Genomic DNA, 106367 nt, shown 5'->3' on the forward strand with positions numbered 1-106367 from the left:
ACATCATCATCCGAACATAAGGTCAGAACTCATTCGCATCCGGCGACTTGCGCCCTGTGAAACCGCACAGCGCTTGCGCTTTGCGTTTTGCAATGGGTTACAGCAGGCCTTTCCGCCCCGCAGGAAGCCCTAAGAACCTTTGGAGGAAGCGTCCCTTTCTTTTGTGTCCGCCCCGCATGATCCAGGAACGAACGTAACTGTTGAAACACCGTGCTTGATGGACACTTTTTGCTCCAGCCTCAGGCCAGGGACTAAACGACACAAGAGTAACGTTCAGGGACGTCCACGGTGATTGGTCGAATGCATGAGCCGAGGAAGCACCTACGTACTTAAAAAAAAAAAAAAAAAACATGTTTAAAACGTAAACAACAAGACCCTCTACTTGAAGTAAACATGCCTTTATTCATACACAGTTTATTTCCAAAACATTAAAGCCACGTAAAAAGAAAAACAGCGTCCCTCCGCCCCCACCCCGCAGTGGGCATGGCGGACTCGGGGCGATCCCCGCAGCAGGTGTTGGGCCGAATCCTGCCCGCGCCACGGGGATTGCGTGCAACTCGAGGGAGCGCGCAGAGCTCAAGCGGATGATTTCCACGGCCACGTACGGTTTAAAAACCATGTCATTGACAAGCTCTCCCCGTCCCGAAGGGAAATGTGTACTTGGTGCCGATGGGAAACACAACGCGTTTCACGGAACTTCGGAAAAGTGTAATACATCCCCAGCACGTCTACACTGAACCCCGTGTAGCTGCCTGCAGCTTTATGTATTAATATGCATTTATTGTTGTTATGTTTGTGCCTAAGTCATGACGAACATTTATCTATGTTTTTATTTACACATTTATTCACGGGTATATATTTTTTTTTTTTATTCTTTAATTAACGTTTAACTAAAGTGCGAGTGGCCCGTCCGTGCTGCGTTCGAATGCAACTCGGTAATCCCCCGCTCTCCGAGCTAAACGTGCTCCATTGCCTCTGCTCGAGAAAACGTGGACGCCGGCAGGAAATATGCGTTTGATTCTCGGGCGTGTGCGCTGTACCAGCTCCGGGACGTCCGCTCACACCACGTAGAAACTACAGGGTGTTTCGGATGTGAGCGGGGCGCGTTTTCGGATAATACAGGAAACCCCATACGAACCGGCAAACTCGTGCCCGAGTCGGAATTCCGATTCCCAGGTGGCATTTTTCCAGATAGGATGTCGGTGTGTGTGTGTGTGTGGGGGGGGTGTTTTCCGAGCTCCGACGTCGACGGAACGCAGCGTTCTTTGTCCCCCGGTGCAACACTTTGGGGGGAGGTTCTGGTGTAGATTGGTCAGTGTAAAATATTCAAACCAAACAAGTTGGAGCCACAGCAAGGACTGCGTCCGTACAACACGCACGATCAAGTTCGCAGATTGATCGAAAGCGCCGGGTTTTTATTCGCCTGCGCACGGGGACCGTTCGGGCGGCCCGGCCCGGCCCGGCCCGGCCCGGCCCGGCCGCGCATGCGCACTGCGCAGCCGCCTTGCGACTTCGCTTACGGCCATGGGAGCCTTTGTCAATTAAACCGCGAAGGAAAGCTCCGTCTCAGGGCCGCATCCGTGATGTTGGACGGTTGAATCTCACCCACACCACCCGTGGAAACGTGCAGGCGGCGGAGGGGGTGGTGGGTGTCGTCTCAAATCAACCGCGGGTTCGAAATAGATTAGTCGCGTAGCTCGCTAGCCGCTCCGGGCGCTGGGTATCGAACATGTCGCTGCACGGCAAGCGGAAAGAAATCTACAAGTACGAGGCTCCATGGACCGTGTACGCCATGAACTGGAGCGTCCGGCCGGACAAGCGCTTCCGTCTGGCGCTGGGGAGCTTCGTGGAGGAATACAACAACAAGGTGAGGCTGTGGCTGTGGCTGTGGCTGGTCTAGCTAACGTTAGCCGGACGTGCTAAAGCCCCTCTGCGTCGGGGCCGAGGCGCGCTGCACGCCGTGTGTCTTTGTTGAATAATAATAATAATAATAATAATACGGAGCAGAAAACACGATCACCGGCGGAGATGTCGCGATTAATACACCCGCCGTCTGATCGCGGTCGTACGATCCGATCGCGATTATTTGAGCTGATCGCGATCTGGTCTACGTCGTCCGAAGAGCAGGGGAATTTGAACCAAAGTCAAAAAATATATGCAGTAAATGCAATGCGAACGTGGGGCATCAGTTGGTTCGAGTAAAATTGACTGTTTACCTGATTTCTTTAGGTTAAAATGTTCAATGTCAACAGATAGCTCTTCTGCACAGGGTACACTAGACATGTATTATTACACTATTTTATTTTATTGTTTTTATAAATATTGCAGGATTCATATTATTGCACAATTACACAATGGCATAAGGAAACAACGCGTCTAGATGTGTATCGCATTTTAGAGAAACTAAAATGTCATGATCGTGACAAACCTAATTTCATAATCATATACAAGGAATTTGTCTTGGTAAGGATGGGAGCATTGTTGTACGGACCTTTTTGGCCATAAAATAGCAGAACAGTCTTAAAAGGAAAATCGAAAGTACAAAATGTCATTCAATGCACAAGGTACATTTAAAGGCTGTGGCAGAGGCAGTATGGTTGCTAGTAATGGCTGTGGGTATAAATATAGACGGTAGATATTTCTTTACAGGGTTAATTACATGCATACAATAAAACAGCAATGGATGACTAGGTCTAAATTATTAATGTCATTATAATACTATTACGCTGTTTAATCGTTTGACGATCCAGAAATGAAAATAATATATTTTTGTTTTCCCTGTGGTGCTCAGGTCCAGCTGGTGGGCCTGGAGGAGGAGAGTTCAGAGTTCATCTGCAGGAACACGTTTGACCACCCTTACCCCACCACGAAGATCATGTGGATCCCGGACACCAAGGGGGTCTACCCGGACCTGCTCGCCACCAGCGGGGACTACCTTCGCATCTGGAGGGTGTGGTGATTTATGTATTACCCGCTTAACGGAGCCCCGCGAATAAATCTGACCACGTTATAATAAAAGCCTCCGAAGTGACCGGCGCACATCAACTCCTGAAAGCACTGTGTCCTTTTCTCCTTCACCTTCCAGGTCAGTGACACAGAAACACGTCTCGAGTGCCTCCTGAATAACAACAAGAACTCTGATTTCTGCGCTCCGCTCACCTCCTTTGACTGGAATGAGGTTGATCCGAATCTCCTGGGTAGGTCGCTCGCCCCGCGGGCGTCGACTGTCCTGCGTTTTTTTTTGTTTTTTTTGTTTGTTTGTTTGTTTTTTTGTTGTTTTTTTTTGGCAGAAGGGTCGGGATGTGTTTTGTGTTTGAATCTCGTACCGCGCACGGTTGATGTTTTCTAACGCGTCGGTTCGTCGCGCAGGCACTTCCAGCATCGACACCACCTGCACCATCTGGGGCCTGGAAACCGGGCAGGTGCTGGGAAGAGTCAACCTGGTGTCCGGTCACGTCAAGACACAGCTCATCGCTCACGACAAAGAGGCGCGTAATCGCCGCTTTGAGACTCAATTATTTGGAAGAAGCTGAGTTGTGTGCGTTCCCCTTTACGTCTGGTGTCCTCGTGCGCGTCACGTAAAGTGCCGCCTCTCCGTGTCCCGTGTAGGTGTACGACATTGCCTTCAGCCGTGCCGGCGGGGGTCGGGACATGTTCGCCTCCGTGGGTGCGGACGGCTCCGTGCGCATGTTTGACCTGCGCCACCTGGAGCATAGCACCATCATCTACGAAGACCCCCAGCACCACCCGCTGCTCCGCCTCTGCTGGAACAAACAGGATCCCAACTACCTGGCCACCATGGCAATGGACGGCATGGAGGTCAGTGTGTATTTCATAGCTACAGCGAAGGAGTCTTCATTATCGTTGTTTTTAATCTCTGTGTGTGTGTGTGCGTGTGTGCGTGTGTGCGTGCGTGCATGCGTTCGTTCGTCAGGTTGTGATCCTGGACGTGCGTGTGCCTTGCACACCCGTTGCTCGACTCAACAACCACCGTGCCTGTGTCAACGGCATCGCCTGGGCACCGCACTCCTCCTGTCACATCTGCACTGCAGGTACGCCTCCAAACCTCCCAAAAGGGGAACTCCACCAATACTAATTCCAACAAAACTTCATACATACATTTAAAACATTTTTACTTGGAATTGTTCGGTCCTCTTCTACCGACGTAACACCTGAATTTCCCCCCAGGATTAATAGAAGTCTTCCTTAAAACACAAGTCAATCATCATATCTGTTACTTAGATGAGTCGTCTTGAAATTTGCCAATCTCTAACCAGCCGCTCTATGAAGTTTAAAATATTTGCCAAATTTCCCACGCACTTGGGTCTGCTTGGGGGCATAAAAAAAAAAGCATACAGTGCATTTGGATGGATTTATTATTCTTGCTTGCAGTTGAGGAGTTCTACAGCTGTACTATGCTGTGTGGAAGTACATCTGGCTGACAAAAAAAACCCTTCGGTATCTGTTCCTCAAAAGTAGATTGGACAAGCCCAGCCCTGTGGTTTTCAGAACGTCTGGTCCTCACGCCCTGCCCTCGCACCCTTTTGTTTTTTGTTTTTTTAAACACACTCTGCTCTCGTCTTTCCCCCTGCTCAGCCGACGACCACCAGGCCCTGATCTGGGACATCCAGCAGATGCCGCGGGCCATCGAGGACCCCATCCTGGCCTACACGGCCGAGGGGGAGATCAACAACGTGCAGTGGGCGTCCACCCAGCCCGACTGGATCGCCATCTGCTACAACAACTGCCTGGAGATCCTACGGGTCTGAGGACGCGGCGAGCCGGAGGGGGTCCGTGTCGCCCGAGGCTCGGACTGAACTTTTCCCACAATGTGAGGCGTGGCGGCCCTCACCCACCTGTTTTTTGAGGCGAGGACGCAGCGACCGGCGGACTTTCTTGGCTCCCCTCCCCCCCAATCCCACCACCCCTCCCGAGCATCCTGCCCCTCCTCCACTATACCCGTCTTCACTCAGTCGCAGCCTTGGCCGACTCGTTTTCCGTGCTATTATTTATATCGCTTACTAGATCAGAGTTTGATATCTGAAGGTCTTTGAGTGCTTTGAACTCTGGGGCAGTCGGCGATTTGAAAAGATCCACATTTCCACTCGCTCTTTGGTGTTCATTTCAGCCAGCCATGAGATTATTAACGAATGTGTAAGATATCACGTTTGATATGTGTGACTTTCAAACGATGACACAATTCTGGATGATCGCTCAAATGTCAAAACGTTTTGTTTTTTTTGTCCATCTGGATTTTTCTGATTTTATGTCATATTGATCCATCTCCTACAGCAAGTTTTAAACCTTTCTTAACTTTTTTTTTGTTTTTTTTGCCAGAATTGTCTCGCTGAATGACCGTATCTGGGCTTAAACATTGTGGGTGCTTACCTGTATGACCTTTTGAGAAACATGACGTAGCTGGATGGAGATCCTCGGTAACCACCAGGATCTCCGGCTCTGTACAGTGTATTTTGACATGACGTCAACCGGTCGTTTTACAACACATAGAACCTTCCAGAACATTTTTCTTCGGTGTTTAAGGGCGTTGCCTCTTCTTCTGGCTTGTGTTTCTCTCCAGGCTGTGAGGCGTGAGTTGTTGAACGGAAGAAGCGTAAAACCACAGTTTAACCCCGTCGTTTTATTGTTTTAAAGGTCAAGACCTTGTAGCATGCCAATGCAAGGGGTGATGTACATACATATAAATATATTAACTAAGATATTGTTAAGTGTCCATGTTGTAGCTTTTTTCATAAAGTTTGTATTATTGAATTTGCTCTACTAATAAATTGTATTCCTCTGTGCTCTAGGAAGTCACCATGTGGTATCGTGTCCTTATTTTCCGCATTCTGTAGTTTTTAAAATTTGTATTGTGACTTTATTTTTTTTTCTGGATCGTCAGGAATTCAGGTTGACATTGACCGAATGAAAGAATCGGCAACTACGTCAGAACTTATTTCACGAAGCAGGTAAGTAGCAGTAGGAGACGTGGGTGCTAGTTTGATTCCCGCTCGGCCTCCACACCCCCAGGGTGGGGTGGAGATTGCTGCTGACGGTGCACACTGGAGGGGTGCACCTGTTTGACATCGGATCCTCTGGAGATGGTGGAGGGCACCGGTCACACCCACCTCCAGCAGCCAGCTCTGCCGTCTGCCTGTGCATCAACGCTAAACCCTCTAACAAAAAAAATTGACATTGCATTTGTCGTCGTAGTGTGTTATAAATACTCTTTAATCTAAAAAAAAAAAGAAAAAAAAAAAGTGTAATTATAGTAGGGAAACTGATTCAATAGACCTCATACAGGATTATAAACCGTTTCAAGGCGTTCACCTGATTGTTGTAAATGTGAAAAGCCTCCCAGGACGGGATCGACAGCGACCGCCTCAGTCGGCTGCCACCCCAGGCAAACATTCAGCGACATCGACTCCATCTCCCGTCTTTTACCTTTGGGTCGTTACGTGACATGGATTGGACGGGCGGGGTCAAGCAGCATCGCCTCGCTGCTTGGAAACGCCGCCGTCCCAGAATAGCTCCGTGGCCCAACTACGCCACGACCAGGTGTTCCCAATGACTTTCTGGGGACGGGGTTTATTTCTGTGGCGTTTCTAATGATTGGGGAAACGAATAAATAGGAAATGTTGAATATGTAACGGCGTGACCAGGCCACTTTGTAAAAATCATAATCAACAAATGCTACAAATGCAGCGTTTTCTAAAAAAACAAAGGAGCCACTAGACTTTCTACAGTGTAGCGGCATACATAGATACACTGAACATAAACAATACGATGGTATGCACGGTTTGTATGTCAATACTTCAGCCCTGCTTAATTCTTTGCTTGGTCATGGCTTATCACAATCGAATCAAAGTTTTGGAACGGGGATTGTGAGATCAAAATTGGTCGTTCACCAAGCACTTTGCCAAACCCTCTCAGCGAGATTTTCCCCCGTCCCTCATCCTCAGGGCGTACGATTGCTTAACAACAGTCAAATCTATTACATTTTCTGGTTTCATATTTCTCAATATAAGGTTTACACCTCTGACATAAAAAATAAAAATAAAATAAATACTTGTGGCTCAAAGTGACAGATGAATGATGATGAATGTACTGAATCAATTCTGTCTGTCTGAATGAGTGTGAATGTCCCACTTTTCCAAAATCTTCATGTAGATTAGGGCTGGGCGATAGGGCCAGAATATCATTATCACTATCAATATCGTGATTTTTTTTTCCTATTGGTATTTTAATTTCACTCTAGTAATATGCATTTGAAGACCCTGTCCTTGTCCTTGTCAACAAAGTCCAGTGAGTCTCCTCTCATTACCCTTCCATTATATTGATGTTTGTGATACTACTGTAGTGTGCATTTATTAGCGTTATTAAATGGAAAAAACAGCAAACATAAAACCTCATGTTTGCAATCTTATAAAATAATTACACCAGTGCACCATTAAATATGATATATTGCCCAGCCCTAATGTAAATAATTATTTTGAATCTCGTGAAAAAAAAAGACGCTAGACCTCTGAGCTCTCTCTCTCTCTCTCTCTCTGAGCTCTAGTTCTTATAGGTATTAAACGTCTAGGAAGTGTGTGACATTGTGTGCTAATTGTTTTCCAAAATGTTTCCTTCCACTCCAAAATGATTCATCTCTTCATCGCACAGGACCAGGAGAGTGAGGGAACACTGGAGTCAGTCCCATGGCATGTTTGGTGAATCGGAATGAAAATGCGTCCTGCGGCAACTTATCATTTAGGATGGAATTTGCAGACGGCAGTTTCAGGAATTAGGTAGTTAACCAGGATGATAACCACGCCGTGGCCACCGTACACACTTCTCGGCCCCTTTCATCTCCCCCATGACTGTAGGGGGCGCTGCGGAGGAGGACTGTGGAGTGAGTGGGCTGGGTGCTTCTAACTCCCCGGCAGGATGGGGTCTGAAACGTGCCTCTGGATCTCCTGGGCCTCGGCGGAGGTCTCCAGGTGCTCGGGGAGGGATGGGAAGCGCTGGCTGCCGCACAGTACGGGAGGCCCCTCGGCCCCGGGGCTGGGCGGCTGAGCGAGGGCCAGCCCGGCGGGGGGCACGTGGGCGGTCTCGGCGTCCGGGGACATGGACATTGTGTCGTCGGACGCCACAGTGAGGTGGATCCCGCTGGACAGTGTGTCTTTGGACTTGTGTTTGTAGTCGAGAGAGTCCGGGCTCTGAAATGACAGAGGAATATGAACCGACTCTGCCACTGAACCTTTTGACCAGGGTGTATGAAGGGCGGGGGACCCCGAGCCTACCTGCAGCGGTGAGGAGGTGCTGTCAGTCTGCGCCGGCTGGGTAGGCGGTGCGGCGTGGAAGGTGGTGGCCCCCGTGCTGTACAAGCTGGTGGGATGGGGGTGGTGTGGGTTGGGGGACACAACGCTGTAGGCAGGGGGTACCGGGGCCATCTGCCTCTGGAGAAGCTGCAGGATGACGTTTATGTCCGCGGTCATTCGGGTCTCCAGTCTGCGGGCAGGAGAAGGTGGAGGGTGAAGAGCGGGAATATTAAGCGGTTTGCTTGGCGTTCTCATCCTCTTTTATCCAAATACAATCCTACTTTCCCACCCGGCCCTTTTTTCCCCCTGAACCCGACACGTACACACTACCGGTGTGTGTACACAAGCACTGACACATTGGTAATCACGCTGAGCCACTTCTGCTCCTCTGTTGTTTCTGTCCTCTCAGCTCTTATGCACAAAAGCACACACCACACGCGGTTTCCTTCCGGGAATTGAAATGCAAAACAGGCAACGCACTGACTCAGCGGTCGGTCAATACAACAGGGGATATAGCTCAGTGGTAGAGCATTTGACTGCAGATCAAGAGGTCCCCGGTTCAAATCCGGGTGTCCCCTTCTTTTCAAAATGTCAACAACCCCACCACACGCAGGGACAACATGACAAGGGATCCAGGAAGGTCTTTTCTTTTTTTTTCTTTTTTTATAACCGGGAAAATCATTTGCTCTGGGATATTGCACACAGTGCCATCATACTGTACACCAGCGCCATCCGCGTGGCCCGGTGGTGAATATCCAAAAACCATCCCACCTGTTGAGCTGGGACTGCAGCAGCTCCAGTCTGGACTCCAGCTCGCTGGGCCTGTCCTCTGCACAGGGTGGAGGGTGGTAGGTCGCCCTGACGGAGGAAGGACGCCTCTGACTCTCTGAGAGCTGGCTGGCTCTGCGATCTGGCCAGTAGCCATGCAGTCCCGTCATGTTGATCGGGGCTGCTGTTCAAACAGTTTCAAATGAGAAACGATTATGACCGGGGCGATGAAGTGCTTCTCGTTTGAAACCAACTTGATTGCATCATGTGACCATAGAGTTGTGATACACCTGCACTTGACAAGTTACACTCAAGCAGCTTTTTTTCTCCGTAGGGAATCAATTGCAAATACATTCAGCATTCAACTAAGGAATTACAGTAATATTTGCTACAATTGTGGCTTTAAAATCAATAAAGATTAAGAAATAATTTCTCGCCTTTCCAAGAAGCCAATTGCCCTATGGATTTTATAATATCCAATTATTTTATTTTATTTATTTCAGCCCCATCCAAATGAAGGTACTCCTCACTTAATGACCCACCTGTTTAACGGCCGTGCGGTCTTCTTCTGACCAGCCTGTATTATACGCTGCATACAATACCGTGGCGTGCGCCCTGCGTGCAGGGCGTCTAAGCATTAAGCATCTCATCGCGCATCACCCTTTATATACACTACATATATTAGATACACTATATATACTATATACACTATATATATATTATATAATTTATATATATATATTATACATTCTCACCTTTTTGTCGTCCTCCCATTCTGGCACATGTATTCTGTCCTACTCCTGCTGACTTTCATTCCTCTTCTCTCTAACGCACGCCTCCACTTCTCCAGGCTCTCCTCCACCTGCTCCCTACTCTGGCTACAGATCACAATGTCATCCGCGAACATCATAGTCCACGGAGATTCCTGCCTGATTGCATCTGTTAACCTGTCCATCATGACTGCAAACGAGAAAGGGCTCAGAGCTGATCCTTGATGCAATCCCACCTCCACTTTGAATGCCTTCGTCACGCCTACTGCACACCTTACTGTCTCACTGCCCTCATACATATCCTGTACCACTCTTCCGTACTTCTCTGCCACCCCCGACTTCCTCATGCAATACCACACTTCCTCTCTCGGTGCACTATCATATGCTTTCTCTAAATCCGCAAAGACGCAGTGCAACTCCCTCTGGCCTTCCCTGTACTTTTCCATCAGCATTCTTAAAGCAAACATTGCATCTGTAGTACTCTTTCTGGCATGAAACCATACTGCTGCTCGCTGATCCCCACCTCTCCTCTTAACCGAGCCTCCACTACCCTTTCCCACAGCTTCATGCTGTGGCTGATCAACTTTATTCCCCTGTAGTTACTACAGCTCTGTACGTCCCCCTTTTTCTTAAAGATGGGTACCAGTACATTTCTTCTCCACTCCTCCGGCGTCCTCTCCCTTTCCAGGATGGTGCTAAACAGTCTCGTTGGGAACGGCACCACCGTCTCACCTAAACATTTCCATGCTTCCCCAGGTATGTCATCTGGGCCAACTGCCTTTCCACTCTTCATCTTCTTTAACGCTGTTCTCACCTCATCCTTGCTAATTTGCTGCACTTCTTGATCCACTATCCCCACATCATCCACTCTTCTCTCACTCTCATTTTATTCATCAACTCCTCAACGTACTCCTTCCACCTTCTCAACACACTCTCCTCACTAGTCAGCACATTCCCATCATTATCCTTCATCACCCTAACCCGCTGTGCATCTTTCCCAGCTTGGTACCTTTGTCTCACCAATCGGTACAAGTCCTTTTCTCCTTCCTTACTGTCCAACCTCTCATACAACTCGTCGTATGCCTTCTCTCTTCGCCTTGCACCGCATCAGCTTGTACTCCTACTTTCTTCATCTCTCTGATTATCTCGTTTCTTCTTCGCCAACCTCTTCTGCTCTATGCTCTCCTGTACTTCCTCATTCCACCAAGAGTCCTTGTCTTCCTTCCTCTTCCCGCATGATTCACCTATTGCCTGCCTCTTCCCTAAATCGCATGCAGCACTCCTCCTTTTTCAACCTCCACCATTTTATCTTTGGCTCTTCTTTCACTCTCTTCCTCTTCTTGGCCTCCAGGGTCATCCTACAGACCACCATCCAATGCTGCCTAGCAACACACTCCCCAAAGATGCTTCATTCTTCATTCTTCATTCATTCTTCTTCATCCCCTACCACCACTTTGCAGTCACTAATCTCTTTCAGATTGTACCTCCTGCATAAGATGTAGTCCACCTGTGTGCACCTTCCTCCACTCTTGAATGTCACCCTGTGTTCCTCCATCTTCTTGAAATACGTATTCACAGCGGCCAATTCCTTCCTTTTGGCGAAATCCACCACCGTCTGTCCTTCCACATTCCTCTCCTTGACACCATACCTACCCATCACCTTCTCGTCACCTACAGTATGTCTCTGATCCCTTCGCCAACACGCCCACTGAGATCTGCTCCAACGACTACTCTCCCTCCCTTGGGGACGCTCTCCACCACTACATCCGACTCACTTAAAAAAATCTTCTTTCTCTTCCATCTCACACCCAACTTGGGGAGCATATGCACTGACCACATTCATTATCACCCCATTAATTTCCAGCTTCATGCTCATCACTGGTGTCCGACACTCTCGTCACCTCCAAAACGCTCAACATATTCTTCCTTCAAGACCATCCCTACCCCATTTCTCCTGCCATCCACTCCATGGTAGAACAGGTTGTACCCGGCTCCGATACTCCTGGCCTTACTCCCCTTCCACCAGGTCTCTTGTACACATAGTACATCTACCTTCCTTCCCTCCATAATGTCAGCCAGCTCCCTCTCTTTACCCTTCATAGTTCCAACGTTCAAAGTTCCTACTCTCAACTCTACTCTCCTACCCTTCTTCCTCTCCTGCTGTCTCTGGACACGCCTTCCCCCTCTTCTTCTTCAGTAGCACAATTTCCACTGGCGCCCCCTTGGCTAACAGCACCGGTGGCGGTCATTGTTAACCCGCCCCCTTACACAGGTCCTCGCTTATCAACCAATTCGCTTAACGACCTGGTCCTTGGAACGGTACTTGGTCGTTAAGTGAGGAGTACCTGTAATCTTTAATGGTTTTTTTTACTGAAATTAATACTTACACATTTATTATTCGGTCTTTAATATGTTGTTTATGAATATTTGACTAGTTGACATTGAATAAAGTTTTACATTTGTTTTCTTTACAATGTTTTACAATTTATTCATCCCAAATTACTTAAAAATGTTTAAAGATTATTTAAATTGATGTTTTCACCCATCTGTCTGGGCCCCCATGTGAGATTTTTTCTTTATGTCAGTTACAAAGACCAAAGCAGCTAGAAGAAAGTCTTCACCTGAATATTGGGGCCCACCCCGGTCCAGAGGGGGTCCCATGCCTGCAGATGGCCCACTGAGAGGCAGGAGACTGACCACCGCTGGGGGGTAATCTCGGGTGTCGCCCCCAGAGGGGTAGAGCTCCGCCTTGCTGTGCCCCAGAGGCTTCATCTCCTCATCGCTGGAGAGGGAGCAGAGGCTGTTACTGCTGCACAGGTCATCCCAGTGGGAGTCGGCCGCGTGGCCATGGTAGCTCCTCATGGGACAAGACTGGTCTGGGTACGGGTCCTCACGGTCCATCCCATCTGCACCACCAGAACCACAGGACAGACGTAAGGGCCAATTGTGTGTATTATAACATAATAGAGGTTCTCTTGCTCGATTTCCCTCTCTCTTATACACATACACACACAAAGAAGGTTTATACCAGGTCGGTTCCGACGACGTAAGGAGCTTCTGCGGTGTCTTGTACGACGGTATCCACACTCAGATTCTCCACTGGGGGTTGTTTGGTTCATTCTGTCTACCTGATACACATCAGTGTCAGTAATTCACCAAGATACATCTAACATTCTGGCTAAAAATATAAATTCTGAGCAGCACAATAATACTGAGATGACTAGGTAAGTGAGTCCACGTGAGAGATGAAGTGTGTTTTTTATCTATAAAGTCAACCTGAGAAGTTAAAAATGAATAATTATGCGTCTGTATTTTGAACCCATGTGCAGCATACTGTGCGCAGAGAGCTAAAAGTTGACGGTGGAGTTATGTCGCCCTCTGGTGGTGGCACTCACATCTCTCAGGTTGAAGGTGATCTCGAGGTTCCCCCAGAACATGTCTGAGAAGTCAGGATACATGTCCAGCACCTCCAGGAGGTCGTCCCGCAGGATCTTGTGAAGATCACAGTAGGTCAAAGCTCGGACATCTGCGCTGGACTTCCCTGGCCTCCCATACAGACTGATCGGTTCACCAAAAATGTCGTTCTTGCCTTCAGGAAACCAGAGGATGAGGGGGTTTATTTAAGTGTAAGAAGCAGAAGATACAGGGACCAGAGGGTAATGATGAAAACGGCTCAGTTGATGTTGAATTCCTGTTTTCTAACGATCATCCTCTTGTTTTTATCATTGTTTTCTCATCCCTTTAGTGATTTGGAAGAATGAGACCAAAATGACAATACGAACACAAGCAAAGTCCTTTCTAATTGATTTCTAATTCAGCACGGGCAGTCCACGAAAACTCCTGGTTAACATTTCTTAGTGGTCAAAGGAGAAATGAGCCCGAGACAGAGAGCTACAGACAAAAAAAATCTGAATGCTGGCTTATCGGTGATAGGTCTCTGTAAAAAGGAGGTGGATCAGTATATGTGTGTGTGTGTTTATTGTCTGTTTGTATGTATTTATAGTGATTTAGTATCAAAGTGTATTTGCCAGGAAGTTTCATTGCAACATATTAAAGTAAACCAAGTCTTGCTCACACGGGATTCCAGCTCACCCAGTATGGCCACCACTACGTCCTCTCTGAGAATCTCGATGGAGCCTCGAGAGATGAAGTACAGGGCGGTGAGAACATCCCCGCTGTGGACCAGGGTGTCTCCTGGAGGGGCGTGGGTGGCCTTGAAGCGCATAGCCAGGGCTCGCAGGCAACCCTTGTTGGCCCCGCGGAAAGCTTTACAGTTCTGCAGGAGGCTGCGGTTCAGGTGGAGGCAGATATCCGCCTGCAAACACTCGGGAAAGCCCTTCAACACCTGCAGGTACATAGACGGAGAAATGTGAAGAGCAGAAATGGTTGATTAGAAAATGTAAAAAAAAGGGAGACACATTGTGAAACAAAATGAGGCCTTGGGAGAAGGAGAGAAAGGCGTGTCAGATGCTGGTCGCTGGTGTGGGGCGAACATAGGACAGCGGCTCAAAGTGATGACCTGTGCTCAAATTGAATTGACAAGCATGCCCACTGCTCTCTGGCTACGTCATGTTTCTGTGCCGTTTGAGGCCAGGGGCAATAAGGCTTTCTCTTCTTTCCATCCAGCCGCATTAATCCACAAACAGCATGTGCATGATGCACACAGCTAATGCAGAGGATCCCAGTCATATGGTTCCGAGCCATGTTGGAAGTGAAAACGTAACATAGTCGGATTTCAGTATATAGAACACCCGCAGACAGGGAACATGCTAAGACAATATTTTGCTTCTCAAGGACAAGGGGTGCCCAGAATTAAACTAGGGACATCTTGAGCTGCAGTCAAATGCTCTACCACTGAGCTTTACCCCCTTTTACTCAAAAATCATGTTTGTTTTAACATATATCACAACTATAACTATACAGTATATGCCCCCCCCCCCCCTCTCCCCTAGAGTATCCTGGTTTTCACATTCCGGTTACAGTGTGTTCTGCTCTTACATGTTATTTGTGTGTTTTGCTGGATGGTCATCTCAATGTTGCTCCTTAGGGACAACAAAGTATTTTATCTATGATCCACATTGCTTTAGCAGTTTATTTTTCATGTGCATACCAGCACAGTAATACAGTTTTTACACCAAAATTAGCATGTATACACAGGTTTTCTAAATGTGGGTGAACCCCTTAAAAATAGCCGATTGACGCTGTTCCCACAGCCAGTAAACGAGTATACCTTTGTTTTTTTTTCTGGTGTGTCACGTTTGATGTCACGAACACGCCGGAAAAAGGGGTGTGTCATTGGGTGTGTCATGGTTCCAAAAAAAACAGTAGAAAGCAGCATGGAGTATCCAGGCCGGCGCCGGCAGCGCCCGGTGCATGGTGTACGTGCATCGGGCCCAGCCTTTCACGCTCCTCCGGTTTCGGAGACAGGCTTGGGGCGGTGCTGGAGCGGCTTGGAGGTCCCCACATAGCGGTCCCCACAATCAAAACCTTTCATCGTCCCAGTTGTGGGGAAAAAAGTCAATAACTTCTGATTTTGGAGTCTAAATCGGATATTCCTGTCTATTTAAACTTCAACGTGCATCGCAAAAGGGCCGAAAATTTAATCAGCGTGTCAACCTGGGTGTCATGTTTCCATGACAGTCGACTCACAGTGACTATTGCAGGGTTATTTGTCCCAGGACTGAATGCCGATTGTAACCTTTCCCACTAAGAGAAAAAGCCAGATGTAAGTGGACGTTAGTGGGTTTTTGGTGCAGTGGAAAAGTGGTATAAGTCACATTAGCAATGAAATGCTTACTCATCATGCTGTCTCAACAATGTAAGTAGAAGAAGAAGCAGGTAGAGTAGTATGAACTTGTATCTGATTGACAAAACAAAACACAATTTATTTATTCTATGGCTGTACTCGACTAAGAATTTTGTCAGCCGAATCGGATTTGGCTGTTCAATGCGAATATTCGACCATTCGGCGGTGGGTTATTATAATGCACACTGACTGACAAAAAAAATATTAAAATATAAATATAAAAAAATAAACGACTGCTCGACTTGAAGAATCTAAGTTGACTGACGGGCTTCCGATTGATGATTCGACTCCGACTAATTTATTCCAAGACTATTTTTTAGATATACTTAACTCCATTTATTAAAAATGGAATAAAGTTGCAATAATATGTAGCACCGTAATGCTCAGTGTAATTTAAGGGAAAAAAGATCACCCTACCACTTTTGCTTTTTGCTATTTTGCTGACACTCCCACGCTTTGCAAACTGTGAGTTCAGTTCTTGTGCATGTCCATGTGTGTATCTGCGTGTATGTGTGAACATGCATACGAGTGTGTCCGTGTGTGTGTGTGTGTGTGTGTGTGTGTGTGTGTGCACTATCATTTGAACGTGTGGGTTAGTGGTTCTCAACTGGTCTAACCTCAGCATCTATCCACCACCCAAATATAATTTAAGATTTAAACGACGCTAATTATTTTTCACAAAATGAATGGTGCACTATCCACAATGATTTTGTGAAATGTCAAAGCAGTGCACAGTTAGCTTTGATGTGGAAAGGTTGAGCATAGGAAGTAGGGCTGCCCCCAAATAGTTCAAGTTCGAGTTCAAGAGAATATTTGTCACATACATATACATACGGTCATACATATATGCAGTGAAATGTCATGACACCCGGTGATTACGCACAATAAGCTCTATAAGCTCTAAAAATACTAAAATGTGCATAATCGACCCGAGGTGCTCGCGCAGTCTACCAAATGTTAGTCAACGAGAAGAGTCTTTGGTCAACCAAGTGTGTCATTGGTCGATTAGTCGCAGGAAAAAAAAAATCTCCATTGAGCTGCACCTTGTCAAAATTAACTTTCTATATGGCTGGACCCGTGTATGAAACGCGAGAGGGCTTTTAATTTGAAACGACGGACACAGGACATTTGTGTTTATACGGCAGGGGTTAATAAATAATAGATTGGTTTTTTTAACAATATAAAAAGAAACATTGAAATACATTTTGATAAAAATAAATGTTCAGTCTCTTTGCTGGTTGTTCCAACACATTAGGAAGAATAATTACAGCTTTTGTTGAGCGGCTTTTGCCAGTAATTAACAGGCGACTCGCTTCATGTGTGCGCACAATGCTTGTCAATTTAATATATATTTTAAAGGCTGGTTATTAGGTTTTGTATTTATCTGTAATGTAGCACAGTGTTAACAATGTTATAACAGTCTATCTCAACCCTGGAACTCAAACCATTTTAAGTTGCTCCAAAAATACATATTTACAGTGTTTAGTGGCATCGAGCAGTGAGGTTATTGATTACAACCAACCAAACACGCAAAAGACCCTCTCAAGAGCCAGTGTTTGGTTTATCCGTTCTGGGCGACTGTAGAAACATGTAGGTGCAACATGGCGCACTGGAAGAGTACTTGTGACGCAGTTTTGGATCGGGACCCACCAGTTGAGAACCACTGGTCTTCATGACTTACAGCATTCATGTCTATGCCGTTGGTATAGGACCAGGCATGTTGGAAATATTCCTCCAGCCTCTGCCGGAGCCCGCCCGGTATCTGGTGAAAACGGATGAACTCCTTGACCCTCAGCATCTGGGTATGGTAGCGGGCCGTCCCTGAGTACAGTCTCTGAATGATGGCTGACACATTCCCAAAGATGCTGGCGTACATCAACGCTGCAGGGGAGACAGGACGGAGATCATGCACGTGAAGGGAATTAGATCCGTTTGATTGTTTATCAAGATAGAAAACAATGTCCAATGTACAGTATTTTAGAAGAGGTTAGAAACATCTCCAAACAAACAGTGAGACAAAGGTGGAACAGAACCAAAACCTCTGCTCTGCGCATAAGACATGGTACACAGTAGGAAGTAGAGACCATTTGATTGGCAGGCTTATTATCATCCATTTTTGTTGTTTTCTGTTGCCTTGAACGACCTTGTACTTAATATGAAATGTTCAGGGAGAACAGGTGTTGATTAACGTGTTAGAAATCAGGTGTGTTTGGCACTCGTGCATGGGCGTTGGGAACATATGGTTCTAATCCTGGAAGTAGGATGGAAAAGGATAAGTGATTGTAATCATAAAGGAGCTATACACTGCCACAGAAACATAACTTGTTATATAGGACAATCATTTTATGACTTTCTCAACATAATCAGTGGAATTTAACATTTCTGGCCACGTTAACTAATTTCTGTAAAATGCAAATCTGCAATAAATGGAAACTACCAACAGGAGAAATTGTTATTTGCATGTCAAGAACATTCATGCCAGACACACATTTGATTGAGTCTATTTCTGTAGCCCTAATCACAGTGCTGTCTCAAAAGGCAGGCAGGCATAGGGGATGCCTCAAAGGCATCCCCTATTCTGAACCCCCACCCATTCCAGAAGAAACTCCCTGAAAAACCAGCCGGGGAAAAAAAATAGAGGCAACCTTGAAAAGGGGCCACAAAGGGAGGATTATTGGAGAAATTAACTGTGCTGAAATCGACTGTGTTGTAATACGGAACTTATCTAGTCTGTCTTAGCATTAGTCATATCCAGCATTACTCACAGCCAATCAGCATGACGCAGATGGAGAAGATCTTCTCGGGGTTGGTGTTGGGGGAGACGTTCCCGAATCCCACGCTGGTCAGACTGCTGAAGGTGAAGTACAGAGCTGTGACATACTTGTCCTTGATGGAAGGGCCGGAGGCTGGGTCGCTGTCGTTGTACTGTTTACCAATCTGCTCAGCCAGGTTGTCCAGCCAGCCGATTTTCAAAGCACCGATGCGCACCGATCCGGTGCGCTCCACATTGCCGATGGCGTACCAGATGCATGCCAGCCAATGTGCAATCAGAGCAAACGTGCACATTAGCAGTAAAAGCACAGCAGCGCCGTACTCCGAGTAGCGGTCCAGCTTCCTGGCAACACGCACCAATCTCAGCAGTCTGGCCGTCTTCAGTAGTCCAATCAGAGTGGTAGTCTGTGGCTGGTGGAGGTGGGGATTGACCAAACCTTTCGTTAGTGTTTGGGCATTAATCCCCAACTTATTTCAGTGAACACTTAATCATGAACTCATTTAATTTTGCTGTGTCAAAAGACAACTTTAAACTACAGACACTTGCTTAACCCCATCCTACTTGAACCCCATCATCCTGTCTATTTCCCCCTCACCTCATCTGAGCCTGAACGGAAGATGAGAAGGTCAAAGGGGATTGCGGCCACGATGTCGATGAGGAACCATCCCTTGAAGTAGTGCTGCGCGATGCGTCCCGGTTGGCTAACCACCTCGTCGTTGTGGTTGACGTAGGTGGTGCGGAAGTTGATGAGGATGTCCACGATGAACATGACGTCCACCACAAGGTCCACCACGTTGAGCGGGTTGCAGGTGTAGCCGCAGGTGCGCCTCCGCTCCTCCTCCACCTCATTGAGGAGAAAAGCGGCGGAGTAAGGCGTGAAGATGGCTGTGTAGATGACCAGCAGCAGGATGAGCCAGTCCCACACGGCCTTGAAGGGGCTGTAGTGCAGGATGGTCCACTTGTGGATGCGTGGCGCCTGGAGCTTGTACTCTGGAAGCACGTCAGCACCCAGGGACAACACCTTAATTGGGGACAGACAGGTTGTTTTGATAAAAGAGGTGAATATGGTCATTCTTGAAATTCTGTCCTCAGTTAGCAGCTAAACCAAAGAGTTTATCAAGGTGAGAAGAAAGAATGCATGGGCGGTTGAAAATGTGTTTTCCATTTGAAAGTGCTCTAATCAGAACACACATAACTACAACCACACGGTACAGTCTGCAAGAGTAGTTTTCTTTGTCTTTAAGAGGGAAATCCACTGATTACATAACTGAATTTAAAATGAAAACCAAGGTCTGATTTTCCCTATACTTGAAAAGATTGCTGTAGTGGTAAAGGGCCATACATATATACAGTGCAAGACCATGAAAGTAAAGACCAATTACATTGACTGACAAACCAATAGATGCATGAAAAATCACATCTGACTGACCGGTACGACAATGAGAGACTCCATGTCCATGATTTCAGGATCGTCCTTGGATTGATCGCAGCAATACAGGAGGCCAGAGGCTCTTATTCCCAATTTTCTCTCAAACCCTGCCTTCCTTGCAGCAAAGGATTTTCTCCTCATCTCCTTCATTGCTAGTTTTATTTGTTTGTCCCCGAATCTGCTCTGGCACTGACTGCCGCTCTTCTACAGATCTCCTGTCTGACTCTAATGCTCTCCACAGGCGTTTCCCTGACCCAAACCCCTAATCTGGCCTGTTGAATCTGTTACACCATGTGATCCACATGTTTTGGGGACCACGTGGCATTAGTAACTGTTCCCGGTCAATGGCTGAGTAGAATAAGTGACTCGATATGTGCTGAAATCGACCAGGCCACAAGAGCAGAGAAGTGAATTTAGGAACTTTTTATGAACACTTTTCAGAAGAGAGCTGTATGTTCATAGATATGCACGGTAATTTTCAGCAGGCAGTGCTGGTCAAAACAGCATGTAGTCTGAATGCACAACTGTTTACATACAAACCCATATTGTGTGTTTGCAGCTTTTCCATCCTCTAGGATGTGGCTTGCACAATTTCCCCTGGTTAAACTCTGGCATATTGTTTTGCATAACTCTGCAAAGGGCCAACGTGCAGTAGAAGACAGGCCTGAAAATTACAATTGGAGATGCTGCCTTATTGTTTTAAAATCGGACACAAAATGTATAGACTAAATATGTGTCGTAAATACTACTAAATACTATTAATGTCTTCCAATGTGATGAGAATGCCCTGTTTAAAACATAAAAGTTCTGACTATTCCTCTAACTATAAATCATATGCACATGGAATCCCTAATAATCACCAATCTATCTTTATGGTGATTTATGGTCATATATTTATTATCCTGAAAGATTCAACTAAATCAATAATTTAAAAGATGTGTATTTTTTTTCATATTATATGATATTAGGTCATATAAAACAGGGCTGGATTAGATTATATTACCATTAGAATTAATTGGCTAAATTTGTATAACAACTCATTGTTTATATGTGGTTTAGACTGCATGTACACATACTGATTTAGACAATTTACATATGCTAACAAATGCCAACAACAACATGGAGTACATGTGTAAACAGATGAGGGGAGACCCACTCATCCGAGGAATGTCAAATTATTGATATTGTCCGTGGCCCTTTCATAATGACCAGGCACCAGGCGGCACTTTGAGTCTGCACGCAACATCTAAAAAGTGTAGATCCAACTAAAAACTATAGATTACTGACAATAAGCAATTACCATCATTCAATGTTGTTTTTTACAAAAGAAAGGTATATACTAAATTAAAAAAATAAGTACATTTGAGGCTCGTATAAACTCTACAATGTATTCTGCATTCAGTTTGAACAGTAGGGACATATTTGAAAACATTCCCTGCATTTAAAGGTCTTGTTAAAACTAACAGCAAATCCAGGCAAACCTTGCATAGGTAGTTTGGTTAATTGTAATAGCAAAAAGCATAACATGGTTGCAGACGAAACCAAAAGACATGAGCAGAACAACCACCAGCTTGACACAGCCTAATCCACATAAAATCAAACAATGGCAAGAAACCTGGACTAAAAGGCTCCACACCGAAAGCTTTAATGTCTATTTACAATGTGATGCTGTATGAAAAAATACAAATAATGTCCAAACAAATCCAAACAGTTAATTGTGAATAGAGCGGAGAGAGCTTAACCTGCTCTCCTATGCATGGAGAGACAGAGGAGGAGAAAGACATGGAGAGGTAGAGGAAGCGATAGGGGGAAAGCGAAAATAGAGGTCAGAGAAAAAAGCAGGGGAAGGAGAAGGAGATTTGCGGAGGACATAAGTAGGGGGTGGGCAGCGTGAGCAGCCGGCAGGGCTGCAGTACTCACAGGCTGAAGTTTCTGTTTAAAGCTCATGTTGGAGTGTCACAGGGCACCAGCAGGAGGACAGTAAGAGGGAGGAGAAGGCACAAGCTATCCATCCCTCCATCGCTCTTTCTATCCCTCCCTCCTGCAGCCTCCCTCTACCTCTCCATCCTCTAGCGTTACAGTGAGATTCCCACTTCAACACTCAAATTCAGTTTCCAAATGGCTATGAAGTGATCGCATTCACAAACTCCTTCACACACACACACACACACACACACACACACACACACACACACACACACACACACACACACACACACCTAATACGTGCACTACTTTAGCCGCACTGTACACACACATCCACACATTCTCTCACCAAAACACAGTAAAACACAAAGAACCACAAATTGAATTTTACAGTAAAAGTGCAACCTGTGCAGATGACGCTTGCCAGCCCATCAGGAAGCCTCCAAAGCTAGGGGGCGCCACATGAGCACATGAGCTCCAGTCCCTAAACGCAAACAAACCCACATCAGCTCTTGTCACATTGCACTGCTGGGCCTCTGCTCTGCAGCCTGCCAGTCCCTCTGCAAGCTCCATTGAATCACATTGTGTGCATCATGCTATGCTGACAAATCAATGAGAGCAGGGATCAATGGCTGCCTTTATTTCCCTGTAAGGCGCAGATCGAAGTCCAATTACAAAGGCAGGATAACCAAGAAGTTTTGTTGTGTAACAGGATGAAACCAGAAGCATGGAAGTCGTTCAGCCGTGGACAAGAGAGTTGATGACATGTCATAAGGTTTAAATAACATGCAAATGTTGCTGCACTAAATGACAGACCATTTATTCTGTTCTACAATATCAGTAGCAGAATGCGGTAGTGTTCATGAGCCTCATTTGAATAGTGACATGATCTAGAACTCAGGATGACGCTACATGGAGCTGGTAGTGTGGCCAGGGGGGCTGTAGATTGACATTGTGGTGCCGTTTTAAGCCGGTGCAGGTAATCATGAGCAGAGGTGTGAAGGTTTCCATTCTAACCAATCACTAGACTGGCGAGGTACACTGATTAGCACAGCGTCAACCCACGGAGGAGGATCTAATCATTGAAATCAGCAGGTGTGTTGATGATTGGTTGGAATTTAAAAGCTGCATACTCTTGGCCTTCCAAGACACACAATTGCCCACCCCTGGTTCATATATTAGGAGGCGGCAAAGCGACCCACACAGACCTTCGTTGCCCTCTACATCCATTAGCCTGGCAGGCCAAGGTCAGCAACAGCGTCAAGCCGCCCAGCAGGGCCGCTCAATAACTTCACCGCCTGGCTTTTCCAGTTTCAGTCTGACACACAGGTTTCATAACCCCGGCTCCACAGAGATCCCTGCTGTCCCACAGACAACCTGTGACCTACCTTCAGCTACCTAACTAAACCACACACACACACACACACACACACACACACACACACACACACACTATTGCAACCGGCATTTCTATCTCACAGCACCAAACATGTGAAAAAAACACATAAAAGGAGGCTAGAATTCCAACGATCACAAAACAAGTTCAGCTGTGAACCCTTCTGCCGTGGCTACCAAAGAAAAGGCTAAGAGTTTCTGAGGCAAACCATTTATTCTATGTACATAACATAAAAGTCAGCCATGTAACACAAATCACTCGACAATTTTTGACTTACGTTTCAGTGAGAGATGGCTGCACAAAAGGATCAGGGTTTGCACTCGATAAAGCAGTTATGTACTGTATGCTTGTGTGAATGTGTATGTGTGTGCACACTTGTATTGTCAGGCTAAACATGGATGCACATGTGCGTGTGCGGCATGCATGTGTATCTATGCATGTGTCTGTGTGCACGTGTGGACACGTTGTGACAACATGTACACAGACACATGGTGGGGTGCTGACGTGACTGGGAAGTTTTGCTGCTCGGGCGCTGTGGATGTCACACCGCAGGTGAGAGATTTCTTTGACACATTCACACTGTGACTGCAAATGCCAAAAGAGACTCTTTCTTAACTACATCTCAAAGGAATCGTCTGAATAATGCTGTGCTGTGAGAGGCTGATCGGTGACTAGTCATTATAGACTATAGACCTTGTTACACAGAACAAAGCAGCATTGTGGGATGTAAATCTGGCATTATTTCCTTATTGTTAAGAAAACAAGTTGAGGAAAAAGGGGCGCATTCGAAAGCCATCTCATTCTCAATTAATTATAATGGCCGCTAAATAATACAGTTCAATTCCGGTATATTTCACAACTATGCAATGCAGATATGCACTGAAAAAAAACACAAGAGCAATCAGAATCGAAATGTGTAAATACAACGAAACAAAGCAGAGAGAATGTCCCTGAGTACGCGATACAAAGAAAACAGTTGCCTCACTGTGTCTTTTTCAGACTTTCTGATCTATATTATAAGTATTTTTAAAAGTGCCTTAAACAGACATACCTCTTGCTAAATTGGGGTTATGATCTCTTTAGACTGCCTACTCAGATGTTCTTTCATTCATTTCTTCAAACCAATTTTGAGTTTATGAATAGTTAATGCTTTATTATAGGTAAAGGCATAACCTCAAGATCTGAAAGGTCATTAAGGTTCTACTTTTGAAGCCAGGGATCCGGCATTTTCTTATGATCTTGTATTTCCAACTAATCGATCCGATTGATTCATGTTATGAAATGATCGTAGCAGATTACTGGCCATGTGTACTGCAGTGTGACTACTGTTAAAAAAACAAACATTATTGTTGTTTTTCTTGTAGTTCAACCAGCCGCTGTTCTCTCATACCTGTGTGACTTGAGTGACTTTCTCAGTGACATTCTGAGTGCGATCTTTGATCTTGCTAGGCGCGATGATCTCTATCTCCGTTGGCGATGGAGACCTCATGCGGTCTGCACCGAAGGTGAGGGCGACCGGCGGTATGCGGCTGATCGTTCTGTGCCGCATCAGATCCGAATCCGATGTGGAGTTCAGGGTGCTCGACTTCAGATCTGCCGCACAGAATGGTTCTGATTAACACAGCTCTCAAAAGACAACAAAAACCTTAAATAGAAAAGTGAAAAACAATGTTCGTGTAACTGACATGATTTCCAATGACGGAATTATCTTGTATTATATTCCGTATTGCCTCCTTTTTCCACTTTTCCTTAATGCAGTGCGATTTATTGAAAAAAAAAAAAACATTTTGAAGTTCAACTTTAGAAACTTCCTTCTTCAAAAGTAATTTAATATCAAGAAGATCTTGTTTTTCTTGGCTTGTTAAACTTGTTTACAAGCTTACGATAAAATTTGCTACTGAACACTCTGTTCCCCCGTCCAATACAGACAGCACATGTGTTAGTGCTTCATAACTGGGGCAGAGAAATTATGCAATTGTCAGAACTAATATTTTATAGATGTTTTTTCTAACAAATCATTCCCTGAGGAGGAGAGTGGCAGATGTGTCTACCGAGAAAGACACACACGCACGATAACACACACACACACACACACACACACACACACACACACACCATAGAAGCTACAGGGCAGAGGGATTGATTGGCATGTCAATGCTGAAATAACCACCAGGCTGTTGCATGTGTGCAGAACTGTGCCCTCTGCATCACAGATGAGATCTCTATGGGGATTTAATCAAGATGAACGGTAGGTAAACGTCCCTCCCTCAGCCCCAACCGAAACCCGGCACTCACTGCTGCCAGAGCGGGGGTCTCCAGATCGGCTGGTCCAGTCGGCCCTCATACCGTCGATGTCATCTAAGGATGAGGCTCGTCGCAGGCTGTGGACGCTGTCGTGGGAGCAGCTGAGCGTCACGGACCCGCGGGGGAAGGCCCCGCTGGGGTCCAGGCAGTCGGTCAGCAAGGAGAGGCGCTTGGGGGAGGACTGGGTCACCGGGGAGGGCGGCTCCACGTCCTGCTCGATGAGGGCCTCTGTCTCAGACTGCATGCAGCTCTCCTTGGACGGGATGCGGAACTCCTTCAGTGGGACCTCCTCGCTGTTGGGCTGCGCGGGGTGGGGAGTGCAGGGGTGCAGGACAGCATGAGGATCATACGCAATGTAATTGTCCTTCACTGCAGGATGTTTGCTGCGTATGAGCTCGCACGCATTGCATTACTCAAATTGGTCGGAGCTAAAGGTTATCTGTCACATGTAGAGCAGCACTACAGCAGCCGTGTTAGCTAGCCGGCAATTCTATCTAGGAAAAGTTGCATTTACTGTCATTTGCATTTACTGTACTTGCAATAGGGAGTCTCTGTGGTGTTTAAGTTGCAGCTAAATGACTTCATCGGTTATTCACACCAGAGCATTTCGTAACAAGTTCGTAATCACATTGTAGGCAAGATACTAGGGTTCACTAGATATTGTAATTTATCTCATGAGGATATACCCCTTGAAATGCATCGTATGCATGCATTTCGTAAAGTTACCAAACATGTTTACCAACTAGAAGTGTATCTATTGCAATTTTCTTGGCCGATTCCTATTCCTGTTTTGTAAAAGTCTGACCCTCAGATTCTGATTTCCGATCTGCTGTTCGTCGATGACAAATACATTGCGTGATCTGATCATGCTCATGTGATTTGATAGCTGCACATACAAACTACCGCTGCAAATTTCAGTTACCACAAAAGTGAGATTGCTGATTTTGACACTGTTTGTTATTGTTCATTATTCACTATGGAACAATAATAGAACATGAAACTTTCACTGAGTTCCAATAAAATTGAATATGGGACCAAGTTTCAGTATAATTCAACTTGTAACTCTCACTGAGTTCTAGTAGTACCCAACATATAACTAACATGGAAATGTCCAGTTCAAACAAAATTAAACTCTTTCACTTTAAGTGCGAATATACATTTATATTATATTTATATGGTACTTTGCAAATAAATTGCAATCATTACAAAAAAATAAATGGCCTACTCCTCTCACTTTTGTTCACTGGAAGTCCTCCTTCCCTCACCGTGCGTTAAACCAAGTGAATCAAATCAAACAACTTGTTTTACTGAGTGACTCGTCAGGAACCAAGTCTCAAAAAAAGAGTCAAACTTATCTGGCGATAAATAAATAATTGATCTAATCTTCTTTGTTTACCTTGAAGTACCTCCAAACAGCTGACATTTTCTTTCTTTTGCTCCTTTTGGTTACATTACGTTGGTAGCGGGTTTGGGTATTGGAGCATTTTTACGGGTACAGTACATGAGCACAGTATAGGGCGTGTAAATTTGACCGGCACAGAATCAGATATATCTGACACTGATCGGCCTTGAAAACCGGCCAATTCCGGTCACCGGCCGATCGATCGGTGCATATCATGTTTTATACGTTCACATTCTTCGGTGGATAATAAAGTCCCACTCATTGGCTGCGTATCAATGGGTGATTGAGTAAGAGGAGAGGGAGGGCTTACAGAACCACAGGTCGTACCATCCGGTCCAATCCAAGGAATGTAGTTTAAATACCCAATAAATGTACGCCATTGTTTTGTATTGATTGATTGATTGATTTCCGTCATTAAATTACATAATATACGTTATATATACTCTTATTTTTTGCGTCGTTTCAGCTGGCATTTCGTACCTTTTAACTAAGAACCGCGTAGTTGGTACACAAAATGCCTGCAGGTTGACAGGTCTGTTCTGCATGTGTTTGGTTGTATGTATGTGTGTGACGGTTTGTTTTATTTATTTTTTAATTAGATTAAACAAATTGTCATTTGTACAGAGTACAAGTACTGAGGCAACGAAATGCATTTCTCTGCATTTTACCCATCCTACTAACTGACATATCAAGGAGCAGTGGGCTGCCATAAAGCGGCACCCGGGGAGTGTGCTTGTGTGTGTGCATACCTGCAGGTAGTCCACCACCACCCCTTCAAACTGGTCTTTGGAGAGAGAAGGTCTTCGCATGGAGCGCAGCATTGGAAGTCTCATCCTGAGTCTGCGGTTATGACCTGCTATAGAGGGGGATGGGTGTTCAGCTCTGGCATTATCACAGCATGTGAAAATGTATCTCAGTGAATGTGTGACTATATTTAGCAGAATCTATTCAGAAGTCTTCTTAAGCCACCTTGTACATTTCCCAAGCTATCTAGATACAATCAAGATGATGTGTCACTTTCCTTTTACAAGACTGGTATTTTTATGTTGTATAGTTCTGGGAACACAGAGACCTACAAAGAATTTTCCCCTGCATCAGATTTCTATCTTCCACCATTCCTCATAGGACAATAACAGCCAGCTCGCAGCTTGTCATATGGCTTTACCACAGCATAGGGTAGATATTATTTTATATCTATTTACGATCATGATATAATCGTTTATGTATCAAACAAATTATTTGCCTTCAAATTGATTTATAAGGATAAACTCCTTGAGATGTACCATCATTTCCGATGAGGTCCCAACATATATCACAAGCACTACTATTTAAACAACAACCTGCCCATGTCCATCCCTGGCTCATCCTTTGTCTCAGGCTGGCTCTCTGGAGCGAAGGGTCAATGAGCTCCTGGAAGTGCAGGATGAACATGATGACCATGCCTTCCTCATTTTTCACAGGTACAACATCAACCAGGCACGGCCTGCATGTCCCTGTTTGACAGGGAGAGATAAAGAAACATAGTGTATAAATTAGAAAAACAGAGGGCACCCGGAAATAAACCAGGGACCTGTTAATCTGCAGTCAAATTCAAGGACAGAAATAGAGAGACAGAGAGAAGGAGAGAAGATTAAGATGCATTACACTTATTCATATGTGGAAATTCAGAATAAATAAATACAAAAGGTAAATATATTTAATATATAGAATTACTTTTTTTTACATAATAGGCAGAGAGGCATACGTATATAAAAAAAGGTAGATATGCAGATGCACACAAACGCACACACACAGCCAAGAACAGGAACTGTCACACATTGAAACCCAAAAGCACCGCCCCATTCACACATTTAAACTGCAAAATTCTGCAAGTTATTTTCAGCTAGTTGAAAGAAAAAAACGCCCCGATTAAAAGTGCCAACATGCAAGAGGAGCTAATTGAGAGCAAATCACAATGGTTATCATTTTGTCTATCTATTCCATCCGAGGATAAACAGGAGGGCATAAAACTAAAAAGTGCTTAGTGGATTTGAGCTGGCACACAGATCCTATTTCCATGACAACAGCACTCTAGAATGTACTCCTCATGCCCAAATGGCCAGAGTAACAAAAGACAGGTGTGTGCATGTATGGGTGTGTGTGTGTGTGTGCGCGCATGTGTGTGTTCACGTGCAAGTCTAAGGACATGTGGACATGCATGCATCCTTTTGGTTTTTATGACGTGTGTGTGTGTGTGTGTGTGTGTGTGTGTGTGTGTGTGTGTGTGTGTGTGTGAGCACAGTGAGTGTATTCCTGAGCCTGGTATGTTTGCTTGTGCCTCCATCCTAGATCTCATGTGTTTCTGCCTCAGTGCCTGTGTGAAAGTGACGACAGACAGACGGTCTGTAGAAGGCAGCAAGGAACAAACATGTCAGAGGTGGAAAAAATCCTGTGGTAAATATACCAATATTTTCTCAACCGACCATTTACGAGGGTCACTGAGTCTGCGACTGGGGGCATCATTACAGGCCACAGAGGTGAGGGGGATGCAGCGATGGGGGCTTGACAGAAAAATTAATGTTTAATGTTAACTTCTCTTCATTCCATGATTTCCCTGAAAGGAAAGTTTCAGTTTTTCTTCTGACAACACAACCCTATCAAAATGTTGCTTTGCATGAGTTGCACAGATCATACTGTCAGCAATGGCTGTAATATTAGTAATTAAGTGAAAACATAGACCGCCATAAACCACCAAATATAAATCAAGGCTGGTTTATAGTCGCTGCAGCCGTAGTGTTGTTTAGTGTGCGCGCCATAAACAACGTCATTGCGGCGCTCACGACAGTGCCGCACGCCGATTTGACCCGAGGGTGCACACCTGCCAATTTGTGTAACTCTGCGCTGTGTGCTTCAGGTAATTCAAGATGAACATGTTCCTAAGGAAGGCTCAAGTTCAAGTTCAAGAGATTATTTGTCAAAATTGTACATATACTGTACATATATGCAGTGAAATGCCATGACAGCCAGTGATTACGCACAATAAGCTCTATATGCTCTTAAAAAACTAAAATGTGCGAAATATACATGAGGTGCACGCGCAGGCGGCCGCAATTGCGATTCTGGGTTCTATAATTATATAATAGAATGAATTGTCATTTGAAGCTTTGTGACATGCCAGGACTTCTACTCTGTACTGGAGGTAAGTCAAGGTAAGTTTCATTTAGGAGGATTTAAATGTATATTTAGTGTGATAGGTCTGCAGGTACAGGCACCTGTACACTTCATCCATGCGTGACAACAAAAATAACCAGAGGGCATTGAATTCATGGAAGGAGATAGCAGTGTCTAACCCTGAAAAACATTTTTGAAGTCTAAAGTATGAAGCAGTTTTCCCATTTGACTGCTGGAAAGGTAACAGGTGGATTCAGGCTTTCACAATATTTGAAAGGCCAGGGTTAAAAAACATTCGCCAGAGCTCTCCTCCATCCCCTCTCGCCCCTCCTCGGGCTACTCTGTCTCACCTTCTTTAGCATAATAGAGGATCTCCACCTTGCGTTCCTCAGAACCCAGCAGAGCCTGTGCCAGCTGTGCCAGGGCGCTCTTCATGGTGCCAGGCCCGACAAGGAACTGGCAGGTGCAAGGCTGCTGCATTATCTCTGCCCGGCTGAAGCCAAACATCTGGCAGAAGCCTTCGTTGCAGTAGATGATGCCACAGTTCTTTACCTGGGCATTGGCAATCAGGAATTTGCGATCTGAGGGGACAAAGCAAAGTGCAAGTGAAGCTTGGGTACATTTTTTTTCAAGGTACATAACAATCATTACCCAACCCTGCTGGATAATGATTATGCAAGTTAGAGAAACTAATATGTTATAGTTCTTTGTTCACAGTGGAAAGGAGAAACCAGGGGAAGTTATTCAGTTCAAATCCAGTGGGTGTTTTATGATTAAGATGCAATAATGTCTCCTCATTTATCTTGGCAATCAGCTGAACCTGGACAAACCTCTCAGCGGTGCTAATCTTATTCGCGTCTGAGGGGAAACAGCTGGTCAATTAGAAGTGAGTGAGTCTGGATCGTCAGCCTTGTGCAAAGGTCCCTTGTGTCAGTTATAGGTTATTAAATCCTTTCAACTAATGTCAGCATCTATTAAAAGTTACTATGGTCTGTTTACCATTATTGAAAAATGTAGGAAGCCCTGGCAGCAATATCTATGATCCCCAGCCCCTCCATGCTGGAATAATTGTGCAACACCACATCAATTCAGGGCAGTATGGTTTGAAGGGTGTTAATGGAAGAGTTCCCTTTGCTTGATAACAAGTACATAACAGTTCCTTTTATTACCCTGCATTCGAAGTGGGCCAAACAGCAGTCGCTTACTATCTAAACATATGAGAGGACTTGGGTCTTACAGGAAAAGGTGACCCTCCGCTCCAATTCTCTCCCCAGTCCCTCTTTGAAGTAAATGGGTGAGGTCCTCTGGTGGGCAGCATATCCTATCTAAAGTCATTATCTGGGTCTCTGAGTCTGTACTTGGATCGTCACACGGTTGCTAAGCAGCACTGCTGTGGTGCATGCACTCACCTGGTCACGAATGCACATGCACATGTGCACACTCACAAGGGAGTACACAGAAATGTAGATATTTAGGGTATTACATGATCTCCTTCAAGATTTAAGCGTTACTGGCCTCGCTTATGACAGACAAAAGCTTAACAGCATGATTGCTACATTTTGATTGATCAGTAAATTTAAAAAAAGTTATTTGACTTTTTTTTCCAAGAGAAAATGCCAAATTCACTGTTTTCCTCTTTTAGCAATTTGCCTGAGAAGACGTTGTGGTTATTTTTGGTTCTGAGAGCAGGGCATCCGGACCGAGGTACAGTAGGTAGCGCTGAGCCTGCATCTGATTGCAAATTGGGTTTTGCCTGATTTTATATTCATGTTTTTCTTTTCAGTGTTTTTCCTGGATGTTTTATTCTTCTATTGTGGGATTGTAAATAGGTCAGTTTCCAATCTTTGTGTCAGGTAACAGAATGCCACGTTGGAGGAGAAGACAGACACAACATAATTATTATCATGGTCCCCTAGTACTCCCAGTGGACATATGCAGAAGGTCTATCCTCTCACTGTCTGCTCCCACTGCACTGAGAGTTAGTGGAACATGTGAGGTCATGAAACACAATCGGTTGATCACAAACACTGAGATGCAGGTGCAAATCCCTTCAAACACAAAAAACATAAAAGATGGAGCTGAATCTGGCCTAATCTAATCTACACCGAATCGAATCTAAATCTTAACTACACTGGTAATAATCTATTTAGATGACAGACAATTTGACAGACAATTCAAAACAATTTAAAACATAGCAAAAATGAAAGGCCTACAACTAACTAATAAAAAATGTTTAAAAACCCTAACCCTATATGAACACAACAATCTTGACTTCAAATTTCAAAAAGTCACTAAATAATTATAATTTTAAATATGAAAATTAATTGGGATGTGTTAATGAGCTAACACTTGGTGACTATGTATATCCTTATTGTATTTGGGCTTCCAGAGAAATGATATTATTCTTGCTTAACCCTCAGGTGTATTTTAAAACAGGCAGCATAGGCCGATAATTTTTTACTTTACTGACTGTTTCTATCACATGCAGTACTGAATGGAACCCGGTTAAAACAAGACCATAAACAACGTGTTTTGAACTGAGCAAAATAGCGCGCACCTGGTTGTATTTTTCAAGTACAATAAATAGCGAATAAATAATGAAAAAAAATACATAGAGTAAATAACAAATACACAGTGAAGAAGTATAGCGGAATAGTGAAGAACAATAAATACAATTAAATAGGGTACATAATGAATACATAGTGACATGGTGAAGTAGAATAGATAGTGAAGTAGATTAAATAGTGTGAATATTGAATACGTAGTGATATGGTGAAGTAGAATAGATGGTGAAGCAGAATAAATAGTGTACATAATGAATACGTAGTGACATGGTGAAGTAGAATAAAAAATTAGAATATTGAATACTTAGCTAAATGGTGAAGTACAATAAATAGTGTGAATATTGAATAAGTAGTGACATGGTGAAGTTCAATAGATAGTGAAGCAGAATAAAAAGTGTATATAATGAATACGTAGTGACATGGTGAAGTAGAATAGATAGTGAAGTAGAATAACTAGTGTACATAATGAATACGTAGTGACATGGTGAAGTACAGTAGATACGGAAGTAGAATAAATAGTGTAGATAATGAATACGTAGTGACATGGTGAAGTACAGTAGATACTGAAGTAGAATAAATAGTGTAGATAATGAATACGTAGTGACATGGTGAAGTAGAATAGATAGTGAAGCAGAATAAATAGTGTACATAATGAATACGTAGTGACATGGTGAAGTAGAATAGATAGTGAAGCAGAATAAATAGTGTACATAATGAATACGTAGTGACATGGTGAAGTACAGTAGATACTGAAGCAGAATAAATAGTGTAGATAATGAATACGTAGTGACATGGTGAATTACTTAGATAGTGAAGTAGAATAAATAGTGAATATTGAATACGTAGTGACAAGGTGAAGTAGAATAAATAGTGTACATAATGAATACGTAGTGACATAGTGAAGTAGAGTAGATAGTGAAGTAGAATAAATTGTGTGAATATTGAATACATAGTAAAACGGTGAAGTACAATAAATAGTGCGAATATTGAATACGCACTGACTAAATAGGGAAGCATCGAGGTGGAATAAATAGCGTGACCATAGAATAAAAGGTGAATTTGCACTTACTTTGCCCGTCGAATTTCCTGATGATAGTGTCCAGATAGGTGTTCTGGAGCGCAACATGACCGCGTCTCACAGGCATCTTTACGCTGAGCTAAAACACTCCCCCGACACATGAACTTGTCCCGCGCACACAAGCCCAACAAAACAAAAAAACCAAAACAAGCACAGCCAACAAGCGGGAGCAGACGAACGACACGGCAGGCAGAGGCCAAGGGGAACCGGATCCCGCCGCTTCGGCGAGGGAGCGCTCTCCGTGCGCCGCGGCGGTGAGCGGGTCGGAACGCGGCGCGCCGCGCGAGGAGCGGTTGCCAGGGCGATGAGGGCGCTCGAGGAGCCGCGCGGGGATGCTGGGGTGGGGGTGGGGGTGGGGGTGGTGGGTGGGGGTGGGGGGTGTTCAACGGGATGCGGCTTCAAGGGAAGAAAAAACAAAACAAAAAAAAACAACAACAACAAACAACAACAACACAACAACTCTGGTTTCTCCTCAAAAAGTTGATCGTGAGCCGCGTGGTTGCGCGGGGAAGAAGCCCGAGTCGAACCGCTCCGGTCCGACGGGTGTCGCCGAGTGGCCGGGCGCCGCCGCCGCCGCCGCCGCCGCCGCACTCCGCAATCTACTGCGCCAGAAATAGAAGCGCCGCTCGTAGCTTGGATGCCGCCAAAGTCTCCGGCTGATTGAGCTTAATCTCAAATAATGCACGAGGTATGGGGGCATGTGCTGTGTGCAGTATAGCGCGGTATGGCAGCGGTTCTCAACGCGGGGTCCGGGGACCGCCACAGGGGTCCTTCGAGAGGTTCCACGGGTCCCGAGCGAAAGGATTCACCACTCACCATTATGCTGTGTGTGTGTGTGTGTGTGTGTGTGTGTGTGTGTGTGTGTGTGTGTGTGTGTGTGTGTCTATTTTTTTTTTTTTTTTTTTTATGATATTTCTCCATTTCCGTATATACAGTATGTAGGCACATGTAAATATGTATATACCTATAGACGTTTGTACATATCATAGTTATCGAAAGATATTCTATGTGGGTGTGTCTTCCAAGTGATCTGGGTGTTTTTGGCAGGCTCTGTCTCTTCACCACAGCCAAGTGGAGACACGCGCACATGATTTCAGGGAAAAGAGCTTTGGCAATAATGACTACTGATAAAAACAAAACCAAAAGGCATTGGGATATGCTAGTAAGTAAATCAGTGGTATCAGTGGGTGGGTGGGTGGGTGGAGCATGATGAGGTAAATGTTATGTCGTACACCAGAAGACAGACAAAACAAAGCCGTCCATTAATATGAGCATGGTGCAAACTTAAAAAAAAAAAAAAAAAAAGTAAGACCAGTGGGTGACCCAGGCCAGCTGCGTCACCTCCTGATCTGGTACCTGTCCAGAGACATCCAGAGAACAAATGCAGACCCTGTTGAGGAGCTAAGAGGAAGTCACAATGCGCAGGGACAGACTGACAGGATGACGGGTTAACTGACAGGAAGTTACTTCAGGGGCTGATTGTGAGCAGCTGTTGCTTGAAAAACAATTTACCCAACAGTCAAGAAGCTTTGACGCTTACAATCTCATTAAAACGGCCAAAATGCCCAACTGAAGTCGCATGCATAGATTGGTCCCACTCGAAAAAGTCCTTTTATTTCACTTCGGCCAAGATGCACTTATGTGCTATTGCCTGAGCAAAGCTTGAGCCTCAAACCTCAATTCTTCGTGCTATTATAATCGTTCAATATTCATTCGATGCCCAGTCCAATGAATACAAAATGTCTGACTTCAACGCTTGGTCACACAGTGCGCTATTACCTTGTAGCACCAGAGACTTGGACTATAACTCTTATCTCATGTCCTCATTTCACTGCATATATGTATCTGTATGTGACAAATAATCTCTTGAGTTTGAACTTGAAGTTAAGTGGAGTAAGTTCTTCCTGTATTTGAGTTTGTTACCTCCAAAGACCAGTGTATGAAGCTAGTTGGATGCCCTAAATTTCCCATCTGTGTATTTTTAGGATATACAGTAAACTCATGCCTATGCCAAACACCCAATGTGAACTGGAATAGGCTCAGGCCCAGCCCAGGGTTAAGGGGAACAGGATTAGGAGATGTGGATGGATGATGGATGGATGGATGGATGGATGGATGGATGGATGGGTGGGTGGGTGAAGTGATGGATAGATGGATGGATGGATGGATAGATGGATGGATGGATGGATGGATGATGGCTGGATTGTTGGATGGATGGATGGATGGATGGGTGGATGGATTAGTGGATGGATGGCTGCGTGGGTGGATGGATGGATGGATGGATGGATCTACTGTTTATTATGTAGCAATGTCTGGAAGATCTTGATGAGCTCGCTAAAGGGGCCATGACATTGAACAAATAGGGCCATGGCAGTGGCGGAAAATAAGAGTTTCAAGACTATATTAAGAAAAAAGCTTGGTGTGCTACGATCGTATTTCAAGCAACGTTTTCATCAACTTCTGCTTCTGTGTGTTCTTCCTCGCAAAACACCTCCGCTAATTTCATGCCGTGTTGCACCTAAATGCCTGTGGTTTCAGTGGGATCTACTGTTACAGTCTGGATGCCAAACCCGAGCAGCTTCAGAGCTCTCCCCAAGTGGCTTGATCATGGGGTCCACGCGGACACACACACACACACACACACACACACACACACAGAAAACACACAAAGAGAAACACACAGACAAACACAATTATGCAAACATATTCACCGTAAAGTGGGAAGATAAGGTGAGGATGATTACGAATATTAACAAGGAGTTTCCAGGCTTCTCTACGGAGTCTCTTCCCAATAAGGTACAACCAGTAGTGGTTATTTTGGTGGTAATTATTATTTTGGAAGATATTAAGAGGATGCGTTTGCTTTGTCATACGAACAAAGTATAAAAGATAATTCCATTAAGACCAACACTTAAATAACCACCCACCCACCCACCATAAGGTCGGCCGGGCTCCTCAGTGTGCTATTCCTGAAAAAGGGGCCTTGGAAAGATTTCACAATAGAAGAGGCCCCTAATTAAGGTGCTCAGACCTTGATGTTTTGTGTTTTAGCAAAAGCGTTGACGGACCAGAGGGAGCACAGGGCATTGGGGCCGGGCAGCGGAGACGAGGTGGCGGTAGCTCTGCGCTTCGTCTTGGAGGGTCTTGATGAAAAGAGGGCTAAAATTAACCAACATGCGCAGATGCCTTCCCATGACCCCTTCCGAGTGAGGGCCGAGCGAGACAGGAATGTGCAACAGAGAGGGTGGCAGACGCAGAGCCCTCAAACACTATGGACCCATAGCATCCCCGTGGTTTGTTCTCTGAAATAAAACCGTATTCCAATATATAGTGATACATAGAGATACATAGCACGCTGCATTAGGATGGAGAGAACAACCTTTAATCAACGGATAAACACATTGGAAATGGCACTGTCATATTCCTTATTATTACAAAAGCAACATATTTGAAGATTTGAGGTGTGTTTTTTATCTTTTTAATGAAACTGTTTCTTTCGGTTGAGCACCAGTTGCCGGCGCTTGTTGCCTTCTCTGCTCTTAGTGGATGCCTGGCTGAGGGTTCAGCACCATTGTCAATTTCTTCTTCGTTATCTGTGTCCGTGTGAGCCCTTTGGACGCTCTAAATGCAGTTCATTGTATTCTGTAGGGCCCTTTCTTAGATGGGGGTATGGGTGTTTGCACAGTAAAAGAGTAAGAGGGATTTGGATTGAAGCAAAATTGGTGCGCTACTTTCAGGTGTAGCTGTAGCTTTTAGATGCCGTGTGGCAGCCTGGGTATTATCTGAAGTACGGACACCCGAACAAAACAACGCTTTGAGTGCATCCTCACGGGTTTGTTCTCCCGTCAAAGCCGACGGTTCCCCCTGTGCGCCGCATACCATCCGCTCTCATCTCTCGCCCATGTCTGACAGATAACCGTCAGAAAAGTCCCCTATCAGCAACGCGGCCCCTTCGGCTTCAACCCCCCCCCCCCCCCCCCCCCCTCTCGGTCCTCTCCAAAGAGCCTGGATCAATGGACTCCACCGGCTCAGACACCCCGCCACAATGAGAGTTTTATCTGCCCAGAATTCGTCCAGCTGCAGACCGTCCTCGGTTCAGACCCTGGGATCCGCCGCACCCCAGATAAGAGCCACACACAGCCGATACACACTGTACTGTACACACACTCATAATCACATCCACTCTGCTGCCCGAGGTCACGTCGATGCAAAACTTAGCAGCCCACGTGAGCATGCACACACATGAAACACATCAAAAAAAACACATGTCCTTCCGCAGAGTTCAGAGTAAAATACTTTGTTCAGGTTAATTTCTCAGCCATGCATTACCTCGACCTTAAGAAAGGAGCAGCAGACGATGTGCAAAACATTTCCACCTCTCCAAATGTGAAGTCGAAGCCACACATCAACCTAGATTTTAGAGTGAATACAAATTTATAAAACCCTATCTTATTTTATTTTTTTTTTTAAATGTGCGCAAAGGCGGTTTATGAGAAAAAAAAATCCTCTGATTATTCTCCCGAGATAGAAACAGGCAGGAATAAATTTGAGGTGGAATACTAAAGTGGAGAATCATAAATTTCCATATATCACCTTTACATGAAACGTGATAGGCAGCTGGATTGTTGCTGGGGGTGATGAGGGCCACAGTGTCAACAGTCTGGTCACATACTGTTGGATATGGTAATGCAGATGTAAAAAATGAGAGAGCAAGAGAGAGAGAGAGAAAGAGAGAGAGAGAGAGAGAGAGAGAGAGAGAGAGATGAGGCACCGGAAATAAAGAGAAAGTAAAAAGAGAGTGTGACGGTAATCCCCCAAATCTGACACTGACAGAACGGATGTTTGACAGATGGAAAAAAACGGAGACAACTTCAAAGCAACAACATATTTTATTTATTGATGTTAAAACAAACCATCATTTTCTAGTCTAATTGCTCAAAACTAAAGTTACTGACATGTTTTTAAATGTAGCTGTGTCTATGAACAAATCTTGCGCCTTGTTATGAGACTAAGGAGTCGAACGATACGGCACATTTAGAATCAAAGCGCAGTGACAAAATGAGAAAAGTAAAGGACGATGAGAAGGTCGAGTGTTATCGGCACAATTAAGGAATTAAGGGAAAAGACCCGAAGGAACCCAATCTCCGTGTGATTCCCGCGAGGGGAACAATGGATTACATAGTTAGGCGCTGTTACATCTGCCCTCCGGCCCCCTTTCTGGTCGCCGCTACCCTACCTTTAAGATTTAAAAAAAAGCAGGATAAAAAAAAAAGCGTGTTGTGTGTGTGTGGGGGGGGGGGGGGTGGCCATGGAGACCGACATTGTCCATCCCTGACGCCTTGTTATCTCAACACCCGCTTCTGTGTCCGCGCCTCCCTGCGCTATCACCTCCGACACTTCAGAAATTGCCCTTGTGAAGGTTTGACCGGAGGGGGGTGGGGTGGTTGGGGTGGGTGGGTTTGGAGGGTATGGGTCGCGTCATTGCTCCGGGATCTGTCCCCAGCACCTCCGGGACTTCAGCCGACGTGCCCCAACACCGCTCCGCCGTCAAAAGACGAGGTTATGTCACAGTCCATCTGCAGCACGGAGGCTCTAACCTTTCTATTCGTGGAGTGGGAGGTTTCTTTTCTTTTTTCTTTTTTTTTTTAAACCAAAGAGTAAACACTTTTAGTCCACATCCACGCTCCTCTTTGCTAAAAAAAACAAAACAAACAAAAACGGCCGAAGCCTGGACATCCAAGGAGTGACGCTGCCCACCGGACAACGGCAACAAAGAGGTAGACATAGGAGAGGTTAGAGAACGGAACTATGTGAAATACTCATATAATAGACCACACGTAAGGTTGATGGGGCACTTGAGGAATGAAACACTTGAACAGCACCGCGGGAGGATAGAAATTTCTCATCTTTAACCCCTGGCTCTGCCCAAAGGAAAACGTCATTACCTGTGCCATCCTCCCTGCCCGAGACCCCTCCCGGCTAGCCAACCGCTGACCTCAAACTCACCGCAGCTTCGCCACATTTCACATCCACAATCCCCACAATGACTACGTTTCAAGGCTTCTTCTATCACAGACAATCTGGTCCGTCACCCCCGAAAACAAACCGGTTGCCAAGTGAACGGTGTCGTTATCGGTGCAGAGGATGGCAGACAAGCTGAGAATAAGTGGCCCCACATTCCCCACTCAAGCGGGTGCAAAAAGAATTACACGTCTTTCTTTTTGAGTCAAATGAGATTCGATGACTTATAAAGAAGAGAAGATGAGGAACAAATGGAACGCTGTGACTGATCTGGGGATGAATGCAAACTTTAGGCGTGTTAAAGAGCAATCGAGAGCCGCGGTTATGCTTCACATCTTTCGTCCGGTCGCGTCGCGGTGCCGGAGAGATTACGGCAGATCGTTGTGCTCGGTTGTGGATTCCTTGATGATCTGAAAAGCAAAAAAAAAAAAAAAAAAAGAAGAGTTCAGAGTCAAAGACGGTTGGAAGGTCCCCGAAGAGAGAGGATGGGATGTGTTGCGCAAAGGCATCAGGTGTATCAGGCAGGAACATTTGAAGCCCGGCTGGCTGCGTCACACGGTATAACACGTCGCCCTCTAGGGAAGCTCCCTGGGAGGTACAGTATGGATGAGCCACCTGAAGTGTGATTGTGTGGATTTTCAATGTCTACATGACGCGCACGCACCTCCCCGTCTCGGGTCTCCACGGTACGGACCAGGACTCTTCTCTTCACATGAGCCTCTGGTGGCTTAGTGTCTAGGTTCGTTTCTGAAGGAGGGAGAGGAGACATTTTAATGCTAAAGCTGTGTATCCCAGTGAGGCAAGAGTGCAGGCTAACCCATCACACTCAAAGATACCGTTCAAGCTGTTGTCTTTAATGCTATGCAAGGATTCTTTATTCAATGACACCTTAAAAGTACACCAAATACTGTATCACAGACTTAGAGAAATACTGACTCAGATACAATATCTAATACCTCAATTGAATGATTTCTTTAGGGCATTGCAGGCCTTGTGGTATCCATTAATAAACCCCAAACTGGTTTAAATCACAGATCAATTGGAAGTAGGTCTGTTTGTGGAATATTAGATATGCTTTGAGAACATAAACATCCGCTGATTTTTTATTTAGGGAAGATAATTAGAATGATATGCGCAGGGGGGAGCAGCTGGGCTGCCGTTGAGGATGGTTGTTTTGTTTGTTTCCTAATCAGTCATTTCTCACCTCGGAACTGAATGTTGGCAAAACTCTGAACGGGAACAGTGATCCTGCAGAGACAAGGGGGGGACGTTCGGAAAGACTCAAAATCGACAAAAGCTGTTGACATTATTTACGCAAATTGAATCTTTCCGCCCACCTGCTCTCCTCCCCCTCCAGCAGCTTCCTGTAGGTGGCAATCTCAATGTCCAGGGCGAGTTTGACGTTGAGGAGGTCCTGGTACTCCTGCAGATGTCTGGCCATCTCCTCCTTCAGCGCGTGGATGTCCTCCTCCAAGCGGTTCGCCGTATCCTGGTATCCGGCCGTCTCCATGGCGAAGCGGTCCTCCGCGTCGCGCAGCTGCCTTTCCAAGGACTCGTTCTAAGAAGGCGACGAGAGAGAGAGCCAGAGAGAGAGCGATGATAAGGTTGCGAACGTAGAAAGGGCCAATGGCCGCTGTGGGGGATTCAAAGCTGTCTCACTCAGAGGATAAGCACAAGCTTCCTCTCATGGACAGTTTAACTCACCATTCCTTTGAGGGCCTCCAGGTCGCAGGTCACCACTTGGAGCTGCCGGCGATAGTCATTGGCCTCCTGCTTGGCCTGGCGCAGGGCCTCCGTGCTGCGATTGGCCGAATCCGTCAGGTCGGCAAACTGAAAAAGCGAGCAAATTGAAACCGAAATAACGGCAAATGTGTGTGTCGATTCACTGGGTCGATTCACTGTTTGACCGCTGACCTTGGATCGGTACCACTCCTCCGTCTCCTCCATGTTCGACGTGGCCATGGATTCGTACTGGACCCTGATGTCCCTCAGAGCGGCGGTCAGGTCCGGTTTGGCCATGTCCAGATCCACATGGACCTGCTGGGCCAGAGCCTGTTCGTGGAGCTCGCGCTGCTCCTGAGAGGACGAGAAGGGTCGGCAGAGGGAACAGTTTAAATGCGCTGACATTACAGGTAAAGGGACTTTCATTCTTTCTTTTGAATTATTTATTGTTTCAGAATTTCGATTTAATGGGGGCGGCTCACCTCTTCGTGAATCCTCTTGAGGAAATTGATCTCGTCCTGCAGGGCCTCAATCTTCCTTTCCAGCTGGACACGGTTTAGAGATGCCTCGTCCACATCCTGGGAAAAGTTTGAGAACGCGTGTGCAAACGCATAGATAGATACTGTATTGTGGTGATTCAAGGCAAATAGTGGGAGACTGAGGTAAAGACGGTCACTTTACCTGTCTGAAGGCATTCAAGCTGTTTTCTGTGTCCTGTCGCAGCCCCATCTCATCTTGTAGTCTGAATAAAGAATGAACAGAAATAACAAAAGTCCACTCATTTCATAGGAGAAGATAAGATAATATATAATTGTATTTTCTCTGGTCAGGACGAATTTCAAAGGCCACATTTCATGCTAGATAAGGTATATATTGATTCTTCACAGAAATAATAAATCCTGAAAAATACCAAACCCGCAAAGTCACTAATGGTGCACAATGTCCTAATTTACTGAACATCAAACACGGGCAGCATATAAGTCGCTTAATGACAAGGGATTCACATTAGTGCAGTGTTTCTAAACTTTGTACAGTGCTGTTTAATACCTGGCACAGGGTGCCGGAGGAGGCTGGGTCTTGGCTGAATAGGAGGCCTACGCATCATTGCACATTCAATCTAGTTGCCAGAGGCCTTTCCCACGGGGAGGAGTTTCAATATTCACAAAGGATCTGGACACACACGCACACGCACAAGCACACACGCACACACACACACACACACACACTACTGCACTGCACTTGGCATGCACACCAGCTCGACCCTCTAGCCACATCTGTATTTGGTTATGTTGGCTGAATGCAGTGGTCGACGGAGAGCGTCGAGAGTCAGGCAGTGACTTTTGACCTCTCACCCATGACCATCCCTATTCACCCTGAAAAGGAACCACCACAACCCAACACTAAGCAGATGTTAAAAGGTGTGCTTTACAAATGTGAAAGTTCTTCTAGACTGAGTGAAATGGATTGAGATTCGTGTGCCAGATGCCAGTTATGGCACACACAGTTTAATAAGCATTTTCAGTGAGTATTTTGGGAGGACAGAGAATGTCTATAAACTGTCAGTTTAGCAGGCGCTATTGTGTTTTTTCTGTCCTCCACACTCCTTCACTGTCGTCTGGGGGTCTGGCTCAGATAAAGCCTGTAAAGAAGGATAAAGGAAAGAAACACGTGCCCCCATGTCTACATTCCAACAAAGCAGCAATGAATAAAATCTGCATATTAATGCATTTAATATAAGGGGAAAATGAAAGAAATAGAGGAAAAGAAAAAAGCCTTTGACCAAGATACGGATTCATTGTTTTTCCTCCGATCCAATTTCAGCATTCCTCACCAAGGTAATGGCATGACTGCAAATTAGCTGGATCAACTAAAACCAAAATGTTTTACTTATGAAGCCTCTGCAAGAAGAATCTGAAAATCCTCACAGTCACAAATACATGAAATGCACATAGCAGCATTCTTTCCACATGACATGCAATAAATGTGCTGCGGTGCACCCGCCCTTGCAGTTCCTCACCTCTGCTTCAGGGTGGCCACGTCTCCAGACAGGTTGTCCCTCTCTATCTCTATCCGGGCCTTCCCGGTTGTGAGGCCATCCACCTGACTGCGCAGCTCCCTTAGTTCGTCCTGGTAGATGTCCCCCAGGCGGCTGGGCTCCTTCCCCTTCAGCTGGTTCAGCTCAGTCACCAGCATTTTGTTCTGCTGCTCCAGGAATCGCACCTTCTCGATGTAGCTGGCAAAGCGGTCATTCAGGCCCATCAGCTCCACCTTCTCGTTGGTACGAATCTCCTTGTACTGGGCCTTCATTAGCGTGTCGGCCGAGAAGTCCAGCCGGTCCCCGGCGCTCCCCATGAGCAGGGCCCCGCTCGCAGAGCCCAGGGAGAGCCTGGACACGGGGGTGGAGTGGGTGAAGTGGCGGGGGCTGCCGTGCCAGGAGAACCGGCTAGAGTAGAGGCCGCCCATCCTGAGCCCCCCACCGGTACTGGTGGAGCCCTGGGGGCCGAAGCGCTTCCTGTACGAGGACTGGACTCTCTGACTCTCCATAATGGGGAATGGAGCTTGGTCAGGGGGAAACAGTCCTTTTATAGGGGCTACCACCCACCCAACACTCACACACATACACACACACACACACACACTCACACACACACACACAGACTCACTCTCTCATTTTCGTGGTGCTGAGCAGAGAGAGGCCACCGGGTGGGGCAGTGGGGAGGCAGACAGAGAGAAAGCAGAGGGGAGGTTGATATGAACCTCACAAAGATGTGTGCCAGGGATTGTTTGTGCTCATCCACAAATGCCTCTTGGCCATCTAATGGCCCTCTAATCCCTCCCCTCAGAACTGGATTCTACCACTTTTCTCTCCAATTTTTGCCAGTTCTTCTCTTCGCTTTCTCTCTCTCTCTCTCTCAATCTATCTCTAATCTCGATAGAATGAAAAAGAATTGTGCGACAGACCTTGGCCACCGCGACCACACGAGCTGGGCGGGAAAAAACAGAAACAGAGAACTATTGGGCAAAAGCAAAAGAGTCGATCGAATGGGATTTTCCCTTCTCTGTGATGAAGACAGATGTGTTAAATAAATCACACCGAGTGATGGAGTGAAGTGTCGAGTGGCTCAATGCCTGGGCTGTTGTCCGGTATGCTCAAGAAAGCCCACAGTAGAGGGTGATTACCAGCGGACACAACAGTGAGCAAACTGCTTCGTACAGATTCCTTGGAAGGCATGTGGAGGTTCAGTTACAGTTACACAATGATGGAGAGACCTGAGAACTTGTCAGAATTCCCACCCTGTCACTATGGTAGTTTAAATTAAAATGAGTCTATGGGATGCACATTGACTCACAAACTCCATAAAATCGTAGTTTGAAACCCACCTTTAATTGTCATGGCTGCATCTAGACGCCCCAATGTGTACAGTACAAACACACCGACAAAGAGTTATAGCGGGAAGGAACTCAAGCTGATTTTCAGCCAGGCTGTAGCTCTGATCAGATGTCTCGGGAAGGAAGGATGACGGACACGGGACGACGGGCCGTCAGCGCCGTGCTGAACTCCCAAAGGGCTGCGAGACGCTCTGAGGGCTGTGCTCGGCCGGTTACCATGGCAACCGCATGGGCTCGCTACGTCAAAGCCCATCGGTTTATCTTTATGACTGGCTCTCCCACGTTAACGCACATTGTCGGAAAAACAAACAGCCCATACACTCCATAGTCCATCTTTCGTTCTGAGTATACAGCGGCTTTGCGACAGGTAGTACGCCGAACCCACCCACAAGGGACACAAAGTGCTTGTTTGTTCTCACCTCGTCGTGCCATGAGTTGCGGGAGCCAGTGAGCGGCACAAGGCGACAGTAAATAAAAGCTTGCATGACTTTACCGTCTGGGTGCTGGACGCATTATCAGAGTCCGGGATAAAGACACAATGACTTCCAAGTCCAAACGGTTCCTGTTCATAGAGGTTAAATGAGAGGGCCTGCTGTAAACCCGGCGGACACCAGGTGATTTAAAAGGCTCTGTGCGTCCCCTCGAGGATTAACGGCATGGTGAAAACATTAAGGAGTCGCCCCTTTTATATCCCTCCCTCGGATTTCTTAGGCCATCACAACCGTTGCCTCAAACCGGGTAATATCTCCCCAAGACGAACAATCCAAATCAAGTGAGAGGGACAGAAAGACAGAGCAAGAGAGAGAGAGAGAGAAAGAGAGAGAGAGATGAGGAAGGACTTGTGAGGCAGAGGAAGGAGGAGAGGGGTCGGCCCCCATTCCTTCCCCCCTCACGGCCTCTGGAATCAGCCTAGGGCCAAGTCAAACAGCTGATTCATGTGTGTGACATCAGGAGACCCAGGACCTGAAGAAAGGGGGCTTTGCCTCCTTGTTGGGAAGACTCCTAATGCTCGTGGACCAGACCTATCTCCAGCCAAGACAACATGGCGGCCAACCGGCTTTAAATAACCAGTCCTTTCTTTTCTTTTCTTTTTTGTTCAGGCATCTCAGTCTGCGAGTCGTTGGCGCCGTCAGCGCCCTCTCACCACCGACTCCGGCCCCGTTGAACGTGTGATACTCATGGCCCCAAACCAAACCTGACTTACTTGAAAAACACCCTGCGTTCCTTCAGCGCCGGACCGCCAATATGCTCATTCTCGCCCACGGCCGGTTGGACCCGCCGTTTCCAACCCCCCTCTGTGTTTGCACAGAGCTCAATTGTGAAAAGGGTTTTGGATCCACAACACCAGTGTGGGTCTGAACCACAGATCCACGGTCCCAACACCTCAGTTTCTATTCATTCATGGACTGTGGCTGTTGGTAAAGACTCTGAGGACACATACTGTAGGCCTTGAACCTCCGGGCAGTCCAGACGTCTCTCCCCTCTGAGACATGGCTAGTGTCACAGAAGACTGAATAGACTGTAGTGGAAAGCAGGGGGAAGCTTAACCGGGATAGACGGGCCCGGGTGTATGACTCAGCACCGCTGGGTCCAAACAGTGCCGCCACAAAGAGGGGCGGTGGAGAACAAGTTCAGGCCCGGTCCCGCATTCTGCCTGTCAGCAGGAAAGACAAGGGGGCCCGCCAGACCAGGGGCATGCCACATACCACACAAATCCAAACGCATGCAAACACATACCTAAAAACACAATATGGTATGAAACCAAAACAAGGCAGAGAAGCAATAATGGACAGGTGCCAAAACGGCAAAAAATAAGTAGTAAACAATGAATAGTCTTAGAAGAGTCTGGACGCTGACTCTTTTTTGACATTGATGGAAAGCAGGGCAAAAAACGACGACGATTATTGGATATTATTATTATGGCTATTATTTCTTGTGTGCATCAGTGTTTGAATGTATTACTTTGATACATCATTTAAATTGCAGCAAAATACAAGTTACTTTGTGCTTTATGGGGGTATCCATCTTAAACCTTTACTGCTCCGGACAGATGTTCATGAATTTCTAGGTGTCATTTCTTTCCAGCCTGCACACACAATGACTCGGATGATGAAAGCTATTAAAAAAAACAAAACAAAAAAAAAACATTTTTATCTCGGCTTTGTGCCCAATTTAAGAATAATGGCTTCTGTTTAATACAATCCCTTTTAAACACTAACGGCCGCAGATATGTTAATAGGGATCTATCGTTCCCATTGTCTCCAAGAGAGCGAGAGAAAGGATGCTTCTTGCATTCAGCCCTGTTTACCGCCGCCTGTTATTTACTACAGTAGTTATTCACTCTCGGCTCTGGCAGCTGCTGAAATAAAGGGTGCATCTCAGGACAACCCTCCTATGCATAAATACAGGAAAACAGACAAACAAACAAACTTTATTGGTAGCAAAACAATTTATTGTTTTTTTAGAAAAGGCACTATATATATATATATATATATATATATATATATATATATATATAGTTCTTCTCAGATTGTAAAAATTAGATAAATTTGATACATTATAGACTTTGCACTGCAAGTCCTGTCATGACACATAATCAGACATTTACATATCTCACTAGTATTCATTTGTTCGTCCATGGGTTCTGACAGATATTACATTTCTCTGTTCTGATAACCGCACCGGTCTGTTCAGCAGCTAAAGGGATAAATATTTCAGACTGTTACTGTAAGACTGATCTGAACCGTTCAGCTAAAGCTGCCCCCGAGAACCCTGGACAAAAACAAAGTCGTTTCATTGGGTGGAACAGCGGACCCTGACACCCAGCACTGAGCCTAGTCCAGCTCATCTCTCCTGGCTCATACTAATTCTCTCGCTCTGCCTCTCTCTCCCTCACAGACAGCCACACGCAAGCTCTGAAAGTAAACTATGTACTTTTACTTACACTGTACCGAGCAAAACACGTTCCTGTGGTGCCAAATTATGTTGGTTCCAATGGCTCCAATTATTCTATCATGGACTAAGACTAATATGAATGGGAAGCTGACATTCTCGATCGGGGTCGGAGGCATGGCTGCCAGCGTTTGTTGTTCCACCCAACGCACTGTATAGGGAGTAAAACTCAATATTTCTACTATGCAAAACCAGTTGCTTTCAATGAGGGTCTTTTAACGACATAATGTCCTGGAACTATCATTAGAATCGACAAGGTCTATATATAAAAAATATATTTATACTTACATATTTGCTTATAAAATCAACTCTAATCGACAGACACATACTATATATATATATATATATATATATATATATATATATATATATATATATATATATAATATATATATATATATATATATATATATTTAATAAAAATGAGACATTTCAGACTTTTCACATTTGACGTAAATTAAAAAAAAAATTGGCAAGGAGAATGGAAGAAAAATACCCCAATAACATTCATTTTCCATCAAAGTGCACCTGGCTTAATTGGACCTTAAATCAAAGGCTCCTCGGTCAGAGGGGTTGGCGCCCAAATGCACATGAGCAGAATACTGTCAAGCAAATGTGACGGCAAACCACTGACCAAGAGTCCTTTGGGTTGTACACCTTGAAGAAAGGTGTTTCGCTTTGTGGTCACAAAATACTGAAAAAAAAATGTCATACTAACGTCTTATAGCACCCCTTTTTGGAGTGTTCTCCACTCAAGAATAGAAAAACGGAAACGCAAGGCAAAGGCAGGCACTGCAACAGTAGTTTAAAGGCCGCGCGAGACTGAAGTGAAGTCCATTCACCGTGAGGAAGACCTTAAAGAAAAAAAAAAAGGATCTTTGTCCGAAGAGAAACACAGGATTGTGCATAAACACAATCAAAATTGAAGACTGAAACCTCAGTCTGTTTTGAATAACGGTGTCCCGCGCCAGGGCGACGAGACGCTATTCAGCTTAATGGTTGACGGTTCAATCCCCAGTCAAACACTTTGCCACTGCAGCTATTTCTCTCGACAGGGGAACTGGATTGCAGTATGCTGATTAAGACACGCTGGGTTCATGAACCATGACTGGCATCTAGGTCACTTATGAGACCATCGTTTCCGTGTGTGTGTGTGTGTGTGTGTGTGTGTTCTTGAGGGTGTTTGTGCATGTGTGTGTGGGCGAGATGTTTGTGTTTCTGTGTGGAGTGTGTGTTAAACAAAGGTACCACAAAGACAACCACGAGCCACGAGATACTCAGTCCTCTGGCTCCCCCTGGTGGTCAAGCTTGTGGGACCGTGTGGCTTGATTTGGGGTACATACACTGTCTGTTACTGTCGACAAATTGTCTGTAAATATAATCTTTTGGGACCCTGGCAGCCTGATAACACTGAAATTGTGTTGCATGGGGGGGGGGGGGTGAAATCTATATCTGGCTCCCAGTCTGAGGAGCTTTGTAAGGAAATGGACCGATGGGACGGTCCTCAGCATAGGATCTGGGAGAAGGAGTGGCGGAGCAGCTCCTCGGCACTGGGCCGGTGCTTGGCCTCCACGAAGATGCAGCGGATGAAGTCCCGCGTTTGGTCAGAGGTGTGCGACGGCAGCAGCGGGTTGGTGGGCTGCGTGGCGATCTTAAAGATGGCCGCCATGGCCTCGTATTCGGCCCAGGGCGGCTTCTCCGTCAGCATCTCCACGACCGTGCAGCCGAGGCTCCTGCACAAACACACCCACCCAAGACAAGAATTTTAGCTTTGGCGACTCGTTAAAATAAAAAAAATAAAAATCAATGAAACAAACGAATAACTTTTTTGTGATTTTTTTTGTTTTTTTTAATCAAACGTGACCAAATTTGTCCATCAAATGTTAGCACAAGCATTTGTTATTCGTCTTTTTTTCCGGACACCCCCGTCCCCAGAGTAACAGCTACTAGAGACTTAGACCTCTCGCTGATGCTCCTCGCCGCCTCCCAGAGACTGGGAATTTGGAACATTCTAACCCCTGTTATGTTCCGTCTGGCTGGCCTTCCTCCAGTTCCACCTCTTGCCTGATGGCTCGCGAACCAATGAGATGTCAGAGTGGAATATTTGGGAAGCAGGTGTCCAGCGTTTGTGTTTTTGGAAGCGCAGTGCTGTTTTCCAGGTTAAATATAGCAGTTTCCCTCCTGCATTTTCCCCCTTTCAGAACACATCCAATCGCACTTTTAGAAGCTACGTTCCCTCTCTGGCTATTCCAGATTCAGCACTGTGAATAAATGTCCTTATAAGGAAGTAAAAGTAAGACTCAAGTCATTTGCAGAAACAAATTCCCTCGGTATAAAACTTTTTTTTTTAAAACTAGGCTTTCCTCAGCTACTATGAGAAGATAATTAACAACAGCGCTCAATCCTTTATCTAACTTTCCCGCCGCCTCACCAGATGTCTGCCTTCCTGCCGTAGCCGTCTCCGCTGATCACTTCCGGGCTCATCCAGTAGGGGGTGCCGGTCACGGAGCGGATGGCCGTGCCAGACATGCAGATGGTCTGGAGCCTCTTGCTGGCGCCGAAATCGCCCAGCTTCACGTTGCCCGCTGAATCCCGCAGGATGTTGGCACCTGAGGACCGGGGGTCATCACGGAACGCATGAACACGATAGTCAGCGCCCCTCGGCAAAACAAACGCCTCATAAATGTGTGGTCGACGGGCGGCACCTTTGATGTCCCTGTGCACGATCATGTTGCTGTGCAGGTAGGACATGCCCTCCAGGATCTGTCTGGTGTACTTTCTGGTGACGTTTTCGGTCAGCGCCCCGTAAGCCTTCAGCTGGTCTTTGACTGAACCCTGGAAGAGAAGGAAGGAAGTATAAGATTTTGCATTCCATCTCCCAAAGGCCAGTCGGTCGGTCAGCCAGGAAAGGGACCAGCATATCTTATATCTTATCATGGCCAGAGCCTGGCGTCACGCCGTTTCAAATGAGAAAGAAAAAACAGGCCACTTTTAGGCCTGCGGAGCATATGAGATTTATGGCAACGCGAGGTTCCAATTCTTCAAAAATGATTTATTTTGAAAGAGTGACGCAGTCTGGCTATTAAGTCAAATATGGTACGCTTAATCATAACAGGAGCAAAGAGGTGGAGATCTTGCATCCTGCGTCCGTTTTCCAAGCAGTGGTTGGGAAGAATGTAATCGATTCATCAATATCAGTTAAAAAACTGAGAGGATATGCTGAGGGTCTTTTTTCAAACAAACAGAGAACGAGCCAGGGGAACTGATTTCTATTGAGTGGAAAGTAGAAACCCGATCCGAGCGTCTCTTGGGACTCACCCCGGGCATGTACTCCATGAAGATGGTGAGGGTCTTCTCGTTGTGGTCCCTCAGGCAGCCATAGTATTGAACGATGCGCTCGTGGTGCAGGTTCTTCAGCAGCTGGATTTCACACTCCAAGGCGCTCACCTCCTGAAGGCAACCGTTTAGACATGAGGAGATAGAAAGTCAGGGAATTCTGAAAAGAGAAATGTCAGTTTGAATTTTTTTTTTTTTTAAGCAGGGCCCCATAGGCCCAAAGACAAGCGTCTACCATCCACAGTACAACGAGCACAACCAGCAGCTGAGGAGAGGTTGGAGGAGTGTTCAGGAGGAGCACGCTGGCCTAAAGCACCAAATGAATGTTGGCCAACAGTTTGGTTCCTAAAAAACAGTTCCTGTGTTTACCGCAGAGGCTGTGGCCGCAAGGGTCACAACACGGGGGAACAGAGGAAAAGACCAAAACAGAGAGGGGGGGGTGGGGGGTCTGTAGCCAGGTAGAGAGAGCAAGAGGTAGAAGAGGGAAAGCCAGAGATACACAAAGTCAGTCCCAGAGTCTCAACACAACGGCTCAATAGACAAAAACAACAAAATAACCGATTCACTTCCGCTGCAGGCTGAGGGTTGTGTTTGTGTCTGTGTGAGTGAGCGAGCGAGAGATGGGGGCAGGGGACGGGAAGAGGGATTTCAGGGGTGAAAAAAGGCCAAGGCAATGCAGACATCGAACTCATGCGCGCACGCACGCACACGCACACACACACACACACACACACACACACACACACACACACACACACACACAAATACGCCCCCCCCCCAAAAAAAACATGCAGATACAGGAAGTGACAGAGCATGTTTTCTCTGTGGCAGACAGGAAGATGAAATTGGGGGTGGGGGGTACAAAGGAAGGAAAGGGAGTCCCTTCGATGTATTCCACCTCTTGAGCTTGCGTCTTTTTTTCCTTAAGAGAGGAATCGTTCATTTCCGTGTCAGAGGAACAAAGATCCCCAAATGAACGCGCCATCAAAACCTGACTCAACCATCAGGTTCGGGACAGTCGTTGCAAAACGCCAACATTCCTCCATAAAAAGCCGTGAGCGCATTCCTGTCAGTGCTCCAGTGCAAAGGTGGCACAGCATCAGCCTCTTTGTGGAAATTATTCATCAAAACGAGGGATGCCAAATGAGGCTCTGTGCACACACACACACACACACACACACACACACACACACACACACACACACACACACACACACACACACACACACACACACACACACACACACACACACACACACACACACACACACACACACACTTGGACATTTCCCAGCAATGAGAGTTTAATATGCAACACAAATTCTTGAGTTCTGGCCCCACAGTGGGTGACCCTGGCAGAAACTGGTTTCGGCAGAAAGTATGATGTAAGGGCTGTTATATGAGTTAATATTTTGGGAGTTTAACGACACCAAACGGTGTTGTGTTTGTCCAAGGGTTGTGTTTGTCCTTGAATTTACTTAGTCGATGGATCCATTTCGTTTGGGAATCGGGCTCCTCACCTTGCTGGTGTCGGGGCTGTCGGGGTCGAACTGGACCTGCTTGGCGGCGAGCTCTCTGCCAGTGTCAACGTCGTAGCACAGGTAGACCCTCCCGAACGCCCCCTGGCCCAGCAGCTTGCCTCGCCGCCACGTCACAGGAGCGCTGGGAGCTGTGGGACCACGACACACGCACACCAGGGTATCAGTGTCCTTTCCTGTCGTCTTGGTGTGACTCTTGTACGTACAAATGTAGTAGGTGAAAAAATGATGCAGGTTGTGATATGGCACTTTCTTAACCTATAGCTTCCCATAAAGGCCAAGATTGCCGGCTTAGCACTTCTGCTCGATTGTAAAGATGAAGGAATGAAAGAATTGTAAAGACCCCTTTAATAAATAACCACATTCGTTTTCTTTAAAAATAATATCTACTTTTTGTAAAGAGAAGAAAGAAGTTATCTTAAAAAATAATAGATACTAGAAAAGAGAACAAAATAAATAGCTCTAAAAATATAGATTTTTTTATTTGAAATAATGTAGCCCCATCATTTCGATTCTTATAGTGGTCAATAAGATTAGAAATTTGATAAAGTAGGTAAGTAAGTAAAGTGAAATTAGATCAACGATAATATATATAATATAAATTAACTCAAGGTGGGTTGTCTGTGACCTCCCTATGTCACACCCCTGGACATGAATACTGTTTGCAAAATCTGAATATTTATACAGCATATAAATTTATTTTTGATTTTTTTTTAACTTATATTTAGTATGCCAGGTCAGTATGTGTTTGTAGTGTGTCCAAAAATTTTGTATCCACCAAATATTATTTAAAAAGTACCAGAATGACATACTACATTCGGTGAAATATCGTAGCTTGGACGATATCTTATCCCACAATGCAGAGTACTCGTGGTAAGACGCCGGTAAAAGTTTCTATACATAAATTGTGCTCAACCCAAAAAGTTAAAAAGGACTCACACTTGTGTGCGACGGGGCGCTCCTGGGGCCGCAGCCGACCCTGAGCGTCCACCAGCTGCCAGCTGCCCAGACTGTCCTCGCTGCCGTTCAGCGAGCGGCGAGACGGGACAAGCGTGAACAGGTTCCCCTGGGGACGACGTATCCGTGGAAACGTCCGCCGACCTGGAGGAAAGAGGGGATTTTATGTCTAAATGAATCCCAATATCGGTTTATGAATTCAAAATACCCCAACTTGCGTTCCAGATTCTATGCGGCATCACAAGATGTCACAACTAGGCGACATGAGACGAAGGACGTGAGTTCAGGTGGAGGAGTGGGTAGTGGTTGCCCGCGATGGGGTGGTCATTATTCAGCCATAACTGATTGCCGCTATTGAACAAGCAAGTATCCCACAGAGTCGTCTAATTATGGTGCAGTAGTTAATGGTGCATATATGTCAAGTAGGAGTGAAGGATTGGAAAGAAAGGGTTCAATATAGAGGAGCGGGCAGTCACGTGTCACCGTGTGATTTGACGAACAGGGCTAAAAGTAGGAGATCTCACGAGGGATTCCTGCAAAAAGGACGATAGACGAGTGGAAGCTGTTGTCTCTGACCTTCGCTGTGGTCCTTGTGGTGCAGGGAGACGTGGTACCTCCGGGGGTACGTTCCTCCTTTCCCCACCACTCGGTCGTACACACAGTTCTCCCGGTCTGAAACTAGACGGAGGGGTGAGGGGGTGGGGGTGTCAGAGGTCAACCCGGATCACGCTTTGCTATGCGACCGCAACGCTCGGATCCATCGGCGCCACTCACCCGAGCACTCCTGGCGGTTGTCGGGGTAACTCTTGGCCCGGTGCATCCGAGACTTCCTCAAAGACGGGCTGGAGCGAGGGCAAATAATGTAGAGTGTGTGACCAGTGGATCAATCGTCGTTTTATAGGTTTATACATACACTCGGGATGGGTCAGAACATTCGATTGTTCGTTCACGATGGCAAGAATCGATCGAATTTTGTGGGTTGGACTGGTACAGAGTGGCTTGCAGTCACTTGAGTTGTTTTACAATGTCAAAAGGAAACTATACAGAATTTAGCACTCGCCAGGTGTTCATTTCTGAACAGTCGATTATTCGCTTGTACCACCAACCGGTTATTGGACCATGAAAAAGAGTTTTGCACATCCCTAATATAAATACATATAAAATGGTGGCAGATTACATACACTTACAGAAACATACACAGAAGAGAGGTGTCAAAAATAACTTTGACAAATTGTTATTTTTTTGACACCAAACGATACAAGTGAAAAATATTCACTTGTGTTAATATAACAATTACTTTAGCATAAACACTGATTTAGAATTTTCCTTTTATATGTCAATATTTGCTGTAAACTCAATACCAGCAGTGGCTTTTCTCAACAAATACTTTTTATTTTGGATGGAGAAAGAGTTAGTTAACTTATAGACATAAAGCTCTCGTCGTCCTTTTTTATTATTATTTATTTTTGCGCCTTTTTTGCAGGTTGCAGTGAAGAGAGGAAATATCAGAAGGAGAGACAGGCGGCCGGATTCTAAACTGGGGCGCAGTACCGGGTTAAGCCACCAGGGCGTCCCGGCTATCATCCTGCTTTATCTGTGGTCTCCGTCTAAAGTTAATCTTGCAATCCTTGTCACAGCGACCAGGAGAAGTTTACTTAATGACAGCGACTGCAGAGGGTTTCTCAGAGGTTGTAGGAAAGGAGTAAACAAATCAGATGCTATCAGCTCATCTACTCCAGCTAGAATTAGTGGTTAACGTCAACAGAAAACAGCCCGATGCCTCTAAAAACAGACGCTTCAGTTTAACCCAATCATGCTTGTTCAATTGTGGCTTTATGGTGATTAGTAATTCAGAACCGCCCAGCCATAACTCGACTATTATGGTTAGACCTTTGCACATGCCACTCACACACGGGTAGAGATCCACATATTTATAAATAACCCGTTTGTCCTCACCTATCAGAGTTGCTGTCCAGAGACTGAGCGCTCCCAGAGACAGAGTTCTCTGCACTGCTCCAAGGATCCAACACCTACACAGGGGACGCAACAAAAAAAATCTGTATAGCAGGTACAGTATGAATGTACATGAAATGCTCTATGGATCAAAGTCTACCCCCCCCAAAAAATTATTCAACTGATATGTATCATCAGATATTTAGAATTTTGGCCATAGACTTTAATATGACATGTCATACTTTTAATCCACTGACAGTCAACTGGTTCATGACTTTTCTGAGAATACCATATTTCCTCAAATATTAACCGGTAGTCAAATAAAAACCTGGTCTCAAATAAATGCTGGGGGCGTAGTCGACACAAACAAATAAAAGCCTGCCTCTAATACAGACTGGGGGAGAAACGGACTGGCATGTTTTTATTGTAGATGTATTAAATTTACTCTGTTTCCTTCTACTATCCTACTTGTTGCAAATGCCCCGCTCTCGCTCTCCAGCGCTGCAAAGCAGGAAGTGCTGCGTTCAAGGGGACTCTGTAATTCCCCCATCAGCTACCACCACAAGTGCAACTTTTAGAGTAGCTACGAGCTCTCTCTTTTTTCACTATGCATGCATTTGCATGGCATGAGACCAGGATGGAAGTTTGATTTATTCATACTAAAATATGCTTATAGAGTATATACTTTTTAAAAAGAGGGAATTAGATATTAGCCTACCTCTAATATAAGCCTGCTTCCAATAAAGGCCCGGAACCCTCTGCAGTTGAGGTAAATAAAGGCCCCGGTCACTATTTGAGGAAATACGGTATACATCCTCTCTTAAATGTTTTATTTATTTATTATTAAACTATTAATAAATTAACTAATTAATACATGTATTATTATGATCATTATTATAATAATAATAATAAATAAATAAATACATACATTCTCAGGACATAACTTAACCCCCTCTACCCCCCGTGACTTACACAGTGCTCGCTGGTCTCGGGGATGAACTCGCCCTCGCTGTTGATGCTGGTGTATGAGCCCTGGCGCGCGATCCTTTGCTGGCGCTCGGGAACGTACCCGGGGGGCGGGGAGCTGCGGCCTGTGTTCTGGGAGCCTGGGCGCCACAGAGTTATGGGATGGGGGATAAACATAAGAGATCAGACCATGACAAATGGTCCCACTGAAAGGCCACGGCCCTCATAGACCGCTCTAAAGGCACGTTATTTACAGTCAATGAGGTTTCAATTTGTTGAAGTCTACTGTGATGATGGAGATGATGGAACATGAAAGACAGAGGACTTAATGAAAAGGCTTCCTCTGAAATGGTACAAAATGGGAATATTTAAAGAAAACTGCATAAGTTGTATGTACATTACATTACATTTACATTTAGTCATTTAGCAGACGCTTTTATCCAAAGCGACTTACAAGGGAGAATAACATTCAAGCTACAGGGAGAATAACATTCAAGCTACAAGTATTATTAACGGAAGCAAAGCCTGATATTAATAGCATTGGTATTGACTTTGCTATTGGTTCATTAATGTGACAGTGTTGGTATTAGTATTATTGTTGAAGTAATGAAGTTTCAAAAACTTCTCTTGTATAGTCATTATGTCACTCCCCCAACCCCTCCACCCCCCAAACAACCTCCATCTCTAAACCAGGACATTGGCCCTGCACACTAATAGCATCATGCAATCTGATTGGCCAGCGGCCAGCAGGCATTGTGGAGCGGCCTGCAATGGTGAACAGGAAAAGGAAGAGGACCGATGGCAGGGGAAACCAGAGGAACAACAAGCGCGCACGAGAGAGAGACAGAGCGAGAGAGAGAGGGAGTGAGAGAGAGAGAGATGAGGCAGTGGAAATAAAGAGAAAGTAAAAAAAGAGTGTGACAGTAACCCCCCAAATCTGACACTGACAGAACCCCGGTGGCGGCGGGGCTCACCAGTGGACAGGTGGCGCCCCCTGGGCTCGCTGGCCTGGAAGGCGGTGCTTACGTCCCCGGTGGACTGCGACGACTTGATCCTCACCTGCTTACACTGCGTGTGGTGGGAGGAGGGGGAGGCCTGCAGGGAGGGGGGGGGGGGTCGGGGCATGAATGGGGAACTGATATTCAAATGACGCCTCCGTAGAGTGGAAGTAGTGTATGTTAGTACTAACGGGAATTTACAACCTAGCTTTTGCCAAGAAATGCCACAAAGTCTACCTACAGCGTACGCAAATGATTTGGTGGAGTTGGTCATTTTGTCCAATTCTTGCAATATTTCCGCACACAATCGTCATTGCAAATAAAAACTTTCACGCATTAAAATGATCAGCGACCATTATTGAAAATGCTGTTACCATGGTGACGTTACCAAAAGGCAGCTAATGCTGTCAGCTATCAGGAATTCAAACAAACCAATCACATTTGCCTGTCAAAATACTTTGCATCCCAAAGATCACGCTAAAAAAACAATGTTTTTTTAATCATGTAACACAAACAAAAATCATCAAATGACGGACACTTTTTCACCACAATTTTTTTTCTAATTATGAGAAAGGGCTGCTGAAAAGTCAATCCTCTTGAGTTGCAGTAATCAAAAAAAAAAAAAACTCCCCTGGTGAGACTGGTATGTGCGAGCGAGAGAGAAAGAGAGAGGGAAAAGAGAGAGAGAGAGAGATGGGAGGGGGGTCAAGCTCTTACGTTGACATGCTCCTGTGTGAGCAGCAGGATCCTGATGCTCTTCATGTTGGAACTCCGATCCAGCAGATCTATGGCTTTGTCCAGGTCGTCCTGCCCGCGCAGGGGGATCGACAGCTAAGGCAGAACACACACACACACAATTTAGAAATCATTCACTTTGACTGTGTCCAGGTGTCTTGATCATTCCTTGTCGGGAGTGTGAATCTTTCACCTCATTGTTCATGTAATGCAGGTCGAGCTGCTGCCCAAACACGGCCTTGACTTTCTGCTGGACGTCCTCAAAGAGCACCGGCCGGCCGAACATCAGGATCCTGCTCCACACACACACACACACACACACACACACACACACACACACACACACACACACACACACACACACACACACACACACACACACACACACACACACACACACACACACACACACACACACACACACACACAATTTAGACTGGGTGGAGATAAATAATGTAAGATCTGATGCCCAAAAAAGTTAATGAACTGTACATAAATACATGGAATATGCGCGCACACACACACACACACACACACACACACACACACACACACACACACACACACACACACACACACACACACACACACACACACACACACACACACACACACACACACACACACACACAGAAGTATGTCCAGATTCCTCAAAGTACACCTTGCATACTTGTGGTTTTTCCCCGGCAGCCGCAGTCCGTTTCCTCTCCACTCTTGAGTTCACATACCAGTCGGAATGAAGTGCTGCAGCGTGTGTGTGCTTGTGTATGTCTGTCTATGAGTGTAAAATAAACAACCTCTTGTGCGCAACACGTCGAGGAAAACAAACAAACAAACAAACAAACAAACAGAAAGCTGCACTCACCGCCGCTCTCCTGAGAACTCAAACTTTATTCTGATGTCGTCCTGGAGGAGGGCAGGGGGCAGGAGAGGTCAGAGATCATGAGAGGATTGCAAAAAGGGACAATCTTTAGTGAGCTGGGGGTCAAGTGAATGTTCTTCCTAATTTTCGGTTTTCCTGATTTGAAATGGCCTATGAGTTTTTCAGTATTCCTTATTATAGATGATTATAGAAAAATATGTACATGCATTGCAAAATATATTTATTTATATGAGGTTTTGTAGAGATTTTCTAGATAATTATTGGGATCGGGATAAAGGGCTTTCCTCAAGTAATATAACCAAAAAAAAATAAATAAATAAAAAAAGTCTAAAAAATAAACGGGAAAAATTTGCTATCACATTATAAATGAGAAGATAGACACATTTTCCATGGACAATAAACCAAAAACAAAACAACAACTAATGAAATAAACCAAACAATGAAACGAATGATGATAAATGAACCTAAATATAAAATTAATTACAGTAAAAATGTTGTAGTGTACAATAAACCTGACTATAAACATTAAATATAAACAAAGACATTTACAAAAAACACAACAGAATATTCACCTAAAACTGAAAAAGAAATATGGCAAAAAATTTATCCAATTACTTTCAGTGCTGTACAGTAGTGTTCATAAATTATATCCACAAAAATGTGGACCGCAATATTCCATTCCATAAAAGAATAAACACAACTGGGTACCTGTCTCTTGGCCTGCGCGGGCGGCTTGGGCTTCCCGGTGTCGTAGGATGGCGCGGGCTGGCGCCGCGTCATCTGGAGCGCCACCAGGTCTTTCATGATGGAGTGGAGAGCCTGGCGCTCGTCTGCAGAGGACGGCATACAGTGCATTTATAAACAGATGGAGAGAGAGAGAGGGAGAGAAACGTTGCCTCGTTTGAACTCCACACCACTCTGCGTCGGCCACGTTGGCTCCCAAAGGATACAAAGTATTCTCTCTCTCCTCTGTGTAGCTTGGACGAACATCATACGAGCCCCCGGAGCACCAGGCCCCTGTCTCCAAAACAGTAAAAATCCAAAATCCCATCGTTCACCTGACCATGTCTGTAGCAGCAGCCATCACAGCCTGCGGCTTCGGGGGAACTGTTTGCCCTGTGTGTGTGTGTGTGTGTGTGTGTGTGTGTGTGTGTGTGTGTGTGTGTGTGTGTGTGTGTGTGCGTGGAACTTTGGTGCGTGTTTCATCCCCAAAACCCTGTCTGTCAAACGTCACGGCTGAGAGGACTCACTCATTTCGGCAAGTGTGTGCGCGCGCACGCGTTGTCTCTGTGCCAATCCTCAGGAAGGTTTTTCTCCAGGACCGGCACCCACCTGCAGGGTGGAGGGACACACACAACAACACAGCATCAGCGAAGGGAATCAACCTGGAACCTGGACCATTTGCTTCGGTTACTATGACAGTCTATATTTATGCATCATTTTCAACGTTTCAAGTACATTCCACACAGGGTAGACACTAGGGCTTCCAAGTCGTACTTATTCCATTTTCTCTGAGGTCTTTTTCCCGAATGTTTAACTGAAAATTGGGGGGTGGGGGTCCATCTTTCATGCTTCGTTTCTTGCAGTCATTCCAAACAAATAACAAAAGAATCTGAGGAACACAGACACAAGAGACTTTGTCTGGAATGGCAGCCTGTGTGCTGCATGGGAGAATGTGCGATCGTGCCTTTGCCCGTGCGAAGGACCGAGACTTGGGAGAGTTCCCGAGCCGTGCCGGTGCTGATGAATCTGCCAGAGTTTCGAACAAGAAAATGTACATTTTTGAGTATCTGGCAGCACCAAGCTTCTCAAATTACATAGACATCGACTCCCAGCTCCGCCGTTGACGTTAATAATATTTTTTAAAGAGACGAGCCTGGAACCCAATTTTCTTAATGATTTAACATATATCGCTCAATACGGCGATGTATTACAGAGTTGGCAGTTTTGGTTAACGCGGTATCCACGGCGACAACAGGATTATGAATGCAGGCATTTCCTCTGGAGGACAAATTTGAAACAATAAACGGTGGAATTTACAGTCACTAATTCAGCAGTGAAAGGGGGGGGGGTATCGGGGAAAAAACTAAAAAACTAAATGCCCTTCTGACTTTTAAGTATCAAAAGTTCACCTCAAATATGTGTGCAGAACTTATGACGACCGCTGGATATGCGTACTGTACCAGACAATACAAACCAGGGTCTGCTCTTTGGAAGTCACCTCACCTGGACCGGGGCCACAGCAGCCCCCTCTTGGGACTTTTGAGATTCTTTGGTGATGTGGGGAAATACAATCCTACTTGAATGAGGGGAAAAACATTTTGGAGACACAGGCTCTATGTCCGTGTCATTTTGATCAAAATACCAACACTATACCACTTACTCTAATACTAATAATCTCTTCGATGATTACAGGTGCTTGAAGGGGCAGAGACCACTCAATGGACTGTGAATGGGAGGTCAAACTTCTTCTCAAAGTTGACGATGAAATACGAGCAATTGAGTATTTATCCTTACATATTCATTTGTATTCATCCATATGTATGTGCTATTGGTGACAGTGTAATAAGGAGGACTACCGCAGCAATCCGACGCCGATCCTGACCTGGACGTTACCTTCCACCTGGACAAACCGCAGCATGGGCCCGTGCCTCGGGCTGGACGGGGGAAATAATTTACTAAACAACTATCGGGAAGAAATACCAGGGAGAGAGAAGGAGATGGAATGCAGACTCCTGGCTGGCTGGGGTCGTTCAATAAACCACAGCGACAGGCGCCCAATACGTCCAGTCAAGAAGGAAAAAGGAAGACGGAAAGGGGAACCCGCAGCACCTGCACCGTGACTTTCTCCATTTCTGGGTAACAACTGCCCACAGGAATGCCGAGCACGTCCTGCCCGCGAGGTTTGCGAATCCCGCTGTTGCGTGCAAATTGAGGAAGCAACCACGTTACTTTCTTTTCTTTCTGTACCTCGTGGAACGAGTCGGGGTGTCCATTGTATCTGGGCGATGGGAGACCACGCCGCCCGAGGACGTGACAGCTGTTTACATAACGAGGTTTCCTCTCGTTTCTCTCTTTAATGACCTCCCAAGTGGAATGCAGGGAATTCAGCAATGTGATAGAGAGAGAAACACACACACACACACACACACGCAGGCCTGCGGGTTGCCAGTCAAGTCAGCTGTGCCCCGCTTTATTTTCCTTGTATCCAATTTCCAGGACAAGCAGGATTTACATGGATTTTTCCTACTTTACTCTTCTGTCTGCTGAGGGGTGTTTAGTCTGAGGGCGCTTTTCCCGCGGTTCTCTCTCGCTCTCACTCTTGTTCTCACTCTCCCCAACTCATTTTAGCTGCCTTTTCCAACCACAACAAAGAGCCATGCAGCAGAGTCAGGAGGGCTGCTCCATTTTGTTTTGGACCAGTGAACCCTGAACTCTGACACCTGCTTGGCCCTGGGTTCAGTCCTACTCTCATCTCTGATTTACACTGAGTCAGTGGTTCTCTAAGTGGCGTCCGGGGACGGCCCGGGGGTCCCTTGAAAAGGTTCCAAGGGGGTCCCCAGCCAAATGATTAATGTAGTTAAACTTCAACATTATTTCACTAAGAAGATGTTGTCACCATTAGATAAGGTGCAATGTTTGCTGTTTTGATCCTAGTTTGACTGTTGAATGTCTCCCTAACGATAGTATAGGCTGGTATGGAAGCGTGGACTGAATGATATTGAATAAAAATCCTCTCAGATCGGGGTCCCTGAGATAAAGATCATATCAAATTGAGGGTCTTTGCCTAACTTTTAAAAACTACTTGACTTTTTTTTTAATTTTTTATTTTATTTATTTTTTTAAGTAGGACATATTTTTAAAGATTATTATTTATTTTTTTTTAACAGAATATCATTTTAATAATTTTGTCTCAACAAATAAAAACAAAAACACAATCTAACTATTAAGCACAAGTGTGTTGATAGAAATTCCATGATCAGAGGCCAGTTCTTTGCAAATAAAATATAATTATTTTTTTTGTTTTTTTACTGCTTGTGGGCGAAAACAAACAATGGCTCTCTCCATGTAGCCAGACACTTATTTTTCTCATGTATATAAACACACAATAGTGCGCTTCGGATGAGCTCTCCTCTTACCTCCACCTCCACCTCCTCCTCCTCCGCCTCCACCAATGTCCCAGGTGGAGCAGCAGAAAGTAGGTCCTTCCAGCTGATTTCTCCCTCCAGAGGCAGAATTCAGCCCCTTATTCCCACCACCTCCACCATGACCACACAACCCTCCCAGTCCCAGGGCCCTGCGCGCAGACGCAACCGGGGGCCTGGCCCCCAGTGTGCGGGTAGGGGACGGGGACGGGGGGCTCCTGGGGCTCCTGGGGCTCCTGGGGCTCCTTCCCCGCGGTCAGCAACAACCTTCTCGTGATGCGTTCACCCCTACGGCCAAGAGAACCACGCGTGTCGGGCGGAGAAGCGCCGCCGTCTACATGACACCGCTCCAGACGCGGCCCGAGCGCGAAGTTAGACGCCGACCACCACGCCGCAGAAGTTTGGATTCGGGGAAACTCTTTCCCCCCCGAGCATGTCCCCGCATCACCGCCGGTTCGAGTCCCGGTTGAGGGAAACGACGGTCTGACGGGAGAGGAGCGGAGGGAATCACGAAAGGTGCAACAACAACCTGGTAGCCCTGATGAAATCCATCTGGAGGCGCGGGGCAAAGCCCTGCGACATTTGCGGACTCTTTTCCTCGTTAGATTTTTTTTTTTTTTAACTCCGAAGAAGCCCGTCGGTCGGTCGGTCGGTCGGATTAGTCCAGGAGAAAAGGCTCCTCTCGCCGCCCCGGGAAGTGCCCGTTACACGCCGATGGATACTTCGCCAACGAAAAAGGGTCAAACTTCCCGACACGGGTAAATCTCTCCGCCGTCCGGAGCCCCCGTTTTCCAGTTCCAGCTGCGTTCCAGCACAACGTACAACAGTCGGCGGCGGTCCAGTCGTCGCCGTTCTCCCCGAAACAGACCAACAAAACAAAACAAAACAAAACAAACAAACCGTCCCGGGTGAAAAGTGTCTCCGGAAGTAAACAAACCGACAGAACCTCAGCGGACGCTCGTTCCGATCACCGTGGCGGCGGCGGCGGCGGCGGCGGCGCGCAGTCGGGAGCGCGCGGCCCGACGCTCGTAACTGGCAGTGACGTAGACACGCGCGCAGAGGGTTAGCGCACCTTCTATTTGCATTTATTTGTTTTAAATAATTGCACGTATATGTATGTTTTAGGATCAGTTATCGCTCTACATATGAATCGATACGTTTCATGTTTGAGAATAAACCCGGCAGCGGTGGAAGAAGTACTCAAGTAAAAAGTACCAATACCCTGGCACGACATTACTCCGGTTCAAGTGAAAGCGCCAGACTGACATTTCTGCTTCAGTAAAAGTACATCAGTACTTGGTCTAAAAAGTATTTAAAGTAAAAAGCAAAAAGTACTTACTCGTCTGCAGGAAAAAAGGGTCAAGTCCTCATTCGTATCATGATTACAACTTACGAATATAAATCCTGTTGTCAACGGAGACATGCAAAATAAACTATAGAAAGTTAATAGTATGAGGCATGTTTGACAAAGACACAAATATTTATCTGAAACTAATCACGGCTGTCATGAGCTCTGCGGTTGCCCTAGCTTTCCATGCAGCAATACATAAACACAACTATATAATAAATAAATAAAACAGCGGTTCAGTAAACACCAGCAGTTTTATTTATTTTTTTCTTCCAAAAAGCATGTATAAAATGAAAAAGAAATACATGGAGAGAAGATGCACAAACAAGATTGTGTGTGTGTAGAAAGAGGGTGCTTACATTTTATAATGCCATACTTGTATCATACAACTGAGCCTTAATCAGGGAAGGGAGGAGTAGGACAAAGACGACAAAAAACAAACACAGCCCAAAAACACCTGTTTGCTTTAAAACCTCCCCATTCACAGGTCACACTTTTAATAAGGAATACATAAAAACAACACCCGCATTGGATTATATTTTCAGAATGAAAACTGACCTCAACAGAAAATTAAAAGGAGTCAAAACAGGGGGGGGCAGGGACCCAACACATTGCCATCATTCACCTGAGCCTCTTTGCACCGGTTTTAGAAAAGTAAAGCACACTTTTCCGATTCAATTAGAAGTTATTTCACAGATTGTGCAGATGTACCTTGGCGCACTGCTTTACAGAGAATGACTTAGATTGTATTGGACAGTGTTTTTAAAACACAACGGACTTAAAAAGCCAAGGATCCAGAAGACCACTTCAAAGTTAAAATATCTATTAAAAAAAACAAAAATAAAAGTCACAGTTGAGGGACTACTGAGCATTAAACAATGTGAGTAATTTGTGATTAAATGGGAATTGCTGGTTGAATAAGTAACCTCATGGTGTTTTGTTTTTGACAAGGCAAGGTCAGAAGAGTTCTTTTCAAAAAGATCTTGACACTTAAAAGTCTTGTTTGAAAAAAAGCGTTCTGTTTGGCTAGTAATTTTCTAAGGCTTCTCTTTTACAAAAAAAAAAAAAAAAAAAAGTATCAAATATCTTCTGTTGAGCTTTTTCATTCTGCACAGCCTGCTTGGAAATTCACAGTAAACCCTCAGTCACAAAAAAAAACAGTATTGTGTCATTCAAGTGTCAAGTCAGTGTTGTGAGATATATATAGATTTAGTCATAAAGTTAAATATTCTGAATGGCTTTAGACTCATTCTCAATGAATGAAAGATGGACCTGGTGAAATTTGAGTAAAATTAATTTATTGGCTGCAAAAACAATTACGAATTCATTTTTTTCAAGTGACTCTACACAGCATTTTTACTCCAGGCTGAGGCAACAATCAGTGCTCTGAATAAAACCCAAGGAGAGTTCAAAAGGGGGAAATTTGGTCATGTCTTCCACCGTTTCAACAGCGACATTAGTCACTTCGGCCAGCAAGGGGCGCTCTGCACAGGGGTTCGGGTGCAGCATGCAGAGGCACCACGGGAGACTGTTCTGACACTTGCTCAATTCAATTGGGTGTTAAGCAATAATAATAATAATGATAATAAAAATAATAATAGGTCCTGGTGCTTTAAGCACTTCGCTAATGAGACATGACATTACCTTAAAGGGAATAAAAAATATCTGTACCAACTGGATTATTGGATTGGACATGCATAATAAAAAATAATGTTAAGGACTTAAAGCCTGTGAGTTAGGTTAGGTTGGGGTGGGGTTAGGTTGGGGCGGGGTTAGGGCCCTGTGGGTCTGAACAAACAAACACACAGCAGCAGGTCCAAACAACATAATCTAGATCTACTTGCAGCGTTTCCCCGTGAGCAGGAAATAACGTGCGTGTACGGAGACTGTACCTTTAGTTTCCTGTGATGGTTCTAGACGTCCTGCCCGGTGTGATCATGCATGGTCGTACACGTAAGAGCACGGTTTAGTACAGTGTGGCGAGACCACAAAACACCAACTACAGGTTTTATGTACATAGAGTATACAAAGAACAATCATCAAAAAACCCATATTCCACCACAGAAGCTCAAAAACTTAGGAAAAACAAAATCTAATTGTGCCATGACATTGTTCAATTCCAACACACGCACAGCAAGAAGCGTGTCACAGAAATTTGAAAAAAAAAAATATATATAAAAAAAAAAGAAAGAAAGTGAGAAGATATACTATCTATGAAAACACATTTAAGCCTTAAAAAAAACTAAAAAACAACACCACAATATTACAGAATATTACAGTCATAAGATGATAAGGCTATTAAGGCTCATTCATACCCATAACATGCAAGGGTAAAAAACAATGTTGCACAGGTCATAAAAAAAAAATTATAAAAATTAAAATCATTGGATGAAATAGACCAATTAAAATAAAAGAAAAATAGCGGGCTGTAACCCACATATGTGTCGTTGTTTTACATTGTGTAGTACCCTGTTTGCTCCTCAAATATTCTAAACCTGACAAACTGACAAAGTCATCGTACGCAGCAGAGTCAAAATACAGAGGATTTGCCTTTTGTAGGTTGTGTGGCGTTAATATGTAAAAGATAATAAAAAAAAAAAATTTTTACACATTAACATTGAAGCTTTAACCCCTTGGAATATCAACCTGAGTGTATGCTTTGCTGTCAAGATTGGATGCTCCAAATACTCCGATATGTTTGCCTGAGCATACGGTTACTTAAGAAAAAAATAAAAGGTGCAATTTAAGTAAAAAATTAAAGTGAAAAACAAACATGAATACACTCCGTACATCCAGCACAGTGCTGGATTCTCCAGAAGGCATTTGGTCACAATCAACTCTCAATTCCAAAGAGGGAAGGGGAAAAAAAAAAAAAAAAAAAAAAGTCATAGAATTTTAAGTAGCATGGGCTGTGACTGGCTAGTCACTCTCTAGATGTTGGATGTATATGTGTGTGTGTACCTGTAACAATGCCGTGGAACAAGCCAGTGTGCGCATAGGAGGTTTACGTGACACGCCGCTATAAACCGAACCCAGGATGGGACGGGTCGGTTGAGAACGGGCCGGGGGACACACGCGGCGGACGCTATTACGCCGTCTTGCTGACGTTCTCCGTGTCCTTGGCCGCCCACAGCTCCTTGTGCTGCTTGCGGCCGAAGCCCTCGTCGTAGTTGCCTTTGCTCTTGAACAGCTGTTGGAAGTGCGGCTTGCAGTAGAACTCACCCTGCAGCGCCGCAAAGGTGCCGAGGCTGAGCAGGGAAAGATTGAATAAAAAAGTAAACACAAATCAGCCAAAGTCAAAGGAAATGAGGGGGTTGAGGAATATGATATGACACATACAGTATATTCAGAGTATCTGGATTCTTTATTCTGCTTGGTGCATAGATCCTCAAAGACGTAAAATAAAATGATTGTGGCCCAAACATTGCTACTGAAAAGTTTGGTAAAAAACATTTACATACACCTGACAGCTTTCATTTAGATAGATATATACTATATTCTTTAGTATTTATAGAGCTTATTGTGAGTAATCACCGGGTGTCATGACATTTCACTGCATATATGTATGAACGTATGTATATGTATGTGACAAATAATCTCTTGAACTTGAACTTGAACTATATTCAGCATCACACGTGAAAACAGTAGTAGGGCTGCCCCATCAAAGTCGACCAAGATTTTTCAAGTCGAGCAGTCATTATTTTTGTCGTCGATGCAGCATTTATTTATTTTTGAATCCGTCCGTGAGAACGACGGCATTCGCGATCGATTAACTCGTGGACTCCTTCTCTGACATGCCGCTGCATTCGCGGGAACTCTGAAAACTTTAATTTGTTTCGAAAGTGATGAAATAATAGTCGAATATTCGTATTGAACAGCCAGTCGGGTACAGCCCTAAATAATAGGCAATGAGTAAAAAAAAAAAAAAAATAGAAAAGAGTAGCAATATACAAAACATATAAAAATCATTTGTCTATGACAGAAAATAGTTGGTCATTTACGGCATTTTTACTACTACTTTACTAATGCTAATTAACTACTTTTTATCAACTTTAAATATTGCCCTTCAAGCTTTTGATTTCCAATTGATGGAAACCACTGCGCAGAGCTTTTCATACCAATAACAAACACCTATTTTTTTTTTTAGAGGAAACAAAAAAAAAAAAGCCGCAGAGCAGACAGTGGGACGCAGCGTCACCTGAGCTTGGTGTTGCAGTGCTTGCAGCAGAAGCAGGTGGTGTGAAAGATGTTGTTGTTGGCGACCAGTCTCTCCATGGGGTAGACCGTCTTCTCGCACGACGTGCACACCTCCCTCTGAGTCTTGAAGCTGAAAGACTGGACGACATGAATAAAGCATTTTACTAACGGCCACTCAAAAATGTGCAGCGGGCCTTGGCCTAGATTGCAGTCAAAGACGAAAGCTAGCGTCGGCGTGCGGTATGTTCCGCTTTGGGAAGTGGAGTCGACCAACACAAAAAGATTTAAAGTGAAGAGAGAGCCTTCTACTGTTCTTTACCGAGTGTAAAAAAAACATAAAAAACAAAAAAAAACAGGTTGATGAGAATGGAGGTGGACTTGGAGAGGGGGTAGAAGCACAAGGTGACATGGAGGGGTGCTTTTTTTGGACGGGCAAAGTTGACATATTAACCTTGGATCGCTGTACCGGTTTCTCTTCAGTGTTTCTGTTGTCCTAGAAAATAAAAGGAAGAAAAAAAAAAAAGAAAAAAGAGAAAGAAAGAAGGAAAGAAAGAAAGTGCATAAGCAAACATTGACACACATTCATTCCAATGTTTTCCCAGACACCTCATAAGCGCCCTCGGTAGCGGGAGTGCAAACATTTAAACACGATCAATCCATGTTCAAGTCTTTCATAATTCTGATTAGAAGTGACACGAGTGCAAACAATCGAGAAGGGGGGGAACAAAAAAAAAAAAAACAATGACCAAAATAATTTGTTGACTTTTTCCCCTTTAAACATGGCGGCTGGAGTGTTTTCGATTCACATCCCTGCCTCCATCTGCCTCTCAGCAGCCGATGGAGGATCAGGTGCCTCCTGTCTGGTCATGTGAGCAGAGCAGCGGGACGCTCTGAGTTTCAGCACAGGAGCATCCAGAGCTCACGCTCAGACATATGAGAGAGAGCGAGAGAGCGAGAGAGAGAGCGAGAGAGCGAGAGAGCGAGAGAGAGAGAGAGAGAGAGAGAGAGAACAAGGGAGCTCTTATCCGTCCTGGAGGGCTAAATAGACCGAGCAAGGTTCCCTCATGGACGAGTTTCGCCACGCTCTACAGCTATTTATCTTATTAAAAACCAGACAAACAAAGAAAACCCTCCATGAGTGGTAATGGGTGCCAAAGTAATCTACTAATGTACATCAAACCCAGACAGAGAAAAGCTCAGGGAGGGGAAAACAAAAAAAAAACCCCAAAAAAAAACCTTTGATCTCATTATCGAAATGTGGGCTGAACTAAATGTGTTACACAAACGCTTAGTAGAGGCAAATCCATGCATGTTTGGGAATCTTTTAGCTGCTAAAGCCACCCCACCCCCCAAACAGAATATAAGCTTGGCTGAACACCACCAGTTTAGTGAAATTCGAGTGATAAATTAATTCCTATTTAAACAAAGTGTATCATAGTTGGAAATGCGAATTTTACTGACACAAGTTAATTAAAAATTCAGCTAATATAGCTTAACAGTTACATATTAGTTTGGCATTGGTAGACGTCCTCTCACTCCTTCCAGACACCACTAAATATCACATTATTTCATATACAACTTAATCTTGCTCGGTCATTAAATTGCTGCTGCATTGTTATTCCCCGCTCCCCAATTTGTGTCCTTTTACTTATATCTTCACCAATCTCCATTCGTGAATGAATGTTATGAGGTTCAGTCAAAGCATACCAACATTTATGCAAATTTACAATTCTTTGGGATTCATCAACGTATTTGAGAACAAAAATCCGGATTTGGAAAATGACTGAACGCCAATAACTGAATCTTTAACAGAAAAATCTAAGAATCTGTTGTATAATGAGACACATTGTACACCTTTGTAATGTAGTGCATTACTCAAGGCTAGGACTCCTTCCAGCCCTATAATATAGTTTGGCCCCATACTTGTAATACTTATGAACAAACACAGGGTGCAGTCTTCTTTTTAATAGAAGATGCAGGTCACAGCAACTCCTCTGCGACCGTATTTAAACTTCAAACAGAAGAAGTTGTTGTCTCCACATAATTACAGTCAGGTGAACTGTCCAGGTTCAGAGGGTCAGGTGAGAACTTTTCCTGAGAGGAAAGTATCCCACCTGTCCCCCATAATGGCAAGTAAGTAAAAACGACTGTTTATCCCGTGAGCCACAGTAGAGCCTCGGAGTCTGGTTGTGGCTTTGTAGTTTGAACTGTTCTTCTCCCCCCCTTGTCAATTTGCTTGTTTCTCTTCATTGTGATATCATTTTTTCCCCATTTTATTTTTGTTTTTTGTACATGAACCGCACAAGGATATTCACAAGGACAGGTTTCTAGAAAATGTTTAGCACGAGTGGAGACTGCCGGTGCAGCCAGTGTAAAGGGACGAAGGGCTCCTTTTCCCCGGAACAAGGGGAAAGTCCACTGTGGACTTTACTAAAACCCTGTTATGTAAGGGAGTTGGTGTGAGAAGAATGGAGGGGAGGGGGTGGGGCTGTCTAGCAAAGTTTGAAGAAAAACCTGTCTGCAGTTTTCAACTCACGCAGACAGACATGTAAAGGTTCTGCACATTGGCAGATAATGCTGTAGAAACTAAGCATTTTGCGGCAATGCGCCATTGAATTAATCCATAGTCAACCACGCTCACACCACTGTGATGGAAATCTCAATGTCCTCAAAGACCATCTCTCCAAATCAATAAACCAGGCTGGGACATAGGTTGGAGATGAGATTGCAATCCATCTGATTGACAAAAAGCAAAAATGATGGTGCACCTAATGGGAACAAAAGGTTCGCTCCCATTAACAAATACGGCATTTATCTAAAAACAAAAGCTGCATCAATGCTGCTTATGGAGTAAACAGGCCGGTTCATCACGCAAATCTGCTTCCCACAAACCCCATAACTGATGTTTGTGTTTTGCCTGAATGCAAAAACATGGAGAGCAGCAATGAAGATTGTGTGCATTGATCAGGACAGCAAATCATACTTTTGAAAATAATTTTTCGTCTCATTTTCTACTTCCCGTAGATATGTGCCGTAGCGATTGTTAAGACTCAACCCGACACCTAGAAGTTCCTGCTCCATTCTTTTGAGTGACTAGGTGGAAGGATCATACCTCATACTGCACAGTACAGAAACTGCTTCCTCTGGCTTAAAAAAATAAATAAATAAATAAAAATGTCTGTTCTGCCAAGTCAAACTGGATTTTCTCTGCTTCAAGTTATTTACAAACTGGGAGAAAAAAACAAAAAAACACTGGAATGAAGGTGTATGGTCTATGTACATAGCTGGTAAAAACGGATCGTACTTCACTATGCGAGGCTATAGGGCATGGAAATTAGGTCAATGAGTGCCTCGTCTTTTGCATGTGAAGTGAATGCAGACAGAGAGGGCAAACTGCACTGCAGCAACGGGGACCCACGCAAGGGCGAAGTAACCCTGTGCGCTTCCTCTGGTTAAAAAAAACAAACAAACAAACAAACAGGATTAATTGCATAGCATGGGGTAGGTGCACATCGCAACGCTCACTCTGGCCAACACACACACAAATCCTTGAAGGCTTTAGAGTGGCTGGTGCCATCTGTCTTTCCTTGCCTTATTTGTACATGAGACAAGTGCCACCACCGTAAGAGCTCGACCGCGGCAGGAAGTTGAGACGACACATCTCACTTCCTCCATCTCTTGGAGTCCCCGAGAGAATGCGCTCAGATGAAGGTCAGACTTCCAGGCCAAATGACGGCTATTTACCACCAGCAGAAAACACCAAACACCGCTTGGACCAAAATCCGATTTCAAAAGAAGAGTTTTGAAACCGGTGAGGTATTATGACAGAAAAATTAAACTGGAAAAAAAAAAAGTATTATAAAACTGAAAAACTGTTTGAATTGGTGACTTTAATGGCAGCCACACATACTTGAGCACAATAATTCAGCGATGTGAAGCAATCAGGCCCCTAGATAAGTTCTGTCAGTGCCAAGTACAGCACGTGATCCCAATGAATAAAGTAGGTTTTATACAGTTTTATTATAGGTCTCTCTATCAAGGTTAATTTGATATCCTGGGCCATCATCTTGATGGCTCTTACGGCTAGACCTTTGCTCTACTGTTAACTTGTTGGTATGTACGTGATAGGCTCCAGGTTTCTCCTGCCTTCTTAGATTAGTTTGATGGGTCCAAGCTTGCTGTGTACATTCAGGTCCTCTGATCTCATTACCAGGATGGTACGCAACCAAAACTAAAGCAGCTGTGAAAGTCCAAGCAGGCAACAAAGCCAGGCCTCCCTCATCCAGTTCTCGGTGTTTACAATAGAGCCGAACCCAACGGGCCATAAAAGATGCTTAACGTCAATGCAAACCACAAAGGGTGAAGGTTCCCTATTCATAGTAGTGTGCAACATGGAGGGAGTGGCTCACAAAGGGTGCTGGACCGCATCTTCAACCACCCCGTCTCCGCCTTCATCCCATTCCCCAATTCAGCCTGATATGGCGCAGACCGTGCACAAGGTACACGAATGTTTCAAAACCAGCCCTACAAGGAGAGAGGCGTAATGTTAACAAACGTCTGCTGTCATTAATTCGAGCGAGCCTCCCACTCTCATCCCTTTATTTTTAGAACCGGGATCACCAGAAAAATGGCAATGGAAAATTAACAGCATGACAGCCAAAAAACAACTACTCATCTTCCCTATAGTGGTGGTGAAAGAATGTTGCAAGTTGCTACTCGTCATTAGCCCTGGGTGTAGTATGTTTTCAGATGACAGCTTACAGATAGGATCGTGGACTGCAGTTTTTTTGGGGGGGGCCTGGCCCTGCTGTCATGGGCCCCTACAGCAGCAATAAAAAAAACTGATGCTTAGGGCTAGATACATGCCAATAGGCCTGCCTCAACAGCGATCTGTGAACTCAAAATATAACATTTAAAGGATGATGTACGTGAAAAACACAGCAGAGGAAAAAAATAAGCCCAGTGACATTATCGAGGCTGCACAGGGGTCGGTGAATAGTGGTTGACCAATATAGGTTTTTCAATGGCCGATGCCAATATTTAGAGAGCGGGGTGGTCTATGGCCCATATAAAAGGGCGATACCATGTTGTTTTGGGTTTTGTTTTGCATAAATTACAACAATTTAATAATAACAAATGAGACAAAATTGCAAACTTAAATGAACATTTACTTAACACTAATATTATTGTCTGCATCGTCTCTGCAGTGCAATTATTTTAAATATGAAAAATGTATCAACTAAATAAATGTCCACAGGTTATGAAAAACTAAACTTTATAAGAAAAAAATAAAACATTTATAAATGGAAAAATAAATATTTATTTTTTTTACTAAATTAAGTCCCATAGCAACAGAAAGAAACGGGGAGACGGTGTGACGCGGCACAGGACACACAGGGTTTTTGTTTGTCACGGGATGAAACTGGACAGTCCCTTAACTCAGTTGTGTTTAAAAATTGTGTTTCATATAAGTTAGGAAAGACACTAAAATAAATACATCTAAAATAAAAACACAGGAAAACCGGCACAGGAACGCACGCAGTGTTTCTAGAGGACAAAAAAACAAATAAAAAAACTCAAATTCTCAGAGTTAGGTTTACATTTTGCTTCAAATGCAAAGTATTTCCAAACAGCACTCCTGCTGTTTTCTTTCAAAAACCTATCGAAGAGGCTCTGCACTTGCCATCTTTAATGAGTTAACACCATAACAAACAGGAGCGATCCCAACAGCGAAAACCGCGAGTGAGTGAGAGGAGGCGGGGCTATGTGGGCACTGCAGTGGCGTGTCCACTCACTGTCAGAGAGAAGACAGAGCGAGGAAGCGCAGCTGTTAGTGATATATTGACAGTGCGGAAATAAGTATTGAAACCGTTTCAACATGCAGACTCATCAAATACCATTAGTCTTTTTAGGTGTCGGTACTTCCTCTATTAAAAAGTGACAATGCAAAACAACTTGCACCAAATCTATGCATCCGGCTATGCATGCCCATCTTTGGTCAGCTGACCCACTCTTTACTTCATGTCTGGGGAGTAAACTTCCTGCCAGGAAACCAAGTGAGGTTGCTGTTGTGTAAAAAAGAAAGAAATCACGTTCCAGCCTCATAAGGAGCCTCATGAAGATATCTCCGAGTGGGATGGGATGCGTAGTGTACTGCGCATGCGCAGAACTTGAATTCAAGTGAAAACATCCACTTTAAAAAGATTATAAGTTTATTATAATTATTACTCATTTTGTTGTTTGGACTGTCCCATTCCATCTACCTCTTAAGGGCAGGAGTAGTGTAGAAACTCAGATCAGAATAAAGCCTGGAAATAATGTTCCAACTTGCAACCTATGTGGAACCTGCTGAGGCCAATTCTCTTTTGAGTACAGAACTGAGTACACAAACAACACGACCAGTGGCTTGTTTCGACTTGTAGGACGATGTGCCAACAGAACACCTCACTGAAGAAACACCGGATGAGGAGGATCAGATCTTATCTTACAAAGATGTGGAAGAAGAAATACTGAAAACATTTCACAACCCGAGGCCGTGACAGGCCTGGAATTCCGCCTGACAAGGCCCAACGCATCTCGAAAAATCTCACATGCAAATATCAGCATTTCAACAAAACAAACAGGGCTCAAATGAGGGTCCGGACAACTTTTTTTCAAGCTTCAACTGGCACAATAAGAGCGGATGGAGGAGCAAGGAAGGTTTGGAATGAAGAGAAAAGGTTGATATCCCAAAGATGAAATGTGGGAGGTATGAGTTGCAGGAACATGTTACAGATAAAAGTTTCCACAGAGGACTCCAAACGTAGACTATCGTAAATATAAGAAGCGAGTTTCATGCTTTGCGGAACGAACCAGTGCAAAGCGTTCAACAGGGGTTATTAACCAACAGTGATTGATTGCTCCACCAAATTTAAAACTCTGTCAAAAAGGCTTAAGGCGCAAATGAAGCCAGCTCACAAAGAGCAACGACACAAACTGTTTAACAGGCTCTCATTCCATACCACATGAAATATACAAAAATTAATTCTATGATACAATTTCAGTTAGAGAACGGGGCTAAAATAACAATTTCTCACAGTACGTGTATTTGGTTCGTCAAATGTAAATGACATGCCGACTCGGGGGCAGGGGGAGCGTAATATGCAGGTAGTGGAAACCATTAATTTGCTAATTTTGTGTGCACAGCATGAAAACGCTGGTGACCTACTTAATATTGTTGTGCACATCTGACGAACACCACATGCACCACCACCCAACATATGGCACTTCTGCATCAGGTTTTGTGCCATTAATGATAACTGTTTTACAGGAGAGCATATGGTCGCACTAAATAAATGTTACTAGTTCTCACTGAAGCTTTGTGCAATGCACCCTGTATCTCATTGGATTGTGTTTTTTGTTGTGGTTTTTTTTTTGGAATGTGCAGGCCAGTGGAGTTGTAGAAGCCCATCAAATCCTCCCATTGATGTCAGCCAGTCTACATGCCAGGGTGTCAATCTGCTGTAAACGGGGGTTAAAACGCCACAGACGGACAGTGGCAGTAAATGAAAACCACTACATACTTACTTAAGCCTCCATATGTCGAGGCTATAATCATTCGGGCCGCTGCAGATGTGGTATTGGGAATGGACGGCGTGGTTTGGCTGAGACCGCAAGTAGATTTGTAAAGTGCTCAACAACACAAACTTTGGAAAGTGGGCCTTTGATGAAAATGTGGGGGTTTTTTTTGTCCGATTAAAAAAAAAAAAAAAAGAGCTTCTGTCCATTCATGTATCATTGTTAAAGCCACTGCACAGTGCAATATAAATATTTGACAATATACAATAAATCTACCATTTACCAATAAACCTCAGTATCAAAAACTCATGATATTACTGTAAAATTGTGACTTATAATATCACTATATTTGGTTGTTCATATCGCCAAGCCCTATTACTGATTAATTGTCTTTTATCTTTATTTTATGCCACAATAATAATAATAATAATAATAATAATAATAATAATAATACCTTTTGGAACACAACATTCTTCCGAATTGCTGAAAATATTGCAGCAAATGTGACATTTCTCACATCAGCACAAAATTCCCAACAAAATCTGGACGGATGTGGAATCTCAGCGACTTTATACGAAATAATCGCAATCGGCTCAAATAATCGCGATACGGGGGGTGATGCGATGATCCACGGTTCCGACAGAGCCTGTTTTCGAAACAACAACGCAAATTAGCCCCGACAGTAATTAGCAAAACAAGCTAACTACTGATGGTTGGACCCCGGCTTCTCCACCTGATACTGATGCTAAGGCTACCGGAGGCTAACTTAGCCCCCTGCCGCTAGCGGAGCGGCGGACACCGCCACCTCGACACCACCTCACCTGATAACGACAAAAGAATGGAGGGCGAGAAACACGGCGCGGGGGGGAGAAGGGGAGCGCTCACCATCTGTGCTGCTGTGTGTGTAAAGCGGTTCACTCCGTGTGCAGCGGGGCTCTGGGCTCTGGGCTCTGGGCTCTGCTCGCTCTCGCTCTCCCTGCCGTCTGCCTGCTTCCTCTGTGGGGCTTTGTTGCAGATTAGCTTCCACCGGAGCCGGCGCTCTATAGCTCGCTCGCCCTATCTCTCTCTCTCCCCCCCTCCCTCTCCCTCTTCCTCTCTCTCTCTCTCCCCCCTCCCTCTCCCTCTCCCTCTTCCTCTCTCTCCTCCCCCTCTCTCTCTCCCTCGCGTTGGGACGCTCTCTCGCCCCCCCCCTCTCTCTCTCTCCCCCATCGCTCGCCCCCCCCCTCTCCCCCTCGCCCGTTCTCTCTTTTCACCTCACTCGTTCTCTCCCCCCCTCTCTCGCCCCCTCGCTCGTCCCCCGCTTTTCTCGCCCCCCCCCTCCCCTCTCACACTCGCTCGTTCTCTCTCTCCCCCATCGCTCGCCCCCCCCCCTCTCCCCCTCACTCGCCCCCCCCCCCTCTCCTCGAATTTGGTTGTTTATTGTTTTCGACATCATCAAGTTTCTGCTTCTGTGACATGACCGACCGTAAATAAAGGAACCGTCAAAGTCTCCTCCTTCTCCCCCCCTCGCTCGTTCTCTCCCCCCTCTCTCCCTTGCTCCTTCTCTCTCCCTCGCTCCCCCACGCTCGTTCTCTCCCCCCTCTCTCCCTCTCTCTTCCGCTCACTCGTTCTCTCCCCCCCCCCCGTCTCGCCTCCTTCTCTCCCCCGTGTGCTCTCTCTCTCTCTCCCTCTCTCTCAACTGCTCCTTCTCTCTCCCCCTCCCCCTCGCTCGTTCTCTCTCCCCCTCTCCCTCGTTCGTTCTCTCCCCCTCGCTCGTTCTCTCCCCCCTCTCTCCATTGCTCCTTCTCTCTCCCTCGCTCCCCCACGCTCGTTCTCTCCCCCCTCTCTCCCTCTCTCTTCCGCTCACTCGTTCTCTCCCCCCCCCCCGTCTCGCCTCCTTCTCTCCCCCGTGTGCTCTCTCTCTCTCTCCCTCTCTCTCAACTGCTCCTTCTCTCTCCCCCTCCCCCTCGCTCGTTCTCTCTCCCCCTCTCCCTCGTTCGTTCTCTCCCCCTCGCTCGTTCTCTCCCCCCTCTCTCCATTGCTCCTTCTCTCTCCCTCGCTCCCCCACGCTCGTTCTCTCCCCCCTCTCTCCCTCTCTCTTCCGCTCACTCGTTCTCTCTCCCCCCGTCTCGCCTCCTTCTCTCCCTCGTTCGTTCTCTCCCCCTCGCTCGTTCTCACCCCCTCTCTCCCTCCTCATCCTCTCTCCCTCTCGCCCCCTCGCTCTTCTCTCTTCCGCTCACTCGTTCTCTCTCCCCCTCTCGCCTCCTTCTCTCCCTCGTTTGTTCTCTCTCTCTCCCTCTCTCTCAACTGCTCCTTCTCTCTCCCCCTCCCCCTCGCTCGTTCTCTCTCCCCCTCTCCCTAGTTCGTTCTCTCCCCCTCGCTCGTTCTCTCCCCCCTCTCTCCCTTGCTCATTCTCGCCCCCTCGCTGGTTCTCTCCCTCTCTCCCCCACGCTCATTCTCTCCCCCCTCTCTCCCTCTCTCCCCCTCGCTCTTCTCTCTTCTGCTCACTCGTTCTCTCTCTCCCTCTCGCCTCCTTCTCTCCCTCGTTCACTCTCTCCCCCTCGCTCGTTCTCTCCCCCCTCTCTCCCTTGCTCATTCTCCCTCCCTCGCTCGTTCTCTCGCCTCCTTCTCTCCCTCGTTCATTCTCTCTCTCTCTCCCTCTCTCTCAACTGCTCTTTCTCTCTCCCCCTCTCCCTCGCTCGTTCTCTCTCCCCCTCTCCCTCGTTCGTTCTCTCCCCCTCGCTCGTTCTCTCCCCCCTCTCTCCCTTGCTCATTCTCTCTCCCTCTCGCCCCCTTGCTTGTTCTCTCCCCCCTCTCTCCCTCTCTCCCCCTCGCTCGTTCTCTCCCCCCTCTCTCCCTTGCTCATTCTCTCTCCCTCGCTCCCCCACGCTTGTTCTCTCCCCCCTCTCTCCCTCGCTCCCCCACGCTCGTTCTCTCCCCCCTCTCTCCCTCTCTCTTCCGCTCACTCGTTCTCTCTCCCCCTCTCGCCTCCTTCTCTCCCTCGTTCGTTCTCTCCCCCTTGCTCGTTCTCTCCCCCCTCTCTCCCTTGCTCATTCTCTCTCCCTCGCTCCCCCACGCTCGTTCTCTCCCCCCTCTCTCCCTCTCTCCCCCTAGCTCTTCTCTTTTCTGCTCACTCGTTCTCTCTCCCCCTCTTGCCTCCTTCTCTCCCTCGTTCGTTCTCTCCCCCTCACTCGTTCTCTCCCCCCTCTCTCCCTTGCTCAGTCTCTCTCCCTCGCTCCCCCTCTCGCCTCCTTCTCTCCCTCATTCGTTCTCTCCCCCTTGCTCGTTCTCTCCCCCCTCTCCCTTACTCATTCTCTCCCCCCTCTCTCCCTCTCCCCCTCGCTCATTCTCTCTCCTGCTCACTCGTTCTCTCTCCCCTCTCCCTCACTCGTTCTCTCCCCCTCTCCCCTCCTTCTCTCCCTCATTTGTTCTCTCCCCCCTCTCTCTCTTGCTCATTCTCTCTCCCTCTCTCCCCCTTGCTTGTTCTCTTCCCCCTCTCTCTCCCCCTCGCTCGTTCTCTCTCCCGCTCAGTCGTTCTCTCCCCCTCTCCCTCACTCGTTCTCCCCCCCATCTCGCCTCCTTCTCCCCCTCGTTCATTCTCTCCCCCCTCTCTCCCTTGCTCATTCTCTCTCACTCGCCCCCCCCCCCTCTTCTCCTTCTGTCCCTCGTTCGTTCTCTCTCCCTCTCTCGCCAACCTCCCTTCTCCCTCGCCCCTCCCCCTCTCACCCTATCTCCTCAGAATCCTTTTTTACCATCAGGATGCTGAATCCTATTGGCCGATCAGTTTCTCTCATATCAGACGAAAACATTCAATGTTTTGGTGGATTATTGGTGTTTATTTGTGATCAAGAGCAGTGTCAAGGTGTGGCCCAGGCAGCAACCAGCAGTCAAGAGGTTCCAGAGGAGTCCATAGCACAGCGTCACAATCAGAATCAGAATCAGAATCATCTTTATTGCCGAATAAGTTTACACGTACAAGGAATGTCTTGGCGTACATGAAACATGAATGTCAAACAATAAGTTAAATATATAAGAATAAGTAAAATAAGGTTGTTTTTTTTGGCTATTTTTATTTTTTAAATAACGCTGGACAGTTTGTATGGGGGAAAAAAGTGCAAATGTTCAGTCTAAAGTGTAACAGTATGTGCAATTTTCACGGATAATATCCCAGAATAATGAGGAATGTGTGTTGTTGAAATGCATTGACATACCCATTCAATTCAAGGTCTACAGGACCGTGCGGCGTCTATGGGTGAGGGTCCATTTCAGTCGGGGGTCCCGGGCCTTGTTGACGAGGCCAGTTGCAGACCGTTCTTGTGGAAGTGTCTCAAAAAGTTTGTGTCCGGGGTGGGAGGGGCCTGCCACCCTCTTACCTGCAGGCCTCGGGGTCCTGGAGGCGTGCAGGTCCTGGAGAGGTGGCAGATTGCAGCCAATCACCTTCTTAGCGGAGCAAATGACACGCTGCAGTCTGCCCTTGTCCTTGGTGGTTGCAGCAGCGTACCAGATGGTGATGGAGGAGGTGAGAACGGACTCAATGATGGAGGTGTAGAAGTGCACCATCATCGTCTCAGGCAGGTTGAACTTCCTCGGCTGCCGCAGGAAGTATGTCCTCTGCTGGGTGTTCTTGATGATTGAGTTTATGTTCAGCTCCCACTTGAGGTCCTGGGAGATGATGGTTCCCAGGAAGCGTCAGGACTCCACAGTGTCCACTGGGGAGTCACACAGGGTGATTGGGGTGAGTGGGGCTGCCTTCTTCTTGAAGTTCACAACCATCTCCGCTGTCTTCACAGCGTGGAGCTCCAGGTTGTTCTGGCTGCACCAGGTCACCAGAGGGTCAAGCTTCCACCTCTAGGCGGACCCATCCACAAATTTCCAGAGCTTGACAGACTGGCGGCTGGAGGTGCAGCTGTTGGTGTCCAGGGAGAAAAGCAGAGGAGAAAGAACGCAGCCTTGAGGGGGAACCGGTGCTGATGGTCCGGGAGTCAGAGACGTGTTTACCCAGCTTCATGTGCTGCTTCCTGTCAGACAGGAAGTCTGCGATCCACTGGCAGGTGGAGGGAGGCACGCTCAGCTGGGAGAGTTTCTCCTGCAGAAGAGCCGGGATGATTGAGTTGAAGGCGGAGCTGAAATCCATAAACAGGATCCTGGCGTAGGTTCCTGCTGAGTCCAGGTGCTAGAGGATGAAGTGGAGGGCCAAGTTTACTGCATTGTCTACAGACCTTTAAGTGAACTGCAGGGGGTCCAGGAGTGGTTCTGTGATGGGTTTTTGGGAAAGCACAAGGCGTTCAAAAGACTTAAAAAAACAAGATAAAACAACGCGCACCGACACCCCAGGCGACCGTATGAGGCGCCATCTTGAGATGATTAATACCTTAATTTTAACCATTTTTTTCCACTTAAGCAATTGCATTTAAGTCACTACTTATTAGAAAACTGTGGTAAAATGGGACAAATTACACTTAAACTATAATAATTATATAAACCTGATAACACACAAGCAACCTATGAATGTTAAGGAGTAGATGTGCGCATCAATATTGAACATTCATTAAAAAATAACTGAAATAAAATTTAACTTCATAAATAATTTCTACTTCCACTTGGGATTCAATCCACTTCCCTTTTGTTAAAATATTGGACTGACCTTGCTCCCACCAGACGTGACACTGAACATCACGCCAATTTAAGCCGATTAAATTATAGTTTATTTGATAAGATATAAGACAACCTTATTAACTGAGCTTTTTGTTCAGTTATATGCTAATTGCATGTGCTTTGATGAATAGTAACCAAGGTGGTGTTCAGCAAACATAGACAATGCAACAAGAATAGACAAGATAATTCTTTTTAATCAAACTTGACATCATCCATTAACGGACCACTTGAAAATGACATTTTCTTTTCATACAAACAAATGTGGCTTGGCGAGATGAACTTTTAAAAGCATAGAAATCATAAATGCCAAATGACGGCACTTCACTAAAACTTGAATACAAGACAAAACTGTTACTTATTTTATTTTATTTTATTTTTTACATGTACCTACCACAAATAACACCCTAAAAAAAAAAAACAAACAAAACGCTCTGAAGAACTCTTAGCAACGCAGCTTAACAAACCACTCACAAACGGCGAACATCCGTTACGAAAATACAGTATCGGCTCTGCAAGCGTAAAAAGCAGGAGGCGGCTCAGTGAGGGAAACACAGGACGGGAAGCAACAAATCTCAACTCAGGAATGCCGAGCGACACCACAATCAAGTTGGCTCTAATCGCCCAATGCCGGCGACTCGACACCAGAACAGTCTGGAAGTTGTATGTACAGCAGTCGTCTCAGCTGCCTGTGCTGCGGAGCCCCCACCGTCCCCCGGGGGTCACCATGTGGATGACCTCGAGCACATCTGAGACAGCATCCCTCCCAGTTTTCCTTCGTCATTTGAACCAAACAGTCAAGGTTCAGGTGTTAACCCAAACTTAAGCCCTGTGCTCTTGTCGTCCCCCAACAGACACGCCCTGGCTCTGCCTGCAGCCGCGTTGTGGAGAACACCGTTGCCTCCGCATGATTCGTTGTTTAGTGTTGCCGCTTCAGTTGTCCCACCTGCTCTTTTTGCGTCGGGGCGGATCCGGGACAGCGAAACTGTCCTCACCCCGGTCCCCCTTTGCCTCCCCGGACGCCCTGTCCCCGCACTCCCTCTCGCTCCTCCCGTCGTCTCGGTCCCTTCTGCTTCCGTCTCCGTTGCGACCCTCTCCGTGGCGGCTGCTGCCGTGGCGCTCCCTGTCCCCATACCGATCGCGGTCTCTGTCTCCGTAGCGATCGCTGTGACGGTCCCGCTCCCCCCCGCCGCCGCCGCCACCACTGCCACCGCCGCCACCGCCGCCACCACTGCCACCGCCACCACCACTGTGCCGGTCGCTCCGGTCGCTCCGGTCACTCCTGTCGCTATGCCGGTAGTGGCCATCTCCGTGACGGCCCCTGTCCTCCCCGTGCCGGTCTCGGGAGTTGTCCTTTGGCGAGGGAGGCGCCACCGGAGGTGCCACGGGAGAAGCCACCGGAGGGTAACTGTGCGGCAGTGTGGTTGGACTGCTGGGAACAGAGCTCAGAGAACCGGCGCTGGTGAAGCCGGCCATCTTGGTTCCCACGCTGAAGGAGGGTGGGGGAGCCATGGAGGCGGCAGCCGCTCTGGACCTGTCAGATGCCTCGGCGGCCTCTGTGGGGATGGAGCTCAGACTACCGGCGCTGGTCCAACCAGACGAGCTGTTGGACTTGGTGGTCAGCTTAGGAGCGATGCCAGACGCAGCCACAAAGTGATTCTTGTATTGTGCCTAGGAACGAGGAAGCACAGCCATGATGACATTTACCGCAGTCAGATGGATTAGGACTAATGTGCAGCTCGGTGGAGAAAATACATCACTAATACCCCCGTTCCAACAACGCAAATCTAGCTTTGGTTCTGGGTTGGTGCTAGTGCAGGTTTGCAGTTAGTTCAACTTGCCAACCTTCTAAGAACCGGTTTGATTTTCCATAGGCAATAAAGGAGCCCGAGAGCCATACCATAGGCAATAAAGGAGCCCGAGAGCCATACCATTACGTCACAGTATACTTGTGCATACTTCTCTGCCTTTTCATCAGGATGGGGGACACTTATTATTAATTTTCATTATGGTTTATGTTTCATGGTGCATTATTTATGTATTTTCGATTTAATTAGGTAATGAGTCAGACAACATGATAAACGTCTATGAAAGCGCTGAAAACAAGTATATTATTATTATTATAATTAGTATTTTAATTGTGGCGAAAACCGGGAGACTTGGTCGGATTAGCCAGAGCCCGCAGCTTGTGTGTTCTAATAATTAAAAAAGACAAAGTGTGCTCCGACTCAATAAAATATTATATATTTTACAAGATGTTTACATTATTTGTCCACTTGAGAGGGCAGAACAGAATATCGGCAGCTTGCTGTTATGCAAAAAAAAAAAGTCCCGGTATGCCAAAGAATAGAACGTACAAGTGCCGGTACTGTGAACACCAGTGATTACCGGCCCACTTCAAGCACTAGACACTCCTTCACGGAACACTGTTAAGATTTTACGTCCATGCTGAAGCGGTCAAAAAAAACTTTGTCACAAAGCTTTAGTCGGCCTTGGTTGTCCCCGCCCCCAGCCCCTGACGTAAGCGTTTCTTGCTTCTAGACCAGCAGAGTGTTGGTGCTGTCCTAGAACCAGTTTTCCTGGTCGAGAGCTGGGTTTGCAAAAAGCTGGTTTTGAGATTAGGCACCAGCTCCGAACCGGCCCTCAACATGCCTTGGTGGAAAAATGTGAGTGGTACCTGGAAGACCTGCTTCATTGCCGACATGCGGTCTCCCATGGCTCCAGCGGTGGGTTTGCTGAAGCTTTCAAAGCTACTAGAAGACATAGACATCCCAGAACTGCGTTCCTGGGAAAGAAAGAGAATGTTACTTACCTCTGGAGTCTGCATGGAGAAACAAAAAAGTTGGAGCCTGTTCTACAAAGATGGAGACAGCGCTCTAGTCATGTAGAATCAATTCAACGTGGCACACAAGGTTTGGTTTAGTTGCCATTCAAAGCTATACAATTCCCAAACAAGTCCAAGTGAGAAGTGAATAGATCTTTAACTCACAGAGCTGTCGGCCCCCAGGCCTGGCCTCTCTCTGTACCCTAGACCCCCTCCTCCAATGTTCATCTTCTTTCCCTTACCACCCTTAAAACGAGACTTCCTAAACCAGGGGTTCTGTGGGAAATACAAACAGAAAAGGAATACATCAATAAAGCGCGCACACACACACACACACACACACACACACACACACACACACACACACACACACACACACACACACACACACACACACACACACACACACACCAAATTTTTTCATTTACTTATCAACCAATTCACCTGCATAGCCAAGTCCATCAGCTCTTTAGAAACACTTTGATTGGCTCCCTCCAGATTCCGGACCAGGTCGCCGGCGAACGACGTGTCCTTATTGGTGAGGAGTGTGTAGGCCACGCCCTTCTCTCCGGCACGACCCGTTCGCCCGATCCTGTGCGTGTGCGTGTCTATATCTCTTGCAACGTCGTAGTTCACCACCGTGCGGATCGATGGGATGTCCAGTCCGCGAGCTACGGAGAGAAAATAAGTCTATGTGGGTAAAAACTCTCCCCTCGGGAAGTCGTGGTGGTGATCTCGTCTCACACCTACCTGCCACATCGGTGGCCACCAGAATGGGCAAGTTCTTCTTTTTGAAGTCGGCGATGACCTTGTTCCTCTCGCTCTGGTCCATGTCGCCGTGCAGGAGGCCCAGGTTGTGGCCGTCCTGGTTGAGGTTATTGGCCAGCTCCTCGCTGTTGGCCTTCTTGGTGACGAAGATGAGGACCGAGCCGGAGGAGGTGAACTCCACCAGGCGCCGGGTCAGCCAGGTCCACTTGTCGGTTCCGCTCAGCAGGATCTCCACCACTTGGGTCACGTCCTCGTTGGCCTGGAGACGGAGGGTGGGTTATACTTCCGTCCAATGTTAGTATAATGGAGTGTTCAATAGTCCCAGAGTTTAAACACCTGAATTTTAGTTTCAGTTCAATAATGAAAGGCTGAGGCAGCATTTCATGAGCTGAGGCTGCAGTTCTTCTAGTCATTGTTAAGAACTGTGAGCATTGCATTACTGTATACATGCATCCATTGCCAATTAGAAGCGCTTTCCAAATAAAGAGGAAGGTGTCACATTGCTGAAATCTTAAGAAAATCTTGTATGTAAAAAAAAAAAAAAAACCCAAACAAACAACAAAAAAACAACAACCCAATTTGGTCAGCTTTTATTTAACCTACTACAAAATGCATTTGACCCATTTTTGTACAGTTCATCGGGAACCAGGTTGAGTGAGGGGACGCACCTCTCCGATGTCTCCCTGCACAACACGGATGGGATCCACCAAGATGTCTCTGGCAAGCCTTTCGATCTTCTTTCGGAAAGTGGCGCTGAACAGAAGAGCTGAGGGAGGAGTTATGTTTGGATTTACTAGCACACCGACTTTGGCAAAGACTGCCAAACCCAGCAGAACGTTCCTCTGGGCGGTCACTTACTCTGTCTGTCGGGACGGACATGGCTTGCAATAGATCTCACTTGATATTCTAAAAGCAAAAATTAGGAGGGGGGGGGGGGAAAGTATGAGACTTCGACCTACAAAACCCATTTGAAAAGCATCCTGGATCTATGACACCAACGCACCGAAGCCCATGTCGAACATGCGATCGGCTTCATCAAACACCAGATACGTCACTCTCTGCAGCGAGGTGGCCTTTTTCTTCACGTGATCTATCAGACGACCCTGTGCGAGAGCAGGTGGAGATGACGTCGATATGTGGCCTTCCTTGCAAAGTGGAATACACAGTTTAGCTCTTAAAATCTCACGCCCCCTTGAGCCTCCTTACCGGGGTGCACACCACGATCTCGGCTCCGTCCTGCAGAGCTTTGGCCTGCTCCCACATGCTGCCGCCTCCGTACACCGCGACTGAGCGCAGGGAGTAGGCTTTCCCAAAACGCTTACACTCAGTGTGGATCTGTTCAACAAGAACCATGATCGCGAGAAAGAAAATGATAGTCGATATCAATTGATCACGAAAAATAATTGTGAGTTGCAGACATAATACACATTAACATGCAGTATACACATACACACATTTTAAAGTAATACATCAACATTAACCCTTAAATAAAAGCATTCTGACCTGCTGGCACAACTCCCTGGTTGGGCACACTATGATTGCGATCGGTCCCTCTCCAGGCTCCAGTTCCTTCTGGTCCATGATGTGAACCAGCATGGGCCAGATAAATGCTGCAGTCTTTCCACTGCCAGTTTTAGCAATACCGATCATGTCCCGACCCCCCAGAGCGATGGGCACACCCTGCAACACAAATAGAGCAGGACTACAGGAGGAGCGCTTTTAAAATGGCATCATTCAAAAATGCCCGTAGCGTCATAACAATGTGCATCGTGCTGATTAATTAATCTGAAATATTACTATTAACAGAATACCTGCAGATATCTTGAAATTTAGAGAGTTTTCAATCTTGCTTTGGGCAAAATTTAATCAAAATTTTGTATCTAACTACTATATTATTGCATTGAACTACTATATTACACAATTATATTAATTGTTTTTTTTGGGGGGGCACAGCTTGTTTTACATAAAAGTTAAAGAAATTTGAGTTGATGTGAAGCTAAAAATTCACTTTGCATTTTTATTTGCCTTTTTGGGGGGACTGGCAACAACATAAATAAATGAAAAACATAAATTATAAATATACATCTATTTTCATTGTTCAGATACATTTAAGGTCTAACATTTTGCTGAATTGATTTCATACTTTCAGATATTATTATAATATCCTCTTTTTCTGTACACGTTGAAACCAGCCCTGCACTGTACCTGGCACTGAATAGGCGTGGGCTGAGTGTACTCCGACTTGCGAATCTGGTGCATAAGTTGCTCATCAAACCCAAAGTGGGCAAAACTTGTGCTCGGCTTGGGAGGGAGGGCTCCAGACACCTGGAATTGTAGAGTATACATTTCGGAAAAGCTGAAAAAGACAGACTATGACATTTCATCTGAGGAACGACTACAGTGTCAAAAAGCTGTTTCCAAAAGTACCACTACAACACATTTATTTCCACTAGTTGGAATAAATGACTTGAGGGATTTGTTTTAGAAAACCATACAGCTCAAGGCAAGGAAGGCTATGGGTAAAAAGAGACCAACAGTGCTCAGTGTGGTATTAAGTCAGGTAATTAAATACAGATAACAGTTTTGTGTGTGTGTGTGTGTGTGTGTGTGTGTGTGGTCAGAGATGGGTCTTTGACTTACCCGCAAGTTGAGCTTGTGTCTCAGCTCCACCACTTGAGTTGCTGTCAGGCTGTTGAGCTCTTCATGCTCATTGTAGAAGTTCTTCTCAAAGTGTGGATAATCAATCTACAAGGAGACAAATCACTTAAAATAACAAGTTTTTACTTCAGAGGGAACCTATTGTGCAAAACCCACATTTTCAGTGCTTGTGCACATACATTTGGGTCCCTGATGGGTCTACTAACACACAAACTGTGAAAAAAGACAACCCAGTCAGTTTTTTTGTGAGCTGTCGGTTTCAGAAAATATGTCCTTAAATGAGCCGTTCATTCATCCTGATTCACGTCATTGAGGGAGTCATTCCAATTAGAACCGCCCTCCATCTGAATAATTCAACAACATTTTTTTTGTCAGTCAGTGTGCATTACAATAACATGATAAATCAGGGGCCTCGGGTGGGTGGCTCCTCCCACAAAAAGAAAACGCCCGTTTAAGAACAGAATGGTATACAGGGATGTTAGAATGGTAAGAATGCATAATCTGAGTGGTATTTTCAGCAAAAAATAAATAAAAATCAAGGTCTCTGGGGTCCCCATGTTTTGGGGACCCCAGAGACCTATAATAACTTGTGTTAAAAGGAGCATAAAAGGTCTCCTTTCATTTAATTTAGTGAAATTCTCCATGTCATCAGCATAACCTACAGGTTTTCTTTCCATTTTATCTACAATAAACAGGTAACACGAAAGGAAAGCCGACAACCAACAACGACAAAACTGCCCGAGCATCCTACCTCGGAGTGGTCGATTGGGGGGAGGGGCAAGATGATTTTCTTGGTGGTGGGAGCGATGGGGTTGCCATCGCTGTCGTAGTCGACGAGCTCCTCCTCCTCCTCGGGAGTCAACCCCGCTGTGGGGTTCTCTGCCATGTAGCGGAAGTAGGCTTCCTGCAAAGAGCACAGCATCGCATGTGAGCCGACCAATAAGCTTCTTGCTGAACACCTTCCCAAACAACGGTTTCCCAAACAGCAGTTCCCCAAACAGCAGTTCCCCAAACGGCGGTTAGAAACTTAAGACACCCCGTGACACATCTAGACACTTAGCTTTGGGATTTTTTTTTTTTTTTTTGCATTCGTTGAATGAACTACCGACTCTGTGATTTCTCTCCAGTTCTTATCAATGTGATTAAAACAGGACAAATAGGTGCATTATTAAGTTATGACATATGCAGCCTGTACTGTTAGGGGTGGCTGGGACAGGGGTCATAACACATTTAAGCAGCAGAAAGACTGGGAACTCCCTCTCATCAAATATGTGGTGGATTTAGAACTTTGGACGTCTCACTCACTTGTTCATCTTCTTCTTCAATGTCATCGCGAATACCCCTGAAAAGACAAGCGGAGAAAAAAAACTTCCCTGCGGCCTGTTCAAACACCCACGGCAGCCCTCATCCCACTATGAATAAGGCCACTTATTCACAACTAATGTAAACATTCTCTGATGTATGGGCTGTTGTGAAAGGCATGCATACTATATTAAGGTTTAAAGGTTTATTGTTGTCGAGCAAGGTGTGTTTGAATGTGGTCAATGGCAAAGGCAACGTTCGAGAACTAATCAGAATGGTGCATTGTGTGGAATTGTGTGGCGTGTAAATTTGAGCATCTGCAAAAGGGCCTTTCGAGACTAAAAAATAAAAATAATAAAAAATAATAATTCAAATGCAGGTCTTACTTGGCAGACTTTTTCTCCTTCTCTTTCTCCTCTAGTTTTCTCATGTCTTTGGCTGCTTGGGTCTAGAATGCAGGGAGACAATTATTTTAGGGACAAACAAACAGATTGCAATGTGCCAGCAGCTCACATTAGAACCAATAGGCAGTAATGATGACAAACAAAAGAATAAAAATATAAAAATGAAAAATGTCAGCATCTTGGGAAAAAGTGAAATATACAATAAAGCCAACAGTTAAATGAACACAAAATAATATGGCGGGATAATGTAGATAAACTTCAAATTGTGAACATTTTAAGCAATATAAATGGGAAGGAATTAACTGTTACGACTGCTGGGCGATTTTTTCGTTTTAATTGATTGATTTGTATTTTTACTTTCCTATGGTTTGTGAAATGGCTGAACCGCAAAACTGTGAGAAAAAAAAAAGTTCTAGATTGTAAAGATTTTTTTTTTCCAGAAATAATTTTTCTGTTAAATTATTCAGTAGATGCACAATGAAGAACTTTATAGGCCACAATTACTGTAATGATGAGATGGAGAGAAAGAGACAGCGTGCGCTTATGTGTCCATGTGTACGGCTGCATGGAGCGTCCCTGTAACCATAGCAACTCACTCTCCCACTCCTCTCCCCTAAACTGCAGGAGGAGATACTTGTGCAGCTGCTGCTGCACTGACCCTTGGCACAGCATGCATGGGAATAAATGTCAATATGATAGAAATGTCTATTTCAATTTACAAACTTCAACTGATCAAAATGCGGGACATTCCGTCTTGTTGCGGGACAACTGGTCAAAATGCGGGACTGTGGGTATGGATGATGATGGGGTGAAAAGTTACATAAAACAGCTCATGAAATGATTTCAACATAATATTAAAAATCAAAAGCCTTATAATTTTTACGGCACAAATAAGCATCAACGCAGCACGAATGGCAATGAATTTATCACTTGGGGTTCCAACTCAACGGAGGTTTGAACATGTCCTGTTTTAGATCGAACTTCGGTGAGTTGGAATGTAGGGGTCGCCAGCTAAAAAGTTTGAGAACCCCTGCACTAAGGGGCTCCCTACTCTCTCACGTTCCAGAACGCGTGTGCACAAAACTCCCGTGTCCCGACAAACGTACCATAAAGATGTCCACGAGCATGAACTGCGGTGGTGGAAGCTACATGATCTGACCAAGAAATCTCTCTCCATTCCTGCGACAAGTGCGCCTTCGGAGAGGGTTTTCTTAAGCCAGAGGCAGTAGACTGTCTCACCTCCTTCCTTCCTTGGATGTTCTTTTGTTTGAGAGTATTTTTTTTTTATTATTCATTTTATTATCAGAATTTATAATGTATCATTCTATATTTTATTACATTTTTTTATTTTCCAAGTTTTTTTCCCCCCAGGAATGGCCTCAGAAGACTTTTTTTCCCCCCAATTTGACAGAAAAAAAATCTCTGCTAAATAATGACAGCCGAGTGGTGCTGTTTTTTTTTTGTTTTTTTTCTATTGTTGAACAACTGATTTGTTCACATGCTGCCTTTCCTAGAATACTTGGTAAGTAATTTAATGTATCTTTATTGTGTTAATAAAGAATTTTTATTAAAATTTTGCATTGGCCTTTTTAGTTTGTTTGGAGAAAAACTGAAAAGAAATTGCGGTTCAAATTAAAAATGGTCCATTGGTTTGAAGCACACACACACACACACACACACACACACACACGCACACGCACACTTTCCCCATTGAAATTCATTGAAATGCCATTAATCCGTTTCAGCCCCCCAAAAAACACCCCATTTTTTTTTTGTTACGTGTTTTTAAATAAGAAAAATGTATTTATAAATAACAAATATTGCATAAAAACATAAAACGCTATCAAGCTATCTCCTTCGAGCTGCTTCTCAGTCAACCACACCAACAGCAGATTCTCCATCTTTTCATGGACAGTGGTCCGCAGCTTAGACATTATTTTAGCGCCCTTGGCTGGCGTAATACCCTTTATCACCTCCTTATGCTTCAGTATGGTACATATCGTAGAAGTACTATGCTCGTACTGCCTCGCCAATTCCATCACACGCACACCTCGCTCATGTTTTTCTATGATTTCATGCTTTAATTCAATCTAGATCATTGGCTTCTTCTTCATAGCACTTACTTTCTTAGGACCCATGGTTAGAACATTTTTTTTTTTAGCAAAATAACTGCACAAAAAAGCACAAATTGCGAGCACAAAACACAAAAGAGATGCTTCCACGGTCAGGTAACCACGTGACGTGAATGAGTGAGACGCGGGATGCTGGCCGGATTCGCTTGCCATGCCAACCAGCGGCGGCCTAGCAGAAGCTCGCTTCTCGTAAGCGCATTTTTGCTCGCAAATCAATACAAAAAAAAACAAAAAAAAAAAACAAACAATGGAACGACGGCTCGTAACTCGGAAAACTCGTATGTTAGTGCACTCGTAAATCAAGGTACCAGTGTATTTTATTTTTAGGCCAACTGTTACACAATAATATTCAATATGGCAGAATAATGAAAAATAAACCTGAAAACTTTTAATTGATCTTTATAAACCTGAATATTTTAAGTTGTAAAACATTATACTGATTGAATACCAAAATTTAACAGTAAACAGCAAACGTACACCCCGGTATTAAAAACCTTCACAAATGCATTTCTCGTTCAGTCTCCTCAATCGTTATCCCCATCTCACCTCAACCTCTGCCATGAAGGCATCTAGCGGGTCGTCGTCGCTGTCGGAGCCGCCATCACCTCCCTGCATCTGCTGCCTTGTAGGCGAGTTCTCAGCGGGGATGTATGGCAGATCCACGCTGCTACTAGACTCCTCTTCATCGTCTTCAAAATACCTGGAAGAAAACGTAAAGCCAGGTGGTGAGGCTTGACAAAAACTGACTAGATGATCTGGATGTTGACCAAACTTAACCAAATGGAACTCGAAATGGGAACGGCGTGTATTTGTGCATCTCCAGTGTTTATCAGGGAGCCGTGGTACTCACGCATTCTCTTCATCAAAATTGGCTCTTTTGGTTCCTATTTTGTAGAACGAAGGGAGCTGCTGGTTCTTGCCGTAGCTCCCTGCCGAGCCGGGTGGCCCGAACGACATGTGGGTTTTGGGAGGCAGTTTGGGTTCTTCTTTTTTCCCTCCGCCTCCGAGGGAAAAACCCCCAAACCCGAAACCTCGCTTACCACTCGGACCGCCTTTATTCCAATTCATATCTGAGCTGTAGAGACGGAGGACACAACTACATTATCTACTGAATAATAAGAGTCTTAGGATGGGCATTATTGACTAAATCAAATATCAAAAAAAAAAATTGACAAATACCTCAATATCAATAGCTTTCCGATATTTTCAAGATGACTATTGACGCTTTCATAAGATATTACACAAGAGAAACAATGACTAATACTGGGGATATTATGACCAAGCAGGTAGAGGCGTTGATTACTTGACTGTATCGTTACTTTACTGTAACGCAGCCTTCTGCGCAACCTATGGTAACAGCACAGTTATACATACACACTGTCTGCTGCATAGAACACATTCTGTATAATCTGTAGATATTGCATTTTCTTTCATTCATTTCATTCACTCGTCTGCCTGCACCAGCCATCAGACACCACGACAAATGACTTGCATATGAACATGCACGTGGCCCAATAAGCGAATTCTGACCCCTTAAAAAAACAACGTTTAATTACAACGCGATAAGCGACGCGCCGGACGTCTTATCGCGATATCTATCATTATAGCGACGTATCGCGCCCCATTGTGACCGTGCTATGTCGCGGTTCAATTGTCATCGCAAATTGTTCGCGTATTGGTTCGGAAGTTGGAATGGGGCCGGAGCGCTTATAAGATCGAAACACACGCTGTTCCCGTTTTTAGGGCGATGTGTTTAAAGACAGTCTAAACGACAGTGCATGGCCATGGGGCATCGGGCGCGTAAACTTGTTAGTAAACTAAGGCCGCAAAACGGTGGGCGTGCTAGCCACAGGCAGCGTGTGCGAATACGGCCTAGATTTCAGCGGATTCCCCGAGATCGGACCGTGGAGAAAACGTTATTTACGGCCAACGCGTGTTTAATGTGACGATAACGTCGCCGGCGGGCGGCACTTACCTGCCTCCCGGGTCCCGAAGAAATCTGCAATTTCACAGCGCGACCTCGACGGCGTCCTACGTCGTCGATGTGCGCCGCGCATGCGTCCTCCCGCGGTTTCGACGCGAGTCATACGACGCTCCCCCGCCTCGGCCAATCGGCGCGAAGACGGGTCGGAGGCTGTCAGAAACACCCCGCCGGAGAGAATGGCTCCTTAACTCTACCAAACGCCACTACGCACGCTTCTCCATCCTTTTGGATATCCATGTGAGCAACATTATTCAGGTGGGTTATCGGTGGATCCGCTGTAGCGCCACTAACTATTCATGTGATGTACGGTAGCTAGCTATCGTTTCCGCTAGCTCGTTCCATCATCACACCCCCCCCCCCCCTGAATGTTCACGGTTTAAACGTGTTTATATCCGCTACGTGGTTCTGAATTAAAGTGGTGATCCGTAAGATTCTTTTCAAAATACAATCCCCTAACCTCCCACTTGTGATGCCTGATTTAGCCGGCAGCCAAAAAAACAGCCATTCAATGTATTTGCATTCTGCATGTTTTTACTTGATACGGTGTTTCCATTGTTGGTGGCGGGGTCCACCACGCAAGAAGTGAACGGCAACCGCAGTGAATTTGATGAACCAGCATAGCTAGGTATGCAGTTTACTATGGGCATATAGAAAACTGAGTAAACTGTTGATATGGATGAACATTCATTTAAAAAAAAAAGAACAGCACCCTCAGATGAAATATCCCCACCACCTCAAGTGATCACGTTAAATAATAATAATAATAATAATAAATCGATCAGAAGACGGCGTACTTTTGAGAAAAGAACGACCGTCTTGGAGCAAAGACGAGCGTAGACCTCGATGTTGAGGGGGGAAAAAAAAACCATTGTCGTTTTGAATAGGATTCTGCCGCTCGTAGTGTAAGCCAGCCAACACAGACGATCTTATGCATTGCCACTTTAATTCTATAAAAGCTGTTCCACGAAACACGCACTTATTGTGATTATTACTATAAATGAGGAAGTGGTTTTCCTGAGGTTCACAGTTGGACAATTACTAAAATAAATCCTTCACCTTTCATGGTGGTTGTATACTTTTCTCTGCAGATATTCTCCGGATGGGTTTTTGAAACTATAGGTTTCACGGTCAACTGGATCCATGTCTTTTCTTGTAAGTGTTTCTAACAGTTCCAGAGTTGATTGTGTGGCAGACCTCTTTGGCCAGTAAGCTTTTTTCACATTATCCGACGATAATAGTGGGTGACACTATGAAGGGCTTGACATCTCCACTAAGTTCTAAATGACCTCACTATCAAATCGAGAAATACATCCACAAGTAAAGCTGACTTTGGATCAGAGCTTTAGATGTCGTTTGTGGTTTTTTTTTAAAGCGTGTCCTTATGGTCCTCTGCCTTTTTTCTCTCTCTTTCCATGTCTGTAATTAACGTTCTATGTCTGTCAGCGTTGGGTATCAGAAAAGTTGAGTGTGGAGAGCCTGGGGGATTTGGAGTTTTTCGGAGGTGAGGTACAAGAGATACAATGTCCGCAGAGCGCACAAAGAAAAAGCTTTTAGTTCTATCTGTAGCTTTGCTCGAACAGAGTGTTTACACCGCTTGGCTCCTTAACGCAACATGCTGCCACAAACAACCAGCTGCAGTGCAGGCTTTTGTTGTCCATGACCCGTCTGGCCAAAGTGCGAGAGCTTCCGTGCCGCAGCTACAGTTATTGTAGGGCTTCTTCCTTTAACGTGAATGTTTGTGGCTGCTTTTCTTTTCCTTTTCCCTTCTGTTCTTTTTATTGCATATAATGCAAAAAAAAGGACTTATTTGTGTTTTGGTGACTCATGTTGTGACTAACAAAATGTTTAGTTTTTGAAGAAAATATATGAGTAGAAATAAGACAAGATAAGATAAACCTTTATTAGTCCTACAATGGGGAAATTTATATCGATAGCAGCATCTGCTGGAGTCCTTTAGCGAAATAAGCTTTTTAATTGCCCATTTTTGATTTAGTATTTATAAACTATCTCATGTACTTTCAGCTTTTTATGCTGTACCCTTCTGAAATGTGATCTCAAATGAAATGGGAGATTCATCTTGTTAGGATTCTTTAGATTTTCAGACTTTCAGACAGAGTTTGTGACTATGAAACTGAGCAATTAACATCACAATAACTACCAATAGGCGTGGTAAATGACAGGTTATATTAATGTACCCCCAATTAACAGAAAGAAAAATTGTAAATCTCCGAAAATGACGACGATAGGTGTGGTTGAAAAGGTCGTGGGGTGGATTAATCTTTGTTTGCAAAGCTTTACCTCATCTTCCTGTTCTTGCCCTTCTGTCATTGCAGAGCGTTGAATGTTTTCACAACTATAAGTTATTTCTGTTCTGGCTTCGCTCTGTTGTCATTGCATTACATTATACTGTATGGCAGATCGCCATCTTCAGCCAATGTTTCCTTTTTTATCATAGAGGTAGATATTTTTTAAGATGATGCTAACAATCTATATGTGTTAGAGGGAATCTGGTGAGGTTAATCTATCAGAGACGCTCTGCAGGAATCTTACCAGGCTGCGGGCTGCTCTATCTGGCTCTGGTCTTACTTTTAAACACATAGTCCTTTCTCTTGTTGTGTGTGTGTGTGTGTTTGTGTGTTTGTGTGTGTGTGTGTCTGTGTGTGCGTGTGCGTGTGTCTATGTCATTGATGTGGTTTTTCTATCCCAGAGCAAGCTCAGGGATTCTCTCACAGGAAAGTAAGTGTGGTACTGCTGTCACCGCTTTGCCATCCTTCAATATGCATGTGTGTGTGTGTGTGTGTGTGTGTGTGTGTGTGTGTGTGTGTGTGTGTGTGTGTGTGTGTGTGTGTGTGTGTGTGTGTGTGTGTGTGTGTGTGTGTGTGTGTGTGTGTGTGTGTGAGAGTGATTGAATTCATCATCCTCAGTGCTGTGCACTTCCATGCATGAGTTTCTGGTTCATGATGAGCAGTAACCGCGTAGGACTCAGCAGGTCATAGGACTCAATAAGTCGTCAGACTGGGAAGGCTGGGAAATGGTCCAACGTGCTCCGAAGACGTGAACAAGAGTGACTAACAGCTCTCGTTTAACAATACAATATATAAGCTATAAGCGATAGGAGCATTCATAGATAATCGTTATCATCAAGCTAATAACAATAACCTGATAATGTTATCCTTGTCAGATATTCACTCCAACCTGTGGTGAAACTCCTGTTCACAGGTGCACTGGGCTTTTTTGCCACAGAGGGAGACCTAATCTCTCCTAAAGGGATCCCTTGTTGTGTTGTGTCTAAACTATCTCTTCAGATTAGTTCATGAGCTATTCTCCTGTTTTGGTTCAATGATCCGGCCTTGAAGTAAATGTCTGCTGCTGTAGATTTCCACTGAACTACAGGTGGATGTCAATGTATGCATGGCAACCCTATCGGATTCTGTTTTGTCATGGCAATTTTCCTCCTGTAATTGGAGTCACAGAATTAGAATGGGACATTTTAACCAAATCAACAGTTATGAATGCATCCTTAAGACCAGTATCTTTAAGATGGATTGAGTAAATTCATGTTTTAATGTGAAATATTCACACTGTACCTGGTAAATTTGTTTCAGTAGTGGATATTTAGATAAATAGTAGATATTCGCACTGTTATATATTTTAATTCTTGAAACGTGGCTCCTTTTACTGGTCTCCATGGCAACACTCAAATTGCTTAAACAGCAGACAGAGTGCTGTCTGCTGCATATTTCTCAATTTCTCCATTTTTGTGGAATAAAGGACCCAAAATTATCCCTAAAACATTGACGGCATGTAACTAATTTTATTTAATCTGTTTTGAGTTTTTTCTCACCAGATTTGTTTTCCATTTTAATAGAGTATCCACTTATGTACTATACGACTTAAAACCTTTAGGAAAATATATTTACATGTTATTTCTTTTCAAGTAGTTATTGGATACATTAGGTCAAAGCAATAACATGTAAATTGCATCAGTTGGGTGGATTCCGCTTGAAATGGAATCATCAAACAGTACATTTAGATGTACTGTAGGAATGCTGTGGTATTTAATATAATGAAGCCTATGAAGCCAGTACAGTTTGTCGTGTACACTGTCCTGTTAACATCGTTGTGTCTTTGGAAAGTGCACTGTCATGCTAACACCCACCTTTGTCTGAGAGTCTTTCCAAAGAGGCACAAAGCCGCTGCATGCATCTTGTCAGACTATAATCCCACGTGTGCAATCATGTTAAGTGCCTTATTTTACTCGGTCTAGATTACGGGGCGACGGGATCAAAAGTAAACCCGACTTCACCCACCACTCAGTAATCCACTCGGGTCCCAGCATGTGCTTTGGTGATATTAACATCATTCGACGGTCGGGCGGGGGCGAAAGTCCCGCTCGACCGTCAAGGTCAGGTCATGTCTCTGCCGTTCTTCGGCCAGACAATCTTCCCTCACTGGAAATTCCTTCCTCCACCCCGTCCGCGTAGGTCCATGAGGACAGCCAGGACAGCTTGACCTCCCTGCCGCGTCGGGACATCATGGCCAGCTTCCTGCCCGACAGCAGCGCATACGAACTGCTCACCGTCATCGGTAAGTAGGGAGGGACGGAAGAAAACCAAATAGTCATGATGAGACATTTTGACAGATTTTTTAAATGTAATTATTTATTTATCATTTATTTTATATCCTGTCTGTCCACAAGGCCGGGGCCTGGAGTACTTGATGACCGTTAACCTCGCCCGATACCGGCCCACAGGGGAGCACGTAGCCATTCGTCGAATTGACCTGGAGTCGTGCACCAATGACATGGTCGCCTACCTGCAGGTCTGCATCCCGCTATCATCATCCCTCCATCCTTCCCCTGCGTTGTTCAGCTTTTTACTACTGCCTCTGTCGTCGTGGAAAGTTTCCTCATAAAGCCGTTACTCCTCGTTCTCGTCTCTCTTCATCTTATGACCGTTAATGTGAAACCCCTAATTTGGACGAGAGAGGAAAAAAAAGCTCCAGGAAAGCTCTCAAACCCTTAAATTGCAAGGGTCGGATGGCTGGAGGCAAGACCACCTCCCCTTCCCCAGCAGTCTCTCTTCTTCTCCCAATTCACTCTTCCTCTCCTCACTCTTACATCACTGGGTTTCCTGATGTCACCCGTGAAGCCGTTTTTCTGAAGAACTTTGCCGACCGTGATTCGGTATCATTCAGTGTTTTCTTCTCTGTTCGTCGTCCTGCTATGATACAGTGGAACCCCCGCCCTTCTCCTCCTCTCTCTCACAGGGGGAACTGCATGTGTCGAAGCTGTTCCACCACCCCAGCATCCTTCCCTATAGGAGCATCTTTATCGCTGAAAACGAGCTGTGGGTTATTACACCCTTCATGGCCTATGGTAAGGAATGGACAAAAAAAACGAGACAAAACGTTGTGTATTAGTTAAGGGAGCCTGGCTCACTCACCATTACCTGTGTTTGTTCACCAGGCTCAGCCAGAGACCTGATCAGCAGCCATTTTACGGATGGTATGAGCGAGCTGGCTATTGCGTACATCCTTCTGGGCATGCTCAAAGCGCTGGAATACATCCACCACATGGGCTACGTGCACCGGTAAAGCCCATATGTAAATACACTGGGGATTTGGAGTATTCGGTGGGGATCAGAACAGGGAGTCGCCTCATTCCATTTGTATGCGTGTACGTGTGCGTAGAAGTGTGAAGGCCAGCCATTTGCTGATCTCAGCGGACGGCCAGGTGTGCATGTCGGGGCTGCGGAGCATCTTCAGCCTGATCCGCCACGGCCAGCGGGCCAAAGTGGTCCACGACTTCCCCCAGTACAGCGTCAAAGTGCTGCCCTGGCTCAGCCCCGAGGTCCTGCAACAGGTACCGGCTTTTACCAACACATTTCAAAATGCATTTCGCTACTTAATTTACGGTAAATATCATTTTTTTTACGGTAAATGTGAAGGTGGACAGAATCAGATAGTGACGGCCTGGTGTTGTTCCCTTCAGAATCTGCAGGGCTACGACTTTCGGTCGGACATCTACAGCCTGGGCATCACCGCCTGCGAGCTGGCCAACGGACACGTTCCCTTTAAGGACATGCCAGCTACACAGGTAAGCAGTGTAGATGTCATCACTTATTGTCTACTCGGCACGTTTTAATTGATCATGGCTGTATATCTACCATCATAGATAGTCTGGAAGGACAGTTTGATGGCACACCCTAAGCCCTCAAATTGGCAAGGAAAAGCTCGCAAAAACCCAGAGCGATCCCCGTTCCGTTCCAGGATGAGAAGATATGACAATAAAAATAAACAAAGAATAGCAAAACGACTAACTATCCATAGGAATGGAATGTCAATTAAAACCCACAGGAAATGTTGGTGAAGGTGAAAAGGCATTTACTGTAAAACAAGGGTCTCAAACTCAAATAATCTTGGGGACACTGGTCCGGTTGTCTACTCCGGTCACTAATGTGACACACAGCAAAATCTGTCCTGTCTCAACTTGTTTCACTTAGATGCTTCTGGAGAAGCTGAATGGGACGGTGCCATGCCTGCTGGACACCACCACCATCCCACCGGAGGAGCTGTCCATGAAGCCGTCCCGCTCCGGGGCCGACTCCGGGATCTGCGAGGGCACCGGGGCCAGCGGGGCCCGCCACTCCAACGGGGAGCCCTCCTCTTCGGCCGGACACCCCTACAGTCGCACCTTCTCCCCACACTTCCACGCCTTTGTGGAGCTGTGTCTGCAGAGGGACCCTGAAAAGAGGTGAGTCAAGCAGTGACTTTACAGTGGACACTCCAGTTTTTTGGGACTTTCACAGGAGCTAGGCTAGTAGATCCCCTCTGCAGCCATGCTAACACAGTTAGCATGCAGCCCGTCAATGTCTTGGTACCGGACGCACAGTGATGAAATCAGTATCGACCTTCTCGTTTGAATCTGGGTAAGATAGACAGAAAGTACATTTCCCCAAAAAACTGTCCCTCTAACTAAAGCACTATTGGACACCCTAACCTTATTAAGTCTTCTCCTCATTTCAGACCCTCTGCCACTGCCCTCATAGGCCATCCCTTCTTCAAACAGGTGTGTACGATACAAAAATGACATCAATAATCATCGCCTCTCGCATAAACCAGCAAAAAATTAGCGCTGATGATTTGTTGCCATCGCATTCCAAAAATAAAGTCACGCTCGTGTCTCTGTTCAATCCCAGATAAAGCGCAGACCATCGGAGGCCTTGCCAGAGCTCTTCCGGCCTGTGTCGCCCATCACCAGCTTCGAGAGCTCCCAGCCCCAGGGCTCCCCCACCGGACTGGCCAGCCTGGAGTCGGGCTTCAGTCACCTGGAGGTGGATGACTGGGACTTCTGACATTGACGGAAGTGGATGTCGCCGATGGGGAATACACAAGACCTGGATGTCAAAGGGAGATTCTGAGGCGAGACTAGGCTGGATTTGTAATGTACATAGTTTAAATACATGAATGGAAACGCTCTTTTCCAGAGCTTAAAAGCCAGCAGCCATGTTGCCTCTCTGATGTCTTTTTGCGAGTCTGCTCTACTGTTGGTATGCACAAACCTCTGCACTAACGGCCTGTTATTTGCCACGTAGACACAAAGATCTATGTTTAGACTCGCAACTGATTTTTCTCTCTCTAGTTGATGCTAAAGTATTAAGAGGGTCGTTCATGGATCTCGATGTGGACTGGTATTTAACATTCTTAACAGCATTACTGACAAGCTGCTAGTTACCGCAGAGGGAATAAGCTACCTCTCGTTTGGTCACGGCTTCTTGACGATGCAGCTTTCATGCCAACTAGATACTCATCTTCACAACTAACCAAAACTCACCTGTTTACAGCACATGGAAGGCTCCAGTTTGTCCTCTTGGCTTACACTGCATGTTTTTGCAATTTTGTCATGAGAGTTCAAATGTTCACATTTTGTTTATTTCAATCTTCAGAATATAGAACAGATTCCACAAATTTAACTCTGGGGGAAATGTTACATCTGTCAGACGTGAATGTCAAACTGGTGCTTGTTGTGTTTGGTTGCATGTCAATTCCAGAGAAGGCTCAAAGAAAATGTTGTAAAAGTAAAATATTTTACTTGTTAATAAAAGCTGTTCATTTCAAAGAACACTGCAACTGTTTTAAAAAAAAATACTTTATTTGTCATTGACACTTAACAGTAATGAATGTCGACTTGACAGTGGAACAGAGGCTAGTTCTCCTCCTCGGAGGGCGCCTCGTCTTCTGCAGCCTGTTGCTTCTGGATCTTGGCCATCAGCTCTGAAATAAATTGAAGAAAATCAAACAAATCAAGGAAGTAATAGATAGGTTTGATGCCGTTTCTCAACATCTAAATCTCTGTCCATTGACCCTCCGAAGCAGGACACGTCGTTTACCTTTTGCAGGATTGAACACGCCATTCGTCTGCGTGTTGCACACGTAGCATCGCTTGGACTTGCGGTAATGCTGGAGGGCGCAGACCTCGCAAAAGTAATGTCTGCACCTGGTGGAGATGGAAAGGACCGGTGGTTAGAGTGTCCACACACCAACCACTAAATTCTAGATTCAAATAAATCATAGTTCCAGTGTTCTGATCAACCCTCCTGCCGTGACTCTTATTGGGAGTAAGCTTGTTTTGTAGACTTGCGGACAAAGGAGTCTTACTTTGTGATGATGGGGTTCTTGAAGGACTCCCTGCAGATGAAGCACTTGAAGGGCAGGTCCTCCTCGTCGCTGCTCACCTCGTAGTTCTCCTCATCTACACGGGAATCAGACGGCAGTTTAGTTGCACCGTACGTACATGGGAAGTGAATCGGCAGACCCAGAGCAACGCGGCTGCTCAACTCACCGTTGGCTCCATACCGTCCCTCCTCCAGTTCCCTCTCGATCTGCCAGCCGTGCTTGTAGTCTGAGCGGTCGTGAAGGAACTTGCAGCTGTCTGCGAGGAGAAAGGGCGGGGATGCTGTTAGACGCCGACACACACCAAGCGACCGTATGAATGCTCCTTTGAAAAATAGGATCGCCTAGAATGAACAAAACTGAAAGCTTGTCCCACCTCCGAAACCACAGAAGCCAGTTTCTTTGTAGTCTTTGCAGATGTCCGGTTGGTAATCCCACCGAACTGTAGCTCTCAAGTGTTCGGGGGCCCTGATTGGTCCTTTCCTGCATTAGAATAAGAACGTTGCATTGATAGCCAAAGAAAACCAGCCACGATTCATCTTTTTCGTATATCCTTGTTATAAATGGCTGAACCATGATGAACATCTGCCCTCAGACCCACCTGACCATGCCGGAGGATGCGTTACCCATAGTGGTGTCTTTAGGTTTGATGTACTTGTGATAGTTGTTGATGCCTCTGTAGATTTTATCATCCTCTTTACCGGTCAGCTCCTGATAAGAGACGACTAGTATCAACGACTTAGATCGGCACCGTTTGCTGAAATCAATTCTCTGGCGATGACATGCCTGCTGGTTTTAAATTATAGCCCTATTTTTATTATGGCAAAGAGAATTCGAGCTATATGAACAGCGATGGATGGTGAAATGCTACAACTACCATAATCATCTACAATGATGTGGCATAACATGTGAATAGCTCCTCATCCACTCACCTCCTGGATCTTCTGGCTCCGCTCGAAGATGGCCTGTGCGTCCTTGTCTCTCTCTGTGTCCAGCTCGTACACGGCGGTGGCACCCATGTCCTCAGGCCCCTCCGGTTTCTATAGGTAGGCAGAGGAGGAAAACAAGAAAAATTGAGAAGTGAGATTTAAATGTGAACAATTCTTTGAAATCGCCGCTTCTCACAAGCAAATGCGCCTTCACCTTAAGAAGCGAATTCTGGTTGGTTCTAACTGCGATTAAAACAAAAGGCCTGTAGCCTCATGTTTAGCACTGCTCGGCATTGTTCGGCCAAATTTGATATAAACTTTGAAAACAACATATCAGTCACCGACTATCAGATATAAATGATCAGATATACACCCATCAGCCACAAACTTCAAAAACCTGCCTAATATTGTCCAGCTCCCCCTCGTGCCGCAAAAACAGCTCTGAACCGGCGAGGCATGGACTCCACAACACCTCTGGAGGTGTCCTGTGGTATCTGGCACCGAGACCTTAGCAGCAGATCCTTTAAGTCCTGGAAGTTGTGGGGTGGGGCCCCCATGGACCGGGCTTGTTGTTCCAGCACATCCCACGGATGCTCGACCAGATTAAGGTCTGGGGAATTTGTAGGCCAAGTCCACAGCTTCAAGTCGTTGTCAAGTTGCTCAAACCATTCCTGAACATTTTTGCTGTGTGGCAGGACGCATTATCCTGCTGAAAGAAGCCACTGCCATCAGGGCGGCCATGTCCCTGTCGCCGGTTCACCAGTTGTCCTTCCTTGGACCACTTTTGGTAGGTACTAACCACTACATACCAGGAACACCCCACAAGACCTGCCGTTTTGGAGATGCTCTGACCCAGTCGTGTAGCCATCACAATTTGGCCCTTGTCAAAGTCATACAGATCCTTAATCGTTCCCATTTTTCCTGCCTCTAACACATCAACTTCAAGAACTGACTGTTCACTTGTTGCCCAATATACCCCACACCCTACCCCACTGGAACAAGATGAGATTTACAAAAAGTGACTATTCATGTGTTAAAAGTGTTTTATTAGGACTTTGAACTCACTGCTGACCGTGTGGACTTGTAGGCCACAGTCATCTTCTTCTGGTCCTCCTTCTCGTCGCTGTCACTGGATGACACCGTCTCCTTCTCAACTTTCTTGGTCTGGAAACAAATTTGTGGATTGAAGTCGTTTATTCATCGTTTTCCATTTGTCTCTACATCATCGTACAAAACACTAAATTATGTAAAAGACTAAATTATTTCCATACGTCAACCGATGAAACTAAATGACAGGATGTTTTCCCTCACACACACACACACACACACACACACACACACACACACACACACACACACACACACACACACACACACACATTACTTTCTGGATCATTGGGTTCGCCTTGGCGTCCTTCCTTTCTCTTCTAACCACAGTGTTCTTGTCCTCGTCGCTGCCGCCATCTGCAAAGTAAATCCGTATAAATTAAAAAAACAAACAAACCATAAATAAGAACGCAGCTCTCACACACGGACGCGCGGCGGAGTTCATGGCCGTGTGTTGCTAAAGGAAATGTGAACAGATTAATATGAAACCAACGCGGAGGGGGACCAGCCCTTGCCTTTGTCGCTGTCGCTTGCTTTCCTCTTTCGTCCGGAGAATTTCCTGGTGGATTTCTTGAAAAGGAAAGTACATGTCGCTTTGGGCTTCTCCGAGTCCGCCATCTTGCTACCCTTGCTGTTGTTTAGTACAGCCCTGACGTCACCACAACGCGACCCGGCGACCCGGAAGCGTTCTGCTCCGTTTTCATGGCGGCCAACCAGCTGTTTTGATTTATGCCTTGAAGTCCTTGCTCCTTTTTCATTTATGTATGTAATGCCTACAGTTTATATATATATATATATATATATATATATATATATATATATATATATATATATATATATATATATATATATATATATATAGTTTATTTAAACCCCCATATTTTGTTCATTTATTTGGTGACGTTAATAATGTATTATATGTATGTATTCTCTACGAGTTATTGTATGTTCTTAAATGTGTGTTTAAAATAAATAAATAAATAAACACACACACACACACACACACACACACACACACACACACACACACACACACACACACACATATATATATATATATATATATATATATATATATATATATATATATATATATATATATATATATATATCTAAAATAAATAATAAACTAAAAAAAAACACCACAAAAAACAGCTGTTTGGTGCATCACCGCCACCCGCTGGGCTAAAGTGTGGCGCGGTCGAGTTGGCAGCAGAAAAATAATTGCACGAACATAAAAAAAAACGAGGACAATAATGATGGTAAATAAAAAATTATAGTTACAAATAAATAACCAATAACATCTACGTACACGCACACACACACACACACACACGTGTACATATCCATTACGATGTATCCATGCATATGTACACAGGAATAAATAAATAACACCAATAAATATAGATGCGATAATAATCGACCAGGCCAGTTTCGATGAGGACTGTGTTCCGTGTCCCGCCATGGGCATAGTGTGGCCTCTGCTGGCCAATAAAAGAAACTACCTTTCATAAAGAAAAGAAACGGTATACATTCGACATAACGATGTGGCCGAGGCCGACACACCGACTCAAAGATTTATTCACTGTTG

General features: G+C 45.3%; 8 protein-coding genes across 11 annotated transcripts; 2 read left to right on the forward strand and 6 right to left on the reverse strand.

Moving 5' to 3' along the window:
- The first annotated feature begins 1181 nt into the window (after positions 1-1181).
- Positions 1182-5814, forward strand: dcaf7 (ddb1 and cul4 associated factor 7). The gene is made up of 7 exons (XM_080010234.1): positions 1182-1867; positions 2792-2950; positions 3086-3197; positions 3370-3488; positions 3610-3819; positions 3935-4052; positions 4597-5814. Exons 1-7 carry the CDS (start codon positions 1730-1732, stop codon positions 4767-4769), a joined length of 1029 nt encoding a protein of 342 aa, XP_079866360.1. The 5' UTR covers positions 1182-1729; the 3' UTR covers positions 4770-5814.
- Positions 5815-7910: 2096 nt separating this feature from the next.
- Positions 7911-33763, reverse strand: kcnh6a (potassium voltage-gated channel, subfamily H (eag-related), member 6a; the record flags this gene model as incomplete). The annotated part of the gene is made up of 16 exons (XM_080009618.1): positions 33658-33763; positions 30375-30605; positions 28215-28367; positions 27624-27727; positions 25464-25773; positions 24559-24761; positions 19013-19438; positions 18410-18827; positions 17326-17525; positions 13931-14183; positions 13234-13427; positions 12867-12966; positions 12460-12744; positions 9072-9252; positions 8283-8490; positions 7911-8198 (listed from the first exon to the last, which is right to left on the reverse strand). Exons 1-16 carry the CDS (start codon positions 33731-33733, stop codon positions 7911-7913), a joined length of 3630 nt encoding a protein of 1209 aa, XP_079865744.1. The 5' UTR covers positions 33734-33763.
- A 6292-nt stretch (positions 33764-40055) lies between these two features.
- Positions 40056-43953, reverse strand: gfap (glial fibrillary acidic protein; the record flags this gene model as incomplete). The annotated part of the gene is made up of 9 exons (XM_080009677.1): positions 40056-40097; positions 40352-40434; positions 40892-40935; positions 41025-41245; positions 41392-41517; positions 41602-41763; positions 41892-41987; positions 42091-42151; positions 43427-43953. 9 exons carry the CDS (start codon positions 43951-43953, stop codon positions 40056-40058), a joined length of 1362 nt encoding a protein of 453 aa, XP_079865803.1.
- A 4235-nt stretch (positions 43954-48188) lies between these two features.
- Positions 48189-60429, reverse strand: map3k3 (mitogen-activated protein kinase kinase kinase 3). The gene is made up of 16 exons (XM_080009679.1): positions 60368-60429; positions 59826-59947; positions 59100-59140; positions 58428-58527; positions 58217-58330; positions 57476-57596; positions 56508-56641; positions 55539-55612; positions 54357-54424; positions 54159-54260; positions 53565-53726; positions 52608-52756; positions 51070-51201; positions 50457-50586; positions 50183-50360; positions 48189-49484 (listed from the first exon to the last, which is right to left on the reverse strand). Exons 1-16 carry the CDS (start codon positions 60369-60371, stop codon positions 49256-49258), a joined length of 1860 nt encoding a protein of 619 aa, XP_079865805.1. The 5' UTR covers positions 60372-60429; the 3' UTR covers positions 48189-49255.
- A 7074-nt stretch (positions 60430-67503) lies between these two features.
- limd2 (LIM domain containing 2) lies at positions 67504-77398 on the reverse strand. Its single transcript, XM_080009678.1, has 3 exons — positions 77250-77398; positions 68809-68945; positions 67504-67858 (listed from the first exon to the last, which is right to left on the reverse strand). The coding sequence occupies exons 1-3, from the start codon at positions 77250-77252 to the stop codon at positions 67699-67701; spliced, it is 300 nt and encodes a 99-aa protein (XP_079865804.1). The 5' UTR covers positions 77253-77398; the 3' UTR covers positions 67504-67698.
- Positions 77399-82174: 4776 nt separating this feature from the next.
- ddx42 (DEAD (Asp-Glu-Ala-Asp) box helicase 42) lies at positions 82175-94115 on the reverse strand. 2 transcript variants are annotated; one of them, XM_080009675.1, is made up of 18 exons: positions 94059-94115; positions 92934-93158; positions 92630-92783; positions 89934-89995; positions 89551-89587; positions 88997-89149; positions 88228-88332; positions 87793-87912; positions 87091-87267; positions 86794-86922; positions 86591-86690; positions 86446-86493; positions 86256-86353; positions 85570-85846; positions 85264-85490; positions 84985-85095; positions 84673-84780; positions 82175-83666 (listed from the first exon to the last, which is right to left on the reverse strand). In XM_080009675.1, the coding sequence occupies exons 2-18, from the start codon at positions 93149-93151 to the stop codon at positions 82929-82931; spliced, it is 2862 nt and encodes a 953-aa protein (XP_079865801.1). In that variant the 5' UTR covers positions 93152-93158; positions 94059-94115; the 3' UTR covers positions 82175-82928. The 2 variants fall into 2 exon arrangements, with proteins under 2 accessions (XP_079865801.1, XP_079865802.1); XM_080009676.1 differs by lacking the exons at positions 89551-89587; positions 92934-93158; positions 94059-94115 and having other exon boundaries at positions 92630-92650.
- Positions 94116-94194: 79 nt separating this feature from the next.
- Positions 94195-102183, forward strand: strada (STE20 related adaptor alpha). Of its 3 annotated transcripts, XM_080009624.1 has the most exons (13): positions 94195-94322; positions 95156-95219; positions 95511-95568; positions 96775-96803; positions 98552-98654; positions 98767-98888; positions 99336-99444; positions 99535-99658; positions 99759-99930; positions 100060-100164; positions 100571-100821; positions 101094-101136; positions 101267-102183. In XM_080009624.1, exons 2-13 carry the CDS (start codon positions 95208-95210, stop codon positions 101420-101422), a joined length of 1284 nt encoding a protein of 427 aa, XP_079865750.1. In that variant the 5' UTR covers positions 94195-94322; positions 95156-95207; the 3' UTR covers positions 101423-102183. The 3 variants fall into 3 exon arrangements, with proteins under 3 accessions (XP_079865750.1, XP_079865751.1, XP_079865752.1); XM_080009625.1 differs by lacking the exons at positions 95511-95568; positions 96775-96803; XM_080009626.1 differs by lacking the exons at positions 95156-95219; positions 95511-95568; positions 96775-96803 and having other exon boundaries at positions 94207-94322.
- An 18-nt stretch (positions 102184-102201) lies between these two features.
- On the reverse strand, positions 102202-105413 carry rnf113a (ring finger protein 113A). The gene is made up of 10 exons (XM_080009627.1): positions 105292-105413; positions 105054-105133; positions 104735-104833; positions 103673-103780; positions 103342-103451; positions 103117-103223; positions 102910-102999; positions 102726-102819; positions 102458-102564; positions 102202-102341 (listed from the first exon to the last, which is right to left on the reverse strand). The coding sequence occupies exons 1-10, from the start codon at positions 105392-105394 to the stop codon at positions 102274-102276; spliced, it is 966 nt and encodes a 321-aa protein (XP_079865753.1). The 5' UTR covers positions 105395-105413; the 3' UTR covers positions 102202-102273.
- Positions 105414-106367: the final 954 nt, after the last annotated feature.

This window comes from Zeus faber (genome assembly GCF_960531495.2).
Source record: "Zeus faber genome assembly, chromosome: 11".
Lineage (NCBI taxonomy): Eukaryota > Metazoa > Chordata > Actinopteri > Zeiformes > Zeidae > Zeus > Zeus faber.

Bases quoted from the DNA above. Each gene is read 5' to 3' on its own strand.
- limd2 (XM_080009678.1), bottom strand. The intron at 67,859-68,808 runs GTGACGCTGCGT...TTCCCTGCTCAG, and splicing joins CACTGCAACACCAAGCTCAG to CCTCGGCACCTTTGCGGCGC.
- map3k3 (XM_080009679.1), bottom strand. The intron at 58,528-59,099 runs GTGAGTGCAGCT...TGTGTGGAGCAG, and splicing joins GAGTTCTCAGGAGAGCGGCG to GATCCTGATGTTCGGCCGGC. The intron at 53,727-54,158 runs GTCAGAGACAAC...TCTTTCCTCCAG, and splicing joins CCACAAGGACCACAGCGAAG to GTCGGCGGACGTTTCCACGG.
- dcaf7 (XM_080010234.1), top strand. From the start codon at position 1,730: ATGTCGCTGCACGGCAAGCGGAAAGAAATCTACAAGTACGAGGCTCCA. The intron at 2,951-3,085 runs GTGTGGTGATTT...TTCACCTTCCAG, and splicing joins ACTACCTTCGCATCTGGAGG to GTCAGTGACACAGAAACACG. The intron at 3,489-3,609 runs GCGCGTAATCGC...TGTCCCGTGTAG, and splicing joins TCATCGCTCACGACAAAGAG to GTGTACGACATTGCCTTCAG.
- ddx42 (XM_080009675.1), bottom strand. From the start codon at position 93,151: ATGAATTGGAATAAAGGCGGTCCGAGTGGTAAGCGAGGTTTCGGGTTT. The intron at 89,588-89,933 runs GTAAGACCTGCA...TTGTCTTTTCAG, and splicing joins AAGGAGAAAAAGTCTGCCAA to GGGTATTCGCGATGACATTG. The intron at 88,333-88,996 runs GTAGGATGCTCG...GTCTCCTTGTAG, and splicing joins CCCCAATCGACCACTCCGAG to ATTGATTATCCACACTTTGA.
- rnf113a (XM_080009627.1), bottom strand. From the start codon at position 105,394: ATGGCGGACTCGGAGAAGCCCAAAGCGACATGTACTTTCCTTTTCAAG. The intron at 104,834-105,053 runs GTAATGTGTGTG...ATTTGTTTCCAG, and splicing joins CGAACCCAATGATCCAGAAA to ACCAAGAAAGTTGAGAAGGA. The intron at 103,781-104,734 runs GTGAGTTCAAAG...GCCTACCTATAG, and splicing joins ACAAGTCCACACGGTCAGCA to AAACCGGAGGGGCCTGAGGA.
- strada (XM_080009624.1), top strand. The intron at 98,889-99,335 runs GTCTGCATCCCG...TCTCTCTCACAG, and splicing joins ACATGGTCGCCTACCTGCAG to GGGGAACTGCATGTGTCGAA. The intron at 99,659-99,758 runs GTAAAGCCCATA...ACGTGTGCGTAG, and splicing joins CACATGGGCTACGTGCACCG to AAGTGTGAAGGCCAGCCATT.